The sequence below is a fragment of the Leptosomus discolor genome, chromosome 2 (assembly GCF_034619465.1).
Source record: "Leptosomus discolor isolate bLepDis1 chromosome 2, bLepDis1.hap2, whole genome shotgun sequence".
Taxonomy (NCBI): domain Eukaryota; kingdom Metazoa; phylum Chordata; class Aves; order Leptosomiformes; family Leptosomidae; genus Leptosomus; species Leptosomus discolor.
The window spans coordinates 28,555,542-28,677,437 of NC_141392.1; the positions used below are offsets into that span (position 1 = coordinate 28,555,542).

Here is a 121,896-nt window from a genome sequence, read left to right on the forward strand (position 1 = left end):
AATTAAACTACCAAAATCAATACACAATAAAAGTGGATGTCTTTCCACACTTCCTAATATGTGGTGTCCTTTCATCATTCTACAAAACATTTAGGCATTTCTAATGTTCTCTCTTCTGCCTCTTCCTAATCTCCTTTCAAGCCCAGCCGAGGAGCAGTGAACAAGCTCTGTTCAAGATACAGCAAGGAGTGACTTGAACATTCATCCAAACCGCAAGCCAAAACGCTTGTGGCTTGACAAAGTTTGGTTAACATTGGAAGTAAAAGTGACAAAGACTCTACTGAGAAGTCCATTCTTGTAGGATTCCCTTTCTGATTTTACACAGGTGTGTGTGTCAGATCATCTGGCTATCCCATGCACCCAAGTGTTTGTGTAACAGGGCAAATAAAACAGGACACATTTTGTTTCTCTTGCACTCTGAAGTAACCCCAAAGGAGTAAAAATCCTCAGTTATAAAGCATACATTTACACAGTATGTGTGCATTGCTCAATATATGCCCATACTCAAAATTCTCAAATTCCTCAACAGAGCAGTACTGGCAGTTGTCACATGTTAAACTCAACAGTCAGAATGGACTTTAGATTTTTGTTTTCCAGGCGTTTCCCCCATTTCCCTAATGAATATTCTGCTTTATGACTTGCTTTTACTTTTAATTCCAATAATTTTGGTTAAAGGAATTCCAGTAGACAAGTCCAAGGAAGCCTAGTTAAATTAAAGAAGATGATATTTATTGGCATAAGGGTGCCACCTATTGTCATGACAATTGGTGAGAGAAAATCTTCAGTAGACTTTTTTGGAAAGTATACCCCTATTCATTCCCACTTTAGATCACTTCCAACCCTTTAGATGATTCAGCTTTGGCAAGATTGTGTTTCTGTATAACATACACAGTCTGTACACCTTCTTCCACTATGTCTTAATGCTGCAGAGCACCATGATAGTAAGCTCTGATTATTACTACAATTATATATTCTTACTTGACTCTCAGAAGTTGGTCTGCTATACCCATTACTAGGATAACAAATAAGGTCCCAAAAGTGCATGTATGCATTGATATCAACGCAAACACATTAAATGTATTTATCTGTTTGCATAAATATAAAATCAGCAGGATTTTTCAGTATAAACATACATATTGGACCAAAACATATCTAACACTTCCCAATTTTCATGATTACTGAAGTTTTAAAAACTATAAACCAGTTCAATATCTAAATTCTATTAGGTATCCAGTTTGGGGAGGTGGCAGGGGGCGGGCGGGGTGAGGGGGCTTGGCAGGAATAGCAAGAGAACTGTTCTACTTAAAAACCTGAAAAAAAGCACCACTACTCCTCTTCTGGAATTTTAAAGTGCTTCCCAAAAGTATTCTCTCATTTCTTTGACCAGCCCCACATGCAGGCTTTCTAACCAAGCAAAGCATAGTTTTCAGCTATAAAAGCAATGGTAGCTTTCTTTAGTGCTGACACAACAATAACAACAACAACCTACCAGCTCTGCTTTAACCCTTTAACTTTGAACTTGAAGACCAGGTTTCAGTGGACTTCCAGTAGCTCAAACCAGTAAACTTTACATATGGGAACTTCTATTAAGTATGTAGGGAAGCTAAAAATTGTATAAACAAGTGTACTTTTATGTAAGGAAGTGCAAGGTCCAGTACTTCATTTTTGTGGACACTCACCTTTATACAGTGGTCTTCAATAATGGATAACAAATGTTCATGAGTCAGACCACCCAGCCGCTGCTGAGACAAAAGAAACATCTATTTCCAGGACTACTGTTTCAGGGGGCTTTTATGTTGACGAAACACTGGCAGAATAAACACTGTACGATGTGTTAATAGATCAGTATCTGCCTTTTTTTTTTTTTTCTTTCAATACCAACCTTAAGCAGCTCTGTGGGGATCAAAAAGGCACCAAGATACCGTGAAGTTGGCCCATCATATAAAAACCTAACTAGATACAACAGACCCACTGGATTGCTGTAACTAAGATATTTCACACTTTTGCCATTTTTCAAAGATATCAGGATACAGATGGACACTTGTTTCAAAGCATGTGTTTGGTATAGATTCATGCTAGGTTTGAGCTTTCAGCTTAAGGCTTTTGGTTTTTCCCTCCCAAAGAAAACTTACCAAATCTGAAGTGATGCAAGGCTGTCTTTTCCTGAGTGTACAGGTAGAAAGAAACAGACCAAAGGTAGAATCAACCTGGAAAGTACAAATACCACTGCTGTCAGCGTGCTAGTTGAAGATTAGTTGAGCAGACATGACCCTAAAAGACCACAGCTCTGATTCTGAAATGCCAAGGCTGTGACTAGTGTCATCACTCTTGCCTTCCAAATCCGAATCCCAAAGTCCAGTATGACTTTGGTTCTTACATGTTCCAACCATAGTTACTCTAAACGTAATGTTTATTTCAGCTTCATGTCCAGTGTGCAAAGAAAAAGAAATTGTGTCATTCTTCACAGTGGCAAGAGAAAGAAGAAAATGCTATTATAATTTGGCTGCTGTTTGTAAAAATATTTCTAATTTTTTTAAAAACTTTTTTACATTAGAAAGGGAAAAAAAAGCAGAGAGAAAAAAGAAATCCCTAGTTCCAGATTCATGTTATCTACAGCTAGAAACTTAAAGGAGATGCTTAACTTTGGAGCATCCTACCCCTTTGTAGTTAGCAGGAAGACAGACAACATCTACCACCTGAGATATTCTCTAGAGATACCAGTCTCCGTGACCACAGAATAATTCTTGGACTACAGGGATCATGGCTCAGCTGGTTCAGTTACCTTTATAACTGTAGACAACCACTCACCATCAGCAGATCATTATCTATACATACACAGTTATAACAGAAACTTAATTAGTTCTACAGTACTATTTTCTGTCAGCAAGTGTTTCAGCAGGAGTTTGTCAGAATTGCTCTGCAGCTCTTGTGGTACCCAAGCCTGCAAGAATTACATCCCAAGTCTATAGAAGGACTTTAAAAACATAAATAAAATAAGCCTTGTGTCAGCACTTCTAAGACTCCAAGTATTGTGAACCCTACATGCCATGAACCCTCTCCTGAACTGATATGCTTAAGTCCTGTCCCCCAAAATCCAACTGAAACTGGCACAGGTTATTGATAAGCCATAACAATTGCTGTGACCTACAACATTTTCTTCACATATACGGCAGGTGAGATGCAAAATGAGTCTGGGACAGGATCCACTTCACAGTTTGGAGAATATTTCCAAGGCAATAAATAAAAACTCTCCATTTTGTTTTGGCTCAGTTAGCAGCAGCAAACACGTATTTTCTCAGCTGGTAATACCTTCAATGAACTTGCTGACTTGTCACTGATCAACAGATGACATTAAAGACTTACTCATTTGAATCTTGAATGAATATGTTTAATAAGAACAGCTGTTTCTAGTAACACGCCAGAACTTTTAATTTGGGCAACCAATGGGACTCCTGAAGGCAATGCCAGAGTACACATCTTCACTGGAGAAGCTAACTTACTTTTTTGCAGCCACCTCCCCACAAACAAAACAGGAATTAAACTAATCAGACTGAGAACTTTGCCTTGGTTCCTGCCAATAGATAAGCTCGCTGCATGCTCTAAGGAGTCATAAATAGATTATTTATATTTTGAAACCTTGATAGAACAAGTTTGTCTCTGAAAAGTCTGCGGAGGGGTTTCCAAGTCCAAAAAAAAAAAAAAAAAAGATTCTGGGCCTTGTCTCTCAGCACTTTACATGAAGTCTGTACCTGTATAACTAGTTTCCAGTTGTGTCTTCACAGTGATTCAACTGGGTGCAGTGGAATGTGCCAAATGAACGAAGACTGACTTATTTTGCTATCAGCATTCCTTTCATGAAGACTTCCAACTGGTATCTGAGGTGAAGGTAGGGAGATAAAGGGCCAGTTCAGGTTCCCAGAGCATCCAGTGTCAGTCTCAGCCTTGAAAACTTTATAAAGGATGTGAAACCGGATCAGCTGCCCAGGGCTCCTTATGGTTTACGCATCTGCTGAAAACTCAGTAGTGTACCAGCTTTCTTCTTTAATTTCTGCTCTGACAAATATTTAAAGTTCTCAAAGAGGCTGACAGAAAAGCTTATGCCCCCCAATTACACCAATAAAGTCCTCTAGGTTACAGCAGATGCCTCCAGAAGCTGATAGATGTGACCACACTGTAGAACAATAGGAACAAGGATGTTCAACAAAGATATTCACACAGGTCCAGACTCCACAGCTATTGTACAAGGGTCACTAGTTTTTATAACAGCATTCTGCATTCAGGTTTTAAGACCAGTAAAGATATATCAGCAAAACAAATACAATTGGAATAAGGACATTTATTCTGGTGTAACTGAATCCACCTTGCTGAACTATGGAGTTTTATCACTGAAACTATAAAGGTATGTGCAGAGAACACCCTAAAGCTGGCCTCAGTGGTAAAGTTATATAAAGTCCCAACACCACAAGGTGCTTGCTTTGATGGACAGGGAATGCTTAAAAAGCTTTACTTTGGGACACTTCATCTTGGTAGTATGCCTGGCTACTTCACTCCCACCACCCAAAAAAACCACACGTTCTTTTCAACAAAATCAAATATTCATGGGGTCACACCTTATAATTAGCAAAAACATTGAGGGCAGAAAAAAAATGCAAACCCAAAATCAATCTAGCCAGCAGCACTTTGTAAGAGTTCCATATTTATTTAGCATTCCCTTTGTTGGCAGTTAAATGCATATTATTATCAGGTAGTGGCAATACATGTTTTGCTTTATCAGTTCTGCCAGCTCTTTCCTTCCCCTCTTTTCCCTACTCTAAATTCCACTTTCCTCTCCAAGAGAGCAGGAAAAAACCACACCAAGAAAGCAAACATGGACTCTGACTCTCACACAACAGTTCCATCCCTTGAATTTCAACATGCAGTTGTATATGATTTGGTTTCCATTTGCACTTAAAGATATTTTCTTGGCAAAGGCAATCTTGGAGCCGGCTAGTGGAAACACTCTCTTTTGCTCTAATTTGCCCACCTACTTGCTTCAAAAGCCAAAAATCACAGTCTGATGTACAAAGGGAATACTCAGTGTCTCCAAGTGGCCTGCCTTCTCCATTTATTTGCACTGTATATACTCCCTAGAGTCTAAGGATGCATATCAATTCCCCTCCTTGTCTAGTCTTCCTGCTCTACTGACATGACAGCACGATTGACACTGTCCATTGTCCACACTAAAATGAACAAACATGAAATGACACCAGAAAGATTCCTCTATCCAACAATTCTAAGTAGAGAGGAGAGAAGAATGGTCTTATTCTTGCCCTAATTCCTGACTGAAAATATGACCATAATGTGTCTGAAAATATAACCACAACTTGTCTCTAATATAAATATCACTTGAAGCTTAAAGCTACCTGGCCAAGGCCTTTTACAATTAAAGAATTAGAAATAGCTGTAAAAACTAAAAATATAATAATAATTTTATTAACATAAGTAGATAAAACTGTTACAAAAACCTGAGCCACCTATTGCCAGCTTCTTCATTTCTATATGCAGTAGTCATGCTCTGTGCTCCTTCTGTGTTTGTATTCAGAACCCTGACACAGGAGGAGGATTGGTCAAGTCTACCTTTGTTGGATTTACTTCATGTCTTGGGAACCAGCATATGGCCTACATGTCATGTATGTCTTCAGAGCAGGGCCAAAGGACCACAAGTGGGAAAGGAACCAATAGATGCCCCAATATGAATGACCATGGGGCAGAATAAACATGCCCATTGGGACACCCGATGCTGGCTGAATTTCCTGCTGGCTATCCACACAGAGAATCTGTGTACCATCATGAAAATGTTCATTCTCACAGGGTAAGTTTTCCCTTCACAGACTGGGAGTAAGTTCTAGGAGAAAAGCACAGAGGAAGAGCTACATGGCAGCATCAGTCCTAATTTTAATAGTCTTGTCGGTACTATTCATTGAATATCCTCCAATTCTATTGAAGACAGAAGCAATCCTTATTTTGCCATGCCCAGGTATTCACTTGGGCTCTAAACTCACATATCAAATGAAAACATCCACACTGGGTCTGATTTCTGCTGCTCCCAAAGCCATGCATAAAAATAGAACAAGTTGGAGGTAGATGAACCCCACTTGTCAAATTCCCCTCTGTCTCTCGTTAGGTATATTACAACCTTGCAAGACACTAAAAATTTTCTTCACATAAACGGTGAACAATCTGCTTAGCAGGAATAGTAAGAAATGCAAATACTTCCTTAGCCAAAGGCAGACTAACGTTATGCTGGCAAACCCTTGCTCCCCACCTTCGTTTGGGAATGGTTAAAACAGTATAAAAGTGTAACACCAGTGGATAAAGCCTGTAGCATGTTGTACAGCCAAGAAGTAATATTTTAATTCATGTGGGGAAACATTTTTCTGTGTTGCAGAGACCAAAACTCAGCTTTAAAGCCCCATGAGACAGCTGATCTGGAAATGCTGTATAATTCTGTCTTAGTTGCCTCATGGAACTGGAGTACAAACAGGTGACGTATTGTGTATTCTGGACTTCTCTTTGGAAAACTGGGCTCTAAACCACAAACATTTGTACACAGGCTCACCCTCTCACCAGGGCCATCATCTGTTTTAAAGAAAAAAAGTGCAGGAAATTCAGTATGACAAGAGGATTGTCACACTCAGGATTTTTGCTACTTATCCTGATACTGGGTGGGCTTTTTCTAAAAAGAAAAAAAAAAGAAAATAAAGCCCCAGCTCCTGGAATCTTGAGAATTTCAATGTTCCTTTCCTTTTAGCTTCCAGTCCACAGAACTACAGGGAAAAACCTGGAAACATGAACCCTATGTTACTTTTGCTTAAAATTACTTTACTTTATAACTGCCTTTACTTTTGAAGCCTCAGTCATAATATTGCAATGATCAACTTGTGATTTAAGAACCACTAGAAATATCAAGATTGTAGATCACTCCTCTGTATATTCCAGAAGTAACAATCAAATCACTAGAATTATCCAATCCACATATTATTTACTATGCAAAATTTTTTCTGCCTAGAAAGAACTTATATTTCTTTATCTGTGGAATTTTTTTTTAAAAAACAGGTACAATGAGAAAAAGAATTACTTCTAAAGATAAATATAATTCTCCCAGGGAATTCCCTATTTTCTAGAGTACTTTATACACTTAGACCAGCCAATTCAAACTGTCTTACATACAGTTGCACTAGCAAGTACTGTGGATGTAATTCAAGTTAGAGAAGCATGCTCTGTGCTCATTGACTGACAGTCCAGTTTTCACCTAGTTTTATTTTCTCATGGACATCTGCCCTGTGTCAATTGCAAGCCATACACAGTAAGAACATTTGTTTAAAGTAGAGAAGTTGTCTACAGTTTTTTAACATCCCCTGTGGCTCAGCAAACAAAATAGTTCTACACTGGTAGTCTGGCATCCCCTTGGATTTTGCAGTTTGTATGAAGTCTATTGCATCCTTTTCCAGAAAGTACCAAACTAATGACCTTGTCTGTTCATTCCTGCCAAGTAGTAGTTGGAAACTGAGGAACACACTTCAGTGAGCAATGCCTTTTACTGACATTTTTACCCATAAAGCTATATTTTTATGTTAATTTAATTGACCAAACAAATCAACATGGGAACATCAGTTTGCATCTTTCAGCATAACATCATAGTAAACAAGGACCTACACATACAGACCCGAGCAATATTAGAAACCAAAGCGAAGTCTGGAGATTCTCACATCATTCCTAAATCCTGTAAGCAGCTCACAGCATTTAAAAAAACAGTCAGCAAACCATTTCCCTTTATGAGTTAGTTTCCTTGTGTTGTAATAAGACTATTTTTTAAACTACAGAAAGGGAATCACAGACTGCGTGCAAAGGTAGCTGATGTGAGCCACAGCCTCTATGAGCCTACCTACTGGAGCAGCGTTTCCAGTGTGCAGATTATCTGCTTCACTTAGCTTTAACTCTGCTGTGCAATGTACTGACAGGAGTCAAGCTTGAGATAGCAGGAGCTGCAAGAGTCTCTCCAGGTCTTGGGGCATATATAAAGCTTCAGCTTCACTGAGCAGATAGCTTCAGATGCTTTAAAACTTCCTTTTTTCAGAAGTGTTCCTTCTGGATTACTGACTTCTCCAATAGCTATGAGCAAGAATACCTGTCTACAACCCCTGCTTCCTTCCAAGGTGGATGATGTGAGCTACAGGTGATCTTGCCAGGTTTCAGTACTATTTAGTTTCTCCTGGCTGGCTGGATTAAAAATGACCCTGTGTGTATACCAAAGTCCCGTTTTTCACCTAGTTACACCACCTTTAACAAGCTCTACCTCTTACTGAAAGTCTCATGTAATTATTTGGTTTTTTCTCTATGAATCCTCTGGTATTTGAGAAAGATGATTATATGAGCACTTTCTCTTTAATTTTTGATTCTCACCTTGAATTTAAAATATATTCTCAAATGTATAGTGTATTAAGGTGTGAGAAAAATCTCATGCTAATTTAGACCTGAACCCTGCAACTGCCTCCACATGTGCTTGTCTTTACTAGTGTACCATTCCCCGGAATGAGTGGATTCCAGCAAGCTGGTGTCAGTGGCAGCAAGCTGAAGCCTGCTTCAAACTGTTTGCAGCATCAGGGCTTTCTCCTCCTGGAATGCATCACTGTAAAGGAGAACAGTTTTCAAGCAAGGCATCTGCATTCAGACACTGACACTCACTGGAGACTCTTAAATGCTTCTTTTATGTAACTAAAGGTCAAACTGAACCTCCAAATGTGGAATTTCTGACATCCAATTAAGTAGCCCATGTTAAAAATTGGGACGGTGTTTAATTATGTCTGGAGAATACATGAGTTCAGCTGAGACAATTCACACTCACCTCATGTGTTTCTCAGTGTTTTCAATGGTGGAACTGAACAAACACTCTTTTGCTCCGCAGATGCACTGGATCAAGGTTTAGCTTGTTACACATAAAAAATAAATCAGCTCATATTTCCTTGACTTCATTTTTCCATCTTTGTCATTCTGTCTAGAAGCACACTGCACGGTCAAGCCAGGCATGGCTATGCATGTTAATAACCCTTGGAAAACTATGGATACTTCTGTGCAAAATCCTTTTTATTTTTTCCAAAGAAATAGTCAAAGTGCACCTGGTGAAAGATACTTTTCTTTCTCTTTTTTTTTTTTTTCATTAAAGCCTGGGTTTCAAAAACCTTAAGTGGAACCACAACTGTGGTGCTGCTTTTCAAATCAAAAGGACAGTACAGTCTTCACAGGATATGGCTCCCAGCCAGTTGTTTAATGCTTGTAGGCCAATATACAACCAACTAAGCTTCTGTTGCCTAATTGACAAACCACATATAAGGCATAGGAAGGTTAACAACTGTGCTTTCTTTCACCTAAGATCCTCTGTTGAGTCCCTGGGCTCTCAGTTCCTTTTTATTTTATCATTAAGGAACATCTACTGTGAGCTCCCTCCAGGCACAACAGACTAACTGCATACCTGAAAAAAAAAAAATGAGACCTCTGGTAAGCAGTGGGTGTCTGGTCACTCAGGAGCCAGGCTAGCTGTTCATCATGCTCCTCAATTTCAGTCTGCCAAAGAGGTTTAGACCCACTGCTCCCAGTGTAAATTATTTGTGAATGAATGAACCAGGAATAATTTCCTCCAAATATTTTTGATTAATGGAGTCATGACACCAAACGTCAATGCATCACCAAACAGACTTGATACAATCCAGTAACCTACTACAGTTTGTTCATCGATTGTCTATGTTTTAAGGTAAATATCTATTTGCAAAAGCAGACATTAAAAGTCTTTGCACAAAAATGTTCCCCAAAACACCAACAAACAAGCAGCCTTCCTTTTACTTTTTTTTTTCCTGGTATTATTCCCTGCCTGTTTAAAGGTACCTTACCTTACCATACCTACTGGTAAGGGAAGATTTCTGGAGGGAGGCACCTGAGAAGAGCAGAGAATACAAATATGGACAAGACCCAATGCCTGCTACTGCCCAGGAAAATTACCTGGCTATTTCACCCCTTCTGTCCCCTCCACATCAGGGCAGTCACGTATAAGGGAAATATATGGACAACACCAGACCTCCACCCAGCACTGCAATATCTTAGTACAATGAGATATGTCTCAAACTAGAAAGGTCAGCACTAAAGGGGCATGAGAAGCTACTAACATTATTCCAGTTAATATTGTCCAGATTCTTGGGGATACTGCCCCTACTGTATCATAATAGTAATACCTTATGCTTTACTCTGACAAAGCTGCAGCAGTCTAGCAATGTAAACACAGAGATTTCAGCTCCTTCTGTGGCCATGAGACCCTGTAGAGTGACATAAAGCTGTCTCTGTGCGTGCTGCTTCCATTAACGCTGAATGGATAACTGTCATCTGGAAGATGACATGGTGAAGACTCTTAACAGCTAGTTCTGAGTACAACATGAATCCAGTAAACACTGTGTTATGCCTTATGTGACAGAGGCTTAATGATTCTTACTCCCTCAGGTTTAAGTGTTGATTGTCTGAGTGGCTAAACCCTTACATTTATCCATGAGTTTGATGCACACCTTCTTTGAAGGAGACACTGAGTAGTTCCATCAGAAGCACACACAGCTGTTTCCACTTGCTTTTATCAGCCAGGAGAGACATGCTGTTGTTCTACCAGTTGCTGCTTTCAGTGTTTTTAGGGATTTCTGATCTTTGTTGTGTTTGATGGTGCTGAGCTTGAGGTGTGAGGGTTGTGCCCATCCAATAGCCTCAAAGTGATAGATTTACCTTCCCCATCTAGCTTCAGTAGAGGGTGTGGATAGTTTTGCAGAGATGCGGACTTCAGGTGTGCAGTTTGATTAGTCTAAGGGACAGAGCTTTCCCTACGTTGTCTGTGAAAATTAGATTCCTTTTAGGCCTCCTTTCTCGCTACTAGTGTTTGTACTACTAGAGGAAGAGATCCATATCATCCTTCCACCTGTTTCAGGCAAAACCATCCATTTCTTACCCTTAAAAGCTTCTTGAAGAACAATGTTTAGAGGATATCGCCTTCCAGCAAGGACCTCCTCATGTGCATAGCATAGGGAATGTGTAGAAAAGAAATCGCAGTAAGAAAAAAAATGTGTGAAATAAAGAAAAAGCAGATATGATATTGCAAAACCAGTCAAAATCAATACATACTTGCAGTCAAATATTTGCTGATACCTCGCTACATGCAGAATACGAGAGACAGACAACAGAAGCCTGGCTATGTGTCTAAGCTTTTCCTTTACCTCAAGAGACAATCTCAAGTCTGCTTGATGATGTCTCTCCTTCCCCCACAATTCCCATTTTTTTCTATAATACATAGAACTGTATCTTCAACAAGGTCAACACAGTACAAAGGGCATAGATACAGAAGTTCTATCCTTAGGTCACAACGATTTCTGGCAGCAAAATTACTTCAGCTTTGGAAACACAAATGTATCTTCAAAGATTTGGGGGCCAGTTGCTGTTTCTGCATGTTTGTTTCTTTTCCTTCTGTGACACTGAGAAATGCAATTCCTTCTGTAAAGGGGGGAAAATTCCAGTATCCATCATTTTGAAGGATTACAGTCGGTGCCATTAACTTGTGAATGCAGCTCCAGCCTAAATTACATTTTCTCTTAGGGCACTCTGAAAGTGAAACTGAGCATGAGACTCGAAATTAAACTAGATTGGGAACAGAAAACCTGGAAACCTTTGCCCTTTCCATAAAGTCACTGAAGCCATTTTACTTTGCAGCAGCACTGTATGATGTATTTCCATTGGCCTGGAAGACAAAGCTAAATTTGTTTGAGTAGCCTGGAGAAATGGAATTGTTATGATTTACTAAGTTAAGTAATAAGTTCATTTTAGTTTTATGTTCAAAAGCCAGTTTTCACCTCCCTTCATTTAATTTTTCAGGCCTCATATATTTCTGATTAATTTCATTTGCATAAAGCTGTGCTGGTTTTCTTCAGAATTAATAAGGTAGAACTCTCATATCTATTTCTGCACACATGCAAGGCCTAATACCTTTTCCATCTTTGACATTTTTCACAGAACTGAGACTAAAAACCTAAAATTTAATTTCTAAAACAAATTGTGGACAAGATTTCCAAAAGTGCCTCTGCATTTCTGCTCCCACTGAAATCAACACTCGAAAATTCAACCTTCCTTTTCTGTGATTACAACCAAAACCATAAAAATGTAAGCTGATGCACTTGTCTCTTGTACGTAGATAGCTTGAAACATTATGTCTGAGAGATGTGAACTCCTGTCTCTCATCCTAGTGGAGTAAATCTGAATCCAGAAGACGACAGTCCGTGTGAACATTGTTAACTCTTACAAAGCTAAGGATGTCAGCAGAAATGCTCAGCTGAACTTCTGCAGTCTACCATTTTTTAACTCAGTGCTGTAAAAAAGAAACCCTAAAATCCTAAGATGTACCCGGTAGCTGTCTGTACAATTCATTGGAAACAGCAGAGTAGTTCATACAATTTATAGCACAATGGGAAGTGAAAACACAGAGGGCAGCTGAGAGCAGTAGAGCTCTCCTCCAGAACACTTCCACAGCAGCATCATTTTCTGCCTTCTTCCTCTTCCAGAGAGAAGGTCCTCCTTGCTGCCACCATGTCCCAGCCTGATGCATGGGCTATGCAAAAGGTCCCACAAGAGAAAGTATGCTTCAGAGACCGCAAAAACCTTATTCCCTGCCAATACCAAACTCTCAAACCAGACAGGAAATAGAAATAACTGAAAGACATATATTTGAGGCTTTTTAATTTTAAACCAAGTTTACAATTTATGGAAGCATAAGATACAACCAGGGGGGATGTTGATGTTGGCAATCACGGATACAAAACGGTTGTGCTGGGAGGGTACCACTTCCACTAAGGACAGCAGAGTCTAACACACTCTATTAAGCACCTGAGAAAGAGTTGTTGATACTCTTCCTCAAAAATTACGTAGCTGCTAGTTGGACTATGTAAAGCCATGGCATTGTCCTCAGATGTACTTTCCCTAGGACTTCAAGAGTTCACAGGCTATAAATACAATTACTTCAGTATGCTTCTTCCTCTATTTGGAAAGAAAATTTGTATTGCTAAACTGCCTTCTTCTCAGGTTGCCCAGTTGACTTTTATGCCATTCTTGCTGCCTCTTACTCAGCTGACACGGTGCCATGATGGTAGCATTAGAAAGGTTTCTGCTGTCATACTAAAACAATTTCACAACCCCAGTCTAGGCAGATTTACAAGCAGTTAACAGCCTGATAATTTCAGTGGATCACATATTTGGTAGGATTTTGGAAACATAATCTATTTGATTTCATTTTAGTTTTTTCCTTTTTTTTATTTCTATCATTTACTCTCGCCAACAAGTTTGTTGAAATGTAAAGCAAATCTACTTTATGTACTGTTATACCTTTTTCAAACCACAGCCATCAAGTAAATATTTGTAGATATTCTGTGGTTTAATTAATAGTCTATGATCCGCTCAAAGTGTGTGCATAATGTTGGTCTATTTGCAGAACACCACCGCTAAGGAATGCCTCTGTTTCTTCTCTATTGTGTACATAGTATTTGCCATTACCTGGTATATCAGATTAGGAGTGTTATAGGAATACACTGCTTCTGGCAATGAAGTTTGGAAGTAACCGTGTAGATCCTGTTCATCACGTTTCTATGGTTATTCATAAATATTATGGCCAACATCAGTCAATACATGCCGTTCGCAAATGAAATACTTTTTTTTTTTTTCAAATTGCTGAAAGCTGTTTTCTTTAACTTGTTTCAGAGTACTCAGGGAAATTCAGCCAACTTTTTATTAATGCAATTTAAAGGATGCCCAATGCAAACACAGTTATTCAGGGCTAGTGTTTTTGTATTTTGGTCAATACACCATTTCTATGCATTGTTTACCTCTACACTGAGTTTGTAGGGGAGGACAAGCGGAAGGAGTGGAAAGGCTGATATAATGAAATTTAAAATAACCAAAAGGTCCTTTGGTAGTTTCCTTATTCCCTGAAAAATTAGTGCACTGCCTGGAAAATTAAAGGAAACCTGATCTGTAATGCCGGTGGAAACCACTTGTCATCTATTGTCCAGATATGGTAAATGCTACTTTTTTTTTTCTACACAGATTGCAAGTAGCAATCCAGATAAATGCTTTGTGGGGACTGGAAGGCCACTAGAAACCAAACACAATCATCTACTCTGGCTTCCTGGATGACACAGCCATGGAATTTCAAAGCCTATAACTCCTGCTACAGCAACAAATACGGTCGTGAGAAAGACATCCATTTTTGATTTAAAGACTTTCAGTGATGGAGAACCGCTATGTTCCTGGATAAACTTTTCCAAACTTGTTAAATAACCTCATTGTTAAAAATGCAGCCTTACTGCTACTTTGAACGGATCCTCCTCCTCTTATTTATTGGCTCTTGCTACACCTTCATCTGTGAGAGTAGGGAAAACTCCACAATGACATCTGTTGACCGTTAGAAAATTGCACACTGTGAACAAGGCACTTCTTAATAAAGTGAAGAGCCCGAACTACTTTCGTCTTTTGATGCAAAGGTGCATTATTTATTTACTCTGCTTTACCTTGTCCTTTAAATAGTCTCTATACAGAGACTATGTCATGCTTTACCACAAGGATAGCTGATTTCTGCTTTAGTCTTTCCAACGTGTAATATTATCATTACCATTAATTAATACCATTTTAAGAGTCAAGAAGCCCTCCATATGCCTTCACCTCCATCCATCATGCCTTCCAACATAACTGAAATACCAATATGAACAGTCAGCATGAAGGTCTCATTCATAGATATCAAAATTATATGAGACTTGGAAACATTTGATCCTACTTCCAGGAGACATCACTCAATGCAGGAATAACCACAATCTACTCAATACTCTGTATCCCATCCTGCTTAGAAATTAAAATTGGGAAAGTAAGAAGTGACTGTTCATTTTCCCAACCTTTTGGACAGGAACAGAGCTGACCAGTAAAATATATTTCTTGGAAAATCTGCATCTGTTTTCTTTAGTTTGTGAGTTGCTTGAAGTATTCTCAGATTTATTTGAAAGGACTTGTGAACTTCTTTGCCATTTCCCTCCCAAAATAACTTACGAGGTTTGCTGTTAACATTCATTATTTAATTTAATACACTGCATTGTGGAAGTCATTTACAAAAACTAGCCATTGCTTTTTCTGTCCCATTATAGGTTACTTAGACAGTATCTGCAAAGGCGAAATTAGGAACTTTGCACACAAATAAGAAATGTTTTATTCAGTGCTCTAGGAGTCACACATAAAACAGTCTTTTTGTGAACGTTACAGAACAAGTATCACAGGAGAAGAGACGAGACAGCAGGAGGCACATGTTTTGGTGTGGACCATAAGTTCAGGGCGTGAAAAGAGACAAGCAGTAGAGCTGCGTATGCAGCTGCTAAACAAATGAAATCCTGCTTCTTCCAGCATCGTCCTGATTGCTGCATCATATATTGTTAATTACAGTGTAAATACTCCTGCTGCTTTGTCCATATTCAGGAAAAGTGGATGCAAAGGCACTGCGAACAGGCCTGAATTGGAAGTCAGCCTTATAACATCTGCTCAGGAGTGGAGAATGGGTCAGGGTGTGGACAGCCAGCTGGCATTTTTTGGAGCAGCTTTTAGACTGACCTTAGAATTAATAATACTTGGATTAATGGCACCTCTAGGACCAAGGGAACATAGTCATGAATTGCAGTCACTTGCTTCTCCTTCCTAAGGGTTTGTAAATAGAGGATATTACACCGTATTTCTTATGCAGAAGTATCCTTTAAAGATAGCATTCTTTCTGCATTTAGAGCTTTTTCTGGAACTCTCTTAACTAGTGCCTGAATACAGTTCAAATCCAGTCCCAATGCTGACATTTGTGCATGCTTCTATCCAGTATTTTCTCAGGCAAAACTCCATTGGCTTTGAGAAGGGTTTTGCTTGAGCAAGAACATCAGGTTTGACCTTTCAATTGCACAGTGACAATCAATAATAGCTCAAAATAGAGATTTTTCTCTCTTTTTTTTTTTTAAATACAATACAAAAAATCCAGTCTATTACAGAATGTTTGCTTCCACTGAAGCTCTCTTCTCCCAAAACCAACAGAAATAAACTGTTTTTTTTTCCAAAACTGCTTCATCATCCCTTGAAGAAGCTCTACAGAGTTCAAGAGTTATTAAATCAGCACCTTTCCAAGTGCCTATGCTTGCATCAAATTCATCAGTGGAGTCAAAAGTCTCTGATTCCTATACATGTAAAAGCAGCCTAAACCAGCTATACATGCAAGTGCTTCTGTGGCAGAGTGGGAGTGAGAGCTCAGCTCCCATCCAGTCCTCTATCCATTAGTAAATGTTTTTTTTTCCCCTTTTGACTTTAAGACAAGCAAAGGAGATGGTGTGGTTTGGAGTCCAGTCTAATTTATCTCCTCTGTAAATCTTGTAAATTACTATCTAAACAGCTGTTCTATAAAGCAAACCCTTTGACTGATTAGCCCCATGTGTCACAAGGCCAGGTCAGATAGGTATCTCTTCACTAATTCCGTGAATGTGAGAGAGGCCAGCATAAATTTGATGTCAAATATATATTTAGTTAGTTAGACTACAAACTACACGTGACAAGCAAACCTGTCACTGAAAGGAGGAAGGTGACGTTATACTGTGGAGGAGACCAGGTGAGTAACTACGTTTATGAGCTAGTCCATCATTTCATTCCAGTCATTCATCCATTTGCACCACTTTATTTTTGATTTCTGACATTTAAGTCAGAACTCCACTTTCCAAAACAGCTTAAAGCTCCCTCATCTTTCCAGTGGCTGGAGAAGAAATACTGAAGTATGCCCAGATCACCCAGCTTCGCCCAGTGTTTGCCTACACAGTTGAATAAGAGGCACTTTACCTTCTCTTTCAGATTCGCATGCTGTTGAGGTGTGGGTAAAATCTTGGCCCCTTAGCAGACAAAAGAAAAACTCCCACTGATTTCATCAGAACCAAGGTTTCTCTCCTCATATGTCCTAGCTAATAACAGGAAGCCTAGAAAAGCAGTTCTGCTTGGGTTTTTTTGTTGTTTTGTTTTTTTTTTCCCTATAGACAGGTAAAACAGCATAACTGTTGTCACTTAGAAGCATCAGAAGTCTTAATTTTGGAGCCTGCCTCTTTTACCAAAAACATTGCCAGGCAGACTGGAAGCTGTAGCCTAACAAGGAACAGTAAATCACGATTTTGGATCAACTACTCTAGTCATCACTTCTGGTTTTGGGGAAAATAGTTGCCCACATGCTGCTTAGGTCAGTAATAGGGTTGTCCTGCATCGTGAGTTAATTATGGAGTGCGATACTCTATGGCAGGGCAGATACCTTCCAGTTTTCTTGCTTTGAGTGTTCTGGTTTGCGTGCATTTCACCAGAAACAATCTCATGTTTTAACATTTCTATTAGTTCTAACACAGAGCTTGTACAAGTGTGGCGTGTCCTTCCTGGTCTGCCTTGCAGTTCGACGGGAATTGCCCGTTCTCTCCCTAGCTTGATAATATTTTCTTTAGAGTGGGGATAAACCTCAGATGAGCATCCTATTCATGCCTAGATCTATTTTCTTGGAAAGACAGGTGAACCTGTAGAAAAAGTGGTGTCCAAAACCTCAGGTACTGCTGGTAAAATACCTGGTTCTGCTGTGCTTTTTAATGCTATTTTCTTGATACCTATATTTCATGGTACCATATTTCAGTAGCACCTGACTACTCTGATGTATAAAATTGACCAAAAACTGAAAGCACACATGGTGTCCATAGACGATGGGTTTCTATCTGCCCTGGTTTGAGGAGTTAAGAACCCTGCTTTGTCATAATTTTTTCCCGCAAGTGCATTGATTTGTGATTTTAAGATCAATAAATTTCATGGGTTTTTGTTGTTATTTAGTATGAGGTAGATTGGGTTTTGGCAGGGTTGGAGAGTCTTGAGACAGGACACTGTCAGCATGGTATTACTTTCACAAGTTTTTCAAAGAGGAAGATTTTGTAGTGTTTCCCACTGATGGTCAGACCCTTTACCACCCTTGGTCAGATCTTTTTGCCAAGTAATAGTTCATCTTTCAGCTCTCTCTCCACAGTTCCACAGGAATGCAGCTATATTGATCTTTATTAGCTTCAAAGTGAGCCCTGCGGGTCCACGACTTAAAACAGAGGTGGTTGTTCCCTGTTTCATTTAGTATCACTTAGAGTAGCTACCAATGAATAGACCACCTCTGCCTGCATACTTAAATATGTGTACACCTAGAAAAGAAGAACCTAGCCATCGTATCATCTAGTTGCCCATGTAATGACGTTGTTAATATTTTTGAAATCTGATAAATTTAATTTGGCAATTTCCATCTCCTTCTGCAATTGTTTTAGACCATGCTGCATTGCAACAGCTAGCTGACAGGGGAAGAAAAGGAGGTTTTAGTGCTAACAAGTGTTATAGTGAGGAGAGGCTCACCGGACTAATGAAGTTACAGAAAACATGGAGTGCCTAAAATACTGCTAAATCAACATCCAGTCTGAAATTTTCTTCTTTACTCTTCTACTTTCCATTCCAGACTATGTTCATCTTTATGCTTGCTGTCATACTATCTTTTAATCTTTTACCAGTTCATTGTAAATCTTAGTATCAGTGCAACAACAGAACTGAATCATGCTGAGGCATACATCTTGACAGGACTGAAAGCTACAAAACAGGAAGTCTTTAAGATAAGTCCATAGCTCAGAGACTATCACACAGAGGCCCTAATAACTACTGAGCTGTAGAACTACCACTTTTGCCAAAAGCAACAGATTTCCTTCTGATCTCAGAGCAACTGTTTCCACACAAATCACACGTGGAGACATTTTATAGGGGTTATGTTATCTATGCCTCTTCTGTTTTCTCCTTGCACAGATTCTTGTATTTTGACACTACTTCTCCTCCCATATAAATGACCTTGTAAATTAAATTTATAGCTTCACAACTGGGGTCAGATCAGTACAGTTTGTTCTAGTTTGGAATATAGAAAAGGAAGAAGTGTTCTTAATGGGTTTAGGACAGACATTACTGCTTGGGAATGGAAACAAACTCCACCAATCACTAGAACAACAAACTGGGAATTGGGAATCCCGTGTTTCATCTTGGCTGTCTGTGTGAATCAAGAAGTCATTCTGTGGCTCCAGTTCACCCATCAGTAAAAACGAAATCTGATCATTCCTGTCTACTTCAGAGGGAACTGATCTACATTAGGCACTGACGTATTGACATAGAAATGACTATAAACACATAAATCTAGGTCTCCGTGGTAAATGGTAAAAGTCAAATCAACTCACTGCTCAGGAGAATGACTCCTAGCCCAACACTCCTATTATACTCTGAGCATGTTTATTCTTACCCGTGCAGTACTTGTCAGAAACGTCTTTGGAACTGGCAGGCACTGAGCTTTATTACCATATGCATAGTATGCTTTATCCATTTCCTACAGCGAACACAATGAGTGCTGCAGATACAAAGGTATTTTTCGCTGTCAGAAATGCAGAAGCAGTGCTAATAAAATATTATGGCAACCACTATACATGCCATGTGACAGTGTGTAAAGGCTTGAGGAGAATGGACAGAACAATTTGTCCAACTCTTCCTGAAAAGATAATTTGCCAGGCTTTAAATTTCCAACACTTCAACCACTTAAAGATGCCTAATTTCACATATTTCTACTGGGTGTATACGCTATTCATCACTGGAAAATTACAAAACAATCAAATGAAGTAGACTGTACAGTCACTATACAGAGAGAAATGTTGAAGCAGAGGGAGTATGAGAAGTCAAGACCCACTAACAAATTTGGATGATGAGCAGAATTCAATAGACAAAAACTTCACAGGGAGTTTTGACACTGCTAGTGACAAATCATGAGTATGGCAACTTCACAAAAAGATGAACGTGTTTTTTTCTCTGCATTTTTCCCACTCATGTTCCCATCCCAGACTATTAAAGCATTTTGGCTGCCATTTTCCTGCTAAAGGAGGCAGAGTTTAGTAAGCAGGACAAAAGACCAGGAGTCAGCACACTTGGGGTTTACTCTTGGCTATGCCAATGACCTGCTGTTTGACCTTTTCCGTCACCCCGTGGAAACAAATAGCACCTTTATGTGTCCTTATTTCTGTTCCTACACTTTGCAAGTCCTAGGAGCAGAACTGTCCCTACATGTTCAGGTTGTAATGCATAACAAATCCCTAGTCTTGGTCAGGGCCTCAACATCCTCAAATACTAAAATAAGCCAAATAATTGTTACTAAATGTCAAAAAATGCACTCTCAGAGAAACAAAATGGTTGGCAAAGGAGCCTGTACAGAAAAGTAATTCTTTCCACTTTCACTACTTCTCTTTTTTTCAACTTGCAACTTTATATGTTAATCCTACAGATATTCATCCAAAAAGTAAGAGTCATTCATTGCTCATGGCCTAATTTCAGGCCTAATACTAGTGCAGTCCTTTCTCGGGTAGTCTATCACTTTCTAAATTAATAATTTCTTTTTTGAAGACTGCATCATGACCAATGGTTAACAGATCATGCAGTTTACACTGATAAAGGCAAAAAAAAAACCCAAAACAAACAGCCCAGTACCTTACAGCCTTTTACATGTTCTTCTCCTACTTTCTTCTGGTAAACTTCTTTCAATCTTGTTTTCAGTTCCTGGGAATAAAAAATGAAACACTTAAAACCTGTCTAAACAGAACGACCAAAATAACAAGGAAGTGATATCACATGACTCACCGGAAAACTAAGGTTTGTGAGGCTTACACTGAAAAACTTAAATCCGTCCCTAGTACATATCCTGCAACATGATGGGACTTCCAGACCGTCTGCACTGCAGGAAGGTATTCATCCTGCACTCCAAGCCAGGGTCAGTTTGGTGCACGTTTGGAGGAAAAATGAAATCTTTGTTGCCATTATGATTTTTTCATGAAATCTGATAGAAGTCTAGACATGTTATAAATAATAACCACAAGGAAAGTAATAGGCAGAATACAAGTAAACCAGTCAAAAGCTGTATGATAAACGTTGATTGTCCCTACTCCTCTACAGTTTCATCACAGTGAATATAAATAATGCATTTGTGTGTGTTCATGTTTGCAAAGTGTGATTAAATAATACAGACTATAATGTAACTAGTAATAATTATTTGTGAGTATATATATTATCCTATTTATGGTTGAAAACTCAAAATGAAAACAACTAGTACATTTTTCCAAACCAAGCATGAAAAATGAAGCCCTTGTTTTCTTGAATATGTAATAATGATACAACCCAAACTTAACCACAATGTGCCAAACTCTGGGATCTACTGAAAACCATACCCAAATGAGCAGGCTTGAGTCCTTCTGTTGTGTAGTGTGGGGTAGCAGCACTAGCATCCTGATCCTTACACTCTGCTTTACAGTTCACTCTTGGTTAAAGCTGCTCTAGAAACAAATAGGGCTGAAGGCATCTGAAAACATATTGTTCCTCAGCAGTGAGGTCATCTCTTATATTCAATCAGCTAGTACGTAAATTGTATAACAGGAAAATCCAAGTTGAAATATTCAAACTGCCAAAGATTATGAATTCTTTGTTTTGCTTTGGAAACAAATGCACAGTAGAGACTAGAGTCACAGAGCAAGGAAGACATAACAAAGGCTTTGTTTGTAAGGGGATGGAACCACTGCTCTGGTCAGGGAGGAGGCTGGCTGATGTGTTTTCCATAATAGTCAATTGAACAATCTCAGCACTCAATCCCGGCCAAATACTAATCTGCTGAATTTATTACATTTGGGGTTTTAAATTAAAATTACCATCTGTAACTCACGTGTGGTAAACAGCACAGAACATGTGACAAGAGAAAAAAAAGCACCTCATGAAAAGGTGGGCGACTTCCACTTGGTTTGAGAAGCCCAGAGAACTGTGACACTGCACACTGAACATTTTCTTACTGAGCAAAAAGCATAACAGCTTAATGAGGTTATTTGTTAAAAACACCTCTGTTCACCTCTGTAACTGTCTGTGCAGCCGAGGTCTGGAAATGTAGTTGGTTTGACCAAAGTGATACGATCAACTGAACAAAGCCAAATTTCATAGGAAAAAAGCCATGGTAGCCAGAAATAATACACATACACACAGAGAAGAAAATCCCAGCTTGGGTTTGGGGGTTTTTTGTTTTGTTTTGTTTTTAAGATTTCTGCTCTCACAATCATAAATATTCTTAGAACAACAAAAGCTGATTCAATATCACAGCTACGCGGTCTGAGGTAGGAGAAATCCCAGGCCACTAAACACAGGGTATTTGGACCTCTGCAGGCCACTGTGTCACCCAGCATTCCTGCTCAATAAAGCTGCTGGTGGTGACTCTATGGTCCAATTCCTATTATTTCAAGCAAGGCTGAGGGCTTAAACCGTTTTTTCTCTTTCATTACAACTCTTATACAAGTGCTCTCTTCAGAAAAGCTAGTCTTCTGAAAACAGCAAGTCTATTCATCTTCAGTTGAATAAACCTACAAGGTATGAATGCCAGTAGGTTACCCACTTCATGCTTTCAGTTTGACTTCTGCCAAACCATGCGTTTGACATGATTTCTGCACAGAAATGGAAATGGGTCTGGGCTTAATGGAAAAACATGTCACACTGCACATGCACACAGAGGTGCAAATTACCTGCAAAATTATGCTGAGTAAAACTGGCCTAAAAAATGTTTTGAGAACAGTCTGTTTCCAGCAATACTTTTTTATTAACCTTCTTTTGTCCAAGTGTCTGGAAATCCTATGGGTGAACATTTGAATTCATTTTCTAATGAGAGTATCATGTAACAAGTGATCCTGCTTTACTAATCCCAGGAAGTCATACGAGTCTTAGGAGCTACCCAGATAAGGGTCTTCTGCCTCTCCCATGATATCATTGCTTCCAGTTCATATTGCTTAGGACAAATAAAAACAAATAGTGGGACCCCAGACATGCTAGTTGTGGTACAGAGAGAGTCCATGTGTACAGTCCCCTGTGTAAAAATGAGGCCCTGACTAGGAACTGGTCATAAAGTCTCCTCACAGTCAAAGGAGATGGGCACATTCAAATGGCAAGATATTCCACCCATGGGATGGGATGGCATGGCTCTGGAGGTGCTCATTTCTCTTTCCTCTCTAGGAAGAGAGTAACTTAGACAAAAAGGCCAACTCTTTTAGTTTTTTTATGGTTTTAGTGATGACTAGTGATACATAAGAAAAATCCCATGTTTAAGGCTAACAAAAGACACTTCCCATCCCATTTTGCAAATGAGATCAAATGAGGCTAAAACAATGATCAGTCACTTGTTCAAGGTCACATAAAAGGTTAGTAGAAAATCTAGAAATTAAACCTCAATTTTTTTTTTAGTTCAGCCCTTCCTTCCTCGTGGTGAAGTAGGCAGGAAAAAGGTTCTCACTGCTTTCCAGTAAGCAGCACTGGAAATACATAATTGACTTATTTCACACTTCGTGCTTCCTGTCCATTTCTCTGTGAAAAGAACATTGTCCCTATTGTTTTCTTTCTTCATGATCTAAGTCAAAGGCAGAAATTTAGGCCACTTTTCCTATTTCCCCGGCATTTATTCCTAGAGACATTGTTTATGTTATTAATTTCACTACTGCTTGATTCTTCAACTGAGTGTGAGACTAGCAACCAACTTGGATTAATTCAGTATAAGGTCTTAGACATAACTGTTTCAAACAAAAAGATGACAGGAATATCATTGTTTTCAGAGGAGGAAGTTAAGGTTTTTTCCAAGCCTATAATGTGAACATAGTCTTTCACACAAGATTTCAGTTTCATTGACTCCCACTTCACACATCAGAAATCTAATAGATCTTTGTTCTTTTCAGATCTAGGACTAACAGAAATAGAAATATTTTTTTTAAATCATGTTTCTTCTATCTGTACTGCTAAGGCATTAGCATAGAGAGTGGGTGCAGAAAGACCTTTGCAGAAAAGCCACTGAACAAGCATTTGGTTCACTATCTGGAGACCATGACCCAAGTTATTTTTAATGGTGAATTATCACAAATAAAATGGCACCTAGAACTGACCATTTGGCAAACAAAGCATCAGTAATACGAGAGCTTGTGAAATTACTGAAGTGGTGTTGAAACCATCAGTTACTGACAACGAAAGCTAAGCAGAAAATAATACATTTCTCACATTTTTCAAAAACCTACCTACTTGCTCAGGTGGGCCACCCAAATGCTATTAGAAGCAAGATTTGAATTTCTGCTTCATGAGGTCAATCCACAACATCCCAGGCTTCCATTCTTACACCAAAGTACACACAGATTGGAAGACCATCGGGGCTTATGACAACAGCCGTGAACACTGCAGCAGATTCAGAGGAACTCTGGTAAAAAGAGCATTGCACAAACATCAGAATCACTGCAGGCTGTTACATTTGACATTCACACTGGCAGGAAAAGCCAGAGTTTAGCTCTGACTCTCCTGTATGTTGATATGGCCTGCATTAACACCAGGTCTAGTTTTGATTCTGTCCTTTAGGACTCAAAAAGCCTTTAAAAATAAGATCAATTTGGCCATTTTAAATGAATGAAAGTGAAATATTTTTCCAGTTTGAAAAGAAATATTTAACCAATAATAACAAATCCATACTAAGACCTAAATCGAAAAACTACTAAAATATTTTAAATTATATTTTTAAAATAGTGTTAAGATACTCATATTTATTATTAAACTCACACAGAAAGTTAAAGCGCTGAGTAGACTGATGTCACTGTCACCAACACTTACTAAACTGATAGCTAGCCTCTGATAGCAGGACCTTTTCTACAAAAACCAGAAGAAATACTGTCTAATTCTTGTCCATTTAATCAATTCTCTAAAATGACTAGTTCATTCAGAATTAGTAAAGACACTGGGATTTGAAAAAGAAGGAAAGCCTCTTTTCCTCTTATAATCCATGCATGAACACGAAAGCTTAGTTTCCTCTTAGCTATAAATAAAAGATAGTTATGAGAGGATGATGCCTAATAATTCTGAAATGTTGAAGATCATGATAACCAGAAGCTGACCTTATAAGTTCTTTACTTTTGTGTTTTAACGGGTTAGTTTTACATGCAAAATATCTTCAGATAAATATTTTTTTCCTGTATAATCAGGAGCATTAAGATACTTTAAATAACTACCAAAACATTCTGGTGGCCTTTTTGCACATTATAGTTTAATTCCAAATTTTATCTAAATACAGTCTAGGATGATGATCAGGCAAATAGTTAGCAGACAGATAGTACATTGAAATATATTGATGCTCCTTTTCTGGCATAATTCAAATTCTAGCGAATATTGATCATTAAAAGTCCTGATATTTTGTTACATAATTTCTTAAATACATACATAGGGATAATACTATAGCAAAAAAGGTCAGGACTAGGGAAAAGTTTTAGTAGAACCAGACCAGTGAACATCAAATATTTTAAAGCAGATCTAAAAAAAGATTAAAGTGGATTGTTCAATAGGTCGTTTATATTAGGACCTCATCACTGATCCTATTTAAAAACGGAAAAAATATCTTTGCCACCCACTGTTTTTCCAGCAAGCAGCATGGACTTTCAGGTGCACAGCAGCATTTTTCTACCTTCTTAACTCCCCAGACGTAAAAAAGCACATGCAGGTTCCCAAAAAATGAACCATGTGGAGAAAATACATTTTGAGAGGCATCTCAGCAGCAGGCTCCTGGTCTACATATGTCTTTTGCTCACACCATCTCTGGTATTGTTTGATCACATGTACAAACACAATTCTCTTTCCCCTCTCAGAAACCTAAAGATTCTCCCTTGCCTATCACATTGTTTCTAACATCTTCCCTGTGGCAATCACTCCCAATCTCAAGGAACTCTGAGTGGGAGTCAGAGGAACTTTTTCATAGCCTCTGCCAATATTTCACATTATTTTGCACCAAGAATATGTGCCCTACTGCCCATAATACTCGTTACCATCCATGGGCGTGCATTCACCTTAGAAAACATAACTAAGAGCAGAGTGCTGCGCAGAGTTTGGGGAGGGGGAGCACAGCTGCCAGGCTGTTATTTGTATTTAGCTGCTAAAAACTGCGTGGAGCAGAGAGAGTTGCAAAGATTGGCATTTGTGTTTTTAAGTTGACATTAACATAATGGAAATGGTGTGTAACACTCATTTCCCCAGCCATCAAGGGTCTGTCAGCCTTAGTCAGTGTCCCAACGCCCTCTCACTCATCCTCCTTCAAAGTAAATGAGTCGTTATGCATTGACGTTTCTTCCAGAGGCAAGCTCAGCAGGGTCCTCCTTCCCTCTAACTTGCTATTGTCCAGAGTTTTGTGTTTTAGTAACTTGAAACATCCTGTAAAATCTATCAGGATTAGTTTCCAGTATAGAAGCACTTGTACTTGATCCAAGCTAATCAAATGTTGTTCAGCTACTAAGCCCCAGGGTTTAAGTGAGCACACCCAACATATTAAGCAAAAATGACCTTCTTAGTATGGCTACTATATCCTCCTTTTTGACCCTTTTTGACACAATTTTGGCTGAGACAAGAACAAGAGTTAAAGCTATTGTGAATGGGCCAAAAATAATATAGTAAGTGTGTCTCTGATGTCAGCAGAATGTTATATCTTAGGACAAAAAAAGCTGGGTTTAGATGGAACAGGACATTTTTTACACACTAGTAAAATGGGCTTTTTAAAAGATAACATTTTGTTTTCAAATGCATAATTCAGTCTTCCCCAATGGAATTAGTAACAAAATTAAGGGGTTTGGAGCTCATATTATAATCAAACACAAGTCTGAACTGACAAGTCATGTATGACCTGGCAGTCAAGAGGTTATGGTGAGTAAGAAGGTAGACCACAGAAAACCAAAGAACAGGAAACTTTCAATCTAGTGTTGATGGAAGAGTTTTGGATTAAATTGATGCAGTACTGAATAACTTATTTCAAAGCAAACAGCTCTAACAGAAGTTTCTGACCCTTTTATAGAGTAAAAGCTGAAGATGTATGATGTAAGAATTCAGAAGTGCACAAGTTAAGCCACAAAGTCTTACTTTGAGTTATATACAGCAAGATCTGTGTTTACGCAGCTATACAGAGTGCCTTGCCCTTCTTCCATTCATGGGCTCCATTGACTGACTTCCTTAATTTCAAAAAACAGTATTTATTATTCCATGAATGTTCGTTTAATGCTCAGCTCATCTATACGCCCAATTTAATGGAATTTCTGGAAGGCCCCATGTACAATACTTAAACAATTCAGTTCAGTCCTCTGTCAAAATCACTCTTTCTGTGCAGCCATAGAAAGAACTTTTTTTTTCCACCAGTAACGATTCCAGAGACGTCCAGATGCTGACAATTTAAAAAGTGGTAAAGCATTTCAGTAAAAAATCAATCCAATCCAACATTTCCCCATTCTTCAGGAAGGGCCTTAAACCAGGAATACAACAGGTAAGCATGAGCTTCTATCACTGACAGATGTTAAGGGGCAATAATGAAATGGCTTAACAAGACTGTATGAGGTTGTGTCGCCTTAGCTGCAGTATTGTCTTGGATTCAGGTGAATAGGAGGTTAATTTTAATTCTGCCCACTAACATGCAAGACAAGTTGTCAATGAAGAACTTAGAGCAAAAGGAGGCTAGGCTAATAAGAGGAGCTGATTTCCTTGAGTGAACTCAGGCTTGATTAAATTTCTGAAAATATAATGTAACACTAACAACAAATTTAAACTTTGACCGAGGTTAGCTCTTTAATTTCCATTGGAATAAAAGCAAACAGATGTCTCTGGAGTAAAATGAACTAAATAAAAAATATTTTAAAATTGGACAAGAAGTCCAAATCTCACTAGGGAAGCTGTACGTGCAGTTCCCATTCATATTAATTGTAAGCATTCATCTAAGAAAACATGTGCGATCGGTTGCTACAGCTCAGCTGATGACCTGCAACTTGATGATGTGCTTGCGACCAAAATCTGTCTAGAGGCAGCCTCTTGTGCTGGCTGACAGAGTTGCCTGATGTTTAAAAGAATGTTAATTTCAATTAATGTTGAGGGTGCTCGGGTTAAAGAACAAATATTAAAAATGAAAGCTGATAAAACTCAAAATACATTCATTTCAGGGAGGAGAGTCCTCCCTACCTTTCCTGTTTTGAGTAAACCTGCTCTGATTACTGGTAGACTTTCACTGGTAAGGCTTCCCAGGACACTGATGTAAGGATCATGTGTCTGGTCTCTCTAGAAGGTAGAAATGAGATACACGCATTAAATAATCTAGCCCTATCTAAATCCAGACAAATATATACTAACAAAAAAAAAAGGAGAGAGAGATATTCCAGTCACTCACAGAAAGTCTGGACTAACAAATATTAGAAATTTGGGGTCCAGGGGAAGGTGAAAAAGGCTTATATAATGCCTTGGCTGAGTCAATGTTACTATTTAACTTTCACACTTGTAATGAAACTTAGCCAAAAAGCCCAAACCACTAAATTGTCAGATTCTCTTCTGGTGTGAATCAGAATAGCTCAAACATACGTACTGACTGTACACTTTTTAAAATAACAACGCAGGTACAAGGCATTTGAGATTTGATTCCTTATTCCAGGCAGTTATTAGATCTATAATACCATAATTACAATAATATTTTTTTTATTCTAAGAATATCACAAGATTTTGGCCCAAGTGAAAAAAGAAAAAAAACTTCTTTTATTTTAAAACCTCCATGCTATTTTTCTAGTTGGAACTTTGTGGGTTTATGACATGACATTTATTCCTAGGTATCAGATGTTAAGAAATATCAGATCACATTAAGAGACAATTAACTTTATTTTCTTCCCAGATCTAGATCACCCAACCTAGGCCACAATTACTAAAGCTAATATCCTGTTCTATCATAAAGGTCAGTATTTGCTGATTCCACTAATTTTTGCCATGTTCAGCCTACAAACCTTGCTTTAAAATCTCTGAGAAAATACATGGTTTGTTTGGAAACATGTAGAAATAGCATACTTGGGTGTCACTTCTCTGAACCTAATTTATAGATTAATTTAAATAGACTTGTTCTTGCTTAACATCCTTCCTGATCAGATCACAGCAATAGCACAGGAGGCCTTGGGATGGGAGAGACAATGGGACCGACAGCATGGTGCAACTGAGCTACAGGGAGCAACACAGTGTTACTGTTCGGAGAAGTGAAAGTTTAGTTTAGAAAGGAGATGGAGGGCAGCCTGGAACAGAGATCAGTGTCAAGGGGGAATCCTGCTGTGAGGAATTTACTGAGCCCAGAAACTGTCTCTGTTTTTATTACTATTTATAATTATAAATAAATGATGGTAATTTTTAAAACTTTCCTTTCACAGCAAAATCCCAAGGTCATGGGAATCACCATCACCACAAATAGATGATTGAGATGAAGATATGAAAACCTGCAGCTGCACAGGGTCTGTCAGCTACAGGCTCCCATCCCTTCTCCCCGCTCCACCTCCACAGGATGGACTCACTGTGCACTGTAAGGTAAGCACTACCTCAATACTAATCTCGTGCAGCACTGGCAAATTTAAGGGGAAATCCAAGTTTACAGCATGCCAGGACACAGGACTCTTCGTGCTTCCCTGCAAGATCCTTTTGGGTTAATCGAGGCATTCATTTGACCTCTGCTCTCCCTGTTGACGGTAATGTAACTGCAATTGCCATGAGGCCGTGAGGCCCTTTGTCGTCAGTAGGGGCTGGGATTGGAGCCCAGTACAGATAGCACATCCTGAGTAACAGCCGTGCCGCAAGAGCACTTTAGCTGTGACCCTAGCAGTCTCAGGGGAAAAAGGGAATAGGCCAGGAGAAAAAGGCACATCTGCTTTGAGTGATGGCAAGGAAAGAACATAGGGAGAAAACAGCCATGATTGTGGCAGTCAGGCTTTCCTGATGGACTGGCTTCTTCCCTGCCCCTCACCTTCCAAACTTTTTTCCCTGCAGATCCCAGCCTTTTAAGATGCATGTCTTTTATCATTTGTACTCTAACACTTCACAAGGCAGCCAGACCAACTTGAGAGATTTTCTTGCCATGCACTACTTGCTAGTATCTTATTCACATTACTTTCACATCCACTGGTTTTCATCTTCCTCTTTCTCCACCAAAGGGATGTTCAGCACAACTCAAACTACCCAGCTCCTATAAGCCTTGAAGAGCTGTGTCTTTATCAGTACTCAAATGTAAAAAATGTTTCTGCTGGAAATTTGGGAATCATTTAAATTTGAGTGAACGTGAAAGCCCACAAACTACCTTCAAATCATCACCAGCAGAACCTGCAGAAACTCGTACAACTTTGCTATGAATCAGTTTCATTCTTTGCAAAAAAACACTAGCGCTTTGTTTACTGCACGCCGTAGCAATCATAGTTTAGATCACATCGCTTAATATAATGCCTCACATTGCAGGAGTTATTATAGATAACAGCAAATTTATTACTGAAAATAAGGTGGTTTGTGGCTGCTCCTGCACAATGCAAAGAGCCTTGAAATAAAAATTACTTGTCTTAAAATTTGGACATCTTGCAACGAGCACAGCCATATGCCAATCCTGGGACGTTCTGCCTGCACAAGAATTGGTGGAATAGCTTCGCTGTCATTAGGGAAGCTCATTCAGAAACAGTTTATTTTGATTGTGTGGAGCTGGTAGGAAATTTTTCCATCTAAAGCGACCTGTATGTCCATCAGAACCGACCCCTCCAAATGGAGGTTTTGCTTTCCATAAAAAACTGCAATTTTTCATGAAAGAGCGAAAATCCACCCCACAAAAAGATTTTCAGTTTTTCGAAAAGATTAAAGTTCCCTAGAAAAATAAAATATTTTCCACATCAGCACCAGGTACAAATTGCCTGGAAGCCCAAGACTAATCGAGCGCTGTTTCCCTCTGTAGTCATTCCCTGGGTGTCTCTCTGTAGCGCTAATCCCCAGCTGAGCCTCCAGTAAGAAATCATAACATAACACCCATCATGAGTAAGCATTTTCAGTGAAAATTTTCCTCAGCTTTTGTTCCTTTGTATATGACTAATCAGGATATAACTCAAGGTATTTTTCCTACCCTCTCTTTTTAAAATATAAGTGGTACAAACAGTTACATTATAGTGGAAACATTACTCTAGCAACTGCCCTTACCAGTAAACACATATGCTCCTTTCCCCCTATCTATCCTGAATGTAACAGCTTACTAGCAGGTGCCACTGGTTATTTAGTGTTCACAGAAGAGCTGCTTCCAGCTGGGAACTAACAACTGACAAAAGTATCATCAAAACCAGTATTTCCTAATTTTGTATTACCTTCTTTTATGCCCTGTTTTCCCGGTCTGCTTTTCAAATCAGTGTTGTTCCATGTACATCATGACATAGGCTTACATGTCCCAGGAAATCAGAGCAACAGCTTCTAAACCCCATTACCTGGGATGGCAAAACCCCCAATATTAGTAATTTGCCACTCCTCTTTCTTAAAAGCTTATGTGATACTCACCTGCAATGTTTTGCTGATACTATTGCTTCTTACCTTGCTGCTTAAAAGTAGGAAAAAAATATTGCATGTATTTTTATAAATATTTTCAAGCTGCACAATTACTGCATTTTGTTCATAAAATACAGGGGGAAAGGTACCAGCTCTATTTCCAGTAACTGACAAATATTTCTCTGTGGGCAGTTTCAAGGAAGTCAAAAAGACAGCTAAATTCTAAGAAAGAACAAAACAATATTAGCCTGGGTATTTCTTCATGTTACTACATAACAATGCACATGAGGTGGAGAGAGATTGAGGATTTAGCTTTTCAAAACTGTTTAAACACAGATAGACACCTAATAGCGTTTTCAAAGGTCCCTACAGAGGTTAAGGATCTAACTCCCTTTGATAACACAAATATTTAGGACATCTAGATTTCCACTGAAACACCAGCAAGGCCATGAAAGCATTCAGACAGACATATACCTTTTCCTGAAACTGCTTAATGTAATGCTACATAATCCCATGTAATGATTTAATGTAGTAAAAAAGAATAACGTAGATGCCATTTCCACAGAAGAAAAAACATCTATCTACTGTAATCGTGACAGGCACTAATGCCCAAACGGTTACACCAAAAAGGTGTACTGTGATCTTTCTAGAAAGGCTAAGAGGCTACGTAAGTTGTAACTCTGGAGATACAGGTGGTGGTATTTGCTGTAAAACCATGCTATAGAATCAGAGCTTGTGATAATGTTTTTTGGTTTCTGTGGCTATAATAGCACAGATTTTAAATGTGAACTGAGCTCAGAAAAGTTTTTCATTTTGTCAGGACTCTGAATTTTGCTGTTGAATTCCATGTTCTAGATCCCGTTGTAGCCAAAGAGAAATAATGGTGTATCTTACTGTCTGTGGGCACTTGCACAGAGCAGTGAGCTATCTGTATTTTTCTTATCTTATGAGCTTATTTCAGAAGTACTGTTCTCTCCATTTTCTGACTAAAATCTCTAAAAGATTTCCCTCCGCTGTCCCTTAAAGCAGAGTTTGGAAAAGAAAACCCCTAACTGTGCCATCTGCAATGGATACGCCATCTCAGCATCTACGCTCAGGCCAGGTGGCAAACACCACCTAAACGCTCTGTCTTCAAACATCTCACAGTCCATCCAGGGAGACTTTGCTCACACCAGATACAATTCTGGACACAGAAAGGACCAGGCTGAGGGAGGGAAGGAGAAATAATATGGGGTTTCTAACTCCTTTTTCAGTCACTAAGAAAATACCCTTTGAAGTAACAATCTTCAAGCTGAAAAAACATTTGTACTTTTTTTTTTTTTTCTTTTTTTTAGAAGCAGAACAAGATTCATGCATGCTTTGGTCATTTGTGAGCCCTGGCAGGTCTCAGAGAGGTTTGAAACTGTGGGATATACAGTTTTATTCCTGCATCCCCAGGCTTACTGCAGGGATACCTCTGGGAGCTGAAGGGACCTCTCCTGTGCCTCTCTACAGGGTCCAAGCACTGCAGCGCCGGGTGACTTCAATTGGCAATACCACCAAGACTGGCCCATTTCAGCCCAACGGCACAGCTTAGTGGCACAATCAAATCCCATTCTCACTTCCCAGACACAAAAAGCCCAGCCATGTCACAGCTGTACAGCCAGAATAATACCTGTGCTTCCCTTATCCTTCTGACAGGAACATCAGTCCCCGTGTCAGTAGCAAGTTGCAGAGGCATCATCAAATCCAATAAAGTTCAAACATGTAAGTGACGGATCACTCCACAGACCATACCGTTCACATACCTGGTCAGACACATGAAAGGTAACGCCCTGCTAACACATCCCACTGAGATCCCTGTTCCAAGTTCCCCCTTGCCCTTTCAGGTAACCCTGGTGCCCACTTAATTGTGTTTCCATCTGAACGTGAGCAGGGAGAATTCCCCATCTACCCATCCTTATTTTTACATGAGGTGTGATGGGACCCTGACATAAGCCAGAGTGTCTTGGTTTCTTTGCAACACAACGCTTACAGCTTTCATCTTTAAAGGATGTCCTTTTTTTCAGTTGAAGTGATCGAGGCGAATTTCCCATTCACTACAGAGAACAGAAGACCTTCCTGTACAAGTCCCAAAGTCTTAGTAGTGACCTTGTTTTTTTTTTTTCATGTCAGCCAAGAAATAACCCATCCCTATTACCACACAAGGGCACTTGTTTAATGTTGACAGAGAAGGAAGTGTACCACCTACTGAGTCACCAATGCCACATCCTAAACACCTGGCTTTTGCCTTGCTGGGCTTCCATTTAAACATGAATCTACCCTGAGTGGACCTGTAGAAAAAGTCTATAACAAAACCTCAAACCACACAACACTTTCCTGGATGGGAGGTATATTGTGGTCTGCTACAGTTCACAAACTTCCAGAAGAAAACTGAAATCCTTTCCAAAGCAGACACATCCGCTTTGCTTTCGTCCAGTTTCAGGGTTGACAACTGTGCATGCCACATCCCAAAGCAAGGTATAAAATTAAGTTTCCTTGAAGTCAGAAATAAAATCACAGCTACAATTTTTTTTTTTTTTAAAGTGACTGCACAAAGTTATGGCCAAATCTGCCAGGGTGTTAGATGCCTAATCTCCCACTTACTTTAACTACCTTTGTGAAAGTTCATCCAAATTACCATTCTCACAAGACTACTGTACAAAAAGTACAGATTTCTTAAAGTCAAACTAAAGCTATTTCTTACAAATTAAATTCTCACCTATTAGGCAATGAATCATTTGCCATCCACAGTACATCCCACAGTTGACAAACAAAGCAGTACTTGCCACCCTATTGCAAAACACAGTACCACGTATTTTAGGAAATGATTCTTCATTAACAAAACATCATCTAGGGCAGTACAATGCAACAGGAGTCACACAAATGTACTACATCCTGTGACTGGCTCTGAAGTAAGCATGGAAACAGTCACAAAACATTTTGGGGGCAGGAGAAAGCAAGATGTTTACTAAGGGACATCAGCTCACAGACGTCTCGCTCACCTTTGGTTTGTCCTGAGTCAGACCACAATCCCTTTAACCCCCACGCTGAGGAGCAGAGCCTCTTGGCAGCTCTCCTGCAGGCAGGATCATCTGGCAAAAACCCTTCGAAGGCACTTTCTGCAGCATGCTGCCCCACAAGGCAGTGCGTAGTTTCCACAAAAAAATGAATGGTTATCTACCTAAAGCTTCACTTCCTTCCCTGTCGGCTACCTGAAGACATAGAACAACTCTGTGCTTAAGCTCAGAGACCAAAACCATAAATGGATGTTTTGAAGGGAGGAAGAGATAAGCTGGGGAAGAGAGTAATGACAAGGAGGGACATTTCTGTAATTCACATCCTTTTTAAGTCCAAATTTCTTACCTCTGTTATAATGTTTGCAATGTGTAATTTTGAAAAACCTTATGTGTTGCAGAAAGTATTTGCAACAGCTATACTTTTTCTATACAAAGTATCAGGAGCATCACCCAGATTAGTGCATCATTGCACACAAGGGAGAGAAATCAACTGCACGTAGACAGTTCCAAGAGCAAGGTCACCTCAGTACATACCGCCAATAAAATTGTTAATAATGCTTTAGTGAGATGTCCCAGTACAGACCGGAACAAGTGAAACTACTCCTGAACAAGAATACGGACTTGAGACATTAGTAACAGCATAAGCGTATTTGCTTTTCTCAGGAAACATCCTTTCCTGATTGCTAGCACTATACTTGAGTAATAATAGGCCCCTGCCTCAGCAGGACTACAGCATGGCTTTTCTCAAGAAGTACCAAGCAAACCACAGTGGGCAATTACTCTCCAGGAGAAACACTATTGGCAGAATATCCTAACAGAACAAGTCAGCTTAATCAAGACTTTGCTCGTGTGCAGACAGGAATATGATTCCCCTAGTAGCATAACAATTCTCTAAATTGATATTTCTCAGAAGAAAGTGTATCAAAAATTAAGTCACCATAGTACCTTCTTGTTTGTCTTTTTTTTTTTTTTTAAATAATTTCAACACAAAAGTAAAATGTCCAACACCTCCTTTTTTTTTTTTTTTTTCATTTTGTCAAAATAAACTTCAGTTTTCTAGGAGACTTACTGAATTTCCTCTAGCTCTGCAATTTCATAGAATAATTATTTTTATCATCACTCAGATTCAGCATAAAGGCATAGCCTGAAATCCAAAAATGCCAAGTTAAACAAATTATTTGTCCTTTGCACAGAGCTCAGCTTCTCCAGACCCTGCATGTGAGGAGCCCCTGCAAAGAACCATCCTTTCACAGTCAAATTCAATGCTCCTCAAACATCTTGGAATAGAGACATGGATAGGCACATCAGAAAAGGGCAGAAAGAACACCTCACAGCCCTCTTATCCTGCAAAAGGAACACGAGCACCCATTCCCACACTGAGATGAAAGCCAAATCTGCATTGTACAACAAATCCAGGAATGACAGAGGAGAGTCTGGCAAGGAAGAAAAGATAAGAATACTTCCCACTCTGTACGAGCCATAGCAGGACCCTCCAGTAGGGCTGTAGGCCCTGCCACCATGAGGCTGCTTTGCCACCGCAGCACCCTCTTGCTTTGTTGCATGAAAATCACTTTCTACTTGCTAAATCAAAGCACAAAGAACAGCAGAGACCTCGAAATTTTGTGTTTGTAATAGGAATAAGCCCCTTAAACAGTTCAATTTTCTTTAGGTTACGGACTAATTTCCAACTCCAGCAGCTTTGGATGCAAAGCCAGAGCCACCTGGGTTCAAGGGAACTACTTCATATTTCAACCTGATGCCTCTCACACTGAATTCAAGTTGTGAGGAAGAGCTATCACATCAGCACTCTTGCTTAACGTTTTGAGTCACATACTGCGTTAGTCACAGGACACAGTAATTGTCTTCCCATCCCTTTTCCCTCACCAAGATGAATAACTCCTCTTAGGGGGTGGGTTTTCCTCGGTGTTTTTGGTCGGAAACAGATGGGTCACCTTCCAAACAGGCTCCTGAGCAGACCAGAAAAGCCTAGAAACCTCCACACACACTCCTGATTCACAATTGTCAAATGACCCTGCAGAAAAAAAGAAAAGGTGTGTGATGCTATTTACTGGCAAATGCGATACAGGTGCTGTGACCCCAGTCTGCAGAGCATCAGCATACTAACTGCTGGGTACAGCTGCTGGGCCAGAAGTTCCTCTGGTGCAAATGACTCCACCTCCAGCAAGGTCCCTCTAGTCCATGCCAGGTCCCTCTACTTGCTCTCCTGCTGTCTGGTAAATCACGCAGGAGTTATCTTTCTTGTCCTAGTTGATTTATTTAATTATTTAAAAAAAAAAAAATAGAAGAAACTGAGGGCCTTCTCACGTGCAACCTCCGCACTGAAATAACCTCCACGTTTTGGATCACAGCAACGAAAAGACAGGGAGCAGCCGGGCTTTGCCTCTGTCCTCAGCTCACTCTGGTGCAGTTCAGTGCCAGAGGGATCAGGGAAGAGGCTCTGCTCTCCAGGCATGTTGTTGCTGTTGCCTTCCACTGCTGCGATATTAAGCCATCCAAAAAAACAAGGGGGGAAAAAAGTTCAATTTACACAGAATGCCCCAAGCGCCCATAAGCGGGACACGCCAGTACTCCCGGCACATCCCTTGCTTTTCAAATCATTTTTCAACTTTACAGCTCATTGGTATAACAAAAACAGCTGCGCAGCATTGTCGGGTCCCTCCCCAAGCATATTTCTCCCTGTCCTCGCTGCTGCTGCCTGCTGGTTAGCAGCTCCTCAGCCCCTTCTCCTCGTGGCATGTTGTGGGTTTGCAGGGCACCAGGTGCTGGCTGGCAGGCAATCTGACAAACAAATGGGAAATGTTTTGAGAACTTTCCTTTTTCGGCAGGAGAGGCGAAAAACGACACATCACACCCACACCTGTCCTGATTTACATCGCCATGTTTTACAGAGCCCTCCCTGCACGTAAACCTGTTGTCCTTGCTCGTGGTGCATTGTATGTGTTCCTGCACCTTGCTCTGAGCTCCTCCTGTACCTGTGCTGCCCTTTTTGGGGGGATTTTCCTCACTTATTTTTACTGCACAGGCTGGAGGCAGGTGGCGGAGGCAGCAGTTTGGTGGCCCCCCACTGCCCTGAGAGGGGAAGTGCCGGAATGTTCCAGAAGGCGCCAGAAGGGCTCTGGGCTGGCAGAATTTGTACTGGACACAAATTCGACATTGTTTCTTGGGTTTTTTGAGGTATTTTTTAAAATTTTGAGGAAAACCAGGCCTTTCCCTATGCCCCAAGCACCTTCATTCCAAGCTGAGTGCAGAAATCTGGCACCAACGAAAGCACCAGGGAGCGAGTGAGCCATGGCCACCTTCTCCAAGGGGCACACGCCAAGCTGAGACCTGTGCTGCTGGGCAAATCCCTCACCATGAAGAAGGTAGAGCTTGGCAAAGCTCCAGGGGATCACAGCTGCCTTGCTGCCCCCACATCCTTCACCAACCACCTCTGAGGAGGGGCATCCACCTCGCCCTCATCCAGCCGCCCTCAGCACCCTCATGGCCTCCCCACCTTGCTGCTGCATGAGGAAAGATCAATCCGAAAGACCCCTCCACATCAGAAACTGCTTCGCATGTTTGGGAAGAACAGAGAGCAGGGTGTGCATGCTCTGGGTTGGGAAAGGGAGCCGCACTGCCTGCATTTGCAATTGCTCGGGGATGGCAGGCGGGGTGGGGGGCGCAGACAGCGGTTTGCTTCAGGGGTTGGGGCGGGGGGGGGGGGGGGGGGGGGGGGTGGTCAGAGGCAGTCCCTAGTACATCTATCCCCTTTTTCCCTGTTCAAGGAAATAAATACTTGATGTATTGCAGCACCATCTGCTGGTTTCTGTAAATTGGACACAAGGGCATGTCCCCACAGGGCGGGAAGGAGCAGAAGGGCTTGGTGACTGGTTTTCGTGGGGTGCAAGGGCCCTGTGGTTTCTTGTAAGCAGGCGTTTCCCGAAGGCTTTCCTCCTTGTAAAGGAATTAAGGTACCTTTAAATAAGCAGTCTAAGAAAAACCACCTCCCAGAGAAACAACAGACAAATTAATGCTGAGTTTAGGGTTTTCACTGAAGAAGTACAATAGGCAAAATCTAGGCTTTTCCCTATTCCTCTAAAGAAGAGCCTGGTAAATTTTTCAGACCCCATGGGGAATGATTTTCTGAAGTGACCAACTGATTCTGAGCACTTCTGTCTTTGCTATATATCTAACTTGGGGTGCCTGGCTTTAAAATGTACTTGCATTTCACTGGAGTCACAAGCTGCTGCTTTCCAACCTGAAGGGAGTCACAGCCCAGCCACCTGCAGATGACTGTCCCTTTAGGAAGCTCTAGCTCACTTTCAGCTGTTACTTATTTCAGATGGTTTCCTTCCTGGGCTTGATTCATCCCAACAGTGAAGACACTTCCATGAACTTTATTGAAAGTTGCTCCTTGCTGTTAATTTACACAGGAAGAAATTTGGATTTTTTCCCCTCTCAAGGAGTGACTTGAGATAATACAAATATGAAGAAATACATTACATTGAAATTATGTTATACAGAGGAAGGACACCAGCCTCTTTTGCTTCCTTAAAATTCAAGTGCAATACTAACTAAACCAGTAACACTGGAGACTGCTGATCGATGCAGGAATTACTGGGGAACTACTGTCTTGCAAAACCCTAAACTTTCATTTTAACCAAATATTTATTGCCTGCAGTGGTAAAGTGTAACACAGTGTGCTGAGAATTTGTGCAAAGAGGAAAGTGTAGATGGCTTTTAGTCTCTCCCAGCTCTGGGCCCAAATAATTCAATTTGAATTTCCCATCGTCTCTGCTTACCAATAGCTGTGCAGCAACTTGCAGGACAGAGGTCCAGTTTCAAGTGTGTTCCTGGTACAGAGGATGAGCCTACAGACACCAACACAGCTGGGCACAGTCTAGCACTACCGGTCTGTTCAATAATGACACCGCTAATTTAACTGTTTCTATATCCGCTATCTTAGTCTGCCTTGCAGCAGCACCTCCTCAGTACCCATACCACCCTATAGCACTTCACAGTCCTGTCTGGCCCCCTGTTTTCCTAACGACGAGACCCTGTTTTACAATTAGTGCCATCGCAGAAATGACTAAACAAAGGAAAGCTGGCTAGATTTATAGAGCGTTTGATTTGAAGAAAAAAGTTTCTCTTTACACGGCCCAGCAAATGTCCAAGGTTCAAACAAAGTACGAGGTGCTAACGAACAGAGTCTTGACAAACCTTGTTTTCCTGCACAAGGGCTCAATACATAATGATTTCATTCAGCAGCTACTGTTCAAGCATGGAAAGTGTTGGTAAAGAAATCCCACAGAGTTCAGACAACCATTTTCCTAACTTAAGCTTCCCCCTCCGCTCCTCCCTGCCGTTTGCCTTTCGTGCCTCTGCCAGTCATAACATAAATATTCATCAGCTGATATTTGCAGTAGCTGTGAAGTTATGAATGAGGCCAAACGCCTTTCCCTCCTGCCTCATCTGCAAAATGGCAGCTTCTGGTCTTAGCTCATGGCCAAAGACACTTTCCAAAATCCCCAAAGTGCACTTGCAGGCTTTTCAAATTCAGTCGAGTTTTTAATGCGCAAAGCAGAAATGCTGTCTACCTAATATTTACCCTGGGATTACTGAAAAAAAAAAAAAAAGTATTACTTTGCTATGCTTTAAACTTTGCGATGCCTTGACGTAATAGACAGAAGTGTTGGCAGCTCAAAATGTTGGTTGGTTTATTTCAGGGGACATGACTGCTGCAGGTTTCCTTTCTGAATCAAATACCAGACACTTGAACCATTTGTTGTGCAGAAAAGAGAAACAGCTTTTATTCTTAATACCGGTTTCCTAACCACCTGGGTGCTGTCAGAAGGAGCCACAGGCACTGGAAAACACTTTTAATAAGACTCCTTTAAGCCTATCTTAAACCCTGGATCCTGAAAAATGGAATCCCCACTGCCTGTTGTACGTGCTCTCTCTCTACAGATTAGTGAGAGGCTGCTGCTTTACAAACCTTCCGTTCTCACAAAGCCTGGAATTATGCTCTCAAACCTACTGTGGGTCAGCAAGACAGAAAGACATCTGACATAACCACACCAGCAAAGTCAAAAGCAGAGATGTCAGAGAAACAAGATGACAGTGCAGACCCTTAATGAGTCTAATTCAGCAAGGTATCATTCCGTCCGAAAGAGCTGTACTGATGGACCCAGGCAGGGTCCTTAAGCCAAAACGTCACAGGATCTTAGAGGCTTAAAAATCCTAAATGTCCAGAGTCATTGGGAAGTTCTGATAGAGAGGCTCAGCACCATTCAGGATCAGGGAACCGGTACACCTCTTTGTAGCCTGGGTCACAGAAATAAATCATGCTAACTATCCTATCTTGCCCAACTCACATAGGTTCAGCCACAAATAAAATAAATAAATAAATATAAAACCATCAAAAGGAAAGTGATAGGCTTAGTAAGTTTTAGGGATGTTGCCATCACCTAATTTGATTTTCACCATTAAAAAGCCAGAACAATTCACCCTACAAGTCTCCAACATTTTGTGGCTGAAATAGAGCATATCTTCTCAAAACCATCTATTTTTTATTTAAATACTACAAAGGACAGTTTACAACATCCCTTGGGAACATTCCAACACCTATAACCCCTGCTGCTAAAAAAAAAAAAACAACCCACAGTTAGTTTTTAGTACCTTCAGCTTTCAGTCACTGGATCCTTTATGTCTTTGTTTTGAGATGAAAGTGTCCCAAAATCATCTCGCTGGTACTTCCAAACCAAGATCATGTACTCTCTCCACCTTCTTAATAATGAGCTATGTACACCTCTCTGTATATTTGCACTGACACAAAGGCTGCAAAGTTGTTAGGTCCTGCATGGCTTCCACCTACAGGCAAAAAGCCGGCTTCATCTCTGTGAAATCAGATCCAAGCTCACCAGCAAGTTCAGCGAGGACCTCAGGCAGCCTTTAGCTAACGTGTCTCAAGAACAGTAAAACCAGTAAGCCCAGGGGGCTGCTTTATTCTTTAAAGCCACTCAGCTTTGGACATAAATGAATTCCAAAAAGTAATGTTCAGGGCAGGAAAAAATTGCAAGGTAGTTGCTAGATACATACCTTAGCATGGCTCCTCTGCTTCCATGTACAAGTAACAACCACTTTGTATGTGCACATGTCTGGGATGTGTATATATGTAAGTTCAAAAGACATCCCCTTAGCCAGACATATGTGCAAAGTTTTGGTTTGCAGACCTAAATCACGTGCTGGAATTGACTCAGGATCACTTGATTTGGAAGATTGTAATTCGGTAAATAAATAATGTATCAGTAATTGCTGCTTTTGACACTAAACACCCTGTAAAGTTACATGCTGACTGTTTTCTTGCAGCAAATTACACTACACCCAAAATCCAAAGTTCTTCCTAGGTTGACAACACTGTTCTTGTCAGCTGTTTACATACTATTGTGCTGCTTTAAAACACCTTGTTGGGGCAATAGAAGCATCTTTGTGAGAGCATAAGTGTACAGTAATTAATTGACACACTTTGCCAAACATACTAATAGTGAGATGAGCTGTTCTGGCATTTACCATGATGATGCTGCACTGCAGGATGGTCTAGCTATTGCCAGCACTAGAAACCAAAACAAGAAAAAAAAAATTAATCACAGTGACACCTTCCCACCATCAATGAGGCAGCGGGGAAGGGAGTGTACACCATTTCAAGTAGAAAAGGAAAGAGAAACTTTGAGGCATTTCTCCTTAGCCATTTTCTCAAGAGGGTGGGAAGGTGAGAGTGAAAAAGGCTAGCGGTGAAGAAAGGAATTTTACTTAACAGGGCTGTCTCCTCTGCAAAGACACCTTTACTTTGATGCGTCATGCTATATGGCAGTGGACACTGCTTTTATAAAGATTTCAAACTCTTTGGAAAATGCCAGTCAGCCACTGTGCTTCTCTAACCATCAAAAGCCACAAAGCTCTGGATATTCTCTCCTGGGTTTCAGTGTATCAATATATTTAGTAATATACGTATTACTTGTCCTGTATTAATAACCAAAATGCTTCTGATAGAGGCAATAAAAATCCACCAGGGTAAATTATCCAGTGCATTGCAGGGAAGATTCAATCAGACTGGAAACTTTCTCCACGACTGTGCTGCAACCGCAGCACTAGAAATCGTGGCAGCGGTGCACAACATTGGCTTAGAGATGCTTTATGTTGCAGCCAACATCTTTGCTCATCATATAGTACTGAAGATTTCCAAACACATTAGTAAACAGCAACACAAGTTAATAAATGAGCTTGTGGGCTGGATGTACTCTACAGTTCCTTGTTCTTTGAATGCACTCTATATCCTCGATAATAACTGACTATACAACTCCCATCCATATCAGAGCAATAATGGAAAAAGGATTGAGAATCAAAAGGAATACTTTTTTATCTTTTTATCTTTATGGTAAAAGGGCTTTTCTGTGATAGATCAAAAGTATGTTTTTATGCTTACCAGGGGGACACATACACCCAAACCCAACACACTTGAAACTGATAAAAAGCAGAGCATGCAGATGGTTGAATGGTCTGGGTTTACTGTTCATTATCATGCCAGCAAATTATTTAGGTCATGTGTGGTTTTGTAGTCTGTTATGCAGCAGTTACGAACCTACAGATAACTACTTGCAATAGACTAACATGAGAAGACACTGTTAATGACACATGAAGAGGTCTTCTGAGTTTCTCTGGCACCACTGAATAACCAGAAAATAAGCTGGAGCTAGAACTATCAGAGATGCCTTCTAGGCCTGCTGTACAGCTGTGGCAGTCAGGTTAACAGTGAGCACAGGGAAAACAAAGGCTGGGTGACTAAATGCAGTTAAGGTATAGTTTATGGACAGATAACATAGAGAGCAAAGTACGGGAGTCAAAAGGTACATGCTTGTTTATACATTGAAGTGTGCATGTCATGTACCAGGGCTGTTCATTTTTCCATTCGCACAAGGCGGTCTGATACTCAGTATCAACTCTGTAACAGCACAACTTTGGCTGGGAAATATCAGCAGCATCAAGAAGGCAACTGTAACAAGCCTTGCCAAACTAAGAACGATCATCACAGCCTCTCCCCAGAACTTGCTGCTTTCCTCCAGCTGTTTAAAATTCCTGATAAAAGTAACAACCATGAAACTCACGTGGCAGCGGCAAGTCACACGAATTCAAATACTGTGGGCCTGATGGGGTGCATACAAAACTTCTAATGAAACCAATTAAATCTTTGGTGCCTTGTGGGAGGGTAGGGAGAGACGAGACTGCAGGTTCAGATTCTCAGCCCACATAGATCAGTATGACTCCACAGATTGCAACAGAGCCGTGCTAGCTCACGATTTGGCCCTAAACATTTTGAACAAAGATTGTATCAGCATCTAAACAGATGAAGTGGAAAGGATGTTGTAATGGTGGTGGGCTTCTTTATTTACTCAAATGCATGACCCTTACAGCAGAAGTTCTGCAACAGCAAACCCTAACCTCCCTGGCCCAAGGACAACACTAGTGAGAAACTAACATGATGTAGTCAAGAGCACTTTAAGGTCTTTGCTAACTTCCCTTTTAACTTCTTTACCACGGCTATAGGTAGTGCGTAGGCTGGGAACCAAGGTCGGGCTTCTTCTGCCTTAAGGAGGTACTCAGTGCTTTCTCTACTGACGTAAAGTGCTACAGAAGCACCATAGGCCACCTATGGCTTACACCAAATTCCCACCTATGCAGGTTCCCTTGTCCCATCCCACTATAACTAGACTTCAACTTCAATCCTGGGTAGGGAGCTCCTGAAAAATGAAAAAGAGCTCTTACCTTCTGGGCAAAAGCCCTTCACCAACACTCAACACCTGTCCACACCTCATTTCAAAGTATTTCCGAAGGGCAAAGGCTCTGCCCAAAGGTCACAGGCATCTCTCTTATTCCAGCTTCCCTGTAAGATCAAAATCAAGGACCTCACAGCAAAGGCTGGTGCAAACATGGCAGCAATCTGCAGGGTGAAATGAGATGCAGTACCACAGCAAAGTGGAGATGGATACTGGCACCCCCAGACCTGCAGCCATGGATTAGAAGCTGTGGAACAAACTCATCAGTAGGCAGTAAGGAAATGAGGTGGATTATTGCCAACTCTTATTCTGTTCTGTTCTGTTGTTGTGTGTTCCTAAGGCTGTGACCGAGTTTTCTTTTCCTAATACAAATTTCTCGGTTTGTAATTCTCACAAAGAGCTTGCCAGCAGAGTTTCTTGTATGAAGGGAGCTGCTTTAGTTTTTCCAGGTTCCTGAGTAGACACGTAAAAATTCCCTTGTCAAAGGGAATTTGCTTATACAAATTTTGGTATTTTTTGCTGCTCTTAACTACCTGATGGGAAGGCTGCAGATGTATAACTCTAGAGTCAGTGATGGTTTGTATTAAAGTTATACTACAGACCCCATCTACACTCTTCAGCACACCAGGCTAGCTTATCTTCGATAGAGTATGCACACAGACCCAGAGGAAAGCTTAGGTATACAAGATGATCCTGCTGTTCAAATTCGCATCTCTGATCAGCATTCAGGTCTCACCTGTTATGAAGATTGCTCATCTCATATCCATGCTAGATTTCTGGGTCCAGTAACAACAGATGCTGAACTTATTTGCTAACCATAACTAGTAGAAAAGTGGACAATAGATATCTTGAATTTCTTTAAGAGCTAAATTTATGCCACATTGCCTTATTTTAGGATCCTTGCACCTTCTTTTGAGGTCTCCATGCCCATTCTTGAAATCAGACAAATCTCATGTGAAATTAACCTAACCATGAGTACCTGGTCTGCAGGAACCTTTCTAATTACAAATAAGGGTTTTGTATCTACTACTTCCAGTCCTCCTAACAGGAAAATCAAGTAAAACACAGTATACAGAATTAAAAGAGGCACTTGAGGAGAACCTAAGTAAAATCATATTATGCTACTGAGTTACAGATAACCAATAGGAAATAAGAGGTCTTCCATTCCCATACTGCAAAGCCACCACAATCAGATTTTCCTTGGCAAACTAGCAGAGCGTAAGATATAGCCCCAGTTGTATAAGGAGCTCTGCCTTCTGCAAGGAAAAATACACAGGTTAAAGGGTCTGCTGTGGCCCTGCTTTAACTCTGCTCTGGAGCTCATCTGTGGACCTTCCCCATGGATGTTGAGCATTTGTGATATGCAATGTCCACCCCAGAGTTATCTGCCTGAGGGAGCACAGCATGGTTTATATTTAAGGCAGTAGAATGAAAATTTAAGGGACTTAACTGGGAAAATCAGTTTATTTCTACCTCCATTTTATAGAGAGACTTCCTCTTCCTGTGCCTGTCAATTTACACGTCCATCTCTGTTGGGTAGACTGCTGCTTGCAGAAAAGCATCCTCGCAGTGCGCCATGCTGTCTTGACCTTGACTGGAACTTACAGCTGCTGTTGTCATAAAATAATAAACAATACTAATCATTGTCAGTCTAGTTATATGAATGTCTTCCCCTTGGCTAAACAAATCATCTGTATGTATCTACTGGCCTTCCATACCATAAAGGTGATGCCAGCACAATTGGTTACTCAGTATGGTTAACTACATGAGCACTCTTGCAGGACTGTGACAGAGGAGATGTACTAATGGTCTCTCCTGTCGGTGTGGTCCTGGACACAATTCATCCTGCCCGTCTGAAATGATGACTTAGGAGCTGGAAACACTTAAGTGGGAATCAGCTCTTTGACGTTCAGTTGGGACAGCCTCTGGGTACCCCTTCAAGAGCTCTAGACCCTCAAGGGCGTTCTTACATTGGCACATAACCAACATACCTATGCAAAGGAAGAAACTGAACTACAACACGCAGGCATTTTGCATCTGGAGGACATGTTCCCAAAGCAGCAAAACATCTTTGTTATGAATGTAACATATGTGGTACTCTCCGTCTGTTTGGCAGGAAATAAGAAACACAGAAGCAAGGCAAAAATGAAAACAAAATGGAGCATATAGGCATCGTGAAACAATTACAGTGCTGTGTCTCATTAGTATCTAAATCTGGGATTGCCAATCTTGTTTTAAAAACAGTTTTGTTCAACACTCATTGACAGAATTTAAAAGCTGACATATCCTGCTGTATTGTGGGCCACAGTCACAGCTGGTGTAAATCAGTATAAACTAATGAAGTCAATGGAGCTTCTCTGATTTACACTAGCTGAGGTTATGGCTCAATAAGGTTAGACTTGCTTTCTAGGAGTGTTCAAGGAAGCCAACTTCTGTGTGTCCTGTGATGAAGTGGTTATTTATAATGGCCTTCAGTGTGGTTTGGAGCCAAATTTCCACATCAAAAGTAGCTTTATAAGAGATATCCTTACAGTGAGGTTCAGTGCAAAATCATGACTTCAGAAGCCAGCTTTCCTCGTGCTCTCAAGTATTTGATTTCAGCCTGAAAACCATTTGAAAGCCAAGAAAAGCAGAGCCATTCCTGTCTACTTCCCCAGCTCTGCTTCATCTTTGAGTCGCCTGCATATCCAACAGGCCCCGACCTACACTGCCCATTTATCAAAATAAGTTACTCTAAGTGTCTGTTTATTTATGTTCAGAAATTCCCAGTAAGACAGACAAGTTTCATGCTTAACCTGAAAAATTGGGGATGGAGGTAGAGTTCTTACCAGTTCCAGAGCTATTTGTTTGACTTGGACACTAGTAAAAGTAAAACACAATAACACGTCCCAGAGTCACAGCAAGAGGTGGAGGTTACAAGAAAACAGATCATGTCTTTCACAGCTCTTCAGCTTCAGTGCACTAAATTATGACTCCTATTATTTACTTACTGGATTCTCCACTCTGTGCGCAGGCTCCAAGTGTTCAAAAAGCAGCAGGTCTCTGCTTCAAAGAACTAAGAAGGTTAAGCAAAAGAGTAAAATCTGTCACAAAGTTACACTGACCTCCTCCTCCACCTTTTATCTGAAATGTCAGATGGCATCACAACCCTCAGCTGACTTCTGTCATCTTCCACTCACCAGACTGCCACACCTGCAGTCCTGCACCTCGGAGCTCTTCTCTGCTATATTAAACTGCCAGGTTATTATGGCAAGTATGTTCCCAATGCAGCCAAACATGTCCTCCAGGTACAAACTGCCCATGTGTTGCAGCTAAAGGTGATCTTTTGCAGAAAAGTATTGTTTTTCTCTTAGGAGGGCCCTGCTCCCTGCATGTCCAGCCTTGATGTGCTCTATCAGACGTCCAGACAACACCACAGGCTCTTTCACTGACCTTGTCACTTTGAAACAGACTGCCTTTAGAACTTCGCTAGAAACGGGTTTCTCTAGTCCGGTTGTTGAGATTCCAAACCAGGGCTGAAGCTCCTCCAAATCTCCCGAGTGGTTTCTACACATCCTCTGTAGAGAGCCATGCTCTTCCATATTCTCCTCAGTGGGTTAAATCCTCTACAGACTCATTGGGCCAAGGAGACAACTTTGTGAAGATGCTTCCAAAAAAGGGTCTAAACTGACCACACCAGAGAAATCCACATGTAGGCTGAATATGAAGCATCAGTATGTAAAAGCCTGCCTCACATCTTAGCCTTATGGGAGGTACCACTTTACTCTTAGGTTTTGCTTTTGGTCTCTTCTCTCTCCACAAAAGATCTGATAAATATTCTCCCATTAAGAGATGCAATCTCCTTTTCCAGGGAATGTTCCTGGTCTACCTCAGAGGTGGTTAGGGAACCCCATTCAGTTACTGTTCAGTCACCAGCTTTTTTTAGGCAGCCAGCACACCAGCTGAGTGTTTTCTTTCTGGGTACGTAAATATCACTCACTGTTCCTTCCATATTAGATTTTTTTTTCTATGTAGACATTTTTTCTTGGTATCTATGGCTCAATATGGAGCCAAGGTAGAGTCAGAAAATAATTTCACAAATAAGACCATCAAGACACTGTGTTGGTTATTTGACATATGGATAGACAGATACACTAAAGCATCATAAATGCAAAATACACCTTCTGTTCCCCCCTGCTTCTATGCCTTGATCTGAGGACTATGACTAATTATCCCTAAGAGTTTGTCAGGTTCACTTGTTACTGTAGAGGCAAATATTGTATTTTTCTTCTTAACATATCTCACAAAGACCTAATATTTTCTGTCATATTGCTTGCATTCTCCTCAGAAACACCTTCAAGAACTGCAGAAAGATCTACCAACACCATCACCTGTTATGTGTGCTATGTTTTCTTCTCAGCTTCTCTAGGTGAAGCAACTGTGAGATGGACTTTTTTTTTTTCCTTTGCCTGCATATTGTTCAGCTTTCAAAATGGTCAAAGGCACTCAGTCTTTCTCCTTTCTAACCCGAAACCAAAACCAAACAGTATTCCTACCTTTTTCTAATAATTTCCAGAAGAAGTTGTGTTTGGTTGTCTCAAAATCAAGGGAAGTTCTCTTAGAAAATTTTAAAAACAGAACTCTACCAGGCAAATTAATTTCATTTCTGTTAACACCATCTCAGAGCCTTTCAGTATTTGGCTCTAATTTTTGTTTTTAATGCGTGTCTATTCTTATTAGCGTTGAACTGGAAGGCAGTCAGAAAATTCTCAGATAACAAGCAGGAAAAGACAATATAAACCCGTTACCCCAGAGGAACTAGAAATAGTTAATTACGCACAAGTAACGAAATTGGTTTCCTCACCATCAGAATTTATCCTGGACCACAGAGTTACAGAACTTTCCTTGAATCTGGTTGGGGCAAAGACAGGAAACTACATCTTTTAAACTTTAGAAATAGATCTTAAACATGTAAACATAAGATATTATACCCCTATCTTTTAAGTAACATTTATATTATCTAAAATAAACAGTCTTTCCGCAGTTAGTCTGTAATTGACATCTGACACAGTCCACATTGCAACAGATATAAGTGCAGTAAACAGCAGAAATTATGCTTCCCTGTGCTCCGAGAAACATTCATATTTCCTTACACAGATAAACTTTATTTTGTTGCTATGCAACCCTCACACAACACACTACATTCTGCAGTAAATAAGAGTACAATTTTTACAACTGAAGGGCAAGCATGTGGCCTTTTTGGGTTTTCTCCCCATTTTGAGTTCCAGCACCAGCTTTAGCTCCCATTGTAATATTCCAACATTTTATTATAAAACCTGCCTCTAAAGCTCAGCAAGGGATATTTCAAACAGAGCAAAAAGGGAGAGTCAGAATGCATGGGTCTTTCTGACACTGATAGGAAATGAATGGCGGAGCCAGTGACATCACTGACAGTGGAAGAATGAAAATCAATGCTTTTATGTTTTTTTAATCCTTCTTAAAAACAAACACTAAATTTCCACAACAAGATTTTCAAAACCTTTCTGCAGTGGCCTCTCCCTGCTCCCAGTAACATTGCTATACCTGCAACAGAAGTGAGGTAGATGAAGAGCCATCCTTAGTTTTACCCAAGATGAGATTAGTAGTCTTACCTCCTCTGCCTGCACACTGTGGGAAAGGTCCCCTTTTAGTATGAAGCTATTCCTTTACTCTCTACAGTTCCAAATTTCTCCTGAATTCAATGTGTATTTGGATTGTTTGGAGAATAGAGGAGCAGACCCTGTATGTCTCTGTATCCTCATCATAAGCAGAGTGAATAACACTAAGACTTATCTGAGAGGTTTTCACAGAAACCGAACAGAGCCACTAAGATCTTCCCATGGCTTTATACCTCAATTATTCAAGTTTCTCTTTTGCACATGGCAGCAAATCCTACGAACTGTCCCAGGTAGCATCAGCCTTCATTTGCCACTGTCAGCAAATAAATCTAGGTGAAAAACGTGACTTGGAGCTCCAGCTGGGTGCAGTCAGCACAGTTTGGTGCAGGCAACAGGGCTACAAGGATTTGCACCAGTCAAGGATCTGACCTTTACCTGATGCATATGCATAATGGTTGTCTGATTGCAAAGGGGTTTGTGTCAATTAAACAGTAGAACTTCCCCAGTTTGGCTTTCCTGTTCATTTCTTTACAACTAAGAGTCCTCTGAGCTACATGCGACATCCCACAGTCACCAGGGAAATGACACCATGTTCATAAGAAAGCAAGATTTATTCTCTGTGATCTATAACTGTTGTTTCTCTAAACAGTGAGCAAGAAGTATCTTTTACATTTTAAATGTCTGCATTTTGATAGCTGTTTGCTATCAACACATTTCTGTTTATAGTTTCATTTTAACAGCTAAGTTACTTCCAGGCATGTAAGTTAATACTAACATTTGTTGCAAAACACCTTGAAGTTTCTGTGTTGGTCTTGTGTAAAGGCCCATCTCTAATCATAACTCCCAGTAGAGCATTTTCCTTAAGAGCCCAGGAGAATACAGAAACACCCGTAAAATTTGCTTCAACTACTTTCTTCAACAATTGATCTCCTACAGACCACCCCTTTTCAGTCAGGATTGCAGGATGAGGCCCAAAGAGCAAACATAGTTGCTTTTTGTCTGGTAGCATGCTTTCTGTACAACAGGCAACACACGAGGCAATAATCTTCAGAGCTAAATCTTGGAAAGCAATACTTGATGTCTTCGTATCAGTGTCCTGCCAATTTCTTCTACTCTCTGGCATCCTGGAGGAGAAGTTACATATCAGTTGAAACCCCTGCTTCTCTATCCTACTGTAAGCCTTTTTTTTTTTTTCCTGTCCCACAGAAATCTACATTCTGTCAGATTAAATCCACCCCTTCATGATTTGCCACTACTTTTCTACAGATTTATTACTCTCCTTGTGAAAAACAGTTTTACTTAATCTACTCAGTTCCCCATCTAGAAGACAGGGATAACAACAAGTCCTTTTCCCATCTCTCCATATGTTTATATTGCAAACATTTCCATCGCCCTTCTGTAGGTTACTACAGCATCTTGCCCAGGGCAAATGAAATCTATGAGGAAATGCAAGACAGAAATTATTATTACTGAGAGGAAACATTGATGTCTCACCTGTCAGCGCCATTGCCAATCGAAATTCTTCCTTCAGCATCTGGAGAACTTCTTTTGCTCCTTCTTCACCCTAGGAGATTAGGAGACAATATGTACTATTATTTGTATATGTAGCTCATGTGTGTAGACACACATGTATACATGTGCCAACAAAGTTTTATGCACAACTGTAACTCTTGAGTACTTACAGCAAATTTTAGATTAGACGGTCTGGATACACAGACACCATCACACATGCACCCCCATGTGTACATATACATTAAGCCTAAACAGCAAGTCTAGGTATCCAAAAACAGAAATTTGAGCTTTTTCTAACTTACTTGATAAACCAAGCCCCAGATGAGAGGTCTTCCGATGAATACAGCTTTGGCACCGAGAGCTAATGCTTTGAGAACATCTGTGCCTTTTCTTACACCACCATCTAGGAACACCTCCACCTTCCCTTCCACAGCCTCGACGATTTCAGGCAAGACATCAATCTAAAGAGTGAAACCAGAAATATATCTTGTCCATTTCTGAAACTCTTATCTATTTTTTGAATGAACTCTTATGTACAGGATCCAAGCTTCAAAAAAGCTAAATGAGCAACCACATGCCTAACTGTATGCACAAATAACACAGCTTTGTATTGAAAAAAAATAGTGTCAGCACATTAGCAGATATGAAGGCCAAATTTATTTGGAGAGTCACATAAATAGAATGACAATCAACAGGGTCACACAAAACGTCCACCTAGCCCCATGACAGGTATCCAGCACAAGCCAGTATCAGATACTTCAGAAGACTGTGAGAAACAGCAAGCACAGAGGAGGTCTTTCCTTGTTTTCTTTCCAGTGTTCACTAGTTTGGGGATGAAATTGAATCACTGTCACTTTTAAAATAACCATCTTCGCTTTCTTGTTTAAATTTCTTATTCATTTATACTAAGGGCCATCTAGCACCCCAGAAGCCCAGAGGCAACCATTGTACCTATAGATACGCTGTAAGAGAAAGATGTGCCTTGAGGAACTTAAAAGCTGGCTGAAAAATTTTAATGAATATATTTTTCCCTTTGAAAAATACATCTTGATTACAGGAATAATTGTAGAGGAAACTTCATATAAGAAAAAATTAGCTTTCCTCTGAGTTTTGAGCAAGGTGGGAAATGCTTTCTTTTAATGCATATATATGTAACTTTCATGTTCTACTTATCCCTATGCCACTGATAAAGGTAAGGGGGAAAAGGATTTTTACTGTTCTTAAGTTACAAGTAGGTAACCAGGGAGCTAAGTAACATGTCCATATCATGCAAGAGGTCCCAATGAAGAGATGAGCCGCCTCAATTCAAACCTTAAGCATTAATCACAGGGCAACCGTTCATGTAACACCTGAGTAGTTCTTATTAATAAAAATCAGGATAGACACAAAACTGGAAGCAAAGTATAAGAAGACTCGAAACTGTGTGTGGCAGTAAGACAAGAGGCACGCAAATTCATGTCCTTCAAATATGGATGTAATTCATTTCCTTTCTAATGGATAAAAAATGACTAGGAGATATTGGGGGGGGAGACTTGAAAGTGCAGTTTGTTTTTAGATTTGGATTAAAATTTTCTTGAAGTTTGGCACTTGCTGTGATTCCCCCCCCCCCTCTGGTTTTGCTCTCTTGTCAAACATATTTTGGACCCATTTCCATATACAAAGACCACTTTCTACATCCTGACAAACCGTATCAACATTAAAGTGCTATAATAACTCAAGTATGATGCAAACCATAATTAAAACATAGATTTCCTCAACGTGTAACCAGATACTAGAAATATTAACCAGCTTGGGTTCAGCTCATGTTCCGAAAACCCATGAAATTAAAGCAAATTATTATGTTTTTAAAACAGAAACATTTAGCATGATCTGATATAGATATTTACATTATAAAAACTGCATTGTGAAATGTAGTTCTTCGTATAATGGAATCCAGTGAAGACATCAGCTTTAATAGTGTCTTCTCCTGTGCACAGAGGTGTTGCAATGGAGTAACTCATAACAACTAGTTTGCAAGTTTAATTTCTGTTCTACTGCAGTTGGTAAAAAATTCACATTTCTTGAGCTTTCTCATTTCTCAAAATGATGTTTTTAATATCCTCATATGTACTGCCTGTTGGATAACCTCACACACAGATTTGCCCAAGATTTTCAAATACTCTTAGTGAATTTGGGGAACACATTCTCAAAAGGCAACAAGAAGATAAAGAGGACAGAATTTTCAAGAAGAAAAATTCATTTCAGAAGTATTAGGAACCCACACTCTGAAAGCTCAGTTCCGTTTAAGGCCTCTAAAACTGAATAGCTGCACACTCTCCAACAGCACAAAGTCACATTTGAAAAAGAACATTCTGTCTCTCTTTTGAGACTGGAGAAGTCCTGACACTATGGGGTCTTTTTCCTACCAGTCCCCAGGAGTACCTGGAAACAGCCAGGCAAAAGCATCTCAGAAGAGAATGCCTCAACTCCAAGGACAATGCCTCAACTTCATTAACCATTTAGAAAACCACTTGTGCTCGTATTTGGCTCCCTAGGACAGGGCTTGGCTGGTGAAGAATCAGCCAACACAACCAGGAGATCACTGGGTCCACATGAAGACCTCAGAAAATCAGTGGGTGAAGTAATTTGGCTAGGGAAATCCTCAGCTGCACCCTAGGAAATAAGCAGAGAACAGAAGTGCTCCAGGGGAGGGGGTGACGTGCCAGTGGGACAGCAGAGCTGAGCAGATAAGACTTCATGTGCAAAACACTCCTCAGTGGAAAAGGGCTTACCTATTCCCCTCTCCCTTCAGAAAGTCATCACAGAAAACAGGAGGTGTTTCATCAAGGACACATTAGGGATACTGAAACAGTCATAACTGGGCTTTGATTCTCCTCCTTTTCATTCTCTTTTTACTTGTGCAGCTTTCCCCACACCAAATGAAGCAAGATGAGTGATAACTGGAATTTTGGGGATTTTCCTTCAGCCTGAACACATACTTTTTCATTTTTCCTTTAGTTCTTTCTTTTTAGCCAGTTGAGAACATCTCAAATCCCTTTTCATCTTTGGAAAAGGCATGGGGTAACATGACAAGGAAAAGGAAAAAGGAAAAACCTGTAATTTAACCACCCTGTACCTTTTCCAAAGGTGAAAATGTCTGAAGGAGAAAAATGGAGAGTTTCATTCTGCCTTCAGCTGTTCCGTAACTCTAATTTTTCAGAAGTCTCTGAAGAATATTAAAAGGGAAAAATTACTCTAGTACAACCTTCAGTGAACTGCAAAAGGCAACAGGGGGGTTTCAAAAGAGGATGAGACAGGACAAATAAAAGGGAAGACTAGAAAAAATTCTTAAAGACTTTCCAATTTCTAAACTTTTAGCTGACAATAACGCATTATCTGAAACTGCTCTTCTAGATTTCCATGCAGGCTGCTGTGGCCAAGGACAGGGTGACCAGGTAGCTTAAAGAAACAACCACATATAAACCCTGCTGTATTTTTTTGTTTGATCTGAGCAAGGGGAGGCTGTGTCTAACAGAGTATAATGTCATATACATAGAGAAGTGGAGGGAGATTACTGCTCATGGGTTAAGGCATATAATACACATATTTACAGGTTTTTCCTCCAGCTACCATGTGTTCAGAGAAAGCAAACAAGAAAACCAGAGACAAGTGGTACACATTGGCACCAGTACTTACAGTTGCAGGGACCCCATCAAGCTGTCGTGCTCCATGATTTGACACCAGGATACCATTTACCCCAATCTTTACAGCTTCTTTAGCATCATCAGCTAGAAAAAACCCAAACAAACAAGATATGCCTTTCCATAATTGGTAGCTTATTGATACCACGATGAGAGAGAATTTGGCATCACTAAAAAAAAAAAATAAACAAAACATTGCCAACTAATGCAAAGCCAGCTTAGGGCTCCATCCTGCTGAAGCCTCACCCCCAGCACAGAAAACAGTTTTATATCTTTAAGCAGTAAGACCAGAAGAGTCATTTGAAACGTTGGAGCAGAACATTTTACCATTTTGGATTAGCAGCCACTTTGGTTGCTATCCCTTTTTTTCTACTGTGTGCCACAACTCGTCACTAAGAAATCATTTTGCTAAATTATTTTCTCCAAGCCAAAATTATCGATATGATTATAGTAGTAATCCATACCTAATGAAACCATCTCGCTGTCCTCAGTACTCTTTTGACAGAATGGAAATCCAGCTTTCCTTTAAGTAGCCTACAACCTGGATCAGAGTTAGAACTTACAGGCACAATGAACAGAGCAAGTTCAATCTTCCTAGCTGCATCTGATTTCAGATATAACTGATGTGATGCCAGCCAACCAACTGACTAGAGTTTAGTGACCCGTGGGGTTCTGGTCCCTACCTACTGAGCATCAAGGTAGACATGCTTTGCAGCACAGCCACACAAACCATCTGACAACTCCAGGTCTTTATTTGAGCAGCTACTTCTGTGAGTGTCTTGATTGCTGTGTTCCTAATGATGCATGAGGAAGAGAAGTTTCTTTTTTCCCCTTTGAGCGATTTTGTTTCTGTTTTGGTAAATCTTCCTTACTTAGCACAGCACAGAAATATGAATGTGCGTCCCACCATATTCCATACCAGCAAAGCAAATGATTGCCATTAAAAAGTAATGCAATTCTGTGCAATTCTACAGAAATTTCCCCGGCACAAGCACTTTTCCTTCCCTCATGCCTCTGTGAGAAGGGACGCCTCGCCTGCCCCACAGGAAGCTGCAGAGCTACACACCCCTGAGGATTCCTTTTGCGACGATGGGCAGTGACGTCAGCCCTCGAAGCCATTTGATGTCCTCCCAATTGACGGTTGCATCAATTGCTTCAGCTACATACACAGCCAGTCCACTATTTTCTCCAAAGTCTTTCCCTGAGGAGAATGCCAGGTCACTGCTTGAAAAGTTTTTTAACCTAAAACAATAGAAGACATAGAAAAATAGTCTGAGAAAGATTCATTGTAGCCATGAATCAGTCCCTAATGCCAGCATTCAACATACTTGTGTTAAACCTTTGCTGTACTGCAGGACAGGAGCAAAAAAAAGCCTATCCCAGCATGTCAGATTGCAGTCCTTAGTAAGCCGAAACCTTTGGCTGGCAAAGCATTTGATAACATTGGAGCAAGTTTCTCTGGCCCAAGGCAAAATTCCTGGTTCTTTCAAAAGAAATAGGATAAAGTCCAAAATCTAAAGGTTCAGCATCAAATCCACACTCAGGAAGACAATGCAGCTGTGAGAGCACTAATCCGGGCTCAAGCATCTGTCCTCCCATAGACCACCTGTGTGACTGGGCACAACACAGCCACTCCTTTTGCCTCAGCTTCCCACCATGAAATAGGAACAGTATCTGCCAGAAGCACTGTGAGGATAAATGCACTGGAGGCTGTGGGACATTCAGACCCTAGAGCAGTACAGGCTTGATGTTCTCTTCTCACATCCATCTTGCTTGACACAACCCAGGACCCACTGAAGTCAAGAGGAGCACACCTCTACTTACCAGCAAAAATCCCCTTAGCTTTCATGTAGCAAATTTTGGTTTGGTTTTCTGGTTTTTTGTTTGGTTTTCTGGTTTTTTGTTTGGTTTTGTGTTGTTGTTTTTTCCAAATCCATGAGATTCAGCTACTGGAGAAACAGGGGATCAGGTTGGTGGGAGGGGATAACAAGGAAAGGAAATTTTGTTAAGGTCCATGAATCAGATGGATCTGCATGAAGCCTTACAAAGAATTCAGAATTTTCATATGTCTGGTAAAACCAACATCCAGCTGGTTCACCTTGTGTCTTTTTTGTATGTTTCCTTGCAAAATGTAAAGGGGGGAAACTGAAGCTCATATGAGAACATTAGCTATTATTTGCTCTTTAGCACCAAATCAATGTCATAGGTTCTAGGAACTGAATGACAAGCAACAGCCCCTGCACCGAAGAGTTCACAGACTTACTAGACAAAGCAGGGGAAGGTGAAGGGAGGGCAAATAGATAAATTCCGACTGGGCTTGTATTAGAAAGCTGAAGCAGCTCCAAGTGTTCAGGAGCACTAAACCACCATTTGTGACACCAGTACTGTGTGGGACATGAGTGTCCTTGGCAGGGCTGATTGCTCTGTTCTTCGGAAATTGTGTCTCGTTCCACATTGCGCTATTTTATACTCATATTCCACATTTTAGGAAACACACAGGGTTTTCTTTCCATGGAAACTGGCTAGTTTCACTGCTGATTTCATGCCTGCAACAAGCAGCACTTCACACGGCTTTTCTGTTCAGCTCCAGGCCCAGAAGAAAATGAGAAAGGAGTGGGCTCTCAGCAAGATCCAGCTTTTCAGCTGCTGGTTTTTGGAGGGTGGGGTACCCAGAGAAAAACAGAACCATGGATAAGATTATATAAATAACTGTTGTTTTTCTTGGCTTGTGAAACACAGATCAACACTTGAATGAATGTTGCCTTACATACATTTCTGAGCACAATGGCACCTTGTTGTTGCTTTGAAACTTTGTTGAAAACCTGAAGCCAAGAAAAAGCTATCACATAACTAAGCAGAGACCCACACCAGGAGAGTTTCACCACCAGCTCTACAACAAAACACTGTCCAAGTGTCATTCTGAAATCTGAAGTAATTAACTCGAACCTTTAAAGATTACTCCAACTTCGCACTATTTCATATGGTTCACTCAAACAAAACCTTGTTATGGTTCAGTCATGGGGGGGTCAAAGTGTTTCAGAGATGCTCTATCACCTTCCTCAAATATTTTGGGGTATTTGACTTGCATTCAAAAACTCTTTAACCCCAGGCCTTAAAAATGATACTGTCCCTAAAAAAACCACAATCATTTAAGGATTTTTTTTTTTTTTTTTTTTTTTTTGGGTAAAATGACAGCGTGCATCAATAATGTTTAGTCAATCACAGATCTATACCAGGATTACTATACAAGGCACATCCATACCAGTGTACCAAATTTTATGTTAGATGTGTCGGATTTTTTTGTTTCCTGGTGCTTTCCACATAAGATTGTACTTTAACACAAAAATCATAGGCAGAGTTAAGGTTGCTCTGTCAACCTTCATCATGTCATCTGTTAGCTTCAGGTAGAAGCGTATGGGGGAGATCCAAGACCTCTTGAGGTTTTTTTGCCTGCAAGGCGAAGAATCAGATCCATTGCGTAGTCCCATGGCCTACCTTCATTTTGCATGTTACAAAAAAGAAGGCAGACCTCAGGATGTGATATTGTATTTCTTGCTATGTACATGTCACATATGGTATGTACAGAGTATAACATAACTGTCTTAAGAGACATGCGAAGAGCACTTCAGATCCACTGAAAATATTCAAAACTAGCTCTCACCCAGTATGCAAATCAAAGTTAATCTGCTTCAAAATATGTTCAGCTATCTTTTTTGTTTGGTTGGTTTTGTTTTGTTTTGTTTTTCTTTCTTTCCATTTTTGTGTTCATTTGCAGGCTCTGAATAACAGGAAACACAGTAGTCTTAATACACACTGTGGCAGACTGTGGTCACTACCAAGACCTACTTGCAAGATTCTCACAAGATTTTTAGCTCTATTTTGCAAACCCAAGTCCTGGATATCCACTAAATACTCTTCAAGCCAGTCCTTGGCTGCTAACACTGTGTCAGCACTTCAGTATATGTTTATCAGGATGGTCTCTACAGTCTATCAATTTATATTTGCAAAAGGCTAGTGAAATCAGTGCCCTTACAACACCACTGGCTAACTCTTAACATTTAAATTTAACTTTACATTAAATGCTGCATAGACCCTGCAGCAGAAAGGAACTAGAATTAGCACTGAAGTCAATCATGAGGCCGCAATTTCTTCAGCGCTAGAAACACGTGTGTGTTTCAAATTGCCCTCATGGAGAATTTAGAAAGATTGATACCCATGTGTTTCTGTATTTGAGTAAGAGAAGAGTTGAAGTTGCTTGGAAAGGGGCTCCGTGGTCACTAGCAACACAGCCCTGGACCTGGTACAGTGTCATAGGATGGGTTAGAAGGGACCACAACATCGATTGGATGGGACCTTTGGTCCACTCAGTCCATGCTCCCGCTCAGAGCACAGCCAACTCTGAAGCTGGATATAAGTTCAAAGTCAGAGCAGACTGCACAGGGCCGTGTCCAGCTGAGCTTTGAAGATGTCCAAGAATATACTGACAGATGTACAAAGAAATGTCCCACCTCTCTAGCTTCATCAGCCTGCAGCCTCTGTAAAAAGCATACAGTGTCTTTTACAGTCTGCAAACAGCCAAAAAAAAAATCTTAGTTTTGACCCAAAGCAGATCATAGCCCAAGCACAGCAAGAGACATGTCCTCAGTTCCCTGGTGTTATCACCCCGTGCAGTGTGTGGCACCTGGAAGAAATTCCCTGTGCCAGAGACAAATTTGTCCCACAGCACCTCATGGTGACCATGACCCCCATCCCACATCTTACCAGTGGGCACCTACCTGAGATGGGGAGGAAGCTGGAACTTGTTGCGCACATCATCAATGCGCCTGCCAAGGAATGGTGTGTCCACCGTCACAAAGATCCCTTTGTAGCCTGCTCTCTCTGCACGCTTCACGAGGGATTTGGTAACTTCCCGGTCCTTGTACACGTAAAGCTGCAGCCAGTGAAGGCCGTCTGGAGCTGCTTTGGCCACTTCTTCAATGGAAGAGGTGGCCCAGGAGCTCAGCATCATCCCTGTCCCCACTGCATGACAGGCTGGAGAAACACAAAGTTATATTCAAGGCTATCCAAAACAGATAGGCTTCGCTAAACAGGAGCACTTGGCTCACGAGAGTGTGTTGGTGCACATAATTTTACACTGCCTTTCCTCAGCATTAACACATTTTCAGCCTTCCAGGGAATGCTATATTAACAGCAGTTACTAACAGCAGCAGGCTGCTGTGAGAGATCTCTAGCTTATTCTCTGTGTTCATAGGCACATTTCTGGTGACTGCTGTCTGCACTCTGTTTGGGATATGCCTGCTCCAACACTGGAAATAAAAGATATTATAATCAAACTAAGCCTAACCCTTATTAATAGTTCTTTATCCTATGAGGAGTCTGTTTGTAAGCCCCTAGCGTCTGGCTACCACTTGTCAGAAATTTTGGCACATATATTTAAGGACATACACACAGAGCTTTACATGATCTAAAAAACCCACGCATTTGAGGTTTCTAACTTTTTGAACACTGACACATTGCTGCAGGTTGGTGTTTCATGTCTGTCATTCTCAACATTGCTCTTCAGTTCTCCTCACCACTGCCACACACGCTCCCTTGAGCATTTTCATCATGGCATTTTGGCTGCTTTCTCCCATCCTAAAATGTTCACTAACATTAAACCTATGCTTCTTGAAGTGCACTTCTAAGTAAATGCCTGTTGGCATCCCTACAGGGTATTTCTGGGCATAATAAGATAGAAGGACACAGTCCAGGAGACAATGTTATTCAAGTGGAGGAAGCTTCACTGGTCTTTGCTTCAACATCTTCACTGCCTGTCTCTTGACCTGAAGGAGAGGGACCTCATGTCCATTGTGTGATCCCACACATAAAGCTTCACACTTCTGGCAATAAAAAGCAGTTCTGATCTCGCTGAGAGTGGGAGAAACACATGCCAAGTGGCAGCCCCCACCCAGGAGACCCCAAAAGTAAATACAAAGATGGGCCAGTACAACAGACAAGTGGTCCCCCAAGTCTCCACTGAGGCTAAACGGATGGGTGCTCATGCCCAATGTGGTTTGGCCTCTCCTTTTCCTTCAAAAACCTGTGGAGCGAAATCAGTCCTGAGGTGTGGGCAGCCCTAAGGTTAAATGTCATTGAGTGAGCCTAGATGTGGTCAAGCAGCCAGAGGCTCTGTGATGGCTGCCTCCCCAGGAGTGATTTCCAACCAGGGCTGCACTACAAACCAGCTAACCTCATACAATTATATTTTTATGAATCTATCGCTTATTCTTTTTGGAGTAATCTGTCACTTAATGTAAAAGAAAGGAAAACACACTGTAAAACTCAAAAAGATTATATAAAGCCTTATTTTTCTTGGTCTACCTCAGTATGCATATTTTTAATGTAAATGGACCTCTGTTTCAAAACGTCATCTCCAGCCCATCGAGGAATTAAAAAATGGTCTTTACGACAACATTTTATTAAATAAGGATTACAAATCTCAGAGTGGAAACTTACGAACAGTTTATTCAAACAACTTGGTTACACCCTCCCAGGGCCACCAAGCAGCTTTCAATCGTTGAAAATACAGAAGCAATGACCCAAAACTCTGTTGTAGTCATTTCATTCCTCTCCTTAAAATTACTGAAAATAGTTCCTTCTCACAGATTAAGTACCTAGAAATGAGTTTCTTCTGAAGAATCTATGCACACTGAATGCCAAAAGTCCTGTTAAAATCAGCCGTGGTGGGTTATCGCAAATCCCATAAGCAGTAATCTGCCAAATCAAGTCCATTAAGTGATGCTGAGAAACAAAGGAGCCACCTTCCTGTTGCTCCGTCAAATACGAGTTCATGAATGAGAGGGAGGGTTGCTAACCCAGCAATTGCAAAACCCACAGATCAGATAAGGGAAAAATGTAAATGTTATGGTTCAATCTGCCTTTAGGTATCCATTTATTTCCATTCTTACTTTTATTCTCAAGTCTACCTCTACAGCCCTACGGACACAAGAATAGTTGCAAAGGCAAAAAAATAAAATAGAAACTGCACAATAATATATATTTGGTGGATAGAAGAGTCAAAACACAAAATATCAGCATATACTTTCATCTTATCTGCATATGTAGCAATAGAGAAAACTAATGCTTTCATCTGCTGTAAGATTAGATTTAAGCAATTTGGTTCAATCAAAGTTCAACTATACCAAACTGGGTTATGGCATTTTCCCGAAAGGATATTCACAAAATTCCCCTCACCTGTCCTGTAAAGTTAACGACTCTCTAGTAAAGCACCAGCTCAAGATGCATATTTTGGATCTGCACAGTCAAATTCAGTCTCACGCACAAAATTTTTCAAAGTTCTAGAGATTCCAAGTTCCAGTTTTGTTTGATCTGTGCTTTATCTTGATCATTTTAAAGCTTATCTTGATAGTTTTCTAGACTTCGAAAAACATATGGTACATAGTCCTGAAGTGATGACAGCTTGTTTTTTTTTTTCTTCCTAACTCGGATAAGGTTTTGCTAAAAATATACTCCAAATTCTTGCACATTTAGCTGCAGGTGAAGAAAACAAAAGCAATTCATTTCCTCCAGCAACAATATTTTACACTTCCATTTTGGGGTGCTGCAAATACCTCTGTTTATTATTACAAACCAGTACTACTAGATCCATATTCCCACAGGATGCTCTTGCACCAACATGTGACATTTGCCAGAGTTTAAACATCAGACTTTTGCAAACCAGCCTTTCCTCATGCCATTTCAGATGGCTTTTAGTCTTTCCCCACCCCTCCAAGTCTTCTTTTAACCCCAAGCATTGCCCGAAGTACACCTTTACCTTTGTTACACACTGCAGGCCCCCATTGAGGTCGATGACAGTGCAGAGACCACAGCACTAACCACACACAGGAGGCAGGGGAAGTTTTTGACATCAGGACAATAAAGCATTGAGTTATTTGTACTCCACCTTGTTTCAGGGCCAAATGCCATGAGAATTGGGACATGGTGGTGTACCTAGGAAAGGGGAGCTTCACAGCTTTTGCTCCACAGCTGCCTTGAGCAGGCACATATTTCTCAGCCCCACCGCTAACAGCTTGTACCTAGTCCGGAGAAGGACATACCTTCTCACCAGGGAACATAAACCTCAATAAAATGGGTCTTTCCTTATTCTTGGGGAACTCCATTGAAGTATTTTACATAGCAACAAATCAAGGCTGCCCATGGGACAGGACCCACTTGGGAAGTCCACAGGAGAACAGAGCAATAATATTTTTTAGCTTTTTTTTCATCCTGAAACTTGGAAGTCTCCTTCCTCCCTCTGATGGGACATCACTGCATTAAGTGGTTTGAGAAGGGTGTGGAGTTTATCCCTGTGAGCAACCCAGAGGCAACATACTTCAGGTGAGGACACTGGAGAAGAGCCCAGTTTGAGGTTGCATATTTTGTCAGGGTTACCTTGTACGGGAATGGGAACTTGGTATTTTTCTCTAGCTGTGCAAATTCCCATTGTTTCCCTTTTAGGGGCATCTCTGAAGCACAGCAGCCAAACTGCCCCACTGTGGTCATTCTTCCCTGAATCCACCAGTGAATCCACTGTCCCCAAGTGAAAGACCAGAGAACATTACTCGGGATCAACGTGATGTCCTTTTGGCATGGTGGTATTTCTCAAGAGAAGTAGCAATGTTCTTGGAGCTGCATCTCTAAGAAACAGATTTGTTTAGAGTACTTAACATTACCCTTTTGACGAAACACACTTGGCTGAGAAATCCCCTGCCCAGCCTTACCTCACTTACCCCTTACAGAACACTGCGTGCAAGTTGTGCCTACGATTGTTTTGTTGACACAACACATTTTGTCAGCTGTGCAGGAAGGCTGGAGGCAGCAGGGAAAAATACACATGGCCAAAATGGATCTGGCTGGTCTAGGAGGGCTGTCATGCCAGATAGGCTGCGTACACTTGCACCAGAAAGTCTCCTAGCTATGCAGGTCTCTGGGGGCAGTCAAGGCCAGGTCAGTCCAGGCCATGTTGTCCCATGTGACTATTGTCCTCTCAATGACTCTGGAGTAGCCACACCTCAAAATTCTTTTTTTTTTTTTTTTGGGACACCACATAGGTAGCAGGTGAAAGATGGGTACAAAGTCCTGATATTTTCACTGTGGCTGAGCACAAAAATCAACAGATCACAAAAATCTCTCCTTCACAGTCACAGGCATGTAAGATGAGCACAAGGAACCTGAACTCAGATGTTCAGCAGTATCAAACCAAACAAAAAGCATGGTAGAAGTCTGTTAAGAGCTGAAGGAACAAAGGCATTGCTCCCTCTCTAGTGGAAATGACAGAGCTGCCAGTAACTCAAATAAAACAGGGGGGTGTGGGTGGAACTTTTCAGTCAATATTCCTATTCTCTATTTGGCAGAGCAAACAGTGCAGCAATATCACAGGTGATGGTGAAACCTTTCTTGCGTCAGCAATAACTCAGAAAGTTTTTTGAGAGCAATTGCAGAGGGTAAACATAAAAAATGTCAGATCCGAGCAACTATCATTCAATTTTTTCAAAAAAATCTGGCCAAGAACAGAGTCAGGCTGTTCAGCCTGGTTTTTTAGCAAGTCAGAGAGAAGTTAAGTATTGCAATACTGCTTCTGGGCTAAGACACAAGAATATAAGGCAGTTGGTCAGTAAGGAAGTGTTTTGTAATTAGCAGCAATACAAACAAAATAGAAATCTTAATAAAATAATGCTACATATCTGTTTATAACCAGTTAAGGTTTCAAAAAATTGCTGTTTCTTGCCCAGCAGCTGAATGGTGCACAAGGTTTTGTTTCAGAGTATTTGAAGGTGGGTCCTATTGACAGGAGCATGAGTACTACTGCACTTGCAGGGAGTGCTGACTGAAGGTGACACAGGGATCACAGCGGTTTGCAAGCACAGCATAAAGTCAGGATGGCAAATGAATGTCTTTGCATGGAGAAATAGTGAATCTTCCGATGGGCAAGCAAGAAAAAAAAAACACACATGTAGATTCAGAAGAGCTCTGTTGAAAAGTGTTTAGAGAACAGCCCTTTGCTCCTTAATGGTGGCCAAGATTATTCATCAAATTTGGCAAATATTTTTAGTTAGAGAGGTTGAAATTCGAGTGGGAAGGATGAGAAAAATTTACCTAAGTCAAAATGTCATGCATTGATATTTTCAAAATGGAAATGTTTTCTTCTGAGCTAACACTTTTGTTTCAAAACTATGGCTAAAAGTATTAGCTAGTAGGAAAATGAAATACAACATTGTGTTTTGGATCAAATTAAACATTTCAGTTAATCCAAAACAATTTTCCTCCCAATTTTTCAGTTTCTACTGAACAGAAAATCCATTATTTGGAAAATTGCCACATGCACTGATGAACTACAACTGAAACGCTAAGGAATATACTTGAAGAAAGACCTGGAAAAACTGGGACAACTGCCAAGGTCCATGAAATTGTTTCAAGGAAAAGAAACCTTTCTCTGCAAGCAAGGACTCCAGGTCCATTTAGTCACGTCAAAGAAAACTGAGGAACAACCTTATTACAGCCTACATGAACAATAGATATTTTTTTTAAACTCTAGCTAACAGAAGTACAAGTATATCCAACATCCGAATTTGAAGTTGTACAAGTTTTGACCATGATTACAGCTTATTCAGCTCAGAGTGGAGTTAGTTAACTTTTGCAATAACTTACCTTGTGTTGTTGGATGGCTTGTCACCAGCAACTTTTAAAATTACAATTGAGCATTTTTCGGAAGGAAGATCCTTTACTAATGAAGAAGAATTGTCCATGAAGGTGTGTTTAAGGCAGGCTGCCAGACTCTACCCTATTTTGGGTAAGAGGTATGTTCCTTTCCACCAGCTTGGTCACTGCGGGAGAGCATTCCACGAGGAGCAGCAGCACCAAGGGGCAGCAGCCCCCAAAACCCTGACAAGCCCCAAAGCAAGGGGTTGTGAGGACAGGGAGTTTTACCTAGCAAAAGACACCATGACACGCCCTTGTCCCTGGAGAGGACATTTATGCTGCAACATGTGGGCAGAGCAGTTCAAAGCAAAATGCTGTTGCTTAAAGGAATTCCTTAGCAGGATCAGGCACCATTCTCAAAAGACAAAAAGGTAGGGAAAGGACCTGTTATTGCTACCTGCACCACCCTGCTTTGCAGGTGAGGATGGTGCGAACCCAAGATTATCTCCTCAGGTTTAAACCCAACCAGGCAGACACGTGGCTTGTGGCACCTGCCAAGCAGTGCCCCAGCACACATGAGCTCCCGTTCTCCACCACGAGCCGAGGCACACAATGTCTGCTTCCCTGGCTGGGAAGGGGCAAGATTCAGACCGCGACATTTTTCAAGGATTGCTACAACAGCGGAGGCACCACCACATACATTGCTTCCTACACACTCAAGCCAAAACTCAAGCTTACAAAGTAAACCAGGCTCTGCAAAAGCCTCAAGACTATGGATCAGACTTTCTTGGCTTGCACAAATTGGTGCAGCTGAAGCAAAAGCTGATTTAAATCAACCAACAGTCTGATCGCTTGTATTTCAGAGGTATCAGAGATTAAGAGAAGCTGAATGTAGCAAACCCCAAAATCCCAAATGCCCCTATTTTAAGGGAATCTTTAAGCCAAACGTGTACTTTACAGCTAATCCCTGTCATCTTATAAGGTCAAACCAAAAGCTTGGCACAGAATGCCCCACTCCACCTCTAAGAGCACAAAACCGAAGCCATATTTTTTCTACAAGAAACACTAATGCAATACAGAGGATGTGATTTTATTTACGCTTTCCTTTAAAAGAGATGAAAAATTTACCAACTCAAATGGATATGTTTATTTGACCGCACATTCAAACTGTTACCAGTACATCAAGCTCTCCTAGACTGAAAACCCAAAAACATTAAATGGAATAATCATACATTAAAGTTTGAACATGTAAGTGCACAAAAGTCAGGAAACTCTGAAATTAAGTTATCTACCACAACTATAACTCAGCCCTGGTAGTCAGCCTTATTGTACCACTCTACACACAGTTATAGATTTACGCCTTAAACATGGCCCGGCTGTAGCATTGGTTGGAATTTTTGCTAAGGAACATCCTGAATTTTGTGTGTTTCAAACCTCGCTCTTAACATTGCATTAATATGTTTGCATTTAATGGTATAGCGCTTCAGAGTTTCCTCCCAGGATCACCTGGACCAGAAACAAACCACAAGAGCTGCCAAAGCACAGGACAGCACCAAGGCGCCCCACCAGATGCTGCTTCGCAATCCCATTCAAGGTCTTCGAGCTCCATCGTGTGGAACATGCCTGCACATACAACAGGCACAAAATCTTTGGCTTCCTAATAAACCTCTTGGGAAGATGAAAAATGTATGCCCGAACGCACTACAAAATTGGAAAAATCTGCTTTTACAGAGATCGCTGCTGGAGTTGTGCTGCAGCCCATCACGGTGCACATAGCAGCAATGCAGCTTTTTAATGAGAATTGAGACCAGTTCCCACTGCAGGGCAGATAATTAGACTCACTTCACACTAGCATTTGCTGCATTGGTCATGGAAATGCTGTTAGATTAATAGCTGAGGCATGCACAGGATTACTTTTTTATTTTAAATATTGCCTATTTAGGTTTTGTATCCTTTTTCATTCAGTGCCAGGGCACTGAAACACACAGCCCAATGCTGTTCTTATGCAACAGGCACATCGTGTGACCTCTTTCTCAGACTTTGCGTCAGCCTGCAGCTTGGGCTAAAGAAGTAAGAAACAATTTCATATGTGGGTTCTGGTTAACATCTCATTTCTTGCAGCCTTTTAGGCTGCAGCCTCCATGCTGGCAACACTGTTGTGCAGCATCTAGCCCAGAGGGGCTCTTATCTCACTGGCTCCCCAGGATGCTCTCAAAGAGCTCTCTTCAAAGCAAGTGTTTTTCCCAGACAAGCAAAGGCTTCTTAATTTTTAGAAGCAGTTCTGTAACAGGAAGAATGTTACTGTGACAATATATATAGTTATATTTATTGAATGTATAAAAGATATATAGATAGACAATTTTGTATTTGTTACAAATTATTCCCCTCTTACAGATTGCATTTCTCATCCCTGTTTCATAGCAAGGGAGAACCCACACACAAAACAGGCAAAGGAAAACAGTAAAAAACAAAACCAAAAATAAACCCCATTACTCTGAGCAGCAACTCAAACCCATCCCGACCGCAGCATCAGGAGCAAGAAACCAAGCCAGGCTTCACAACCAGCAGGCACAGTATTACTCTGTTCACCACTAACTCACTGCGGGGCTTACCTTTAGCAGTAGCCATCTCTCCGTCAGTGTGAGCCATGCGCTGCATAGCGGTTGCTCCAACGCAGACCGGCATGCTGATTTTCTGCCCCAAGACTGAGGTTGACAGGTCCATTACTGACACATCCCTGAGCACCCGAGGGTACAGCTTCCATCTGACACAGAGATAAATAAAGAGAATAAAAAGCCTGCATCATCAGGGATATTTACAGTTCTTAACAGCCAAGAGCATATTTTCCTGCTGTCAGGACACACATGGTGAAAGCTGCGTTGGGGCTGGAGAACATCATCTTTGCACGACCCACAGCTGCAGCAGGACCCACAAAATGCACAAAGCCAGGTGGGAGCAGGCACAGAGGGACTGAAGTCTATGGAGGGTGAAAGAGACAAAGAGCCTTTGGATATTATTGGCTGGTATCATTTGAAAGAAAAGACAGGAGTTGTAAAATAATAAGGTTCACAGTGAGTCTCAGCCTCCTCAAAAGCCTTGGGGCAGAATTGGATGACAGAGGGTGTGTAGGAACAGGAGAAGTCATCAGCCCCCCTCAGTTATTCCTTCTATGGACTAGGGAGCCAAAGGACATGGGATTTTTGGATAAAACTAGCCTGGCCAGCATGCTTAGCCCTCCCTATCCCTGTGCTATGGGTCTCTGCAGTGAGACTGCACAGAAACAAGCTGGCATGTGGGAAGCAGGTGGGTAGGATGGCTGCCCTGGCTTTCCTCAGCCAAGGGGGTGTGGAAATCCACTGCACCACATCTCTGCTGAGACAGGGATGAAGTTGCTTTGCTCAGAGAGGTTCTGTCCCCGACAGCTGTGCAGCACATAGGCCCTGGGACTACAGCTGCAGCCCCAGGGACAGCTTGCTGTACCGCAGGGACTCCAAACTTCCAGGAAAAGACCAAATGCAGCCACTGTAATTTGGTGCAGGAAATGACTGAGTAGCACAACTGCTTTCCCAATAGGGCAAATTATGGTCTAGTCCTTGAATTACATGGACCAGCATCTGCTCAACTGTTCCGGACCTTGCTTTGCCTTCAGTGTGTCCACCAGAAACCACATTAGCCCAGACCTGGGATTTATTCTCCACTGGGGTCTTCAGCTTGGGTACAAATGGAAGCTGACTCCAAATCAGAGCAAATTAAAACACACTTAATATGATAGTACAATTTATTGCTGTCAAGCTGGACACTAATGTGCACACACAGAAATTTATCTTTTTCCCCACACGCAAACAAACAGCACAACAGGATTGTGATCCCTCTTATGGTGTCACAACTCGACGACACCACAGTATCCAAACTTACCTAAATAGGGTCACACTCCTGGGGGTACCTGTGAAATTGGACTTTCTCTGACCATCCAGATGATGTTGCAGTGCAGCTGCTGTCACCACAAGCCACAAGAGGGTGGGCATCAGCAGGAGTTGCCTCTCTGCACAGGTGTGGGCTGAGCCAGGCCAAGGGCTCTAGTGGCTATTGAATTTTAATTCCAGAAAATAATTGAAAGCTTAAGCTTTAGTACTGCTGAACCTGACTACCTGCTCAGCACTAGAAAGCTCGAGACAGATATGATTATTGCTAGCAAGGAGATAGCAACCAGAGCCACTGTTACCCTCAGACTGTGCTGCGACAGTGAGTAGTGGTCAGCTTGAGCTTGCATATTAAGCTGACAGGTTAGGAAAAAAAAAGACAAGAAAGATCAAGAGACACTTCCGTAAGAAGTGTGGGACAGAACCAGGATGAGACCCAAATTTCTGAAGCCCTAGAGCACAAGGCCATGCCAGCTCTCCGGGAAGTGCTCCCCAGGAAGGAGAAAGGTAGTTATGATGCTTGGAAGGAGACGCGTAGTTGTGGGAGTCAGCTGTATCATTCAATGCCAAGACATACACTGCAAGTATGTCTCAGACTTCTTTTCATGCTATTGTATCAGTTTGTTATTTTTCAGGGGAGGATGGGTTGAGGGTGGGACAGAGAAAACATGACTCTTTTCTCCCCCTTTCTTTGTAATCCTCATTCCAAAGGCTTTCTCCCAGCTCAGACATCTTTTCCCAGCAAATATAAAGAAACCAAAAATCCTTTAATAACCTTGCACTTTTTTTACGGTCAAACTCAAAACCGTAAGGATGTGAAGTATCTCACTCTTCCCTAGCCTTCTAGTTTCTCTGCTGCCCAGGAGCTGTCAGATTTTTACCTGGTGCAAACCACTGCCATCTCAAACCACACATGCAAGGGTCAGTCCTGATGTAGCAACATTTCTGTAGGGGTTTTATCTGGGAAAAGAAACAGAAAGAGAAAAAAATCCTCCCAACAGTGTATGCAAGAAGGATGCTGTTTCAAGCAATGATAAACATCCTCCTTCCCACTCACCTTTATGTACCATTAAATTACTCTGTCCATGAGCTTTTTGGAGTCCTCAGGCTCATAAGTCCCAGACTTTAAATGTAATGTCTCTTCTGATGTCTTTTGTGGCTTTTCTTCCCTTCGCACCTTATTAGGGCACATCCTCTAGACCAACATCAAGTCAATACTCATAACTGCGTATTTACTGGGTCCCATGAAAGCCACCAAAAGGGATCACTACCTTTGTATTATGCTCTTTAAATAAAACCTCATCTTGCTTAGGAAACATGGGTGCCAGCCACTTGAAGTGAGGCATTTCCTGGACAAGCCTTCGGGAAGTGCCCTTAAAAACAGCAAGCAAAACCCAAGAGCAGTATTTCCCAGGAACTGGAGCATGCATTCATAAGGCTGCCACACACCACCTGCTCCCTCCAAGTCTTTGAGTGAAGAGATTTCCTGGATATTTTGTAAAAACCTTGTATATTTTTTTTTATTCATCATCTCATCGCCCACATTTTTTTCCAGCCAAGTCCACACTCACACGCTGCAATCAGCAGTAGCAAGTGAGTACATCTTTCTTCCTAGCTGGAAGCAGGGAGTTGCCACAGCGGGGCAGGCAGCGAGCACTCCTGATTTAGACAGCTTCAGCTAAATGCTGTTTTGAAAGAAGGATGAAAGAGAAAGAGAGGGGATTAGTGGCTTTTTTTCCTTTTCCCTCCATGCTCAAAAATTTCAGAATGTTAATTCTCTGGCAGTTGGGCAAGAGGGAAGCACTTGCTGTTTTCCCCCACACATTTTCAGCTGTGAAAAATGCTGAAATTTTCAAACTGCAACACATTTTGAAGCAGCTCTTCTTATTTCCCTTCCAAGTCCATGCTAAATAATCCCTTTGTGCTGCATCACAAGCAGTGCACTTGGGAAAGGACGCACTGCTCAGGCAGTCTCCAACCCAACTCCAACCCACTGTGCTGCCTTAATCTCCCCTGCAGCTCCACTTCCCATCAGAAGGGGCAGGTGCTAGCGCTGTGCAAGGCTAAGTAATAGCTGCTTTTGCTGGACAAAAATGGATTTTTCTTTCCCGGGGTGTCTTGTCATCCTATGGTGAATTTTTGCAGCATTCTGCAAATCTGAGGTGAAAGACATCCCAGAAATGTAACCAACTTATTACAAGTATTCCTTTCCTTTTCTCCCCCCTATAACTTCATATGCTTGTTTGACCCCAATCTCGTTCTCAGACATGATTTTTTAAACAACATTTAAATTATTTGTGCCTACTCAATTTAATGCCCTTAACACCTAGCTACAAGAAGACAATACATTTGCAGAAAATGCACATTGACACTGTCATGGATAAACAAGTGACCGCTGATCCTCATACACAACAACAAAACGCAGCTTCTCCAAAGGCCGACGGGGAGTCAGTGGCAGAATATGTCACGGCAGATTAGCAGAAATGCATTCCTAACACACAGACATCCCTCTTTATTAAAATGCCAAAAAGGGAGATTTCAGATTGATTTCTTGAATGCTATCAAGCTAAAGGCGTCCTGACCTAGTCATAAAATCTGTTCTCTATTCAGGTCCTCTGGTTCCTTGACAACTTGAGAGTGAGTTTAACTGCCAGACAGCACGGTGTGGGAATGACACACAGTGTTTCAGGACACAGAGCAAATGCGAGGTGAATACAGTCAGACTCTCTAAGGGAGTAACCTATGCTTCGTCATCCCAGATTATCTTTTCTGCCTTAATGCCTTACTTATGTCAGTGCCATCCACGTCACTTGAAGACTACGAATAAAAGATTATTATCTGGCCTTAGCAGGAACAGACTGACATTGAAACCAAAGCTCCCATTTTCCCCTCCGTCCCAGAACAACCAGAAGCTGGAGAAGAGTTACTGTATCTGGGGTTAACCTCATCTTAAACACTGGCCTTCTGGAGACATTTTATACTCTGGTATCTGATTACAGGTCCAAAGTACTTCAACCTCCTGTGCTGTCAAAAAGCCAGGACATTCATTTTATAATCTAATGAGTACGGACTGCACTGCTCCAAAATCTGCACGAGCCATTCCGAAGCTATTGCAGCATCTATCAACACAACCATTAATCTATCCTTAATAATAATCTATTTATTTCTTCATAAATGCACCATTCGGTTGCCAAAAAATAAAGATCTAAAACTCTACACTGATTTTTCTGCAAACGCAATCCGTCCCAGCAGTCTCACTCATCCAAATAATCTTGCACCACAAAGGTATGGGATAATTCGTGCTTCTGGTTCAGTTTTGTGCTTTCCTCTCTTCTATTTAAACATAAACATTTATACATATATCTATAAATATTTACATAAACTGTAGATGTTCTTAACCAGGCTGAACCCTGTGAGTTTCTGACAGTGGAAATCAATAGGAAATGAAGATGAACTTACTGATTTCTTTCACAGAGTCATCTGACTTTGTGATCTTTGTGGCTCAGGGGTCTAAAGTCCATCTTACTTTATATTTACCCACAAGCTGCGCTCAAGAACAGGGATAAAAGCCAGTAACATGCTCAGAGACCCACAAGGACTGTGTGAGGGTTGGAGTGAGCAACAGTCCTGCATCCATAATGGTTGGGCCATGCTTCTCCCAACAGCATCAAATAAAAAAAAAAATTTAAAAGGCACTTGCGTCAAACAGGTGTAACAAACCAAAATACTGTCAAGACTTTATACCAGGTTTCTGCCTTTCCTAAATGTGTTGCCAAGAAGCCATTGCAAATACAGTCTAATGAACTGTTAATGGCAGCGTCATGTGTGCTAAGAAAACAGGAATCCACCAGCACTGTTGTCACTCAGCAGCAGCAAGTGGGAACCACTCTAGCTATCGAGATCGAGCCCATGGAGCCCTGCACTCAACATGCTTCCAGCAAAGCTTCAACGGCCCGCTAAAGGGGCTCACCTTTGCAGAGGGAAAGGTCTGGCTAGCTGCAGGCAGCAAGTGCACACTGCTTAATGGAAATATTTGCAAATAGAGAGGTACAGGAAGGCACTAGAAATGCTGAGAATGATTTAACTTACATTTTTCAGTGCTACATAAGAGCCATTTTTAACTCTGACCACCTTGACTATAGTCTCCTCCTTGTTACAGGCAGATAAAGGAGCATATTTGTCCATGGAACTGTAAATCACCATATTCATGCTCCAGCCCTGCATCCTTTCCACTTCATAGGGGTAAAACTGGTAAGCCCCAGCAGATGACTCCAGCTGCAGTGCCCAGCCGCACTGGAAGAGCTTTGCTGGTGCTCCAGTGACCAGAAAGGAAGGGACCGCATGTCTCACCAGGGGAGCTGGGTTTCAGGCTTTGATCCCAGCTGGGTGGGATCAGATCCCACTGCTCTGCTGGGTGACTGTCAGCCCACCACCGCACTTTTCTGTGCTTTGGTGGACACAAAGATGTGTAGATGCAAAGCGATGCAAAGATAACAAGTGAAGCTTTGACTTCAGTATTTCTGCCCTGTGATCTCTCTTTTTGGCTGTCAACAAGTTCTGTTGTTAGATGATTTAACAGAGAAAACCCTGTTTTCAAGTCTTTTAGATTTCATTAACTGCCTTTTTGGAAGACATTGAAATGGCCTAAAGCTACTGCAGAAATTAGATCTTGCTTTAAGACAAATATACAAAGGCAGAGGGAGCAAAGGCAGAAATACTGCTTTCATCCCCTTCATACCTTCACTGCTGAGGAGCAGGAAACCAGCATCAAGGCCCTTTTAGCCACACCAGATTGTGGCAAATTTAATTTGCCTTTTTTTTAATGCCTCAGGCTGTTCAAGGCATTGCTAATGAATATCTCCTTCAGCTCCAGGCTGCCTGCAAGCTCTGCAGTTTTGAACATCTAAAACTGGAGGCTCTTACTGAAAATATGATAGAAGATGCCAGGAAAGAAGAGGTGAGCCTCAACCCCACACGTGGCCAGCCCAATCTGAGGAGGTCTTCTTGTCAGAGGAATCTGCAGTAGGAAACAGCTTCAGAGCAGAGCTGCTTTTATCTCACCACTAACATCTAGCTCCACTAACCCCAAAACAGCAAGAGGACATACCCAGCTTTTTGTTTGCCTGTCTCTGGGCAGATTAGATCCAACTTGTGTTTAGTCATGATTAGCCATAGCTATTAGTAGTAAAAAATTCACTCTTTCTACAGTTTATTGCCTCTGAGCACTTTCTTTACATGTCCTTTCCTTAACACCTCATTTTGCTTTTGAGGGCAAATAACATTATAGCATTTGGAAGCATTAAAAAAATACAAAAAAAAATTAGGTGAGCACTACGACATCTCCTTCTGCTCCTATTTACTCCTCAGAGACAGAGTAGTCTTTTGGCTGTGTTTGAGCAGCCCCAAGCACAAGGGGATTTCCAGTCCATGATGGGAGCTTCTGCATGGAGCTAAGAGGTCTGAAATAAGTGGTCACAGCAGAGGTTAGTTTTTATCTTCTCCTGACATTATAAAGGTTTTCTATACAAGTCCCTAAAATTAGGGCTCTGAGCCAATTTCTGCAATCTGACCCTTGAGATCTCTCTACATGAATTATCACCGAGTTTCCTACAGCCTTAAAGTTGCGTGGGATTTCCAGCTGAACTGCTCACAGCCTACGGAAAGGCAACCAGAGCACTAAGTAGGATTGCTGCTCTACAGCAGAAAAACAAAGTGGGGAGGGAGAAAGACTAAAGATAAATTGGAAAAAATCTTGTTTTGGTTTGTTAGACTTAAGAGGGATTAAAGACAAAGCCTTTAGAAGATAACAAAGACAAGTGCAAGGGGGTTAAATGTCTGCACCAACACAGCACCTGAAGGCAAGAGAAGCCAAACAGCTGTTCAGGCAGCTCGGCTGCGCTCAGCTGGGCTGAGGCAATCAGTCTCCAGGCTTCCTTCTTTCCTCTGCAGCACTGGGGCTGACACTGGGGGCAGAGCAGCAGCAGAGATTCAGGTGATGAAGAACCAACTGACTTGATGAGAGTTTTGACACTCTTCCATTGAATCTGACCAAAAAACCCAACTGACTCAAGACCTAAAAGGTACAACCCCACCACAAGAATCCCTCACCAGCATTATAGCCCAAAATGTCAAAATTACAGTTTCACCAGCTGATTAAATATTGGAGCCAAAGGACTCTCCAGAGGATTTATGTTAACAAAAGAAACAAAACGCAGGTAAAGCTAAAAAGATGCTAATGGATTTTAGAGACTGCTTTTTGACAGAAAATGTTAGGTGAAGGAGCAAAAGCTGTTCTGAAAATGAATTATTTGAGGTCTTTTTGCTAAAAAGAAAGAAGTTGCAGAAAAAACTGAGTTTTGTTCATGCAGAAGAATCTAGTATTACACCACATCTACTAATAAAGCAGGATTTACACTCCCTACCTCCCACCCCAGCCTTAAATCATCCTCCTACCTTGAAAATGCTGCTACATTATCTGCTAGTGTTTCCTGGTCATCTGCTCCAGATCGGTAATAATCGTACACTGATTTGGGGAGGAATTTTTTAGCATACTCTTCAAAATCAGCAATGCAAACTGGTTTTCCAGACATGTTTACAGCTCTCACAGGGTTGGTTCATTCCTACTTTCTTCTCTTTTAAGCTCTGTATTTTTGTCTGTAAATCATTAATATGGGACCTCATCAGGATCCAACTTACCCACATACCAAAAAAAAAATACACCAACTTGTGTCATACTGGACTTCAGCACCGCATTTTATTTCATGCGGTCAAGGCCAACCTAGAACATAATGGAATAAAACATGGCAAAAAGAAAGAAAACTAATCAGAAAGGAAAGAAATATGTAGGTGCAACATGCACGACAAACTTGCAATAACAGGAATGTACAGTCTCTCGTCTATGCCTTTATCATCTAAAATAGCCAGGAGACTGAAACAAGATACTGTTTATCCCCCAAAAGCAAAATCTTGATTTAGATGACTTAGAAAAGCAGGTCCCAGCCTGGGGACACATGCAAGTTTCCTGTTATGCTCATTAAAATCCTGGATAACTAGTCAAGTTGCAGGGACCCAGCTGCCAGGCAGCTTAGGCACCTAATACATCCTCAGGCAAGTGGCTCCTGGTTTTAAGGTAATTACACCTCCATAACCCAGAGAGCTATAGTTATTCTTAAAATGTTCTGAAGTCAGATGCACTTACCAGCTGGAAATAAGACTAACTTTTCAAAGAGTTGACACTCATCCAAAGTGTAACAGACTCAGTTGAGATTTCTTGATCGAATCTTGACTTAAATTTTAACAAGTACATAACCGTAGGTATACGGTATTTGTTTGACAGGAAAAACTTAGGAGTATATTACATGTGTATGTAATTGAGTTTTCCAGCTGTGCATATTTCAATTAACAACAATGCCATTTTATTAAAGCAGATTTTGGGGAGAAGAGAGAAATCAATACCTTGCTTGGAAACAACCCCCCAAAGCACAGCGCCAAGATGTGGGCAGGCTTTGAAGAATGCACAGGAGCAAAGCAGCACACACTGTGCTCACCACACATCTCTCTGGTGCAAGCAGACCGGGGAGTCTGTATTTTGCTCACTGTTCATCATCCATGGTGCAGCATGGTGAAGAGATGCAATGCAATGCAATAGAAGTATGGCCGAGTCTCACTCCCTCCAATTTGGGGCTTATAGTGACTTTTTTTTTGTTCTTCAGACTTGCTGGAGAATTCAGATAACATCAAGTTAAATATATATACCTCTGTGAAAACCACGGCCATCTTCCTAGCTGCTGGTTTATAAATAACAGCTAGGAACACAATATTCTGCAAAGAGCGAGAAAAATGCTTAAGATTCAAAGGAGATTGTCAGATATCTTTGGAGGGATATCTTAGGGGCTGAGGCAGGAAGGATGGTGCCAGCTGCAAGCACAGTCTCAGGAATCATTTAAAGGAAATGATGGCACTAGGAGATTTGCAGCTATTTCTTTAACTGCTGTCCCAGATGAGGGCATCTCAGATCAAGCTGTACAGGGTGCATATGGGGTCATTTCTCTAGCCAGTCAGAATATTCACGGAAGGAATTACTTACTGGAAATGAATATCGGTACACATACAACTACACCGTGCCATGAGGCATTTATCACACATCAGTGTCAGACACAATTTAAATGCAAACTGGTTTAACATTGACATTTCTCTGCGCTCCCAGCACAAAACTGGGGACACGTCTGCTTTCATTTATTTAGTTTGCATTGCCTGTGCTAAAATCAGGTATTTATCCTAGAGCATGAGACAGTAAGCATTGCACGATAGCTAAACATTTTAATACACGCAGCTGAATTCAACCTTAATGAATTCAAAAGCGATGAATGTTGGAAAGTTGCATTAAAATTGCTGAAGGTAACAATACTGTTTCACCAGTGGTCTCCTCCCCGGCTTTTATGTCTATAGTCACTTAAAAAAAGTTAAGCTCTTCAAAACACTTCCCACCTTGATCCTTCTCTCTCTCCACTTACGTGTTCATTTGCTACATTCACACAATATTGGTGATTTACTTTACTGGCCATTGTTTGCCACTCGGGCTAAAAGTTTCTCTTCCCTCCCCTACCACGAAGTTGCTCACACGCCACCCTCTGCAAATCCCCCCAAATGTGCCAACCACACCCCAAAGCCCAACTGGAGTCACTGACTTCTTGCTGCCACCCAGCCAACATGCCCTGGGAAGCTCCAGAGACCTCAGGAGTCCACCAGGATCTGGAGACTTTTCTATGCCAGCTTGAGCCCCCTCCACCCCTTCCCACTCCTGGCCAGTTTGTGAGCTGGAGTACAGCAGAAGGTGCCAATATCAGCACAAAAAAAGCCAAAACTAGGCAAAACAAGAAGTTTTATCTGCTGCTGAACTAGGACTCCTTGGCCTCTTACGGGTATAATCCCTAGGAGAGTGCAGCCAACACCTCCCCAGCACATCTGACACCCACATACAGACCAGCTCTGACACAGCTTCTCTCCAAGTAATTGGCTCCTCATTTTAATGAATCTCTTTGTATGACAGGTTTCTTCTGGCCGCTTAATGAGACATCAGCTGCCTGAACTTTAACCTTGAAGCAGAAGAACATCATCTGACTTAACAGCAATGAGTTTGCCCAAGCAGCCACAGCAAACCTCACTGATAAGTTAATGTACAATTCAATTGAAATGTTCAGATGCCATTAGGGCAGAGGAAAACGAACAAACAAAACCAAACCAGTCAGGGTAGCATTAACATCCTCTCCCATATCTACGGCTTCTTACTTCTTCCTCTGACAGGTCACCGGAGAATTACCAACAGAGAACAGTGTCACATAATTGGAGCTCAGCTCAACCAGGCTCTGCGAAGGAAGCTTTGCACTTTACGTCAAAACCGAGTATTGCAAACTCCAGCAGAAAACCCTCACAAATGGCTATTAAACACAGAGGTACAACTTCTGGCTTAGAAAGTGCTCCAATCAAAAGCCAAAACAGCATTCTATGAAATATCACGTCTGTCCTTATGTATATTACTAGAGAGGGAGATCGCTACACAGCGCTTTAGTCCAAACCACTGTGTCCTTCTGCAAGATCAGAGACAACGTCGATGGTCTCATGCCAACACACTAAACCCTCCAGAGGTGAAGGATGAGTCAGCTGGGATTTTCTCACTTCAGTCAACTGAAGTAAAGATTAACTGGAAAAGTTAACTGCAGTATATAATTAAAATATTTCATTGTCCCAATTATTACCTATTTCTCAAGGCTGTTGTGTAGAGCTGTTTTATCAAATAATGTACAGAAGTAAATAGATACTTTGACTTCCAAATTCTCCATGAACATTTTTTAATTTCTCCAAATAAAACATCAGAAAATATCTATTTAGAGAATGTGAAGTGCTTTCAGCAAGTATCTGAAATCAGAGGTGAACCAATTTACTTTGGCCCCTCCGAAACAGTCAGAAGAATCAGCAGAAAATATTTGAGGCTTTTTTTTCTTGCAGCAGCAGCTATCTGCGATGTCAGGATGAGAATGAGTCAAAAACAATGGACCTGCTGCAGACATGGACAGTTTCTTGGCCATTCAGGACAGACAGTGAGCAAGAGGCCCTAACAAGCCCCTGAATGTCTTCTTTGAGAAGTCAGTAGGGAAGTCTGGGGACTGCTGGGGCAGAAGGAGACTTGAGCTCCAGAGACAACCAGCTCTCCCAGGAGAATCTGGATGAGCGAGTACAATGAAAACAATCCAGGGGAGATCCAAAGAAGTTGTCAGTGCCATTTTTGGCCCCCCAACCGCACAGCAATAACGAGACATAAAAAGTGCCCTTATCAAGCATGATCTTCTCCTGTCCTTGAGGCGGGACCAACAGTCAAACACTTTGAATGTCCACCATCATTTCTGCATCCTCTGCAAGCACGAGAGCTAGCAGCACAGCCTGTGGCGAGATGATTGGCAGTGTCTATGTTCAGCTCTCACACTCCACTGGAATTCAGAATAACAGATATAAAAGTCTAAAGTACTAGCAGGCTCTGCAAAATTCTAATGAGCCAAGAAAAATGGCCTTTCCCTATAAAATCGAAATTTAAACAAAAATATTTGATTACTACATCCCCATTTGTTCCCTGTATGTTTAAATATGAATCTTTCTCCTCAGGAAAGACAAAGCGAGAGTACACAGCTTTTAGTGTTTTTCTACTGGGAAAGAAATGAAGGTGTTTGGTTAAAAGAAGCAGTCACCACAGTCTTCACTAAAGTAAATCACAATAGTTTTTTTTTTCCCCCTGTAGGGAAGGGAATGAAAGAAAGGTATCAGCAGACTCTGTTCACTAGCAAGTGAGATTACAAATGAACCACTGGAGCATGAGACGGGTGAGGAGTGGAAGGATAAGCAGAAAATTGGAGAAAATTGCAGCTCCTGGGAAGGGCTGCAAAAGCATCACCAGGGACATGCACCGTTTCCTCCTGGGCAGCCCTGCACCGCCAAGCATCCTGGTGTCTTCCCTGTTTGCACAGGGAGGTAACACTCAGAAAAGGGAAAAGGAGGGGATCCATTTCCTTGCGACTACCATATGGCAGTCAAAAGACCTGCTGCAAAGCCATGCAGCTTTTCATTTCCAGCGTGTGATCAGCTCCTGCTCCTAGGAGGAGGTATGCGCTACTCGGCAGCTCTGTTGCTGGAGCTGCGAGTTACCACTAGTCCAGTTCAAAATTCCAAAGCAGAAACTCAAGATTTTCTACTGCTCCAGTACAGCCAGAGTTATCTTCATATTTCCTCTATAAAAATAAAGCTTATGTTTGTCTGATTGCTTGAAGTAATTTTCAAGACCCAGTCAGATTTTGCCTGTAGTATTCCACCTGCCTGTTGTCATGGGGGAGATTTCATATTCTCACCTCACAAGACAGAACAAGAAGCAGCTGATTTAATAGTAAAACAACATGCTCGCTATTTGATACTATTCCCTCTTCAACTTTACACCAGGAAATCAACGCAATGGAAAAGAAAACCAAAGTGAATGGGACATCACCCCACCCATGCAGCAGTTCTGTTCCCAGTGAAAGGCAGTTCAGAAAATTCATCTGAAGAGAACGAATCCGTGTACTGGATTCAGCAGTTGTTCACATCATCTAAATACTTTGCTGCAACGGTTCCTGATTGTCACTTCTCCCTCCAGCACACCTGGCCTTAAGGCCTATTTCTTCAGCAACGAGGGCTCGCTGTGAACTATGATCAGAAGATGGGCCATTTGGATCTGTACGCTTCTTTTTGACCACATCAGTAGGGGGAAACTGTACTGCTGTCCTCCAAATCCCAGAGAGAGTTAGCACATGATTTGCAGTTAGGAGACTTCTCAGGGGGGATAAAAACCCCCTAACCTAACGGAGGTATCGAGGTGAAGTCCTCGAGGGTGCAGAGTTACACCGTTTTGCCCAGCAGCCTGCATCTGAGCCCCAGAGTGCACTGCTCAGCCCAGTGTTCCTAATGAAACCCTCAATCTAGGTACGCTCCTTCCGTTCATTTTTTCCACTCGTGTAAGAGAGAGCAATTCATTAATGTACAGGTTTGTTTTAAACAGTTTAAGGAGCCTTCACAAGTCACAACCTCTACTATTAATTGGAAGATACATATTAAAAAATAATCTTTTGTTAATCACACAGATAAGCCGTCTACACATCGAGAAAATGAAAACTAACAAGAAGATCATAAATACAAAATTTATATGGAATTTCAGTAAAAATACCCATAGTATAAATTTGCAACATGTTCATATAAAAGACAATCCCGTATAACATCTTTGTGAAGAAAGCCCACGTAACAAGTGTGGCCCAGCATGGGTGCAGCATACACAGTGTTCCAAGACGCGCATACAAGTTTCACACAAATCCCGAGGACAGGAGTTTTGGAAGGCTGTATGTATTCCTAGTCTCTTTAAAAAGTAACTCACTGGATTTTTTAAATTACTTGCTTTTAAGCATTCACATTCAGATCCATCAGGGACAGGTTTTCAGAGTAGCACACATCCCATTTGAAATTTAAATTGATTCTCAAAAATCTTAAGTCATTTTTGACATACAGCTCTCGTTTAACCAGCCTTACAGCCCTATCTTTGATCAAAACATTTTGAACAGTGTTAGTAGCAGCTTCTCCAAGGACATTTTGTCTATACTGAGGTTGCAAGAACAAGTTCCATTTTTTAAAATTAGTCATAACAGAGGTAACACTCAGATTGCAGAAAAGGTTGATACTGACTTTTTTCTTGAAACACACAAAGTTTAATACTATTGCAATAGTCTAATTAGTACTATATTTGCATGACTCAACTAAAACGTGTCTTGGTGGAATAGAAACCTGATTCTAGATGGTATATTAACATTACACTTTTACTGCATAGCTAGTGGTCTTTCTGTTAAACACAATTTAACCTTTACAGAATTTGCTGCGCGTTTGCTGGATAAACATTAGTCAAAGTTGAGTATCTCTACTATCATGCTCCAATATTTTTCCTGCAAACGTAAAACTAAGTTGGAGATAGCAATGGTTGCACAGCACCTGTTCTTCTAAAGCCTTAATCAAAATTTTGTGAGCTTTGCAATAAGGTACTCCAATACATGTCAAACACAGGCAAACCCAAGTTAGCATGAATACTCCCTACTTTATTAATGAAAACACAGGAGCAATGACATACATACTATGTTCAAGAAACCTTAGAAGCCTAGTATAGCTCACTTCCAGATTCACAAGACAGATCTATGAAGAGGAACTCTCTGCCTGCTTACTTAATCCCTGCTCATCAGAGTGTGATCTTACAGTTAGGCCTATTATGATGGAAAATACTTAATATCTTGCTTTTAAATAATCCAAACTTAAGTGACATGCAAAACCAGAGGAAACTTAAGCAGAGACGTCAAAGAATCATCACACAAAGGAGCTTCTGATCTTTCTCACAGCATCTCATAAACCACTTATCTTTAAAAGAAAGTGTCATTTGTGGTTTGTGGTTTTGTTTTTTAAATTCAAAGACACCGTAATGAAATCCAGCTCTTGTGAGAACACCTTGTTTGTCCAAGCATTCAAAAAGACCAAATACCTCATCCTGAGCACTGAAGAGAGGTACACTTGACTTTCTAATACTTCATATTCCCAACAGAATACAACAAAGCCACTGTAAGATACAAAGATGTTCTGTACCTTTCAAAGTTAAAACCTCTTAAAAGCTGAAGAGGATGTTAGATGACTGGCTCCATGATGTTAGAAAAGTGAAAAGAAACTGAATCAAAATTTAATATTGACATGCCCCCTCCTACACACCGAGTGTCACAAGACCCTATCGCAGTATAAAATATCCTCTTTGGTACACAACCAAAGTCATCATTGCCCTCAATCTGTCCTGGATACAGTCCCACATTATTTTTGGATAGCATGACTGAGGGGATATGTCTATTCTTATCTTAGGCAAGTTCATGTAACAATATGCACACCGACTCCTGCTTGTCTCATTAAACAGGGTTAAAGTCTTGTTTTTCTCTTAGACTTGTGAACTCCTGATGCACAGATAATGAAAAAAGCAAATACATCACAGAAACAACGAGTCTGCGCTCTGAGCTTTTAGGTGCACAGTTCTTCTCTCCAGACTACAGTGACCACAATATTCTCTTAATTTTTTGAAAATAAAAGCTTAGCTTGAGTTTGAGGGTTTGGGGTTGGGGGGTTTTTAGATTTTTGTTTGTTTGTTTTTTTAAAAAAAAAAAGCTGCTATGTACCTCAACTGCTACAGAGTTCTGCTGTCTGTAAGCTTCTACAATTGCTCAGTTACATGGAACAATGCCCAAATAACACAAGACAAACTGTTCTCATTATAGTGCAATGTATATATATTATCAATTGTATGTTTTCACATATGTGAAAGCATATTTACACATGTCCACTATATGAAATTCAAGCTCCAGACTGAGAATGTTCCTTATGGAAATTCATATTCAATATATGCAGTGTAATTTTGTTCTTCACACAGCTGTAAGACAAATGCAAAGTTTCTACCATATAGTTCCAACACACAATACACAACAGGACACAGACAGGAAAAGTTAAGCTTTCTTAGTAAATATGCTCGTTATGAGCATTTAAAAAAAAACAAAAATCAATTTTCAACACAAATTTGCCCTATTAATCTCAGTCTCAAAGGAAACCAGCATTTTGCACTTGCAACTTATCTCTCCTAATGAGAGATTATTTCATCTCTGATTACTCTTTATTCTTGAAGAACAAGATGAAATTCATGCATGTTAGCAAGGTTTATGCAATATATATATTAAAAAAATAAAATCAAGACACACAATCACATCAACAAAATAGGAACATACAGGATCTCACTGTAGGTATTCCTTACCAAAAAAAGCCTTCTATATTAACCAAGCCAAAGGAGGAAAACACTGATACCTTTAATGACTTCAGTCTTCTAACCACACCTAATGCTGTCTACCTGGCAAGACATTTTCACTTTACAAAGTTAAACAGAAACACATTTATCTTGATATAAGTAGCAAAACCAAAAGCTTCTCCCCACTAGCCACCTGGCCCCTCTCTTTTCCTAACATGGTGATTCCAGCCACTAAAAGTAGAAAAGCAATCAAAGGTAAAACCTCAAGTGCCTCTTCAGTTAGTTTTACTAAAGCAGTCTGAGCTCTACCAAAGTATTCAGAGTTGGAAATGGCAAAACTGCACTGTACATAACAAGCTTGTACTGGCAAGAAACAAACAACTTACTGCAAAGTGAATAATTCTTGCTAGAATTTCTTGAAGGGAGACCAAAAGAAAAGTCATTCTTTAGCAAAAATCCCCCCAACCAAAATAATTTCTTTTAAACCTTTTAAAAGTTCAAACATCTAGCTGGCACTCTTTCTCAGCTTGAGGTTTTCAATTACTCAAACTCCTTGGGTCGAAAAAACTCAGATGACAAGCTTGAGCTGTGCAGCATGCCTCCAAATTACCAAAAACTGAAAAATCTGGGGGTGTACTGTATGATAAACTTTCAAAACAAACATTAAGAAAAATGAAAGAGAACGGTGCTTAAGTTGAAAATGATAAAAAAACCCCATCGTACACAACATTTTAATAGAAGACCAGAAAGGTGCCTTCTATCACTGCTGTATTGCTTATATGGTACTTCTGTGGCATTTGGGAACAACAAACATTCAGACAAAAAAAATAAAAAAAAAAATAAAATCACAGTCCTGCCAAGCTACTGTAAACAGTTAAGAGTCCTGATCTTGCTTAGGTCAATACTTACAGGAACACAAGCACAGATGATCACTTTACAGCTGATCAACTGAGACTGTTATACACCTTTTCCCTTAGAAGACTTTAAACAGGTAAGATACACTTATTTTGATTGTCATGGCTAAAGTTACACAACGCCCAGCATATGTGCTTATAAAAGTAAGCAAGCAAGTATTAGCTAAAAAAAAAAAAAAAAAAAAAAAAAAAAAAAAAAGAGAGAAGCCTGCTAACAGAGCAGACATTTTGTGTAAACACAAATGACAAATCAAGTGTAAGCTTCAGCTCCAGACCCAATGTCTGATACTTCTTTGGTCCAAGCGTACAAAATACACCATTGAAAAAATCTATAGTCCATTATCAGCCACCTGACTTTTGCGCTGTCTTACTGAGCTTTCAGTCTCTGAACCAGCTAAAGGTTGTTCACTTAAGTCTTCCGTTTCTTCTTCCCCTGATTCTTTTCCAAGTGCTAAATCCTCCTCCGATACATCAGCGCTTGAATTTGCTGCATCTTCTCCATCTGAGAGATCTTTTACATCTGCAGTCTCTTCCACATCATCTGCGGAAAGCTCTGCAGCCTCCTCCGGTTCTTCTAATGCTGCATTCTCCACATTATCCTTTGTAATTGCTTCTTCTAAACAAAAGAAGAGTTTCAAATATTGAAGTTAGACTGAATCTCAGAACATCATCTTCTAAAGTTATATCACGATGTATGTATTCCAAAATATTCAGAAACGTTATTATTAAAAACTTGTATGGGACTATTTTATTTTTCAATTATTTCAATTAAATCTCCAGTAGTATTTTTCCAGCAATTTCATTTGTTTTTCTTGCTTATCAGGCATAAATAGCCTTCATTTTGTTCCATTAAGTTACAAACTAAAGACAGATCAATTTTACTAGAGTCCTTGAAGAGGTATAATCAAACAAATCAGTGGGAAAGTGCTAGAAGACTGGTGAGCTCTGTCACATAACAGCTGCTATTGAATCAGCCAGCATGCATGGATGTGTTTTCCTTCTGATAGTGACGAAGATCTAAGATTTGGAAGATGGTCATTTTGCACACTTATGAATTCTAGATCTGGCTGAAATCTTATTGGCAAGCATCACAGATGCATCCTCATTTTCAACAGCAAACCAATACACACAATTAAAAATAAATTTTTATTTAGAGTTAAGTTCTGACTCCACTTAATAGCACAAGTGTAGCAAAAGGTGTTCCAGAGCTTAAACATAGCTGAGAAGAGACTATATGTCCTGGGTTACAGTGTAAAATGTGCCAAAAGAAAAAAATATATTCTATTACCATCTTCAGGAGCTGCTGAGACCAGGTGGGGCGGTGCTCCCTGCCTCCCCCCTCTGGACTATCTCCTGTCAATGGGCACAACAATGCCTTATCGCCTGACCCATCGGTAACTCGCTCCTGGGCTATCTCCTGTTAATGGCCCATCAAGGAACTGCCTCACGACTCCCCATCCCATTGTGAGATACTCCGCCCGGGGAGGGGGGGGGAAGGAGCCAAGCAGTCCATGCCAAATAAAAACGGAGATTTTGAACACCCTAGCCGCCTTTCTTCCACTGGATTCCCAGAGGAGCTTTTCCCCCCACCTGAGTTCCAGAGGACGAGAGCTACCTGCCGACCACTGGACCTTCGGAGGAAGACCAGACTCTTTTACCTGATCGCTGCTTCCACAGCACTACACCCATCGCTTCAGGAGGACTGCAGCCAGCATCTTATCGGACTGCTACTGCCACCCTAACAGGGTGTCAGGTTGTATTCCTGACTCTGTCAGTGTAAACCAGTGGGTTGTTTGTTTTTTCCCTGCCTTGTGTTATATACATATATATATATTAGTAAAGAACTGTTATTCCTATTCCCCATATCTTTGCCTGAAGGCCCGTTAATTTCAAAATTATAATAGTTTGGAGGGAAGGGGGTTACACTCTCCATTTCAAGGGAGGCTCCTGCCTTCCTCCACAGACACCTGTCTTTTCAAACCAAGACAGATTTTGGCGCCCAACGTGGGGCTCGAGGGCATCGAGAGATAAAGGAATAACGGTTTTTGTGCATTGGATATAGATTCCTTGTTAAGTGGCATCATGTGGGCTAGTTTATCCCGGTTCGTGTGGCATGTGGTGGTGGCTGTATTTCTCCCATTTGCAGGCCCTTATCTAAACATGGGTCCTATAACTAAGGCTACCGTGACTGTTATCCAGTTTGTTTTATGGATTAATAAGGTGAGGAATTCATGGCTTATTAACTTCCTCTGGAAGGCGGGCACATGGATTCGGAGCTATCAAACACTAAATGTATGCTTTTGGGGTTACTTTAATAATGGTACCTACTGTGAGGAAATGACACCGGGAGAAACTTTCTCCCAACCCCTAACCCAGCTCTTTGGGTCTACTCCACCAGTTTTCGAAGGATTCAGAGCTTTCCTAAGTGCTAATGATATCATACAGTGGCTGGTGTTGCTGATAATCCTGTTTTATTCAGTATTCAGAGATCAGGGGAGATTGGCTTGGATAACTACCCTGACTAGGAATGCTGCTCCAGAATCTGACCCTGCCTCACAGCTCACATCAGAAATGAACCACTCGGATTGGGTGAAGGAGATACGTGAGATGGGCCAGATGCTGAAGGAGTGCATTCTCTCAGCTGCTGGGAATCCCTCCTCCTGCCTTGAAGAGGGAGAGTCTAATGGTGCAGCAGTAGAACCCACAGACGTTACAACCGTCCAGGTTCCAGCTGAAACGCAAGGGCAGTCAGAGCCAGCAGCAGTCGCCCCTGTGGAAACGAGGAAATCTAAGATGAAATCAGACCACTCAGTTAAGAAAGGAGGGCCCTCAGAACCTGCAGGCGAGCCAGTGGTTGAGATAATCACAGAGTCCCTGACGTACGACAGTCTCCGTAATCTGCACAAAGACATCGTACGGCGGGGGCGTGAGGCTTTTACAACCTGGTTACTTCGGGTCTGGGATCTTATGGGTACGGGTGTGCAACTGGATGGCAGTGAGGCAAGGAATTTGGGACCCTTGACTCAGGACTCAGGTGTCAATCTGGTATTTGTAAGGGAGCCAGGGACCCTTTCCCTCTGGGAGCGGCTTTTAATGAGTGTGAGAGAGAGGTTTGTCCACAGAGAGAGAATGCAGGAGCACCATCATAGAATGCGCTGGAAGACCCTTGAGGAAGGGATCCAGCAGCTGAGAGAAGTGGCAGTATTGGAGGTACTTTTTGGGAGGGATGGACAGCATGGTAATGACCCTGACAAAGTCAGGTGCACAGGGCAAATGTTGTGGAGTCTGGCAAATCTAGGGCCATCCGAATACTCCACCTTCATTGCAATGATTAATGCAGATAACGACCGAGAGACAGTGGGTTCTGTCACGAGCAAGCTTAGAAATTTTGAAAGCATGATCAATGGCCCAATGCAGGCTAACGTTTCTGCTGTGATTAAGAGCCTACAAGAGGAGATGAGGGAAATAAAGCAGGAGGTGAGGAGGAGCAGTTCCCATTTGGCACCGGTACAAGTCACAGGCCCCAAAGTCGGAGCCCAACGTCCCCCAGCTAGAGGGAGAGGGTACACCCCACGAGCTGAGCTATGGTACTTCCTGCGCGACCATGGGGAAGACATGGGAAGGTGGGATGGGAAACCCACTTCTGTCCTGGCAGCACGGGTGCGTCAACTCAAGGAGGGAAACACTAACCGGGGGAGTAACACTAAAGTGAAGGTAGCCTCAACCTCCCAGGACCGAGCTGCCAGATATTACAGAAGGGAGGATGATCTGACAGATCCCCTTGAAGGAACCTCTAGTATGTATGTCCAGGAAGGGAATGGTAACCAGTGCTAGAGGGGCCCTGCCTCTAGCCAGGGAGAGGCACGGGAAAACCGGATATTTTGGACGGTGTGGATCCGATGGCCTGGCACGTCAGAGCCACAAAAATACAAAGCGTTAGTTGATACTGGTGCGCAGTGTACCCTAATGCCATCGGGACATGTGGGGGCAGAACCTGTTTCCATTGCCGGGGTAACGGGGGGATCGCAGCAATTGACTCTGTTGGAAGCCGAGGTGAGCCTTACTGGGAAGGAGTGGCAGAAACATCCGATTGTGACTGGCCCAGAGGCCCCGTGTATTCTGGGCATAGACTTCCTCCGGAACGGCTATTACAAGGACCCAAAAGGTCTCAGGTGGGCATTTGGGATAGCTGCTGTGGAGGCAGAGAGCATTAGGCAATTGAACACCTTGCCCGGACTATCAGAAAACCCATCTGCAGTAGGACTCTTGAAGGTGGAAGAGCAACAAGTGCCAATTGCCACCTCGACAGTGCACCGCCGGCAGTATCGGACGAATCGAGATGCCGTGATCCCCATCCACAAAATGATCCGCGAGCTGGAGAGTCAAGGGGTGGTCAGCAAGACCCACTCACCCTTCAACAGCCCCATTTGGCCTGTGCGCAAGTCTGACGGAGAATGGAGATTGACTGTGGACTATCGTGGCTTGAATGAAGTGACTCCACCGTTGAGCGCTGCCGTGCCGGACATGCTGGAACTCCAGTACGAGCTGGAGTCCAAGGCAGCAAAGTGGTATGCCACTATTGACATTGCCAATGCTTTTTTCTCCATTCCTCTGGCAGCAGAATGTAGGCCTCAGTTTGCCTTCACCTGGAGGGGCGTACAGTACACCTGGAACCGACTGCCCCAGGGGTGGAAGCACAGTCCCACCATCTGCCATGGACTGATCCAGGCTGCACTGGAAAAGGGTGAAGCTCCGGAACATCTGCAGTACATCGATGACATCATTGTGTGGGGGAACACAGCAAAGGAAGTATTTGGGAAAGGAGAGAAGATCATCCAGATTCTCCTGGAAGCTGGTTTTGCCATCAAGAAGAGCAAAGTCAAGGGACCTGCCCGAGAGATCCAGTTCCTGGGGGTAAAGTGGCAAGACGGACGGCGTCAGATCCCCACCGAGGTCATCAATAAGATCACTGCGATGTCTCCACCAACCAGCAAGAAGGAAACACAGGCTTTCCTAGGCGCCATAGGTTTTTGGAGAATGCACATTCCTGAGTACAGCCAGATTGTGAGCCCTCTGTACCTGGTTACCCGCAAGAAGAACGATTTCCACTGGGGCCCTGAACAGCAACAAGCTTTTGCCCAAATCAAGCGGGAGATCGCTCATGCGCTAGCCCTTGGCCCAGTCAGGACGGGACCAGAGGTGAGGAACGTGCTCTACTCTGCGGCCGGGAACAATGGTTTGTCCTGGAGCCTTTGGCAGAAGGTGCCTGGAGAGACTCGTGGCCGACCACTGGGATTCTGGAGTCGAAGTTATAGAGGGTCTGAGGCCAACTACACTCCCACAGAGAAGGAAATCCTAGCAGCCTATGAAGGAGTCCAAGCCGCCTCGGAAGTGATTGGCACCGAAGCACAACTCCTCCTGGCACCCCGACTACCGGTGCTGGGGTGGATGTTTAAAGGAAAGGTTCCTTCCACCCACCACGCCACTGACGCCACATGGAGCAAATGGATTGCCCTCATCACACAACGCGCCCGTATTGGAAACCCAAATCGCCCTGGGATTTTGGAGATAATTACGAACTGGCCGGAAGGTGAAGACTTTGGCCTCACTGACGAAGAGGAGCAGGAACAAGTGACGCGGGCTGAAGAAGCTCCACCGTACAACCAACTACCAGCAGAGGAAACACGATATGCTCTTTTCACTGACGGTTCCTGTCGCATCGTAGGGATGAACCGGAAGTGGAAAGCAGCCGTATGGAGCCCCACACGACAGGTCGCACAAGCTACTGAAGGAGAAGGTGGATCAAGTCAACTTGCTGAACTCAAAGCCGTTCAACTGGCCCTGGACATTGCTGAAAGAGAGAAGTGGCCAAAGCTCTACCTTTATACTGATTCATGGATGGTAGCCAATGCTCTGTGGGGCTGGCTGGAAAGGTGGAAAAAGGCCAACTGGCAGCGTAGGGGAAAACCAATTTGGGCTGCTGATGAGTGGAAAGATATTGCCACTCGGGTAAAGAAGCTACCTGTGAGGGTCCGTCATGTAGATGCTCATGTCCCCAGGAGTCGGGCTAATGAAGAACATCGTAACAATGAACAGGTAGATCAGGCTGCAAAAATAGAGGTGTCCCAGATAGACTTAGATTGGCAACATAAAGGAGAGTTGTTCTTAGCTCGATGGGCCCATGATGCCTCAGGCCATCAAGGCAGAGAGGCCACTTATAAATGGGCACGGGACCGAGGGGTGGATCTAACCATGAACAGTATCTCCCAGGTTATCCAAGACTGTGAGACCTGCGCTGCGATCAAGCAGGCCAAGCGGGTAAAGCCTCTGTGGTACGGTGGACGATGGTCGAAGTACAGGTATGGGGAAGCCTGGCAAATTGACTACATCACTCTTCCCCAAACCCGTCAAGGCAAGCGCTACGTGCTGACCATGGTGGAAGCAACCACTGGGTGGCTGGAGACCTACCCTGTGCCTCATGCTACCGCCCGGAACACCATCTTGGGCCTGGAAAAGCAAGTTCTTTGGAGACATGGCACCCCTGAGAGAATCGAGTCAGACAACGGGACACATTTCAAGAACAGCCTCATAAGCACTTGGGCCAGAGAACATGGAATCGAATGGATATATCATATCCCTTATCATGCACCAGCTGCCGGGAAAGGTGAACGGTGCAACGGGCTACTTAAGACTACCCTAAAAGCACTTGGAGGGGGGACTTTCAAAAATTGGGAACTGAACTTAGCAAAGGCCACCTGGATGGTCAATACCCGAGGGTCCATCAATCGAGCTGGTCCCGCCCAGTCTGGACCCTTGCACACAGTGGACGGAGATAAAGTCCCTGTGGTACACACGAGAGGTATGTTAGGAAAGACTGTTTGGATTAATCCCACATCAGGCAAAGGCACACCCCTCCGTGGGGTTGTTTTTGCTCAAGGACCTGGTTACACTTGGTGGGTAATGCAGAAAAATGGGGAAACCCGTTGTGTACCACAAGGAGACCTAATTTTAAGTGAGAACTCTGTGTAAGGTTTCATTGTGTATATATGTATATATGTATCTGTAAGGGGGCATTGGGTTGGGTATGGTGTAGATGGTAATAGAATAAGGGGTGGATTATGTCCTGGGTTACAGTGTAAAATGTGCCAAAAGAAAAAAATATATTCTATTACCATCTTCAGGAGCTGCTGAGACCAGGTGGGGCGGTGCTCCCTGCCTCCCCCCTCTGGACTATCTCCTGTCAATGGGCACAACAATGCCTTATCGCCTGACCCATCGGTAACTCGCTCCTGGGCTATCTCCTGTTAATGGCCCATCAAGGAACTGCCTCACGACTCCCCATCCCATTGTGAGATACTCCGCCCGGGGAGGGGGGGGGAAGGAGCCAAGCAGTCCATGCCAAATAAAAACGGAGATTTTGAACACCCTAGCCGCCTTTCTTCCACTGGATTCCCAGAGGAGCTTTTCCCCCCACCTGAGTTCCAGAGGACGAGAGCTACCTGCCGACCACTGGACCTTCGGAGGAAGACCAGACTCTTTTACCTGATCGCTGCTTCCACAGCACTACACCCATCGCTTCAGGAGGACTGCAGCCAGCATCTTATCGGACTGCTACTGCCACCCTAACAGGGTGTCAGGTTGTATTCCTGACTCTGTCAGTGTAAACCAGTGGGTTGTTTGTTTTTTCCCTGCCTTGTGTTATATACATATATATATATTAGTAAAGAACTGTTATTCCTATTCCCCATATCTTTGCCTGAAGGCCCGTTAATTTCAAAATTATAATAGTTTGGAGGGAAGGGGGTTACACTCTCCATTTCAAGGGAGGCTCCTGCCTTCCTCCACAGACACCTGTCTTTTCAAACCAAGACACTATATTTTACATGCAAGTTTTTCCCTCACATGTTCACAGGGAGTAAAATACTAGTCAGGAGCCCTCTGACTAAGGATCAAGAAGATGTAAGTTTTCTTCTTTTATTTGAAGGAGACACAACACCTTCCCCTGTCCCTATATCTGCAGTCTCCAGATTCGTTTGATTCCCTCTATCTCCTCCTTTCCCCAATCACAAATTACACAGAGGATTTTACAGGTTCAGAATGCTGCATTTCCAAATGCAACATACAGAGTGCTATTAAGACGTGGAAGCATCCTGCCAAAGCAAATTCCTTTCCGTATTTAAGTGACAGGTCTAGTGAATATGCACCCTCATAAAATACACAAAGTCCATTATCCTTCTTCAAGACTTCCTCATTTTGAACACATTTAGCCTCTTCACAGCGTGGAAGTAAAACAAATTACTGTTCTGTGGGTGGGTTGGTTTTTTTTTTTTGTCTGCTTTGCTATCCTCCAGGTGGATGCTTTTACATTGGTATTTGAGAACCCAACATATCAATCTTTGAGAGTATGACTAAAATGAATAGATGTGAACCAATAATCCAGTTAAGTTCTTGACAGTGTATTGCCCTTTCTCCTCCAAGTGTACATTTAAACCTACAGTATCTCACTCAAGAGTTCTTACCAGATGTTTCAGCTCTGTATCTTGACTTGGGTGGGCAGAGGCAGTCTGAAATCAAAACCAGTATCTGTGTAAAGGTAAAAAAAGCATTTATTAGCAAATAATCCCAGCAGCCCCTACACTATTAAGTATTTTCTTACCTTTTTCAGATAGACATACAATTATCTTGCTCAAAGATAACAGCTAAATAAAAACACAGAAACAAGCATGTTCTCAGTGTATACCTACCAACATTCTCTGCTTTCTATTACAAATTTTCTGCCTCCTACTTCCCTAAATTTACCTGGTATCAAATCTGCTTGCATCTTAAGAAGAGAGGCCCAGAACACAGTTGAGGACTTTTTTTAAAAAAACAAACAAACTTATGAAACAAATTTGGTCAGGATTTTCTATAGTTTGGGATGTTATTCTACTCCTGCCCCTGGCTCCCCAGTACACAATGTGTATATCCACCTTTTGTGCTTGTTGATATCCAAAGCAGCCTAGTGCAAAACACATACAATCAAAACACAAGGAAAATATTTGTGCCTCATTGTCACTTGAATAATGCAAAGGAAAAAGAGACACATGATACGATGTTAAAGAAATCCATTTCAGTCACTGAAAAGCTTTTTGGAAAAAGCTGAGAGTAACTCTACATTTTTTCAGGGGTTTTTGGTTTGTTTTTAGTGAAGGCAGAAGAAGCAAAGTAGGTTTTTTTTAAAAAACATCATATTCATTTGCTCCTAGATATGCTAACTTGATTTACATTGATTTGGTGATGAAAATCTACCACCTAGTAAAAATGCAGCTGTTCAAACTATATAATGAAAGACATTTGCTCATATATACCAACTCTGTACACATATTATGTATAAAAATGTGGTTTTGCCTAAATACACACAGACTGCTTTGAAATCACTTCCGTGTACTACCGAAAAACAGTCATGCAATTTTTCTTTATTTCATAACACTAATATTTGGGCTGAAGGGCAGAGATCCAAGCACCAGAAAAAACCTTTACACTTCCTACATGGAATAGCAATTTAACAGCTAGTGAAGCCAGTTATCAGCCTAACTGCTTTAAATTGTCTTTGCAGTTGCAGAACACACTCGTGGACCAAGTAACTAGTCTGAAAGAACTTCTATATCTCTTTTCCAGCTCAGTTTCTCATTTAATATTGATATTTGAGAGGTCACAGAGCCACATCATTCAATATTCTGAGAGGAAATAATCCCAGCTCCCCAGGTAAAGCAACTTTGAACTCTTTCCACTGATGAAATAACTTAGGGCTCAGGATATGGCCCTTAACATTCACATATATAACTAACAGGTTTGTCTGAACAACCTTCTTGATGTTTTGGAGACTGATATATGAATGCACCGGTTCTGGTTAGTAACAAGATAGGTCGGATTTTTCAATTACTAATGAGAACTCAACCCAAAAGATCATAGGGGAGAAAGAAGTGAAGTCAGATTTTATTAAAACCAAGCTGTAACCACAAAGCAGCTATGCCCTGGAATGGAGTAAATCAATTAACCCCCCAAATCTTCAAAGCCTTTTAAAGAATTATTTTCATCCTTTCATTTTGAGTAACAGCGCAGCGGCGTACTTACATTGCTAACTCCCACAAATACAATCCCACTCCAGCTAATAAAAGTCTTCCCAGAAAGCCTGTGTTCTTATAAAGTTGGAGTCTCTACACAAGTCTGACCACATGCGTTCAATCCTTAAGTACAAAAGTCTTAGATACAAAAGGCCAATATAAAAATCACTTCAGTGGACTAATCAAATTGAGTCGAAGCATGAATTTCATAAAAAGGTTAACTTGAGTGAACCAGTCTTAACCTTTACCAGAAGTAGGTAATGAAAGTGGATCTGCAGTACTGAATACTTAAGAATTTTAACAGAAGAGAACAGAGTAGACTATTTCAGTTGGAAGGGACGTACAACAATCATCTAGTCCAACCCCCCGGCCAATTCAGGGCTGACTAAGTTAAAATATATTAAGGGCATTGTCCAAACACCTCTTAAACACTGACAGGCTTGGGGCACTGACCACCTCTCTAGGAAGCCTGTTCCAGTGTTTGACCACCCTCTCTGTAAAGAAATGCTTCCTAATGTCCAGTTTAAACCTCCCCTAGCATGGCTTTGAACCATTCCCACACATCCTATCACTGGACACAATGGAGAAGAGACATATCATTAAAATAAGGTACTTCAGCATCTCTTATGAGTGAGGTTTGTTTTCACAAGTTAATGCAAAGCAGAAGTTCTAGGTAACTGAGAAAAAGAAAGTAATGCTTTCTTACCAAACCCAGGAACAGACCAATCAATAAGGTAGCTAAGATGAAGATTGAGTAAGAAATCCAAACATGAATTCCAAGAGTGCCAGTGAGGTAGCTATGAATTTGCTGAAAATGAGAAGATGATACTTAATAACTTCATATCTAACACCACTTATGATTTATAGTGCTGCCACCATTAAACTGATACCTAATTAAGACCTTTCATTTAACAGTATTTATACTAAAGTCTTCCCTCTCAAGCCCTAGTCATCCTTAAATGTCATACTATAATTCTTCTGACAACATTAAATCCTGTTGTGTTTGGGTTGTTTTTTTTTTTTTTAAACAAGTTGTTCACATTAAAAGGTTTTTAAGCAAATGATGCACTATTCCTTCTTCCTAAGGTACGCTGCGTTAGAGATGCCATACATAAACTTACTGCAGATCAATGTACGAGCATACAGGAAAGTATCACAACGTTCTTGACCCTTACGTTCTGTAAGGAGGTGGCAACTATTGGAGACAAACCACTTCACAAGTACACCACCAAGTGTAAAAAATGTAACCTCACACAGTCCTTTATCCCCATAATTACATCTAGGAAGCAGAGTGGTAGACACTTAAGTTGCAGAAGATCACAATACTTAAATTTCGGAATTCATTCATGAACTAGAATTAAGCCATTTAGTTCTTAGTCAAGCTCTTTAGTTCTTAAAAGGAGTCACCTATTCTAAGCAGACACAAATAAGTGTCTTTATTATAATATAAATATTATAATTTTAAATTATAATTTTAAAGGAAAATAATCTAAATACAATATTAAGATTTCTTTGAAACCAAAGTCTGTTATTCAAGCCTACAAATTCAATTGACTCCACCAAGTGTCACAGCGAGTCAGATAGTCTGGTAGGAAGTAAATTATGACATTAGATCTCTTCCAAGAATATTTCCATTAGAAAACAAACCACAACCAACATTTACAAAAGTTTAAATACTGAAATTTCAAGGTTGTCTTTGTTTTGTTTTTTTAAATGTCAGAACAGCTTCCGACATTTCTTAAAGCATATGCAACAACAGCACGGCAAGAAGAGCAAGAAAATGTACAGCTGAAATATTCAAAGCGGAAAGCAAATTAGAGAAGGTTTCTTCCCAGAGCATTTAATCTTTCAGGAACAAAACCACACAGACAACATCATTACACAGCAACCATGGAGGAGAAATGCCAGCCATCTATAAAAAGTTAATACTATCCAGTAAAAGAAAGAAAAGAAAGAATCAAAGATAGCTTGCACAGCAAACCTAAAAACTGAAAGTTTTCTTTGATTTCACGTTGGTTAGATGCTCACTAGAAGTGATACAAACGCTGTTCAAACACTGGACTACATTTATTTTTTGTTACATGTTACAATATTATGACCTTTCACTACAATCAAATACAGTCTCTCAATCTTGGCTACGCTTGAAGATTTTAAAGGAAGAGTATGTTTCCTGACCACAATTGAAAAGGTCTAAAAATTCTCGGTATTTGTATGCACAAGGAAAAACTTCAATAGCTCCCAAATGAAAGTGTCTTGAAATATTTTTAAGTTCAAAGCTTACTTCAGTGTATGCTAAGCATCTCTCCTCTACTTCTGACAACTACTCTACTGTCCAAATTTGTTGTGTTCCTATGCAAATGGTGTTGACAGTCTGAAATCCAGATGTAGAAATTCTTACTAAAAAACCAAAACCATTACCCTCTCTTCTCCTGGACAATACACTAGATGCAAACAAACTGCAGAAGAGCATGATTTATGACTCTAACCTGCATATAATCTTTAAGAACAGTATTAAGTGAGGGAACCCGGTAGATACTAAATGTATTCCTGATGGTTACAACCATTTTTGCAGCAGCTCTAAAATGTATTTCATCCTGTTAGCAGACTTTGATAGAATATTTTAACTATACCAAGACAGTAAGAACAGTAAGTATTTTTCAGTTTTGATGATAAACTCTACAATCAAACTGCCATTTTTGGCATAGTCTATTAGTACTACAATACTTATAGTGCAAAGATACTACACACCCAATGTACAGTAACGATAAGGAAAATTTAACTCTCATAAAAGGATAATAAAAGTACTGAGTTAGGTTTTGACTTCTGAAAAGATTGTTATTATAAACATAGAAATGGAGTATAGAAAGCACCACCAAGTTACTTACCCTGATCCACCCAGAGAGATGAAACAGCCCTGCCATGCCGTGCATCCTAGAAAACAAAGAAAAGGAAGAAGGTTCCAAGGGAGACAGGAGTTGAGACACACAGCAAACTCCACAGAAACCACAAAAAGATTCTACAGACTTCCAATGCCATTCAGGCCCTAGTAATTGTCAGGAGGCTACTGCAAACAAATACATTTTCTCTATATTATGTTCATTTAAGCCAGCTCAAAACAAAGCATTGAAACAGTGACTTGAAAGATGACATTTGAGCATAATCAAGAAATGGCAATTCCACAGCTTAACCCTGTGCAGCCATAACCACCTTTTCCCCATGTCACAGCAGCATGCAGCCCTGTAGCTCCTCTCCCCATTGCTAAATATCCTACAGCTCTTCCTCATTCTCAGATGAAAAAACAAGGGCACTCACTGGATCTTTGACATGAATTTGCACATAATAGCTTTACCCAGAATGAGATGCAGGCCATCCACATCTTTGGTTCACCCTTTATATCATGCAAGGATTCTATACTATTTCAAAGCAAATCCAAGACCCTGAAAACAAATTCTGATATACTGTGCAAGCACTACACTGTTTCACATACCAAAGGAGGACACAAGACTTTCTGTAAGCAAATAAACAAGAAACCCTTAAAGCTAAAGGCTGTCCCAAGTAGCCAGAAGTCATGAAGTAATAATCTACATAAACATGCATCTGATTCCAGTACTCAGCAGATACTGAAACTGACACCTACATAATGCTCAGTGGCTGTACTTTTTTCTTTATATATTTTCAAAGATGATATCAACAAGCCTTAGCAAGCAGGAATATAAGCAAATGCAGAAAATAAACTGCTTTTAGAGGTGAGAAACTGGAAAGCAGGCTGTCAATACATACTGTTTCTGCAAAGCCTACTATCTAGGGAATAAAGGCCTTCTGTCTTTAAGCTGTCAACATAGCACCCTTAATGAATAATGACCTATAAAACATGTTTCTTGCTAATAAAAACAAAGTGTTACATTATAGAAGATGGAGACTTCCATCCTGCTACAGGCTCCACAGCTTCCCATTTTCTCTCTAAAACATAGTCTTGAAGATCTTCCAAGGTCCGTGAGCCTCGGTATCTGCGAAATACTCCATTGTTTGCACTAAAAACAGAAATATACGTTAACACAGATATCCCTAAAACTTATCTATGGTAACCAAACCAACCAAAACACCGACACACATTATACATTTGACTTGCACAGAATGTGGAACACTGAAGCGTTTTCAATGTTTTCAAACTGTAATCCATGATGGAAGGTCTCAGTTTTTAAACAGCACAAGCTTTTGCCATTTATTAAAACCGCTATTTTTCTTAAATATTCACTCACATTACACCAAATACAAAGCACATGAGGTTAACAACCAAACCATTTTTTACATACAACTCAGAATTAAAACTGTGCAAATATATATGTGTGTATATATACATAAACACAACTCACAATACTATGACTTAATAAAGCGTTCAATATTTAAAGAACGACACGATCTTATTGGAGCAGAAATACAGCAAACTTCTTTTCTTATGCATTTTTAACAGTATTGATAACTGGGGAACTTAGTAATGTCACTTACAACTAAAGAAAAGCCTCAGATGAGGACATACAATCAAAACTGCAACAATAACCTGAATTGAAATCAAAAGTCAGTATTCCTTCACTTTCCCCTAAGTTCGAGTTACAATTTAAAACAACGGATGAGTAGACGTCACCAGCTACATATTGGTACTGAGTCAACAGATGAAGAATTCTCAGCAGTAACAGAAGTAATAAAATAAACAGTGGAAAATGTCTATACTGTTTTACATGCAACCAATTATTCAAATGAGAAATTTTAGTGACAATTCTACAAGGTCAAATGTGCCTGCTCACATATGGCCAGGCTTCTAGAAGACAATACCACAAACTTGCATCAGTTTTTACAAATGCTACTAAATATTGTTTCCAGACTGAAAAAACATCACTTTGATCTAGTACAAAACTATTTGTAGGCTTCCATCATAAGTTAAAAATACATCATGTTTACTAAGTGCACTGAGTTACTGAGAAATGTTTTAGAGATTGACAAAAGTGAAATAAGCCAGTTTTCAGTACATCTTCCATGCCACCGTTCAAACAGGACAGGAAAAAGAACACATAACGAAACAGACAACTGTTTCTAGTATGACACACTTACTGGTAAATTGTAGGAAGTGTTGTGACAAAGAAACGACCACTCAAGCCTAGAAAGGGAAGAAAAAAACCCATATCAACCAGTTACGTAAAACTGAAATTTCTCAGCATTCTGACTTATCTATAAATACGTACAGATCTGTGTTTGTAGACTAGAAAGCAGCAGACTGCATAGCTTTTACCACTGGTTTGTAATTACAGGTTAACAGTCTGTCTTCAGAAACACTACAAACAGTAACAGATACTAAATACTGTTGACAAATTAAGGAAAAAAGTTGACCTTGAAGAACATTTACTGCGAGGCAGTTTTTCTACATGGATTTCTCTAATCAATATTTGCACGTAGCAGAAATTTTTGACCAGACCAGCAGTGGGCCCCTCCAGCCAAGAGAAAGAAGAGCCACACAGATGTACCCATATTCCAGGATGCTGTGTGCTTGTGTCCATGTGCAGTCTCATCCAGGTGACCTTTGTTTCATCTGAAAGTTAAGCCACTAACGACAGCAAGACAATGATGGCCTACAAACTCTTGCCCCTGATTTTAATTCATCCTCTGGCTGATTTTAAGTGATTTAGAGCCATGCATTTCAGATCTCCTGTACTTCAAGTCATTAAATAAATTAATCTTTGTATTTGCTTGTTTGCTTCTCCCAAATAATGTGCATATACTGCATAACCAGTCTGTTCTTATATCCTGTAGGAAGGCTCAATCTCCCTCATAAATATGACCGTAGCAAGACTGTTTTGGATGTTTCTAGGTTCTTATCCCTCCTTCCCATACAATATTCCTTTCTAGGTAAATACAAACCATATGTCAACAGACAGACAATAAAGCTCGGTATGTCTCAGCATTCTGTCCTGTAAAATAGTGCAAATTTAAGCCATAAGAATAATTTTTTACACCATCCAGAAGGGTGGGTCATGTCAGCATTTTGAGCATCAGACATAAGACAGCAGAAAGGACAAAGAAAGGTTGAAGCAGGGCTTCAAGAGGCTGACTGGAATTGATCCCCACATTTAAAGCAGACGTTTCACTGACTGGCTAATACATAATAATCTTTTTACAAGTATCACCCTAGACAGTGACAACATAATGCAATTCATAGGACAGAGAAATTCTCCAAATCATCAAAAAGCAGCTTGTAGGGGAGAAGGTGTTTTAAGTTCTCCGGCCTTGCACTAAGTACTGCTACAGAGTAATAGGTGCAAGTGTTTCCAGCTTCACTGCCACGTTAGGTACACCAAGGAAGATCTCCCAGTGTATGGCTTCATTGCAAAAGTCAGCTGTGAAGCAAAAAGCTCCCAAACATCTCATGAGCAGGTTGTCTGTACATTTCAACTAGCTAAGCTGTCAGGTGAAGACATCGCTCTCTCCCTTCTGAGAAAGTCAGGAGGGCTACTTGACACTACCACCTCCTAACAATTACAAAACCTGCAAGTGAGAGAAGGAACTCACTTTAGTGCTTAGTAATATTATTTACTATTCAACACATCCAACTTAAAGACCACAGAAATGAAAGACATGCTACTAATGCAGTCTATTTCAGAAAAAAAAAATACAGCAGACTGCAGAGATTATCAACCCCTAGCTATGCAGTCTAACTTCATTAGTAAGGGCTAAATTCCTCTAGCCAGCAATTGCCATTCATATAAAGTACCAATGTAAAGAGTACAAATCAGTTATTTAACTTTTCCTTTTATAAAGTTCGATGAAAATCTTTTGGGAAACTAAGTCCTTATGCAGCTTTCAATAAAGCAAACATCTTTTGGCATCAAGAAGTTAGTCAAGTTTGTTTGGGGGGGTTGGGGTTGGTTTGTTTGTTTTGGGGTTTTGTCTGTTTTTTTGTTTTGGTTTTTGTTTGTTTTGTTTGTTTTTAAGATGTTTAAATCAAACCAAGTGCAAGCATCTTTGAAGTTCCAAAAAAAGAAGTCACCTTCATTTTAAATCTTCAGCTTTCTGCCTTTATTGCTATGAGAGGCAGGGTGGTAGGAAACTTTATAAAACAGCTATAAAGCTGTGCCAGCACAGGGATATAAAGTGATCAAAACCACAAGCCTAATAGTAGAATTAGTCAAACAGAAAGCACAGCTGCACAAGAAAAACTAGGTGGAGAGCCATAAAGAACATAATAAGCTTAAGAGCAGAGAAAGTCATGGGAATACTGAAAGACTCTCTCAAGTTCTTACAAACACCAGTCAGGCAAACAGAAAAGAAAACAGCTAGTTTCAATCTCTCTTACCAGTAGCCTATCCTAGAGGAAATTCCAACAGTCTCAGAATGAACAAAGAAATCTATAAATTATAAAATCTGTTGTCAAAATGCATCTAAGCATCCCCAGAATTTTAGTGGGAGGTTTGCTGCTTACCTAAGGCACCCCTTAGATCAGTAAAACTAGATGCAAGCCAGCCAAAAAAACCTAACAACTAAGAACAGACAGTAAATTGTTTTGGTGCATGTTTCATACAAACCTGAACTGGCTAGTAGTTTTAACTTGAAATGCAGTTAAAATCTGTCTTTGCAAATCAAATACTGACACACATTCATCATAAAGTCAACAGATAATCAAGAATAAGAAAAACCCTTCAGTATTTGCACACGCCCCACCAAATATATGGAGAATATAGATGCCATCTACAAATACAACTGCTTTCATCAAACAAGTAAGTACTCAGATTCAGAAGACCCAAGAAGTCTTGTTTTAAATCACAGGTAAATGTTGTGATTGGGGGCTTAAGAAAGGCACCACAAACACACAGAACTCTGAGATCCAGAAGCATCTCCATTACTTGCTCCTGAAATGCCAAACATTTCAATAGAAAAGATGAGGAAAGACTAAGCACTTCAAGACTAGTACATCAAGTGACTGAAATATGCTATAAATCCATTAATGTTCTGGTGGATCTATTCTTTGGGCATCTGCTCTAATTAAGCACCATGAATGGCTACTTTCTCCTGCAGGTTTTGGAAGTGGAATTTTACACAACCCTGCACTCATCTAGTGGTTTTCTCCTAATTTAATGCATTTTGACTACTTTCAATTTGACATAATCAAAGCTAATTAAAGTACCATTGTGCAGGCATAAACAGGAGCTAGAGCACTTAAGCACACCAACTGAGAGGCTGAAGCATAAGCCTACAGTAAAAATACCCCAATAACTTTGGAAAGCTTCCAAAGGAACTCATATACCTTCAAAATTACATCAGCACCAAAGGTTAAATCTGTGACAAATCTTTGTTTTCCAGGTTGAGTATTCATTAGTTTTACAAGTAGCTACAGTTTTTATGCTTTGTGCTGAACTGGATAGTGTAGGTATATTATGCATGCTCTGGTACAAATTCACTTTGGGTCGGTCCTTTGACCTGCAGAAGTCAAAAATCCTCAGAGGTCAAGACTCTCTCTCTCTCTAAACGCAATTTAGAAATTCAAATATTTAAGGAACTTCTGGTTAAAAGTCACACCTCTAAGGTCTTAAGAATCTGTCATCACTCAGCAATCAGAAAAATTTAGAGCAAAAGAAAGTAGCAAGTACCTGACCCTTTCAGGTCCAAATACTTCCACGCAAATTCTTTACCAGGAAGAGTAATTCAATATCTCAAGTATTTTATTTTTACAGCCTCAGTTCTGAAAGTGCATTTTTAAGTTCCAGTCACATCCAAATGCCACAATCAAGATCGAAATCCTTTTATTTGAACACTTGCATAAGCAAAAGAATCCCTGTCTAACTGGGAGAAAATAACAAGACACAATTTGTAACAGGATCTCCATTTGCGGCCTTAACCCCAGAGTAACCACCACTTCATTAATGTGCAGAAGGTGACTAAGTTGATATCTATGCAAAAAAAAATTGCAATACCTAAACTCATCTGTTTAATAAACTGCTAGTGATTAGTATACGCACTAAATGAGAGTCCCGCATCACAGTTTTCATATACTTCTAAACTTTTAACAAAACATTAGCCTACACAAGGTCTAAAGCAGCTGCCATCTTCTTGTGAGTTTAAATTGCTCTGAGACCAGAGTTTAAATCTTCTCCCTGCTGTTAACTTGATAAAGCTAACTTGTTCAGCATGTTTTCAAATAATAACATAGACATATTTTCCACATAAGGAAAAAAAAAAAATCAGTAAAGCTTAGCTTTTTTATTTTAGTAACATCTCTTCCTAACTCTATCAGTCTTTTGATACTGCTGATAAAATCTTTTATCCCCTCAGAGCCAAAACAAGCATGAAGCATTCCCAAGAGATACAGAGGTTTAAACAATATAGTACTGCTTACACAAACACACATTCAAAACTTTGAAGGGAGTCACTAAAGGAATAAATAAGATTGTAGTCATGCTCCTGTGGATAGTTAGGAAACCCTTCTTGTAAACACATTTGCATATGTGCAGGAAAAACAACAATAACATCTCTACTTTAAAGCACTGCTACAATTAAACAAGGCAATAAACTAACACCATCATGGAAACATTAAGAACTATTAAAATGGGCTCACACTGTGGTAATGCTACCACACCTTGAAACGCTCAGTAACTGGAGGCTACAGAACTGGATTCTCCTGCAGACTGTTTGGAGGAGAGAAGAATGAAACAGGAAACAGCTTTCACTGAAGTAGATTAAAATAGAAAATAAGCCCCTTTTAATACAGTATTAAGCCAGATCACTCCCACAATTCTTTAGCCCTTCAAACCGAGTTTATAAACTTAAGCTCACAGATATGAACTATATGGAGAAATAAAACGTGGATAATGTTATCTTGATTTACAAACCTGTTTTCTGACTTGGCTGGTATCCCAAGCACTCCAGTAAAATAATGCACATTCCCAGATAGTAAGTGGTACTTGTATTCAATAATCCCTTCTATTAAAACAGTCTATTTCATACTATACCTGGTTCTTGAGTGACATCCACCTTTCCCACAGTGATATCTAGTTGTTCGCTTTCCTTTGCGAAACTCTCCCATGTCAATTCAATCTGTTGACAAGCCGGACACCAAGGAGCATAGCTAAAGGGGGAAGACAGGTTAAATCCTTTAATATCCTTACATCTAAATTGATTTACTGTACAGAGAAAATACAAACACACCAATCACAAAGGAAAACCCTACAGTTTTTCTTAATCAAGTCTACTAAATAAGACAATCAAGTAGTCTTTTTATCAATCCCCACATTCCTCCTGATGTTATTAAAACAAAAAAATCAAACCCCCACAGATTTGAGAAATTCATATCCAAACCCCTCACCAATTGTGATTTATTCTATTTACATATTAAATAAATCCATTTCTATGGCAGCTATTTGAATTATTGAAGCCAGGCTGCCCTCTGAAGTGGTATCCTTCAACATAACATTTTGTATCAATTTCCCACACACCAGAACTTCTAGAAATTTTGTTTGCCTTAGCCGACTACTCAGTACATCAAAGCATGCCCTTTTTGATAGCACTCTTTAGAGATTTTGAAAGAGTGCACACCAAATTCCTACCGTTCATACTGATTGTTTCTCAAGTCTTGTTTCTTCCCTAGGATTAATTTCAGCAAAATAAGAAAGCATGTTTCAAGAGCTGAGCTTTCTATAGTACTAACCGAAACAATCAAACCAAATTTGCAGTTGTTATTGATAATATCAACATGGAGTTAGAACAGCCAATACAAAAAAGATATCATCAGATACTGCTTGAATGCTGATAAAACCCTACTTGCCATCTTTATTTATTTTACCCTAGCTCAGCTGATAAAGTCTGTGTCAAACTTGTGCAGCTTGCAATGGTCTGTCATATAGGCAATTAAGTAACACAGATCAGCGAGGTATAGCATGGAACTGAGCCACAGTAATTGCCCACACACAGACTTAACCTTTCACAAATGAAAAAAAGACCTTTATGCAGTTTAACCTAATTTATTGGGGGGTGTGGAGGTGGAAATGTATATATGTAGGTTTCTGATATTTTAAAATGAAAGGGAGCAATAGTAGTGGGTCTAGAGGCACACTGCTTCTCACAGTACTCTATATAGGCCACCACGCTCCTCATCCACTGTTAATAACAAATTTCTTTATAGGCAAAGGCCAATATCCTTAACAGCCCACATAAGCACTACACTAACTGGGAACCTCTATAAGGAACTCCCTTACTCCTTCAGTCTGTACTGTCTGGCTGTCTTCTGATCGGGAATGCTTATTTTCATAGCGGTTGTGGACAGCGATCTCCCCAGCCACCCACAGATGTTTCACATAAATAAGACAGAACCTAAACCAGGTAATTTCTCACAAAAGAGGTAGAATCAAATTTACTCTGAGTGCTTTATGGTAGTTTTGAAACTTCAGTATTCAAAAAGGGAGATTTTGTCATCTGGAAGTTAAAAGGATACAATTTAAAAATGTGTTCTATTTTACTGTACTAGAAATGTATGGGTTTTTTAATCATTGTTTCATGTGAAAGCATCCAAAGAGCATCTTATCCTGACAAGCAACAGCCCCTCAGTATCTTTTGAAAAGAGGCTAGAAACAAGTCTCACATGCAGAGCTGTTTCCCATTGTACTGCTGGCCTATAAAGAGCTTTTAAGAGTAGTTTGACAGATACTGTACTTTAAAAAGACTACTATCTTATTACAGTAGCTTGACTGACAGGTAAGAAACTGCATAAATCCATCAGATAATGCTGCTGATGTTGCTCTAAAATTAAAGACAGAAGTCAGAATGTTTTCCAAATCCAGCTTCTCTAGACATGTCAAAGTCACGCCATGAAATTTTCGAGATTAATAAACCCTTTAGGCTGTTTAAACTACCATCTGATCTTGAAATAGAAATTTGGCCCATATCAACATTTATGTTTACGTGTCACATTCATGAACCTTTATTCTAAATGAAATTAAGCAGAATATTCAATACACATGGCTAATATTCATATGATTATAAACATTTTCTTTAGCCCAAAGCATTAAAATCCACCCAGATTACAGTTTGGCAGTGACAGAACATAACAATGAACTTCACAAAAAGCCTTAACTGTTGGCTTCCTAGTTTTTTATTACCAATATTGGATGTGTGATGGCAGCAGTCACATGTGATGCTACAAGATCCAGCCGCTCAAGCTGAACATTGGCACATACAATCAGGCTTAAAATACTTCCTTTACATTCCTGAAATTACGCGTTCGATTTTTGCCAGCCAGGAAACACCTTGTCCCCACATATACAAGAACGAACTTGCAATGGACATCAGATTTTTGCAAGAGTTACCATAGCTGTTTACTTCCAATATCTTCACTTTTCTGCAGCTTTTCATGACTGCATTTGCTATGCAGCATTTGAAACACTAAGGAATTCAGGAGTGTCTCCAGGAAATAACAAAAACATTCTATTGCCAAAGCCTTATTGTGCCTCCTAGTCTTAAAATACTTCATCTTACACTTTCTCTTTCAGCAAGATACAGAAGAGTAAAATACTTCACACTTAGATCACCTTTATCAAAAGTTTCAAACAACTTTTCGCGCCCTGAAGGACAGAAGCTTAAAGAGGTACTTTATTTCACTGCAGGCTTCTAACGAATTTTTTAGAACTGCGGCCGATTTGTATTTCTACAGGATTCACAGTACAACAACTACCATTATTACATTCCCCACAAAAAACCTGTCGGAGCAGGAAAACAGATCCGTGTGTGTGTGCTTTGAAACCAGTCTTCATTACTTTTCATCAAGTCGCAAGATGCAAGACCAGGTCACTTACAAAAGATGTAACCAAATCTCTTCTGCCACACTCCACAGACAGACAGGAAAATAATTAGCACTTCGTTAACACCAGCAAATTTAGGGTTATTACTCCTCTAGCTTCTCCCTTTGCACAAAGGGTTACCTTTAGCTGTTAACTTGTTGTTTGCACTGTGCCCTATGCCCTACAAGCGTGCCAAGAAAACAGCTCACAGGTCTTTCCAACTTAAAATCAAAGTCCACTGGAATTTAAATCAAGACCTGAGCACTTGGTTAAGGAAACAAAGTTTTCAGCAGACTGTTACACATTAAAAAGTAATTTACTGATCTCCACCATTTAAGAATCAGATTGAAAACACCACATACCTACCTATAAACTACACATTGCCAAGTTATTCACTGCAAGCGGATATCACACATTTCTCAACACACACCTCATCTATGGCATTACCAGACCTCTTACATAGCACAAAGTTTTACACTGAAATATCCTCATACGCTGCCTACCTTCCATAGATAAGGCAACTAACATCTACTTACTGGTCAGGTTCATTGCAAGAACAATTGACTTATGTGATTAAAATCACCATTTCAAAGTAGCCTGGTGTTTTCCAGTTCCTACTCCAACCCATTACAATATCTGAAGCTTTCTCAGAGGGCTTAAAGAAAGCAATTCAAAAACAAAGTTTTAAGCTCTTATAAAGCCAAAAGCAAAGTCTGTGTCTATCTCCGACCTAAAGTATAAGAGACCAAGCTTTGGCTTTCAAATACGAGCAACTTCACTGATGGCTGCAAAAAAAACCCCAAACAAACAACAAAAAACTTAAAACCAGTTTGAGCAAATATGCCATTCAGTCATATCACTACAGAGTTGATCAATAAACACAGAATGACTTTACTAAGATTTACCGATACACACTTCCCAACTCCAAGCCACTAATCTCTCTTCTTGTAACTGCTTGGCTAGGGTATTCATCAACTCAGTTCTTTTTAAATGAATGTAACCTACTCCTTTTATCTGCTTTCTCACTACCATTATCAGTAACTATCAGTGCTAAACAGATGGAACCTCAAAAATCATTCTACATTTTGCTCTGATGGCAATTTCACCAAGCTGTGGGAATCTGTGTACAAAGGGAAACCAGCTTATGGATACAGGCATGAGAAGATTTGCTAAAGAGAAAACAGCAAAATAGGCGAGAAGAAACTCTCCCCATTTAGTCTAGTTTTTCTTGATTCAAGACACAAATTTTATAACGGTTACTTGGTTCACTGCTTACAGTAAACCAAGTTATTTGCTGGATTTCAGATTGGGAGTGCTATTAAAATTAGAGGCGCAAATGTTGAGACAGTACCTAACATAATGGTAAAAACAATTTCAGAATGAAATAATTATTACTTTTATTCTTTTAAGTGGTTTTGCCTTATTGCTATAGATTTCATAAACATACAAAAAAACCCCAACAAAACAGTGCCTGATGTCTTTAGGTGTTGTCTTAAGGCTATCATTTTATTTGTTCTTGTTCCTAAATACAGATAGGTCTTGAGGCAGGATAGGCAGATTTGCAATTTCAACAAAGGATAAGTTTCAGAAGGTCAACTATATAGTTTTAGCCTACTTTTCAAATGAGCAGGTGGTAGGCAAAGATACAGAAGTTAGTCCCCATAACCTACTAAGACTTATATCACAACAGTACATGCTCTGGAAGCTGACAAGAACCTTTCTCCAGTGTGCCAATACCCCTCCAAGAAAGACAGGCAAGACCTCCCAGCCCAAAAACAGTCACCCTACAAAAGTTGAACAAGTTGCTGCCTCAAAGAGCAAACAAAGGAAGTTTCTTCCCTAAAATGACATTTCAAGTGCTACTTTCCACTTGTTCTACAGCTCTGTAGTGAAATGCATTTTAAACTTCCAAGAACAAGACAAGCAGCAAAGCAGGGTAAATCATAATTCTTCAGCTCCCTAGTTTCAGAAACAAGGAAAGTATAAGTGTACCATCTGCAATTAAAAAAAAAAAGACCCCAACAACTTTCCATTTCACAAGCATTAAGCATTTGTTTTTAAAGATGGAGAAATTACTTTTAAAACAGAAAGCAAATCAATCACTGAAAAATTATGGGAAATCTTCTAGAACTTCAGCAGATTAAGTTCCATCATTCTACATGGTTTTGTCCCCTTCTATAATAGTAAAGCATCTGCTACCAAGGATATTTCAGTTTCATATTTTATCAGTTTCTGTTCAGTCAATGCACGGCACAGGATTCAGCTGCACATTCAGTTACTAAATAGGAGTCCCTGGATCATTTGGTCACTTCCTCTGAACTCAGTCAAGAGGGCTGCAGAGGCTTCAGAACCAAGCCAGAGTTTTAGTAACTTGATTTTCATGACCCTCTGCTTTTTTTTTTTTTTTTTAAAGAATTAGACAAATAAAAGCCTGGATACCAACAAATCAAAACAAAGTAAGAGACTATACTCTCACAAGTGACAAAAAATCCCCAATCTTATTGAACTCTCAATCTAAGTTACAGTAATTGTTAAATAATTTGTGGAATTCTTGAAAACAATAACATTCTTTTTTAGGCACGCACAGCACTAAGTCTGTGCTGAAACAAATGAGAACCAAAACATTTAACACCCTGTGTTAAATGAAAGATTTTCCCAACGGGCAAGTACCCAAAGCACTGCAGGTGCAACAGGAGTTTCATTTGTAACCAGAGGCATAAAGACAAGAAGTTTATTGTTGGAGGTGGGGTAGTGGGGTGGGGGGTGCTGTTTGTTTGGTTTAGTCTACTTTGAAAAGACAAAGATATTAAATTAAGATCAACCAAGCTTAGAACAAGCTATGTTTACAAATGCAAAATGCACTTTCAAATAAACAGACCAGAAATTAGTTTTCTATATTCCTAACAGACACAATATTAGAAATAGAGACCAAAAAATCCCTCCTCTTATTAATGAATCATTATCTTGCAGCTACGGACAAGAAATAAGTCAGTAACAAAACCTTTTAAAACTGTTTATTCCAGCATCACACTTGCAGCACTTCAGCGAGGATCTGTGTGCTGCGATAGTAACAGTAAGCAAAAAGTGTTGCAACGTCTTCCAGAGACACAAAGTCATCCGGAACATTTCTACCAATGAAATGCAACCGTGCTGCCAGTGCCTGCAATTTTGCCAGCTATGAATAACCAAATAGTTGCAAAGAGTGAGCCAAGTACACACACTTCAGCTAGGATTTTTCTTCCTTCATCCCTCCTATTTCCACTACAAGTTCTGCACACAAGTACTTTCTCACTTAAGTTTCTCTATTTGTGCACCTGAGAACAACAAAAAAGTGGATGTCACCAGTAATTAGCCTACAATACTTTCACAATAGAAAAACTGACATTAAACAGAAGTAGTAGCACCCATTCCTACCAGGGCAGGGGGGCTTCAAGCCTGTAATGTAGAGCAGGTGACCAAAAGAAACACTTTTTCCACAGAGGTGCTACAACAAAAACATTTGCATTAAAAAAATAAAAAATAAGTACTGCTTGGAAAACAAAGGTCTTATGAACAAACAAGAAGTACTTTGAGCAAATGAGGTTTTGATGAATGATACTGCAGTCTTGCCAACAGACCTACCACACAGCATAGAAGGAATCAATGATTTGACATGCAGGACTCTTGCACAGATCACCATCTCTAAACCAGATAAAAGTCAGTAGAAGTCAAAATCCATTAGCATGAAAACAGCTGCCAGAATCCTAAGAATAAGAATCCTAAGAAATCAATACTACATCTCAAACTCCTGTTTAGACTCTCAAACTCTGACTACTTCAAGAAAAGCAGCATCAAGTTAGTACCCTCAAAAAAGGTTCCTTCTCAGGAGAAAAGCAGAAAGAACTAGAAATATACCATAGAAAGTAGCATGGAGAGCCAAGGATCATTCACACATCAAAATGTTGTCCATAAAATAAAAATAAGTCTAATTTAAGCAATGCAGCAACATGTACCATATTCAGCTAGCAAAGTTAACTGCCACCATCGCTACTGTCAGCCATCTGTCACTCCAAACCAGAGGGCATGTTTCAAGTGAAGTGAAGACTCACAAAGGATTTTAACTTAAAGGATCCCAACCGCTTCTGATTTCAGTCAGTTCCTCTCCTTTCTTCCTCAGGGGCACGCACCACTAACAATTTAAATATTTTCTCTTACAAATAAAAACTCTGAGTCACCATAAATGACTTTTTTCCTCCTTAAGATTCACCAACTCATGTATGAATCAGTAACTTTCATACAATAGCTTCCATGCAAGACTAGGATGTCAGATGTGGAAAACTTTCAATTGAAAAAATAAGTTTATTTTCTCCCACTCCAAGATCATCTCTTCCCTTACCTTTTAGAATACAATAAATGAAAAGAAGAAACTAAAAAATCAACCCCAAATCCTTAGGCACAATAGTGGGCATTCCTGGGACTCTCAATCAGCTATTTCAGGACTGTTCCCATCTATTCACTGATTAACACCAGGCGTCCAGTAGGATCCTGAGAAGTAAAGCCCTAGGGGAAGTGATAGTCCCTCCCCCTAATAAGAGACCAGAGATAACTCAAATTCAACACTAAAACAAAACGTAAGGCACCTGGGTAAGTATTTGTGAGAGAGCATGAGTTCAGATGTCAATGGGCAACCTAGTCTGCTTCAAACTGTTCAAACTCAAGCACTTCCACAGAGTAGCACACATGCTACAATAACATCCTATTTCACAGCTGCACAGCACACAGATATCGTGTGTGATAGGTTTAAGCCTACTTAAACCACTTTTTTTTTAACTGCTGTCTTAAAAAAAAATTCAAGTTCCTTTCCTCTCCTTCTAAGCACCAGCAGGTGAGCTAGCCTCCAAGAACAAAATGTCATGTGTGTTTCAAGAACAGTATTACATTACAAGTGAATCCATGATACCACCAGTTAGTCAGAAGCACTTAAAACCCCAGCCAGCAATAGGAAAACCTCTCTGGCTGTCACCAGGACAAAGCAACAGCAGCACTAAAAAGTTACTGCAATCTGATGCATCTCCCTTGAACGAGAACTGTAGAGCAAGGCGGCTGGCAGCGAGGGCGTACCGGGATATTATGTAACCCCACTTTGGAAACCTACTCTTGCTAAATATTACCTACCAAATTCAGCCTTCCTAGCTTGCACAGAATCCAGTGAAAGTCCCAAAACGGGTAATCAGTGCAAGGTGCAGTGCCTGACACTACTCCCCAGCAGGTAGTTGTCCTGAACCACGCTGCTGAAAGGCTCACTGAAACGTGCCCGGTTTAACCTTGGGGCGCTCAGGCGCTCTGTGCCCGCACTGGACAACAACCTGAAGGAAAGCTATTTTTATCAGATCATCTCAAATAAGGTGAGCGTGTGCCTGCAGGCTCAGGGCCCGCAACGCCTGGTGGAACAGAGAGATCACAGGCATCAGGTGACCCTGCCTGTACGCCGACCGGCCGCTACCTCCCAGGCCCCCCGCCCCGCGGGCCAGCCATTGCAGGGGCGGGGAAGGCGCGCGGCCGCTCCCGCACGTCCCTTGGCGGGGTGGGAAGGCCGGCACCCCCAGCCCCTCTCTCCCTCCGCAGGGGCAGACGTTACTGGCCATGCCCGCTCCCCGGTGCAGGCGCCAAGCTGAAGCGGGAGACGCCGGCCACCCCACACAGGGAAGCCCTCCTCCCCGCCTCCCTCCCCAGCACGTTGCCTCCGAGGCGGGCGGGAAAGCGGCCGTTACTCACAACTCCAACATCCACTGGCCCTGCAACACCAGGCTCCAGTTGGAGCCGCCCAGCACTTGCACGCGGCTCCGCGGCTCGCCGGGGCTGCCTGCCGGGGGAGAGGAGGAGGCGGCGGGAGCCGGCACCGCTGCGAGGAGCAGAGCGGCCGCGGCGCAGAGCAGCCGCCGCCCGCCCCAGCGGCCCGCCGCCATGTTCAACCCACCCGCCCCAGGAAGTGAGAGCGCGAGCGGCCGCCGCGGGGGCGGGGCGTGCGCGGGCGGGCGTGGCGCGCGGCGCGGCCGTTGGGCGGGAGCCGTGAGGCGCCTGCTGAGGCGGGCGGTGGTGCGGGCGGCGGCGCTCCCTGCCCTCCCGGCGGAAGGCCCCGGTGCCGCAGGCCCGGAGGAAGCGTCGTGTCCGAGCTCCCCCTCCAAGCAGGGACACAAGGCAAGAGCTCTAGCCCCAGCGTCGCCGCGGCTTCAGTGCACGCGATTAGGTTTATGAGTCTTTCTTGTATTGGGGCGCCCATAACGGGATGCCGTATTCAAGGTGTCATGTTATAAACATCGAGTAAAAAGCGAGAATCACTTCACCGGGGTGCTGTTAGGCACCATCCCTCCCGGGCTCCACTGCGGGATCGTATTTAATCAAGTACCCCCAAGCCCGTCCCAGAGACAGGACTTTGCATTTTTCCTTGACTTGGATGAGGTTCCTGTCAGCCCCATTCTTTTGGCTTATCCAGGTCCCTGGGAACATCAGTCCTGCCCTTGAGTGGAATGGTTGCACTGTCAACTAATGGCGATTAGGACAATCAACTTACTCAGTTAGCCTGGTAAATTGATCAGAAATACAAGACAACACTATACAGGTCTAAGCTGCCTTGCTGTCTGATACAGAAATTAGTTCTTGTTTGACTGGAGACTATTTTGGCTTGGAAGTAACTTGTGATGAAGAATTTTCTAACAGTTATTGAAAACTTGATAAGCCCTGTTAAAGCATTTACATACTTTTTTTCCCCCCAGTGGAAGAAACTTACCACTTCTGGATTTTGTCACACTTTGGCAGTTTGTCTTATAAGGCTCCTTTACATTACAGTCTCATATTTCTCCATAGGAATCTGGGCAGAAATGAAACAGTGACAGCAATTTTCCTCATTTGCTACTTCTCCAGACTAAGTCACCTCTCCCAATGACTCAATGGTATTCTCTCCTCACTAGGTATTTGAACAGTAACTGCCACTGCCGAAGAGGATTGTTGTTGGCAGATTCCCAGCATTGTAGAAATCCCTGCCTTTCTGAGCTGTAAGCTTCTTGCCACCGCAATTAATGCCAGCTGAGGATTAAGTAAGAAAGATACAAAACACATGTATCTTCTAATATCTTCCATGGGATAGTTACAGACCAAACTGAAAGTCTCTATATTATAATTTTTCTAATCCTTTAGCTATTCTTGTGGGTTTTTTTAAAAAAAATTAAAAACATATCTCTAATTTATCAGTGCCCTTCCTGAATGGATAGTTTGAAAATTGGATGTGGTATTTTGGGTATTTTAGCAACGTTTAGACCTCAGATATGTAGTAAAAAGAAAGAAATACAGCAGTAGAAATTATTTAAGACACGCATTTGGCCGAAGTTCCCTTGTGAGGAGATAGTACAGAAAAGACTTTTTTCTGCTGCTCAGTAAGAACTGGGGAAACCTGAAGGAAACATGCTAGCTCTTCTATAGATTCTTCGGCCAGGGGGTGGGGAGAAGTGGTTGGCCCAAACTGAGAAAGGTTTGAGATCTAGTGGAGCCGAATTAGGAGAATTTACATGACAAAGAGCTGAAGTGCAAAAGGGAAGGTTAAGGAACATTTTATTATGTGGTACAAGGTGCTGAATAATTATGTTTGTCCCCTCAAAGAACATGCAAATGAAGGGGGTGTCAAACCTCCATGAAGTGGCTAAGAATGAACATGTGAAATGATGGCTCCAGACATATGGGAGTGTTCCTGTGAATTCAAAAGGATGAGGAAAGAAAGACTTGAGGATGAAAATAGCAAAAGACTTACTTTATAAGTAATTTTAAAGTAATTTCTAGCCACAGTCAACACAGAGGAGGTTTGTAGTTCAGGCAAAGTCTGCTCAGGAACAAGGCAGAGTTGCTTCAATTCTTAAAATAGAACAGAGTGTTCCTAAAACAGGGGAGACATGTCACAGTGCTGCTAATCCCTCTGAAGCAGGTCAGGCTTGCAAAGACGGAGACGCACCTTGTTGAACCTCATTAGAAGCATGAAACAGGAAACGGATAAAAAGACAAAACAAGGAGGGCCAGTTAGAGAAGACAACTCTCTGGGCCAGACCATTTATTGCTTTTGTGATTACTTCAATTACTCTGCCCCTTACAAGACTTACTCTCCTTTAGCTTCATTTGGCTTCTGTTAAATCTCTATATCTTCAACTTTTACCCTGTATGTGTGAGTTGCTCTGCTGGCTTTGCACAGATCTCAAGAGTTACAGTTTCCCAACTTCCATACTCCCACTGCTGTTACAGAAAAGGGTTAGGAATCAAGCTGTCAGTTTAGGTTTCAACAGCTGTTAATGGAAGTATATCCATTAACCACAGTTAAGTTTTCAACAGAATTTGGAAAAAAAGATTTATGAGTTCACTTCTGTATCTGTTTTAATCTTGATTATAAAATGGAAAGTTCAACTATAGTGTGGGAAGTTCAACTATAGTGTGTGGTAGACCTGAATGAAGGGAGAGATGCCAACCACATATTTCTCCTGTTCTGTGATACTGCAGGCACTCATGTCACAAATATTTCTATACTGGAATGATAGTTTACCTTGCTGGCCAGTCCCTGCTCTGCACTGAGCACACTCCCAAACTGCACCGTCTCCTAGAATTCCCTAGCAGTAATTTCAGTGTTTCTCTTGAACGACATGAGGAATACTCTGCTTTCTGCTCCATAAGTATTTTCTCTGTGTAGAGTCTTTATGTTCACTGAACTAAAATTCAGCCTCCTGTGATAGTGTGGTTTTCCACTGGAAAAAGAAGGGGATTAAAACTCATTGGGTTTAGGTGTGTGGTATAGACGGTATAGTTAGAAAACTTTTTCTGTAAGTTTGTTTCTAACACCAGGTTTATTTTCTTTTTTATTGAATGTTGTCCTATTAGTTTGTGTGGGTGTCTCATGGTAAAGAAAGGTATTCCAATATTCTTGATGTGTTTTCTTTCATTATGGGCCATGATGGATTCTTGACCCTGCCTACAGCAGAATAAATTACTGTAACACTCATTTTCCTAAAATATGCCTAATATCACCTTCTATGTAATTTTTGCAGTTCTATACTGGATTTCCAGAACTACCCTCCTAAACTTCAGGAATTTTGATGGATTGTTTGTAAAACTAGAAAATAAGAGGTTATTATCACACAGACAATAGCAATTTTGATATTTCCTATTTTAATTTAATCTGTACATATGCCTAACAAAATAATAATTGCAATATATTTTCCACTATGTGAATGGTAAAAGAGTGTGAAACTTGCTTTATAATTTAAGACAAATAATGTAATAGAGAATAACTATATATATATGGCTGGAAATAAGTATTCCACATATGTTCTAACATGTATTTATTAACCTTAAAGCTTATTATGTTTAATGAGAATGGTGTAGTTTAAAATAGATAGATCAGTAAATACACAGCCCCGTAACTAACTGTTGGAAACTCACCATGGCTCGGCCTTTCATATCTAGTGAAAATGAACAAAAACTTGTATACAGCAGTTTGACTTTTGACCAGGAATGTTCATATCTGTCCTTCACATATAAGACTACAAAATTAATTGGAATATTAAAAGAAATATATAAAGATCTTTCTTGTTCATATGAATTAGGTTCATATGAATCTAATGACTATCCACCAAAAGGTAGGTATATAATGACAAGAGGTAATAATATTCTGCACCTTCATAAAGAAAGCCCAGTGAGGGTACTGTAAACCCATAATACTTCTAGTTAAATGTAGTTTCCAAAAACATCTCTGACTATCTTTGAGTTTTGCTGTCCTGTGTAAATGTGAATAACTACAGTTGTCCTGTCAAGCATTCCAATTTGAAGATAAGTTATCGAAGGTATTCAGCTTGAAAAATATATCTTATTATCAAAAAAACCTCACTGCTCATTTGTTGTTTATGCTTCTTACATAGGGAAGTTAATGGGCACATTTGTGTGCACTAACAGTTCTGCCCCACCTTCCTGCATGGCTGCTCTTGATCTTGTAGCATTAAACAATGTAAAAAATATGCTTTTTCATCTTGCCTGCATGTCCGGCTACAGAAGACACCTGGCTGCCAAGTTGAAGTTTATCATACAAAGACTGGAACAGCAGTGCACGAGAGTGCAACAGTGCTCAGTGCACTTCCCTCAGCCAGAGGCATCCATAACCTCCATCTGTACTGGATGCCAGAGGGAACCTCTTTCAGGAAGCATATAGTACCTACATGAGAGCTAGAGGAACAGCTTGCTTGCTGGCTTTGAAGGTAAAACTGCTCAGGAGGGGAGGTGGGACAGAAAGAATGAGATTTGGAATCCAAGGGGCAGCCTGTTTCTGGTGAAATGTCTCCATATTGGTATCTTTACATACCTTCCAAGGTACAAAATGGAGGGACAGGAAGTCATTTGCATGCCTTATGTAATAGCCAGTCCTGTAAAGAGGTGCATGCTGGGGGATTTCTCTTCCCATACAGCGCTCCACCATACAGGCATGCCTCCGCGTCCTTATCTTTGCATAACTCAAGCATAGACCTCCTACAAGATCATCTCCCACCTTTAATGTACATCTGTTCATTTTCTGCCTGTCAAGGTTCTTCAGAATTTAGAAGAAAGAAGTTGCAAGAGATAAGAGAAGAAGCTTTCAAGTTTGAGTCCATCAGATCAGGACAGATCCGATAAGAAATTATACTTTTTATTGCCTGACTTCTTTTTCTTTCTTTTTCATTTTTCCCAAGTGGAATTCTCCTGCTGCATAGGAACTGTTACTTGCAGTATATTTTTCCTCAGCAATAAAAATATCTCCAAGGCAGGAGTACAATTCTCTTTTTAGACCTGACACCTCCAAAGCCTGATATATGTGGCTGGGTGAGTTAGATGAAAAGGTATTGTTAGGTTTTTGTTAGATTATGATGCAAGCTCAAGCTGGCTAGGCTTGTCAGCCGGTAAATCTAGTGCAAACGTCTGTGGCCAAATTCTGCTCTCATACATGTTTGTGGTCAGTATTCCTCTCTACTGGTTCCCTGCTATCAATTGTTAGAAGGGCGTGGGTGTACATAGGGCATGATTTACAACATCAGCAGTCATTGACATAGAATAATTCTGATTGTGCTCCCAAATTAAATCAGAAATAATGCTATTAAAGGCAAAGGAAATATTCTTCCTTACACAATACACAAATCCAAAATTCAGGCCTTTCTCACAAGACTAAGATTCATAGATATGGCATGGATATTTATATATCACTTTTTACCATCAGTGACTTCTTGTTTCAAAAATAACCCTTTTCCAGCTCCTTTTTGGCAGCTGCACGTTGTGTTACAGTGAATCAAACTGTGTTAAAGCCGGGCAGACATGGAGTTCTTCTATTGACTTCAGCAGGGACTGCACAGGAATTGGATATCTGAAAGCTGCACTGGGTACTGCGAACACAGCCAGTGCTTTTTCCATTCCAGGCAGAGTGATAGTCTCGCTAACAGTAGGGAGCTCTCTTCACAGTGTCATACTCATTTTAAACCTGCTCCAAACGCTGCAGGAGCTCGGCGATGAAGCAGACTGCCCAAAGGCACAGATGTAAACCCAGGCTAAGCTCACAGATGTTCTATGGCAGAGTATCTACTGTGTACTCTATAACACACAGAATATATGCTGTAATTTTTTTAAAGGTCACAATACTTCAAGGCTTCCTGCAAAAAGGATAAAAGGTCACCTGAAAATATGGCATTTTTGAGAAAATGGAAGCTGTCATGTCATAACCTAAGTTCCTTCTTGTAGTCAATTTTTGGATAAGTGTCTCAGACATATTGCAGCAGAACCATAAATCCAGGTGCCATTGCACTTAGTTCTCAAGCCAAGCTTCCACAAATTCCAACCTTCGTAAATATATTTATGTATTAATCTAAATACAGAGCTGAGATAAGCAACTTCTGATGAAAGCAGGAAGATATACATGAAACAATAAAGAAATATTTTCCAATGTATTGCTGTATCTGCAGTACCTTTTCAGAGTTTATAGTCATTCTCTCCCACAGTAAGAAAATATGTCTTCATCTAAATGCAGTGAAAAATAGTATTTCTGTCCCCCATCTGAAGAGTTAATGGGTATGTTTGCTTCATATGTATGCCAATATTTCTGAAACTTCTGAGGGAATGGTCTTCTCTAATAATTTTCATGTTTTAATAAAGTAAATGTTCATCTCTCTCCTTCAGTATTTCAAAGCAGATATAAAATCCTTATCCTGGACCTCCTGTTTAGCCAGTGATTACCTACAACTCTGAGCATGTTTCTCCTGTTCCTTTCCCATTGTCCTGTGCATTATGTAGATCAAGGACAATGTACAAGTAATACTTAATACTCAGTCTTTTTTTTTTTTCTGACAGCAATTTGAAGAGGGTAAATAACTACACAAGACGTTGCAAGGCACTGGGTAAATCTGCCTGTAAGAGAAACTTACTAAAATGCACAAGGAATGAAAAAATGTAACTATATTCTGCCATACCTTTGCCACTGTAATTGTCCTTGCTCTCCCTTTCCTAGGGACAGTTTCAAATAAGTTACTTGAAAAGAATTACATTGCAATATGATCTCCGTTTATTTCATCACCCAGCTTGCATCACTAGTGTCCAATAGACATTTCAGGCCATTTATTCTTTGGACAACGATCTCAAATTGTTCCTGGGCTAGATCACTTTCAGTTATAGTCATAAAATCACCCCACCAATTTTAGAGGGGTTAGTTACTTGAATGAAAATTGGATTTGATCCCAAAATTTTTCTATATTGAAATGTAAAGCAGACTGAGTTCAAAATTCTTGGTCCTGACAATGTCTTTTTCATATCCAAAAATTCAGATGACCGAAGAGCCATTTGAACAAAGGTGATGTTATTACCACCGACAGGCTGGATTGTCTCTGCAGCATTGCTACAAAATGGAGTGAGAAGATTGCTTACATTTCAGAGTAATTTATGTAGCCTCAGAAATATTTCTCTCTGCTCCAAAAAGAGGTGGCATATAGATCAATGAGCCTCTGCAAGGATGTATTTATGAATGGGCCTCTGCTGTCAGTGACTAAATGTTCTTACAGGTGCCAGAGAAAATGGGCCACCCAGATAACTCTCCTTCCAGCCTAGTCTCCATCTGGTGCAGAGCATCCCCACAGCTCACTGTGCAGCTGCTTGCGTGTGACAGTTGCCAGAGGCCCAAACCTGCTGCTGTCAAAAGACCCTCTTAAGCAGTTTGTCGTCTGGGGATTACAATCGCCTTTCAGGTAGGGGGACAGTGATCACGGACCTGCTGTTGTAGTCCCTGTTCTGGCAAATCTCTGTTAGATTTGGCAGTTTTGCTTGAAGAGTTACTGCT

The 121,896-nt window shown here is 40.9% G+C and overlaps 2 protein-coding genes across 2 annotated transcripts; both read right to left on the minus strand.

Annotated features, from left to right (window-relative positions):
* Positions 1 to 51,105: 51,105 nt before the first annotated feature.
* On the minus strand, positions 51,106 to 76,431 carry HAO1 (hydroxyacid oxidase 1). The gene is made up of 8 exons (XM_009950972.2): positions 76,295 to 76,431; positions 68,534 to 68,685; positions 60,020 to 60,275; positions 56,311 to 56,486; positions 55,240 to 55,331; positions 51,867 to 52,025; positions 51,547 to 51,616; positions 51,106 to 51,176 (listed from the first exon to the last, which is right to left on the minus strand). Exons 1-8 carry the CDS (start codon positions 76,429 to 76,431, stop codon positions 51,106 to 51,108), a joined length of 1,113 nt encoding a protein of 370 aa, XP_009949274.1.
* Positions 76,432 to 85,827: 9,396 nt separating this feature from the next.
* Positions 85,828 to 114,493, minus strand: TMX4 (thioredoxin related transmembrane protein 4). The gene is made up of 8 exons (XM_086460814.1): positions 114,303 to 114,493; positions 105,729 to 105,844; positions 100,843 to 100,888; positions 99,639 to 99,767; positions 98,622 to 98,667; positions 96,443 to 96,544; positions 94,153 to 94,216; positions 85,828 to 86,249 (listed from the first exon to the last, which is right to left on the minus strand). The coding sequence occupies exons 1-8, from the start codon at positions 114,491 to 114,493 to the stop codon at positions 85,963 to 85,965; spliced, it is 981 nt and encodes a 326-aa protein (XP_086316940.1). The 3' UTR covers positions 85,828 to 85,962.
* Between the last annotated feature and the right edge of the window lie 7,403 nt (positions 114,494 to 121,896).

What these genes read in the sequence shown, in the direction of transcription:
- HAO1 (XM_009950972.2), bottom strand. Translation starts at nt 76,431, where the DNA reads ATGTCTGGAAAACCAGTTTGCATTGCTGATTTTGAAGAGTATGCTAAA. An exon ending in CGCAAAAGGAATCCTCAGGG is followed by an intron (nt 55,332 to 56,310) that starts GTGTGTAGCTCT and finishes GGTTTTTTCTAG; the next exon opens with CTGATGATGCTAAAGAAGCT. An exon ending in TTGATGGGGTCCCTGCAACT is followed by an intron (nt 52,026 to 55,239) that starts GTAAGTACTGGT and finishes TTCACTCTTTAG; the next exon opens with ATTGATGTCTTGCCTGAAAT.
- TMX4 (XM_086460814.1), bottom strand. Translation starts at nt 114,493, where the DNA reads ATGGCGGCGGGCCGCTGGGGCGGGCGGCGGCTGCTCTGCGCCGCGGCC. An exon ending in GGCCAGTGGATGTTGGAGTT is followed by an intron (nt 105,845 to 114,302) that starts GTGAGTAACGGC and finishes TTCCCCCTTTAG; the next exon opens with CTATGCTCCTTGGTGTCCGG. An exon ending in TTGGTCTGTTCCTGGGTTTG is followed by an intron (nt 94,217 to 96,442) that starts GTAAGAAAGCAT and finishes ACCTTTACACAG; the next exon opens with ATACTGGTTTTGATTTCAGA.